Source organism: Onychomys torridus, chromosome 5 (genome assembly GCF_903995425.1).
Source record: "Onychomys torridus chromosome 5, mOncTor1.1, whole genome shotgun sequence".
Taxonomy (NCBI): domain Eukaryota; kingdom Metazoa; phylum Chordata; class Mammalia; order Rodentia; family Cricetidae; genus Onychomys; species Onychomys torridus.
In genome coordinates this window covers 96272420-96416226 of record NC_050447.1, presented here as the reverse complement: position 1 = coordinate 96416226, position 143807 = coordinate 96272420, and the positions used below count along the sequence as shown (strand labels likewise).

The window sequence follows — 143807 nt, the reverse complement described above, 5'->3', positions numbered from 1 at the left end:
TAGACACATAAAACATTTTTTAAATACAATAACTGAGTTAACTCAGCTGTAGCGTCTGTGAGCCACAGCTTACGTGGCACTCACATGGTCTGCACTGACACTGCACCTGTGAACCACAATTTATATAGCTCTTATGTGTTCTGCAATGACACTGTACCTGTGAACCACAGCTTACATGGCTCTTATGTGGTGATGCATCTGTGAGCCACAGCTTACGTGGCACTCACGTGGTCTGCACTGACACTGCACCTGTGAACCACAATTTATGTAGCACTCACGTATGCTAGAAGAGGGCACAGGATCTCCCTAAAGTGAAGTTACATACAGGCTGTTGTGAGCCTCTATGTGGGTGCTGGTCCCCTGCAAGAGCAACCAGTGCTCTTAACCACCTAGAGTGACTCTATGGTGGGGGTCTTCGAGTGGATACGAAAAGCTTGATTCTAGGGGCCTATGTGTGTCTGCAACATTTCTACTTCCATCTTATCCTGAGACCTAAAGGCAACGACATGACATTGGGATAGGAAAACCAATGTGAAGCTGAATATCGACTAGAATGAAGAGCAAACAAACTCTCAACAGAGAGGAGGCTCCCGAGGCACATAGGAAACCCAGGCTTGGGAACAGCACCCCACACAAGGGATCCCAAAGTTCAGTCTTGTTGGTTTCTGTGCCTTCCAGAGCCTTTCGCTAGAGCCCTAAGTGATCCAGCCGCTAGTTTATTTATTTATTTATTTATTTATTTATTTATTTATTTATTTATTTGGTTTTTTGAGACAGGGTTTCTCTGGGTAGTTTTGGAGCCTGTCCTGGATCTCGCTCTGTAGACCAGGCTGGCCTCAAACTCACAGAGATCTGCCTGGCTCTGACACCCGAGTGCTGGGATTAAAGGTGTGCACCACTGTCTCCCGGCTAGCCTATTATTTTTTAAATGTTAATAGAGTCTCATACAAGTGACAGTGAAGAGAACAGCAGAAATAAGTTCACAGCAGCAAACAGGTAAAGAGCACAAGGTCTGGGAGTGGAACTCGGTGCTAGGTACCTGCCTACCCTCCATGCAAACCAAGTACTGCGAATTCAGTCATGGAAGTAGGGACTCCCACATTGCACTAACTGACTAGTGATGTGAAGACTCCAATAAATCCACTCGGATAACTGTTCAGTGGATTCTTTGTCCCCTGTCTTCCACCCCCATCAGGTGAATCACATTTCCCCAAACAAATCCAGCTTTCCTATTACCAAGCTAGGATGCCAGACCTTTTTCTCAACAGCTGGTATCCTGAGACTTTGAACACCATCGTTCCCCTGACAGCTTTTAACCATAAAGTCTCAGAGCCCTACCTGAAGAGCTAGATCAAATCCAATCCACTGCCCATGAGCCTGTACACCACCATCGCCCCTAAAGGTTTGCCACTGAAGCCTAAGGGCCCGCAGTTCTAGGTCTCCAACTACTTTATTCTTTGGGTTTCTGAAGGTGTTTTCCTTTCAGTCGTTAGCTATACCCACCTTCAATGGGTAGTGCCACTGAGCCACTAGGTTAACCCCAAGGTCAACAAGATCCATCCTTTACATGGGGAGGCCCTTTCAGTTCCAAAACTTCAAAATGTCTCCACAGTCAAATGGTCAGACCTGTGGACTGCTAGCTCTCTCCTTTTTTGGCGTGGGTGATTTTGTTGCCAAGATACCCAAGTAAATGATGTTGGCGGGAAATTTTATCCCAGGACTGGGTGGATTAGCCAGCAGTCCTGAGGAGCTGACAGCATGGTTATGGATGACATCTGGTCTGGGGTGAACTGTCTAGAACCAGCACATTGGAAAGCCCAGAGTCAATAAAAACCAACAGTAGTTACAATGTATTCATGTGTTACGCACTTTTATATAAGTCATTTAATCCAGGTAACTGCAGATTCTATCATATTTACCCGTGAGAAAGCTGAAACACAGAAGTTAAATGGCTTCACCAAACGCATTCAGTTATATAAACTGAGATTTAAATCTTGGTCATGTTTTTAGAAGCCAAGTTCTTAAAGGACTGAGGAAAAATTTGGGGGAAATGAAGAGATTTGACTGTTGTAGTCTCTCAGGTGTCTTGCTCCTGCTCCTAAATCTACAATTCAAATAAGGTACTAGATACAAATGAACCTGAGATGGCTCGGCAGGCAAAACACTTGCTGTACATGCCTGATGACCTGAGTTTAACACCCAGAACCCATGTAAATGGATGGAGATAACGGCTTTTACAGAAATGTCCTTGACCACAATTGCACCATGGCAAGTGTGTACACACACACACACACACACACACACACACACACACACACACACTAGTTTTTCTTGCTGGGCAGTGGTGGTACACACCTTTAATCCCAGCACTTGGGAGGCAGAAGTAGCTTGATCTCTGGATTCAAGGCCAGCCTGGTCTACATAGTGAGTTCCAGGACAGCCAGGGCTACACAAAGAAACTGTCCCTAAAATAAGTTTTCCCTTTTCTTTTCTTTTGGAGCTGAGGACCGAACCCAGGGCCTTGTGCTTGCTAGGCAAGTGCTCTACCACTGAGCTAAATCCCCAACCTATAAGTTTTCCCTTTAATTAATTGATGAGATGTACACTAAGTTTAGAGTGGAGTAATAGAGATTGAAACGAAAACAGCCTCTACTAAGGAATCCTCTACTTAGGATGGCTAACAGTGACAGAATCATAATGACGGTTCCGAGAGGCTGGACTCAACGGCTTCAGAGTCACAGAGTCGTGGTGTGTACGAAGAGTCCCTCTGCAGTCAAAGGAACACGAAAGGTTCTCAATGATGCTCCTAAGAAGTAAGCTGAGGAGTCAATCAAAGTACTCACGTAAAATGGGGTGCTACGAACATTCACAAATAGGAACTGTTTATACAAGATATACAGAAACACTATATATCTACAAGAATATGCCAGGGTGACTTACCAATCATTCTGAGGAACATTTGGAAGAGATACAAAAAGCTAGAAAAATGGGTTTTTGGAGAGGTTGTAGTATGAGAACTTTCCAATAAGGGATAAAAGCTGGAGAGAGCTTTAACTAAAAGTTAGCAAATGGTTATCCCAGGGAGGAGACACTGCTCTAGAACTTGTGGCCTCCAGAATTAACAGAGCACCTTCTGACCTCTGAGAGGTGAAACTGGAGCAAATGGAAATGTTCTTTTCATGCCAGGGAACAAATCCAGGACGAAGCAAGCAGTTCCAGAATTGTGGCTTCCCAGGGGCCATTTTACAGAACATACACTGTCTACCATCCTGCTTTGGGGGGGAACTAGTCTCACACTCCGGAGTTCAAATGATCCTCATGCCTCGGGCTCCTGGGTGCTGGGGGAAAGTTATGCATCACCATTTCCCCTTTTCTAGTGAGTGCTACAATATAAAATAACCTGAAGAAGAATCCTCGCTAACAGGTATGCTGAGTCGACACCACCTGGGACAGCTTTCTAAAGATGATTTGTATTGAGAAGACACTCAGACATCCCTGCTTCTTGATAGACAGGCAGAGTCGGAATTACGGCTTCAGGATGAAGGCTGAGTCTTAAATGAGAGCTCACTTTTGAGGTAGGACGTCTTCTGCAAATCTTCACTGTCCAGATTACCACTGGGTTGTGGGACACTGGCCACATCACACAAGACTCACTATAGAAAGACGATGATACCAGAGTACTGAGGTGTTTGGACCAAGGTCTGGGCTTTCCTACTTAGACTAAAAGGAGTTGAAAACTCTCTACAGAAAATCATGCAAGGCCCCACATATGACTGCGATGCATGGTTTGTCCAACTGAAATAAGCACTGTGTGTAAGAACTTCAAAGTATATGCTTTGGAACATGGATGCTTGTGTTCCAACCTGACCCTGCCATGCACTGTGTGACTTTGAGCAAGCAGAATCCAGTCTCAGCTTGTGTTTAAAATTACATCTTCCCACTGCCTCAGAGACTCAGCTCTGCCCATTCACTCATGTACTCTGTTTTACCATGAAATCTCTTAATGTGAATTCATGATAAAACAAGGAGCCAGGCGACCTGAGCAGTTACTTCCGCTTAACTGTTGAATTACTGACTGCATTACTGAAACCTTGGGCCCACTTTGTTCTCCCATCCCTCCCTGCTTCCTATTGTGCATTTCAAAATCTACACTAAGACACAAAGGGAATCAGGTCCACAGCTCATACCTGTAATCCTAGCTCTTCAAAGGCTGAGGCAGGGGGCTGTCAGAAATCCGAGACCACCCTGGGCTACAGAACTACAACCAAGTGTCCTTGTGGCCATCGCGAGGCACTTGCTGCCCACTGTGGCATGTACTGCTGCACCCCATCACACACTTCACATCTGTCATGTCCTCCGTCTGGCCCACAGTTTCTGGGGTGCCAGTCTGGCTCTCCTTAGCCACCTTCTATTCTGTTTTTGAGTCTGATCTCTTTTGGTGCATATGTGGAAATTTCATGCCCCTCCTTTGTGGTACTGTGGATTCTTAAGCACAAGAAGCCAGAACAAAGCTCCTACATTTAAACAAGTTACCAATTATATCTCTGTATAACCAACATGTCCCATTGTTCCGGTCTTCGCTCATGGTCTGTTTATACTAAATCTTCAGGATTTATACTGAATGGTGTGTGCAGAAAAGCAACTGGGAGAACATTTGTGTAATGATGGCGCATGGTAAGCAAAGTAGGAAACGGTGAAGACTCAGGAATGGAAAGCGGTTCCACAGGCTGCATTCCAGCAAGCAAGGCAGCTCTGGTCACCACGCAGTTAACTTTCATTTGGATAGCAGCACATCTGTGAACTCTGAGTAGATGAGAAGTACCAACAGCATCAACCTGGTAAGGAGGTATCCTCAAAAGAGTTTCCCTGACATTAGCAGGAGGTGGGGTAAGCTCAATAGAGAAGAGGCTGCAGATACACAGTTCTCTGGCTTAATCTGGGATTCTGTGTGCTGATGAAAAAGCAGGTTTTGCTAAGCTCACTTGCCTCTGCCTTACTCTGCAGCTCTGACGGTTGTGGGGAAAGCTCGGTGCAGTAGCCAGTTAGTTTTAGCTTTCAGTACTGGACATTTAATGTGGAGCCTTCTACACACTTAGAAAGGACTCCAACACTGAGCTAGCCTCAGCCCTTTTCTTTCTTTTCAACTTTTTCCTTTTTGAGACAAGGTCTAAGTCACCCAGGCTGGCTTTAAATTTTCCATCTTCCTGAATCAGCCTCCTCAGTAGTTCCCACCGGGCCCAGCTGAATGAGTTACTTCTCAACAGCTCATCTGCTTCTCTGTTGTGAACAGAATGTCTTTTCAGTCATGAAAAAGCTGGCAAGACGATGTCTCAGCTGTAAAGACATTTGCTGCCAAGCCTGATAGCCTAAGCTTGAGCCAAGGTGGAAGAACCGACTCTTCCAAATCATCCTCTATTTCCACACATATGCCATAGCATATCACCCAAACACATACAAAATAAACAAATGTAACTTTAAAAATGTTGTGCTAGCTCCAACACCAAAAGCCAATCTGATACACAAGAAACATAAACTGCAAAACTAAAGCCATTGTCATTTCTATGCGAGAGTGTGTTCCCATGGCTAGGGGCTCAGTTCCCAACCCGGCGATGCTCTTCTGCTAAGAGGCACTGGGGAATGGAAGTCTTATTTTCATCAGGAGGGGGACTAAGGAGTGGGATTATTATTCTTTCTCCTTTCCCTTTTGTGCCTATGCACGACCTGAAATCCACTGACAGCTGGACAGAAGGGAGGAGGGACTGGAGATGTGCTGGGATATAAACATCAAGTTTGCTGTACTAAGGAAGAAAAGGATAAAATAATGGGCTACCTTAGTATGCTGTGGGATAACACTTTTGTACACTGGTTTAATAAAACGGTGATTGGTCAGTAGCCAGGCAGGAAGTATAGGGGGGATAAGCAGACAAGGAGAGTTCTAGGAAGAGGAAGGCTGAGTGAGGAGACGCCAGCCTGCCATCCAGGGAGCAGCATGTAATGGCACACAGGCAAAGCCTCAGAAAATGTGGCAACATATAGATTAACAGAAATGGGCTGAGTTTAAGTGTAAGAGCTAGTCAGTCGTAAGCCTGAGCTAATGGCCGAGCAGTTTTCATTAATATAAGCCTCTGTGTGTTTACTTGGGGCACAGGAGTGGGAGAGATTTGTCCCAACCACCGGCCAGGACATGGGAAATCTTCCAACTACATTAATAGTTATTAAAAATGATACAGGAGCCACTTGACTGCTCCCTAATATATCCACCATAAATTCTCAGCCAAAGCAGCTATTTGGGCTCAGAACACAGGGTAGTGGTAGCCTCCTGGTGGTACAGCGGCACCATCTTCTAGGCACTCGGTAAGGTATGCAAACCAAAACCAGTTCTCAAGAATATAAATAAAACATGGTAGTGACGGGACAGGCAAACAAAAAGGCCTAACATTTTATTGTTTTAAAGGCACAGGCCTTATATTCAGGGGACCCCTGGGAGCCTTTAAATGTCTTTATTATGTGTATTTTGTCTGCATGCACGTCTGTGTGCCTGGTACTTGTGGAGGTTGGAGGGGTACATTAGATCCCCAGCACCTGGAGTTACAGTGGCTGTGAGCTGCCAAGTGGTGCTGGAAATCTGGCCTGCATCCTCCAGAAAAGCAGCCAGTTCTCTTAACTACCGCTGAGCCATCTCTCTAGCCCTCCCCCTCCTTAGTACATTTAAATGTGAAATGATGGAAGGACCACACCAAAACCATAGTTTTAGGCCCTGATGGTGTCCACTCCAGAGCTGGGGACAAATGTTCTGAGAATCTATTTATGATTCATAGTAACACCCCAGGCATAATGAGCATTTTGTAGGACTCAAGCACAGCACTTATTAGTTAGAAACAGGTTCTTACTATGTTGTCAAGGATGGCCTCAAACTTTAGGCTCAAGCCATCCTGCCTCAGCCTTCTGAGAGGCTGGGACTATATTACCATGCCCAGGCAAACCTTCAAAGCTTTAGGGATTGAACCTAGGGCCTCATTCAGTGCATACAGGCATTTTAAATACATGGCACCACAAGTGATGCTGATGTCCACCCATGTTGTGATATCACAGGCGTTAATAGACACGTCTAGAAGCCAGACACAAAAACTTGGTGTCTCTGTGTAGGAGTGTTTTGCCTACGTGTGTGTGTGTGTGTGTGTGTGTGTGTGTGTGTGTGTGTGTGTACTACCTGTGTGCCTTGTGCCCAGAGGTCAGAAGGTGGCACTAGATACCCTGGAACTGGAGTTATGGGTGGTTTTGAGTCACCCACCATGTGGGTGCTGGGAACCACACCTGGGTCCTCTGCAAGAGCAACATGTGCTCTTACCTGCTGAGCCACCTCTCCAGCCCCTAGTATCCTGTTTTCTGTCTCTTGAGGTCTCATGTAGCTCAGTCTGGCCTTGAACTCCCTAAGTAACCAAAGATAGCATTGAACTCCTAATCCTCCTGCCTCAGCATCACAAGTACTGGGATAGACAAGCATGTACAACCAGTATACATTATTCCTAAAATATACTTAGAGGTGTTTTAGAGACAGATGAGAGGTGGCGAAGCACTACCAGTGCTGGTGAGCATGGCTGGCATTACAGCTCTCCTGCTCGAGCCCCAAGCTACTTCCAACTAATACCCACCAGTCGAGCACTTAACTCTCTAGCAGGATGGCTAGTTACCTCACTGACGTTTCCAAACTTCCCACGTTCTTGCTTCTGCTCACCTGTTTTACCTACATGTGTTTCTCCCTTCTGCCTTCCAAATCTATCCATCATACTCTTATTTTCAATAATCTTTCAGGAACTCTTCCCTGACCAGGTGTACAAATAATCTGTTCTTCAGAATTTATAATACTTACTCTCTCCTATTTTAACTCTAAACACCCTGAGCATCAATTCCACTGTCCTTCTTTTTAACTAGTCTTTTCAATTAACTATGGCAGATGTTCACATCCCAGGCTGGTAATAGACTCTTTCCTTCATTGCCCCGATACAATGAACAGTACACAGTGGGTGCTCATCAGACATTTATGGTCTTCTAATAGTACCGACAGCTGAAGTGTTACCACAAAGCATTACAAACATCTCTCATCGTCCTGCACTCCGTGAGATGGCCTCCCTGTAGTCAGCACACAGAAACAGTTTTTGCTCCTTTGTGAGTAGTCTGATGGTGAACAGGAGTTGAGTCTGCCCCAACAATTTCCCACACTCCTTACACTTACAGGGGCCACTTCTGTTACGAATCCTCCGTCTGAAGGTCTTGCCACGGTCTCACATTTGTAGGGTTCTCCCCAGTGTGGACCCCTGATGCTGAATGAAGCCAGTGCTTCCTGGGAAGGCATTCTTACACTCATCACATTTGTGGGGTTTCAGCCCAGCGTGCGTTCCCTGATGTTTCGTGAGGACTGACCTTTGAGTAAAGGCCTTCCCACACTCAGCACATTTATAGACTCTCTCTCCAGTATGAATTTGCTCATGTTCTGTAAGACTTCAGTTGTGAACAAAAGCTTTCCCTCAGATATCACACACGTAAGGCTTCCTTCTCCCTGGTGAGGTTTCTCTGATGCTGAGTAAGACCACTTTGAGTGAAGGGTTTCTCCTTGTGGTGTGTTTCCTGATGGGCAACAAGAGATGAGTTAAAAACAAAAGCTTTCCCACACTCATTGCACTCACAGGGTTTTGCACCAGTGTGAAATGGCAATTAAAACTTTTTTACACTGAAGACACTAATAGGGTCTATTTCTTTTGTGGCTCTTGAGATGGTGAAAGAGGCCTGCTTTCTGGCAAAAGGCCTTGCCACATTCATTACAGTGGTAGTGCTTTTCTCCTGAGTGAAGTCTCTGATGTTGGTTAAGAGCTGACCACTGGCCAAAGGCCCTGCCACATTCATTACACTTGTATGGTTTCTCTCCAGTGTGGACCACCTTGTGCCGAGCAAGCACAGTCCTCCATCGGAAAGTTTTCCCACATTCTTGACATTTGTAGGGCCGGTCTCCAGTGTGGACCCTTTTATGTTCTGTGAGGCGTGAGTGCTGACTGAAAGATTTTCCACAGTCATCACATCTATGCAGTTTCCGCCCTGGACAGATGTTCTGGTGTTCAGCATGGTCTGAGTTCCCAGGCAAATGTACCCCATTTTTATTACTAGGAGCTCGAGAAGGCTCTTCTCCAAGGTCATGGGTTTTCTCACACTGCAGTGCCTCTTTTGCTAATCTGCTTGAAGTATTCTGTTCCACTTCCGTTCCTTCCCAAAGGTCTTGCTTTAGAGTTACATTCCTGGACTCATTTCCAGTCTCCACACCTGAAACTACAAAAAGGAGCCTGCAAGTCACCCACTCTCCAGTGGAAGTAAATGGTAGCTTATGAAATCAGCAACAGAAAATTATTCAAATGAAAGTCACATAACCTCAGAGTTCCTACTACAAACTATAAAACTGCATTAGGATGTAAGATGAGTCAACTGTACATAAAGCACTCCAAAAATGAGTAAGGAGATAATAACTCACCAAAAACTAGGCAAAGGGAAACTAGTTTCCCAAAGAGGAGACAGACAGTGCCCACAGGGAGAGACACTGCTCCATAATCAGGCAAATGAGTTAAACAGCACAGATACAATTTTTTAAAATGTTTTATTATTTTATGTGTGAGTGTCCACATGTCATGCCACTTGTGTGGAAGTCAAAGGACAACGTTTGGAAGTTAATTCTCGCCTACTGTGGATTCTGGGATAAGCTCAGGTGGTCAGCTTTGCACAGCAGTACCTGCTGAGCCATCTTGTCAGCCCAAGGTATAATTTTTCACTCACTGGATTTACCCTGTTAGTTTGGTATTACACTGTACTCACAAAATGGGTATGCAAATTGCTGGTGTGAATTTATCCAAATTGTTATGGAAAGCAATTTCATGATATCTACTGAAATTCTAACAGTACATAACTTTTGACACATAGTGTACAGATAGAAATCTATGCTAGTTATTTACTACAGCACTATTTGTTATAACAAAACACCAAAGACAAATGTCATCAGTAGCAGCTGGCTAACCTGCTTCATGGCTTATCTATATTTCTTAATACTAAGCAGCTGTTAAGAAATAATGCAAGAGTCTACCATCATAGCCTAAAGGAGAAGAAAATGTTTATTATAAAAAGTCTCTGAAGGACACATAAGAAACCAAAAACAGTGACAAGTTGCTTCAGAGCTGGGGAAGGAGACGAGATGAATCAATGGCACAGGAAAGTTTCATTGGATAATTTTTATAAATCCTTCTTTTAAAACCATAGGACAGTTCACCTATTAAAAACTAAAGATCAGAGGAAGCAGAGATGAGGAAAGCAGCAAGTTTCCATCTGTTCACCACCTTTAAGATTTCTGTCATGTCCTCTTTACTGTCCTTCACTCATAGTAAATAGTTTTTCTCTCAGACTGTCCGGTAGCTGCAGGCAGCATGGAGCAAAAACTTAGTTACTAAAAGGACTAAGGATACAGTCCAGGTAGAAGACAAAAATACTTTTTAGTAGGTCCAAGTCTACAAATAGCAGAAGTCAGAATAAAGAATTACAACTATCAGAAGAATGAAATTAAGTAAACCTAAACAAATAAAGACAGCATTTGGAAAAGTACTAATGGATGTGCCTTAGAGAGATCCAGGGCTTGTCTGGTATGCATGAGGTTCTGGGTTTGAAGGAGGGAGGGAGGGAAATTAACTAAAGTGACAAACCGGGATGTCTGGACATCTACACACGAGCATCAGGTTTCTGGACAGGCCCTCCTGACTCTAATGAGAAAAACAATGGGAAGCACAAACCAGCCCTCAGCCCTGCCTCAGCCCTGCTCCTTTCTCCTTTACCTTGCTCCTCTCGGGCTTCACATTCTGCAGCTTCACACCTCGGCTTGGCTTTCACAAGCCCAAGGGACGCACTGGGTTCTAGCTCTGCCCCTAAAGGCTTCAGCTCCTGCAAAAATATTTTCTGTTCTTCAGTTTGTATTGGAGCCTGAGGGAAATGAGAGAAATACTCTAATAACAGCGAACAAGACTACAGTGTTCCCAGCGCTGGCGCCTGGCCTGCTCAAGCCTGAAATGACCTTTTTCAGAGCAATCAGCCGGCCTCCATCCCACTCATTTTCCAAGGTCATTTTAAAACATCACCCTCTCCGGACACCTTCCTTTCCCCACTACAGCCAAACTGTGTTGATTCTCTGCTATTTTTACATCTTCGTCTAATGCTCAGAGAATGAAGTGGAAGGAGGTGGAAGGAGAGATTCGAAGAAGGCAGAAAGGAGGAGAAAAGGATTTAGGAAGAAGGGGCTGGAGAAACGTTCAATGTTTAGGACATTTGCTGCTCTTCAGAGGACTGGGATTTGGGGTTTCCAGTATCTACATCACGTGACTTCCAACTGTCTAGTTAATAGGTTCAGCTTCCTAAAATGATTTCCACTAATTTTACTTAGACCTATGTATGAGCCTCACTACCACCACTACAGAACTGCCAAGTATAGCAACCAGAGTCATTATTTAAAAAATCTACTTTATATGTCTCTCCTACTCAAAGCTAGGCACTGACTTTCCATCTATAAAATCTAAATTCTTTATAATGGCCTGCAAGTCTTTATATGACGTCACTTCTTCAGTTCTTTCATCTTCTCTACCCTACGCACACTGGCAACACTTAAGGTCCATGTAGTTAGCATGTCCTCTGCTTGCATGCTCTGTGGCCTGTCTACTGAATGCCACAACCCTCAACCCCTTCACTTCTCTTTTTCTCTATTGTTTTAGCAGATTTATCAACATCGAACACCTTGTTACATACATGGAATCTTTTTTCCTCTATCTCTTCTCAGTAGACTAGCATCTACATAAGATTGTATATGATGTTCACTGCTGCATTCCAACTACTTTTGATGGTGTGTGACACAGAACTGGTACTACATAGCTGCAGAATGGCCACCTATAGTCTTAACTGCTAGAAGTGTCTTTATCAGAGTTCTCTTACAAGCTTCAAAACCTTAGTGCACAACCCACAACAGAGTCCTCAGTCAGGGCGTCTCCACTGACACAGAACGTCCCTGTCAGAACGAAACCTAGGCTGCCTTTAATCTGCTGACCTTTTGGCCTCTCTACCTGACTACTGAGATTAATTTCTCTTTCTTCTTTGTGTGTGTGTGTGTGTGTGTGTGTGTGTGTGTGTGTGTGTGTGTGTGTGTGTATCAGAGGACAACCTCAGGTATCGCTTTCAAGTGTTATCCACTTTTGTTTAAAAGACAATGTCTCTCACTGAGGACTAGAGTAGCTTGCCAGTGAGCCCTCTAGAACAGTCTACTTACTTTTTGAGACAAGGTCTGTCACTGGCCTGAACTGCAAGCAGGATGGGTTGACAGGCCAATGAACCCCAGGGAACAGCCTTTCTCCACCTTGCCAGCACTGGGATTGAAGACGTGTGCCACCATGCCCAGCAGTTTCTAGGTGGATTTGGGGGATCAAACTCTTATCTTTGTGCTTAAAAGACAAAGACTATACTGACTGACCTGGGACTACAGCCATGAGCCACAATATCTGGCCTTCTTTATAGATCCTATCTGTCATCATTCCCACTCAATTCCTATCTAAGTCACACCCTGTTCTTTGTAGCCAGGATTTCATGATGCTGTTTCAAACTTTTTGGCACAAGCTCCTTTTCTCTCTCCCATCTATTTTATAACCAAATGCCAGCTTAGCATTTCTTTTATTTCACAGGTCCATACTCTTTTTTTTCCCCACTGTCAGAGTTTATTAGAAGAGAGTGTGACCAGCATGTGGAAGACATGTGCAGAGAGAGGTGGGAAGAAGAGGGAGGAGTCTGTGATCCGCTTCTTATCGATTCCCATGCACATGCGCATATGGACTTATGGAGCAACGCCATACATACACATAGATTGCATGATCACACTGCATGCAAATTACACGATCACCTATTATGTAGGATGTAAGGCCCCTTGCTTGATTACTGAACTGCACATGTACAGTTATGTAGCTAGGGGAGTGGCCAGGAATTCTCACATTCCAGATTCATTGCTTATTATAAAAAAAGGTGGGTGAACAGGAATGGGGTGCTGTGTCTCCCGAAAGCTGCTTCTACTGACTTGGTGGGCATCGGTTGGCTCTTGGGGGGGTAGGGGAGGGGACTTCTGAGGTAACAGGGTATCCTGGAGGATTGTTGTCTGCTGCTGTGGAGCCAACTGACAAGGTGCTGTCCAGGTGAATTCAAGCTGGCTCTGGAGCTCGCTGACCTGTCCAGGTGGATTCTTTGGAATGTCACTGTTCCTTACCGCCTGGGTATACTTAATGATCCTCGGACTCCAGCTCTATTGTGATCCTCACCAACTCCTCAGTCTGAAAGGATGAACCGTGCTGGTTGGTTGGCTGAATAGTCACGGGCCATGGTTACCAGAGTTAGAATGGGCTTTATTAGAAAGAGGGGACAGAAGGGAGAAGCTGGGCCTGGCGGAGTGGGGGAGGGGGAAGCGAGGCAGAGCAGATAGCAAAGAGGAAACAGAAAAGGGAGGCTAGGTCCATGGTCTTTATAATGAGATCTCATAAGTTTAGCTCTTCTGACACACTCTCAGTAAGATCATTTATTGCTATCTGAAGCTGGCTTGTATGCTGTAAGATGTGTAGAATCCTATCTGCCCTCCTCAGTTATAACAGCCAAAATTTTTCTAAGAAATTGCCAAATACCCTCTTTGGCTAGAAATCACCACTGGTTGAAAACCAGTCTTCTCATAGTTAAGACAAAAATAACAAAGGTATGATTCTCTCTTCTGCCTCCTTTACATGATTTTTATAGCTCACTTAGACTGTGGAGAAAAGGTTTTTTAAAAAGCCTTTGTATTAGAAGAAAATTTAAACTGAGAGGTTGATGGTCAAGGTCATGAACTCTGTACCTCAACTTTTCTACACAAACTTCACCTTTCTAACACAAATGGGCTTTCTATGCCTCAGATATGCATTGCCCATGCTGGCCCTCCCATCCAGCTTTCCATTCTGCTCCCACATCTCATTCATTCAAGATAGTGACTCTGATTTTCCCATTTTTTTTTAAAACTGTTTAATGCAGAATCAGGGTAGTGGATTTATATTGTATGACTTTTCCTGGAGAGAGTTGAGTAAACTTCTATTCACCCCAGAGAGGGCATTGACCAAATAAAGAGCCCATCTAAGTCTAACCTTGACCAATCAATGAGTTTCTTGAGCTTGCTTACAGTCCAGGTGAAGGGTTTCTTACACACACACACACCAGGGTGAAAAGTCCCACCCTAGCACTGGTGAGGAATTCATCAAATTTGCAAAATTGGAGTTCTGCTGCTAACAGCTTGGGGGTAGGGGAAGGGATTAACAGGTGGTATCCTCCCCAGTATTTCTACTAGGGAATATTAACAGCCCCATCACCATGTGAACAGCTATCACAGTACTAGGGCTGAATCACAGGACCTTGCACATACTAAGCAAGCCCTCTAGCATTGATTTACATCTCCAGTTCTTGGTATTTTTGAGACAGGGTCTTGCTATGTCGCCCAAATTGATCTCAAACTCTCAACCCACCTGCTTCCACACCTTCTCAGAGCTAGTTGACAAGCATGTGCTCCTGTCTGGCAGAAAAACCTTATTTATTTGTTTTATATTACACAATACCCTTTACAAGAGGCTATTTTCCAGGTTGGAGAGATGGCTCAGAGGTTAAGAGCACTGACTGCTCTTCCAGAGGTCCTGAGTTCAATTCCCAGCACCCACATAGTGGCTCACAACCATCTGTAATGAGATCTGGTGCCCTCTTCTGGCCTGCAAGAGTTTGTTTTCCACCTTATTACCATCATCTCTCTAATACCGCGTCCTACTATCTTCTGATAGCTTCTCTCTGTAGTATAAATCTTGTGTTTTTGAACCAAGCAGCATATTCATCAGACAGAATTTTGTAGCTTAGCACAGAACTATACAATCTCTCTGAAGAAAAGAAGCTAAGACCAGACTGGAGTGGTGGTACATACCTGTAAGGAGGTGAGATGTGAAGATTATAAGCTCAAGGCTTGTAACATACAAACTCAAAGGGGCTGTAAATTGGATCCACCTAAGTGTCAATATGCTTTGTGAAATAATGGTATAATTCACTACGGCCTACAAATCCACAGTTAATTTTAGGAAGCAGAAACCTTTTTTTTTTTTCTTACCCGGTATCCTAGTTCATCAAGCTCTCTCTCTAAATCCTCCAGCACAGTCACTACTTCCTCCCCATTCTCCAGGTTCTGCTCCTGCACCCAAGCCTGTAGCTCCCTAGGCAGGATGGTCAAGAACTGCTCCAGCACAAGCAACTCCAGGATCTGTTCTTTGGTGTGGGTCTCGGGTCTCAGCCACTGACAGCAAAGTTCTCGGAGTCGGCTCAAAGCCTCCCGGGGTCCAGATGTTTCCTGGTAGCAAAACTGTCGGAAGCACTTCCGGAAGACTTCTCTGTTGTAAGTGTTCTTTTGTAAGCTCCAATCTTGTCTGGTGCTATACTTACACTCTTCCTCCATATTTATTTTCAAAACTCCATCCTGGTTCTTACAGATCTCCTTATCACCAGTAGATGCCATCATAGCTTATACAAAAGATTTACAAGTGTCTCAAGTAATAACTCCTTTATGGAGTGAACCTAAGGAATAAGCCATCATTATTAACATAAACTGTCATAAGTAAATACTGCATATTTTAAGAATTTAAGTGTGATAGTTGAAAGCCTGCCCTCCAGTTAAATTTCCTGTTCTCGGTAGAAATATAAGTACTTTAACAAAAATAGACAAAAGTGGAAAGGGTGCCAAGCTGTTTCAGGACTTCTGGGAGTAAGGTAAGAAACTTATCTCCATTTATTCCCAAAGTAAAACACAACTAACTGAAATAAAAACTTCAGAAGAGTAGATGCCATTGGGGAAGAGTAAGTGCTGCCTACCATGCGAGAGGTTCAATACCAGTATCACAAAAATAGGTGAACCAGTCGAGGAGTAGACACTTACCACGACTTTCTGCTTTTGAAATTTTTCACAATACCTCATGCCTAGTGGAATAAAATCATATACATAGAATTGGCTTTTGCCGGGACTTAATCAATCATAAAGGTTAAAGGTTAGAGGTGATTCTGTCCTTCTGCCCTCCAGCTCTCTGACTGTAAATCTAGGTCTGCAGCGCTCCTAGGTCCCCGCCGGCTCTGGGCCCCAGGCGGCCACACTGCGCTCCGGGTGGCCTTCCCCCCCAGCTCCAGCCATCTTTTTAAGATCGCAGTCCAGGCCGCCACCCAGGCCCTCCCGCCAGCCGGGAGCAGCAGCTCGCTCACCGCGGCGCTCGTGCGCAGAGATGGGGAATCAGGACGGCGCAGGAACCGGAAGCTATCCCGGACCGCCACGAAGGCTGGAACGGTGGAGCGGACGCTAGACGTGCGCACTGCCAGGGCCACTCTATCGAGCCGCGGCGTTCTACTCTATGGTTTCCTCCTCGCGCGCCTGCGCGGGAAGGCTGAGTTGGTTTTTTTGTTTGTTTTGTTTTTAATTTTAATTTTAATTTTTTTCCTATCTGAGCGTACTGAGCCAATCCGGAAGTAGAGAATTCCCATCCTTGCCCGGTTTCGAGTTTGTGTTTCGGAATCTCTGAGATGAGTGATGCTTCAGTAAGACGTTCTCCCGGACCCTTCCCGACTCAGCTACGCTTCCTCAGCGTGCATGGTCTCCTCAAACCCGAACTGCGGGGTTTGAGTGGCCTTTTCAATGATTCCTTTTTTATACTGGTAATATGCTCATAAATTTGAAAAGCCACGATGGCCAATAGGGAAAATATACTAAAAGGATATAAACAACACTAAAATCATGTATACGATCGTGAATGAAAAAGCCACAGCTACAAAAACAACAATAAAAAATACTCAAGACCAAGAAATGTGCCACATTTACTTCGGAGAAACTTTAAAACACTCTTTAAAAGGCCAAATATGAACATAAATAGCAATTTGCTTTTCTTGGGTAGGAAAACTCAACAAAGTATTGAATACTCCTTAAATATGATATCCCAATAAACATTTTTCTAGAATTAAAAAATATTTTAAAATTAAAATGGAGAAGAATCAAGAACCCTCTGAAAAAAGAATAATGATTAATGGTCTTATCGCGTACTCTGTTATGAAGGGGGAAAAAAATCTCATCCCATTCTTAGGGAGCTAGTACTAGCACATGGGGAAGATGATAAAAAAATGTAAGTTCTGAAAGATGGTAAGAGTTTATTATGGAGCAAAATATGTGTGGACCATGGCTCAGGAACTTGGATTTAGGTTACCAGAACAAAATAAATCAAGGCAACTTTAAAAGATAATTGGTGGAAATGTGAGGTAGGTTATAGCTCTCTGAAACAGCCTTGGATTGGTGGAACTAGGTGACATATTAGTACATTTCAAAGGGGTTTACCTAATAAGACAATAAGACCATTATTAGGTAATTAAGGACATTAAGTCAGACATAGAGGGGGCAATGAATGGTTATAAAGAGAGCTAAATGTAGCACAAGATACATTGTCTCTGAACTCTGCAACATTGAAACTCCCATAACCACCTAAGTTCTAATCATTCAATCAGTCTGGTAGATAACACAAACTGGCTACTTTTCCCCCCAGGGACTAATCTGTTCACACCAGTTAGATACTAGCAGACCTGGGTGTCATTAGGGATGAACCTCTCCCTTATAATCAAGAACTGAAACTGCAGGACTAGGGTTACTGGTCAAAAGAATAGTATCCTAAGTCACATTTCTGAGGCTGGGTGGAACTACCAGGAAGCTTGCTAATAGATGACTAGGTAAACTTTACAAGGTAACTAGCCAGAGGCTTTCTGGTAAAGAAGAAAGATAGGACATTGTCCCTTCATAAAACTTAATCCAAATGAGCCAGTCAATCACCTGAATGGGAGCACCCCTCAGGAAAGGAGAGTCAGTTCTAGAATCTTTGTAAATAGCCTTCCTACAGTGCAGGTTAGCATGGAGGTCTCTTTAGCACTGTCCGCTCTCACCTAAGACTATGCTAGCCTCTGTTCTACAGTAAACTTGTCTATCTGCCGCACTTCTCTGTGTGTCTCATTGGAATTTTTTGTTTTTGTTTTTTGTTGGTTTTTATTTTTTTATTTTTTTTTTATTTTTATTTTTTCTTTGAGACAGGGTTTCTCTGTGTAGCTTTTGGAGCCTATCCTAGAACTCACTCTGTAGACCAGACTGGCCTCTAACTCACAGAGATCTGCCTGCCTCTGCCTCCTGAGTGCTGGGATTAAAGGTGTTCGCCATCACTGCCCGTGTTGTTGAATTATTTCAATGGAAATCCAAGGATGGAGAACCCAAAGGATCCAGAGTAAGATCCTGGTGATGCCATAAGATGCCTCGATGTTTGGTGGGTCATTAGAACAGATCCAAAAGGTTTCATATCTCTGTCTTTATTGTATCTATTCCCACTTTCTGCTTTAACTGTTGGGTCTTATTCTACAACATTCTGTGCCTTGGTTTGCTGAACATTGAGTTGTTTTTTTTTTTTTTTCCAAAACTATAATACAAGATTATCTTACCTAGACTTGCTTAGGATTCCTCCTCAGCACTCACTGGTAGTCATCATGACTGGAAACACAAAGCCATGAGGGAAGTGAGACAAGTGCCAGAAGAGCTCCTACTTCTAGAAAAGATGACTATCCCTCCCTTTAACTAACTAGTCTACTTCTAGAAAAGATGACTATCCCTCCCTTTAACTAACTAGTCTACTTCTAGAAAAGATGACTATCCCTCCCTTTAACTAACTAGTCTCCTTTGTTGTTCCATTCCTGTATCTATAACTGCTCAGTTTCCCGTCTCTTTCTTCTATTTTTGTTTTTAATTGTACTTTTACTGTGTATATTTTGTTTATGTGTATTGTGGTATCCATATCTAGATGCTGGTGTGGAGTAGCTGTTTCTCTCCTGTGAGAAGTTTTTTCTTCTAGTAAAAGTAGACAGCCCACCAAGGGCCAATATTCCACAATCATCATGGCAGGAAGCATGGTGTCAGGCAGGCAGGCAGGCAGGCAGGTGTAGTGCTGGAGAAATTGCTAAAAGCTTACATCTTATTGGCAAGATGGAGGCACAAAGAGAGACTGGGCCTGGCCACCTCAAAGCCCACCCCTAGTGGTACACTTTCTCCAGCAAGGCTATACCTCTTAATCCTTCCTAAACAGTCCACTAACTGGAACCAAACATTCAAATATATAAGCCTGTAGATGAGATGTATATGAATATCCTCACTCAAACCACCACAGGTATCATCAGATTTCTTTCAGAGTTGATTTTAAATGCTCCATAAATGCTCCATGACTCATGGGAGGAAACTCAGTACACAGTATTTGCCCATCCACGAAGGTTCTTGATGGTTCTATGAGTTTCTGCAGGGTAAGACATGCATTAAGCTGAGCAGTTAGCAGAAATGGTGTCTTAGTTACATTAACCACTAAGATTCCCATTATCTGTTCCCTGTAATAAACAGATTAAAAACAGTTCTTCCTTAATCTTACTTTCAAAGGGTCTCCTTGTGGTAAGATTGCCCATTTTCTCTGGATACTGTTACTAGCAGCCTTCTCCATTTGGTTATAATGTGTCCCATCTCTTTCAGCTGTCTTAACCATGTTTTTAGTGGTTAATAGCACCAAAAATCATCCCCCAGACTAGTTCCAATTTGTTCTCTTTCCAGTTTTTATCAGCACTTGGTCCCTAGCTTGTAGAGGATGGGTTGAAAAACTGAATGGAAGAGTCTGGGCAAGAAGGCCTTGTAACCTAGAAGAAAGCAAAGTGGAGGAGAGATCTAGCATATAATTTCTAAAAAAGTGATTCTTAGTTTCCATGATGGGAAGGTCTATGGACATACTAAAATACAGGAAGCCATGCAAGGTTTTATATGCATAGAGTCCCACACCTCTTCTTAGAACTACTTTCATTCTGAGCAAAAACTTAAGGAGATAGCTATGACAGTTATGAATTGGTACAAGATACATTTTGGGGTTGTTTTGTTTTGTTTTGAGACTTATTATGTAGCTCTGGCTACCCTTGACTTCTTCATGTAGACCAGCCTGGCTTCAAACTCACAGAGATCCACAGTAGTCAGATTTTTCTTTTGACTACCAGCTCAAAAATAACAACACAGAGACTTATTATTAATTATGAAAGCTCAGTCTTAGCTTAGGCTTGTCCCACTAGCTCTTAGAATTTACATTAACCCATATTTTAATAATCTACATTCTACCACATGGCTTTTACCTCTCTCCAACTCTGTATGATGAACTTGTTCTGTATCTCAATGGCATCTTTCCTTCTTCCCAGAGTCCTCTCTGTTCCTGGAAGTCCCTCATAACTTCTTCCTGTCTAGCTATTGGCCATCCAGCTCTTCAGTAAACCAATCAGAAGAAGCCTTAGCAAAGACTTATCTTCACAATATAAACAAATATTCTACAACATTTCCCCCTTTTTGTCTAACTAAAAAGGAAAAGGTTTAAATCTAACACAATAAAGCTATATGTAATAGGAACAATTATGAGGTAATAATTACTGCTGTTGAACAATCCTTTTCTACACTATGAATATGTATTTACCCTCACTGATTAATAAAAACAAAAAACAAAACTGACAGGCTGGTAGCTGAGCAAGAAGTTAGGTGGGAAAGCCAAACAGAATGATGGGAAGAAGGAAGATGGAGTCAGAAGAGCTGCCATCCAGCCACCAAGCAAGCAAGATGGGTAAAAAAAAAAAAAAATGAGGTAACAAGTCAAGAACGATGTGGCAAGCATAAATAGAAATGAGTTAATTTAAGTGTAAGAGTTAGCTAGAAACAAGCCTGAACTATTGATCAAGCATTTATAATTCATATTTGGCCTCTGAGTCAGTTATTTGAGACCAGATGGACAGGACAGGAAATGTCTGATCACAAATTACATTTACAATATACAGAAAATTTGGAGAAAATACCTTGTTATCTATCCTATCTTATTGAGACCAAAGTTTTATACCTAAACCATTATCTATCAAAACTCGGATTACCATCCTAAAAATGGCTTTTTAGACCTTAAAACATTTTCTTAGATTAAACAGCTTAAGCTTTTATGTCTCTCAACCTTATACACTTTACACCTCTTTTGTTGGTTTCTTTTCTGAATTTTGTAACAAGAAAAACTTTAGTTAAAACTATCTGGTCTTCAACCCCATCAAAGACATGAAAATGATATAATACCACCTGAATAAACAGGAAGTGCAGAGCAAGCAACTTCCAAAACTATAGAAATGACATGAACATCAGGCTGCCTGGACCCAAGGTTCCTCTGCGTCATTGGGGCATCCTTCACACATAGCCCGAGGTTCCCAACATCTCCCCTTCTTGTAGGATGTATACTGGTTAGTGTATAAACCCTGCAGATTTTTTGCCTCTGCAACCGGGGGGGGGGGGAGAGACAGGCAATTAATTTAGCAGAGGGAGTATCATTGTCCCGAGATCCTGTCTGGCTCTAGAGTGTGAGGGCTAAAGCACTGGCTATCCTCCTTGACCCCCTTGTCTGCACTTGTGCAGGCTTCCAGGTTTTGCTGAACTCCTAGAAGAATGGCTTTGCCAATCCTGTAGTTTTAATCTCTGGGAAACATACAGCTTAGAAAAACAAACAAAAACACCCTATCCTTAAATACACTTTGACTTTGTTGTGACTCAGCCCAACAGTCCAAATAAGAAATGGGCTATAGAACTAAACAGAGAATTCTCAACAGAAGAAGTTCAAATGGCTGAAAGACATTTAAGGAAGTGCTCAATATCCCTAATTATCTGGGAAATCCAAATCAAAATGACTTTGAGATACCATCTTACACCTGTCAGAATGGTTAAGATCAAAAACACAGAAGACAGCTTATGCTGGAGAGGATGTGGAGCAAGGGGAACTTTCCTCCACTGCTGGTGGGAATGCAAGCTTGTATAGCCACTTTGAAAATCAATACGGTGCTTCCTTAGAAAATTGGGAATCAATCTCCCCCAAGACCCAGCTGTAGCACTCTTGGGCATATACCCAAAGAATGCTCAATCATACCACAAGGGCATTTTCTCAGCTATGTTCATAGCAGCATTGTTTGTAATAGCCAGAACCTGGAAACAACCTAGATGCCCTTCAACTGAAGAATGGGTAAAAAAAAATATGGTACATATACACAATGGAGTACTACTCAGCAGAGAAAAACAATGACATTATGAGGTTTGCAGTCAAATGGGTGGATCTAGAAAAAATCATCCTGAGTGAGGTAACCCAGACTCAGAAGGACAAACATGGTATGTACTCACTCATAGGAGGATACTAGATGTAAAACAAAGATGACTAGACTGCTACACAACTCCAGGGAGGCTACCTAGAAAATGGGACCCTAGGAAAGACACAGGGATCACCCAATGACAGAGAAATGGATGAGATCTACATGAACAACCTAGACAACAGTGGGAATAATGAAGGGCAAGATTTGAGGGAAAGAAAGCTTAGGGGAGCAGGAGATCCCAGCTGGATCAAGAACAGAAAGGGAGAACAAGGAATAACAGACCATGATAAATGAAGACCACATGAGAACAGGAATAGGCAGAGTGCTGGAGAGGTCCCCAGAAATCCACAATGATACATCCTCTGTAGACTGCTGGCAATGGTCAAGAGAAAGCCTGATCTGACCTGGTCTGGTGATCAGATGGCCAAACACCCTAACTGTCATGCTGGAATTCTCATCCAATAACTGATGGAAGTGGATGCAGAGATCCTCAGCCAGGCCCCAGGTGAAGCTCCAGGTATACAATTGTTGAGAAAGAGGAGGGACTGTAAGAGCGTGAATTGTTGAGCCCAAGATTGGAAAAAGCACAGGGACAAATAGCCAAACGAATGGAAACACATGAATTATGAACTAAAGGCTGTGAAGTCCCCAGCTGGATCAGGCCCTCTGGATAAGTGAGCCAATTGAATAGCTTGAACTGTTTGGGAGGCATCCAGGCTGTGGGACCAGGACCTGTCCTTAGTGCATGAGCTGCCTGTTTGGAAACTTGGGCTTACACAGGGACACTTTGCTCAGCCTGGAAGGAGGGGACTGGACCTGCCTGTACTGAATCCACCAGGTTGAGCTGAATCCCCAGGGGAGTCTTGGCCCTGGAGGAGATGGGAATGGAGGGGAGAGGATAGGAAGAAGGTGGGGGTGGGGGCGGGAGTGGGAGGACAGGGGAACCCATGGCTGATGTGTAAAATTAAAACACAAATATAATAATAATAATAATAATAATAATAATAATAATAATAATAATGAGATATGACTCATATGTACATATTCAGCCTTTAAAAAGTGAGATACTGGGCTATGGACATGACTCAGCTGAGAAACGGCTTGCTATGTAAGCACAAGGACCTGGGTTCAAGCCCTAGAGCCCATATTAAAAAGATTGGAGGAGGTAGCCAGAAGTATAGGGTAGAGAGAAAATATAATTAAAATACCTCAACTGAATCTACCAGGTTGGGCTGACTCCCCAGGGGAGACCTTGCCCTGGAGGAGGTGGAATGGGGGACAGATTGGGGGCGAGGAAGGCTAGGGGGGTGGGAGGAGGGAGGGCAGGGGAATCTGTGGCTGATAAGTAAAAATAAATTAATTATAAAATAAAAATATTTTTTAAAAATTTCAAAGAATTAATAAAAATTGCTTCAAAACAGAAAAAAAAAGATTTCTCAAGTGGTTAAAATCTAACTAAATCAGTGAAAACATACTAATTATGTTGACTAGACATACATGTTTTGTTCTTTTAAGTCAGTTTTTACAAGTGTAACCATGAGTAGATAAGCATAACTTTTGATCATTTTAATCATCAAACATATATCAGTCTTAAGTATACTGGGGATATAGTATAAAAACAGCAAAGTCCTTAGTCTCAAGGAAATTTACATTCTAATATACTGGTAATGGCTGACATTTATAATGGCTTTAGTGTGCAGGAATCCATTTAATCTCCAAGAGAAAGATGAATAGGGTACAATTATTACTTCCATATTACAGATGAGATCACTGAGACACAAAGACTTTGAGTCACGGGTAATAAGTGATTCAAATTCAACCAATCTGTGTACAAAACACAGTCTCTTGCTCAGCACAATGTAATACAACTGTATTCACACATTTGGGAAGAAAGGGTCACAGGCTTGCAAGAGAGTGGTCACCATGGAATACAGAATAAGATCCTGTCTCCAAAAAGTAAAGAAGAATCTCAATTTGTACATTTATGTAGAGTGAAGAAGGTGGATGAACAAGGAAAGAGGGTGACAGGAGACAGATACATGTAAAATGTTGATAAGTGTGTTAGAGAGAGCAAACTAAAAGGATATAGGGAATATACATAAAGGACAAAAAGGAGGAAAGTTTCCAATTCTCTGTGATACAACCAGGAAGGTTGTGGTGGTTTGTAAGAAAATGGCCCCCATAGGGAGTGGCAGTATTAGGAGGCAAGGTTTTGTTAAAGTAGGTGTGGCCTTGTTGGAGGGGGTATATTGCTGTGGGGTAGGCTTAGAGGTCTCCTATGCTTAAGCTATGCCCAGTGTGGTACACAGTTCATTTCCTGTTGCCTGTGGATCAAGATGTGGAAATCTCAGCTCCTTCTCCAACACCTTGTCTGCCTCCATGCTGTCATGCTTCTCACAATGATGGCAGTGGACTAAACCCCTGAAACTGTAAGCCAGCCCCAATGAAGTTTTTTCCTTTATAAGAGTTTCCATGGTTATGGTACCTCTTCACAGCAATAGAAATTCTAACTAAGACAGAAATTGGTACCAGGGACTGGGGTATTGCTGTGATCAGCCTGACCATGTTTTTGTTTGGAGGAATATCAAACACTTTGGGGCTTTGAACTAGAAAAGAAGTTAAACACTTTAAGTGGGGCCTAATGGGTCATACTAATAGGAACATGGAAGATAGTGTTCCTGAGAGTGATTTGAACTCTTGGCCTCGCTCAAGAGGTTTCAGAGGAGAAGAATTTTAGTATACGGCCTATTCCTCACAATGCACACCTCCTCATCCCCAGATCTAGGCTGAATTCCCCATCCAATCTGGTCAGTCTTGACTGTACCACTCCAAACCTCCAAGCTTAGACCAGGATAGGCATCCAGGCCCCTGTATCCACCTGACTTCATCCTGCCTATGTCACAGCCAACTTTCAGGTCAAACTCAGCCTACACATCCTGTGCTTTTTCCAAGCCTTCTGTGTCCACATCAGAAACAGAACAAAATGTCTTCATGCCCAAGTCTCATCTCAAAAAATAAAAACATCAAGATACTATTTCTTTCCCCCTAATCCACCAGTGTTATAGGAATGTTCTCCATGAGCAATCATAAACTTCAGCCAAGAATCCAAGGATGTGAAAGAAGGCATAAAGAAATGGCTCAATGAACATAAGGAGAGCACCTAAGTGGTGCTCAAGAAAGTACCAACATGAGGCAGATGGAAACAATGAAGATAATCCAGGATTTGTGAACCAAGTTCACTAAAGAGATAGAATCATTGAAGAAAACGCAAGCTCAATGAAAGTGGAATTGGACAACTCAATAACCTAACTAAGAAAGAGAAAGTCTTATAAGTAGAATGTAAAGATAGAAGGTAGAAGATAAACTATCAGGACTTGAAGATAAAGTGGAGTATTTAGACCACACAAGCAAAGGACAAAAAATTTAAAAAGGAAAGTAGCATGTTGAAACTGGGGGACATTGTGTAAAGACTAAATCATTTGAAAACTAACCAACTGAAGACTAATCAATTGAATTGAATTATAGATGAAGGAAAAGAATCCTGGGTCAGTGTTATAGATCAGATCTTTAAAAAAAAAATCATAGAAGAAAACTTCTCCAAACTAAGAAAAGACATACTCATTCAGATACAAGAAGCACACAGAACACTAAATATACAAGACCAGAAAAGACCCCCTCTCATACTGTGGTGTCACATAGTTAAAACACTAAGTATTCAAAACAAAGAGTGTTGAACCCTGCAAGAGGGGGAGTCACATATAAACAAAACCTCATCAGAGTAACAGCAGATTTTCCAACAGAAAATTTGAAAGCCAGAAAATGCTTGAGCAATGCACTTCGAGTTCTAAAAAATCACACCTGTCAACCTAGACTACTGTACTTGGCAAAACTATCTGCTATAGTTGAGGGAGAAAGAAAAGCTTTCCATGATCCAAACAGCTTAAAAAATTAATATCCGGCAGACTAATGCTGAATAGAATACTGGGAGCAATACTTGAGACTGAAGAGAAGATCAACCACAGCCAAGATACTATAGAAAGAAAACAATGATTCTGTAATTACTGAAATACAGAGTATGACAAAGACACAAACAGTGGGGAAAATGACTGCATCAACATAGACCTTTCAATAATAACTTCAATATTAATCGTCTTAACTCTCCAATCAAAAAATATAAGGTGGCTGAATGGATTAAGAAGAAAAACCCATCTTTCTATGGTCTTTAAGAAATTTATCTTTAAAGAGTGATTAAAGAATGAAAAAAAAAAAACTACTCCAATTAAATGGGATCAGGAAGCGAGCAGGAGTCACTGTCGTAATAGCTGACAAAATAGACTTCAAACTAAAGCTAATCAGAAGAGGTAAAGAAGACCTCTTCATTCTACTCAATTGAAGAAGAAGACATTATAATCCTCATTCGAACTCTGGTGCTCCTGTCTTCATAAAAAGCCACTACTATCTACTGGAATTGAAGACAGATTAACATCAGTCCATTGTCATTAGGTGATTTCAACAATCCATGTAGAGCCACAGAGCCTGCAAACAGTCAAAGTACTCTTCAGAAGGAAGACTGAAACTGAAGGCAATCTCTTTCCTGGTTACAAAATATATTTTAAGGCTAGAGTAATCAAAACATCATAGCAATATAAAAGAAAAACAATAGACATGAATCAGCATAAAGAGCTGAAAAATAAATCCACATTTACCATTAATTGATCTTTGACAAGAGGTCCAGGAATACACAGCAGTTAAGGGAGAACTTCTTCAAAACTGGTGCTGAAATAACTTCTTAATGAAAACAATTAAACTAGATTTCTATCTCATAATGCAACTAAAAACCAACCCAAATGGATTAATGACTTAAATATAAGACATGAAACTATAAAACTAATAGGAGAAAATATTAGTGAAAAACTTATGATATTAGTCTGTGTTTAATTATATTTTCGGATTTGCTTTCAAAAGTAATCACAAACAAACACCTCAAAATAGACAAATACCATTATATTGAGCTAAGAGGCTATGCACACCAGAGGAAGCAATCAATAGAGTGAAGAGACAACCTATGGAACAGGAGAGCATATTTGTAAGTCATACATCTGTAAATGAGCTAACATTCAAAATACACACACACACACACACACACACACACACACACACACACACACACACACGAAACTAAACGGCAAGAAAACAAAGAATCTAACTGAAAATTGGTGAAAGGACTTGAATGGACATTCACAAAAAAAAGTGAATAATAAGTATATGAAAAAAATCATACCTTTGAAGAAGACCTATCTGAATTCCATGTAACATTATTGAAAATAGTCAAAATATGGGATCATAATTGGCATAGAAACAGCATATAAAAAAGTGATTACATGTGTGTGAATATATGCATATCTACATATATGCACACTATATACTACTGTTAATTTTTGTTTGTTTCTGTGGTGCTGAGGAATCAAACAAACCCAAAGCTTTGCATGTGCCAGGCAAGTGCTTTATCATTGAGCAACAACCCTAGCCCTTCTTGCTTGTGGATTTTAAGGTGGGGTCTCATATGTTGCCTAGGTTGGTCTCCAACTCCTAAACCTAAGTAATCCTACCACCTCAACTTCCCAAAGGCCAGAACTACATTTACCCATGAGCATGCCCTACATATTTGCCCTTTTATAAAGAAAACTCTGTCATTTCTGACAGCATGGATGAACCTGAAAGACACTAAGCTTATTTTTGTTTTGTTTTGATTTTTGTTTTTAGAGACAGGGTTTCTCTGTGTAGCTTTGTGCTCTGTAGCCTGGGCTGGCCTCGAACTCACAGAGATCCACCTGCCTCTGCCTCCCAAGTGCTGGGATTAAAGGCGTGCGCCACCACCGCCTGGCCGACACTAAGCTTATTAATGTAAACCCATGATCTCACTTATGTATAGACTTAAAAAGTTGTGTTCATGCCAGGCGGTGGTGGCACACACTTTTAATCCCAGCACTCGGGAGGCGGATCTCTGGGATCTCTGTGAGTTCGAGGCCAGCCTGGTCTACAGAGCAAGATCCAGAACAGGCAGAGAAACCCTGTCTTGGAAAAACAAACAAAACAAAAAGTTGTGTTCACTGAGATGGAGAGTATACAATAGTTGCAAGGACCTGCAGGGTTTTCAAAGCAAGATGATGTTGGTAGAGGGGTGCCCAGTTTCAGTGATATAGAATGTGTAACTTTGAGAGATATAACACACAGTGTGGTGACTATAGTTAATAATATTGTATCACATACTTTTAATAAGAGAGTAGGTCTTAAGTGTTCTCACAATGATAGGTGTCCTAGGATTTCTACTGCTGTGATGATGAAACATCATGACCCAAAGCAACTTGGAGAGGAAAGGGTTTATATTGCTTACACTTTCATATCACAGTTCATCATCAAAGGCAGTTAGTACAGGAACTCAGACAGGGCAGGAACCTGGAGACAAGAACAGATGCAGAGACCATGAAGGAGTGTTGCTTACTGGCTTGCTCCTCATGGTTGCTCATAAGGTTCTATAAGCTTTCTTATAGAATCCAGGACCACCAGCCCAGGAATGATACCACTCACAGTGGGCTGGGCCATCCCCAATTGGTCACTAATTTTTAAAATGCCTTATGAGTTTGCCTACAGCCCCATCTTATGGAAGCATTTTCTAAAGCAGGACTCCCTCATCTGTGATGACTCTAGCTTGTGTCAAGTTGACACAAAATTAGCCAGCACGATAGGCACTACTTAGCAGGAAGAATAGGAATCTAAGGCCCCCTGTAGCCATAGTCTTCATGGTACTATTTGAGACATGAACATTAACATGTCAGTTTTCTCTGAAACAAGTGGTTGTCAGTAGCCAATGTCCTGGTAGACACAGGACATTGAAGAGTTCTAAAGTGGAGTCACAGCTCAAACACTACAATGAGAAGTCTCCCCGCTGCTTGTAACTTATTTTCAAGTGCTGGACTCCCACGGCTAGAGTAAAACTAAACCAGAACTGGCCTCTCAGTAAGTGACAGAGTCACAGGTGGCTTGTGACTGATTTCAAGGTTAAAGAAGACTTGTCAAACAATCGCAAAGCTTACAAAGCTGGAACGTAAATTGACAACAATCTACAGTCAGGTAATATCCCTTCCTCTCAGACACATCTGAGTTTGAGGCCACCCAGATCAGCTATTCACTGAGTACAAGGCTAACCAAATACTACTCAGGTTAATGTTTGCCCTTGGTTGAGAGGAACCAGCAGAGTGCTGCATTCCAGCTCAAGGTCCACGTCTCCATGAAAGGAGACAAATTTTCATCCTTTCAATAAAAACAAGGAACAAAGGCCCTGGACACCAGATGGCTCTTTTTCCTGGTTTCTTACGTATCATGTGAGACTGTTTTTCACTTGTTCTATTAAAATGTAATTTCCCTCTCCTCTCCCTTCTCTCAGTACCTGCCCACTGGGACCTCCAGGTCGCCTTTTGTGCCTCTTGGACTACAGTATGTGGTCCTTCTGTTCCTTTCTGACTTCAGTTTTCAATTTTCAGTAAGACCATGAACCTACAAAGGGGAGTCCATGCCCCAGCCAGCAACACACACACACGCACACGCACACACACACACAACTATGTCAAGAACATGATAATTAGCTTGATTTTGGCACTTTACAATGTGTGCATATATTAAAATATCACACCTTCAAATGTGCACCTTCAATAGTATTGCATTCTAGAGTCATTTAAAATAGCACCTCCATTGGTCGAGAGGGTGCCCAGATTGGTCTACTCCGGTGGCCAGATTAGTGAATACCCTAACTGTCATCATAGAGCCTTCCTCCAGTTACTGATGGAAGTGGCTGCAGAGATCCAAGGCTGGGCACCAGGCCAAGCTCCAGGAGTCCAAACCATGAGAAAGAGAGGAGAGATTCTGTGGGCAGGGGATGTCGAGATCATAATGGAAAACTTGCAGAGATGACCAGCCACACTAGTGGAAACCCATGAACTGTAGACCAATAGCTGTGGAGCCCCCCATAGGACTGGACTGGGCCCTCTAGATATTCAAGACAGTTGTTTAGCTTGAACTGTTTGGGGGGGGGGCAGGCAGGGGCATCAGGATCCGTCCCTGGTGCATGGGTGGGCTTTTTGGAGCCCAGTGCCTAGAATGTGACACCTTGTGCAGCCTTTGTGCAGGGGGGAGGGGCTTGGACCTGCCTCAGTTGAGTGTGCCAAGCTCTGCTGACTCCCCATGAGAGACCTTGACTTGGAGGAGGTGGGAATAGGGGGTAGGTTATGGGGGAGCTTGGGGGGCAGGAAGAGGGAGGTACCTGTGGTTGGTATGTAAAGTGAATAGAAAATTTCTTAATAATAAAAAAATGAGAAAGAAAAAGAAAAAAGAAAAGGCACACACACACAATAAAATAAAATAATGCCTCCTTTGTTGCAATATGCAGCTACCACCTATCATAGCAGATACTGGTCTGTTTTATTTGTTTGTTTGTTTTGTTAGATACGTTGGTGGTAGTGGTGGGTGATTTTTTTTCTTCTTTTGGTGGAAGGACAGGGGTGGGGTATGGGGCTCATGGAAACAAGGCTGGCCTTGAACTTCCGATTTTCCTGTCTCCACCTCACATTTGTTGAGATCAAGCCTGGAATGATAGTGAAATTTAAAATAAACAAATTTTTTTTGCTTTAAAATTAATGTTTTAGGTTAGAGTAGAGAGTGGGTTTCATCATGGCATACATTCTGGAAGGAAGGCCCACTCAGAGAAAACAAATGTGACTGGAAAGTGACCTAACAGGAGAAGACACAGGGGACACAAGAGGTCAAGGCTACACAGAGAAAAAGAGCAGAAAGGACAAACTACTCAGATGGGCAAACAGCTCCCATCAAAGGGATGGAAGAGGCCCAAAAGTGGGAACCCCCCAAGGGCTCTGGATGGGACTTTAAGTGGCTCCCAGGGTCCTCCCCTTCTCCCTCATTAGTCCTGCACACTTGCCTTTAGCAGTTTGCATCAGTTGCAAGGTTCCTGGAAAAAAGGCAAGGGGAACAATCTTTAATAAAAAATCAAGTCAAGAAAACTTATGACTATACTGTAATCACCTTCATTACATATATCAGTTGGAGTGAGGAGCAGCCTCCCCTCTTAAGAAGGCTAAGCCCTGTTTCCCAGGCATGGGACTTTTTTCACCTTGATATACTTGTTTATCACTTATAGTCCTCAAACTTTCCTCTTATTTTCCATTTATTCAAGTGTCAGAAATATACATATTCTTTTTAATAACTGTTATAGAAGATATATTTATAAATAAAAATATAACTTTCTAATCCTAACATTTAACTTACTATACTTTGTGATATGTGGTACTGATCCAATTTAATTACCAACCACACTAACATTTCATGGAATCAGAACTATTGTTTGGTATCGTTTCCTTTGCTCTTGATATATCCTTTTCTTTACTTGATAAGTTCTCTAAATGCTTAGATGTAAGAACTCATAAAAGTAATTTTATATGTTAAAGAAAATTTTATACAGTTTTGGCCATTATGTTTAGGATTTTTAAAGTTCTAACACAGTCAAACATTTTTCAGGGTTATTCCTTTCAGATCTGTTTGTTTAAGAACTTCACATGCCCTTGGTATTTTCAGTAATGTGATACTGAAAATTCAAAAGCATTTACACTCCATCTTTCCTGTAAGTATTTTCTATGAGGGTGATTATAGGATAGTCATAAGTAAAAGTTATCTTGACTTGATTTTTCAGGATTTTTTTTTATAATGATTTAAGCTTTTATTTATTCTTTGTGTCTTTCACATCATGGATCTTGATCCCATTCATCTCCCCATCCCTTCCTATCCACTCTCTGCCTTTGCAAACCCTCTCCAAATACAGTAAAATAAAATTTAAGAGAGAAGAAAAGAAAAGGAAAAATCTCATTGTGGAAGCTGCAGTGTAACACATGGTATATTCTTTAGTCCACATATCCTCACTTGCAAGTGTTCACTGCAGAGTCATTGGTCTGGTTCGAGGCCTCTGGTTTCTGCCACACTATCAATACTGGGCCCTCACTGGGGCTCCTCTTGGATAGCCTGTTGTTGCCCTGTGTCATGGAGCTCCTGCAGCTTTGGTTCTGCAGGGCCCGCGCCTTCACATGCTCCAGCAGTTCATAGATGGAGTGGATGTTGGGATGGGCCAACTCAAAGCTCTGATTCTGGGCCTGGGTGGCTGCAGGGTTGGTCAGCCCACCAGCTCTTCCTGATCCTCACTGCCAAGGTGAGCTCTCCAGCATTGCCCTGAGTAGTTCACCCTGTGCAGCAAGGAGCAAGGGGTAGGGCCAGTTCTCCTGTTTTCACGCCCTCTGGGCCAGCTCACCCACATCTACACCACCAGAACCAGCTCTACTGTGTTGCCCAAGTGAAGTACAGGGGCTGCAGCTGGTGATCTCAGGGCCAAGTCTTCCACCTGCCATGGGCAGTGAGGGGGTGGGGGGGGCATCTCTTCCTTGTCCAAGGTAGATGAGGGGCAGGGCCAAATCTCTCACTCTCACATTCTCAGGGCCAATTCACCCACTCTACCTACCCCTACCCACTCCCAACCACCCCCACTCACCCTCATCCCACCCCAGCCCACCCCCATCAGCAAGGTCAGTTCTACTATGCTGCCCAGGCAAGGTATAGGGCCCGCTTTCCTGAGTGCTGTAGCTGGTAAGAGGGAATAATATATTTTGATCATGTTCTTTCCCTCACCCAACTCCTCTCAGATCTTCCCTACCCACCTTGACTATACACTTCATGTTCTTTCCTTCTCAGAACAAACAACAAATGAAAATCACAAAAAAAAAAAAAAAACTGGTAAGACAAAAAATACTAAAACAAGTCAAAACAAAAAGTACAAAAAAATTGTGAGATCCATTTTGTGTTGGTCAACTACTCCTGGGCATGGAGCCTGCCCTAGAGTGTGATTGATATACCTCATTGTCATGCCATTGGGGGAAAGAAAAACCCAAAACTGATTTTCCCTGACCTAGCAGGTATCAGTTGCAAATAGCTTCTTGGTTAGGGTGGGCTGGGATTTTGTCTGGCTTGAATTTGGGCTGGTCTTGTGCATGCTATCACTGTCTCTGTAAGTTCATATGTGATCAACCTTGTTATGTCTGGGAGATGATAGGTGATCCTAATTAGTCTTATCAATAAAATCCAGGAGTCAGATAGTAGAGTAAAGCTGAAAGATCAGAGAAGCAAAGGAGCAGCCACAGTCTCTTCCTATCTCTCTGGATCCTCTGACCAAATGGGGCCAAGATCCTGTCTCCACCTCTTGATTGTGCTGGGATTAAAGGCATGAACCTCCCAAGTGCTGTGATTAAAAGTGTGTGCCACCACTGCCTGCCTCTATGGTTAACTAGTGGCTAGCTCCGCTCTCTGATCTCCAGGCAAGCTTTATTTGTCAGAACACAAACACAATATCATACAACAGGATGACACTGTTTTTCTGGCGTCATCTTTTACCTCTGGCTCTTGCAATCTTTGTGTCTCTTCCTTGGCATAAATCCTTGAGCCTTGAGTGGAGGGGTTTGATAAAGATATCTCATTTGGGCTGAGTGTTCCAAAGCATCTCATTCTCTGCACATTGTCCAGTTGTGGGTCTCTGTGTTAATAACTATCTATTGCAAGAAGAAGCTTCTCTGAAGATTGAGCATAGCAATACATTATTGATAGCATTTTATTGCTATGTTCATTTAGCAGAATAATAGTAGTAGTTTCTCCCCTAAACTCATGATTTACCTAACCTCAGGCTCTTGACCTCAATAACTATGTTAGGTATGGGTTCCATCTCATGGAGTGGGCTTTCAGTCCAACTTTTTAAAACGCAGTTGGCCATTCCTGTTTGTGCCCCTCTTGCACCAGCGTATTTTCTGCAGGCAATCACTGTTGTAGGTTGCAGGTTTGTAGCTGGGTGACACTGATTTGTTTTCTCCTCCAGTAGTGTCCACAGCACCTTCCAGCACCATGAATGTTAGTTGGTAGCAGTGAAGCTTCTCGTTGGGCGCCAGCTCAATTCCTTCATGTTCTATGACATAATTAAGTGATACCTTCAGCAATAGGCTCTTACCATCAGGTTGGGGAGGTCAACCAAAGCCTTGGCAATAACTTGTAGTGTTTAGGTGAGTCTAGGGACCCCTTTGGCCAACAACTCATCAAGATGTAACCCACTCCTGGCTTTAAAGGTTTGAGGGTGGTTTTGATGTAAACATTTAAGCTTGGTGTGGTGATGCCCACCTGTAATGCCACAATACTCTAGAGGTTCTAGCAGGTTGATCACAAATTCAAGGCCAGCAATTCCCTATTTCAGATAAAACAAAATCAAAAGGATGATTCATATTATTGTTGGGCCTTCCCATTCAGAAAATTTTTCAAATGTCCTTAGTTGAAATGGCCTTCCTCAGAAGCCTCCTCATAGCTCCTATGACTTCTTTGTTCCTCAGGGTGTAGATGAAAGGATTAGCCATGGGAGTAATGACACAGTAAAACAGAGTCAAGACCTTGATGAGGTCTTGGGAGCCATCCTCTGAGGGTTGCATGTAGATGTAGATACCTGGCCCATAAAATAAAGACACCACCAGCAAGTGTGATGAGCAAGTGTTGAAAGCTTTAAGCCTCCCAGCCGCAGAAGGAATTCGAAACACAGTTTGAGCAATGTAACTATAAGATACAAGTATCATGGAGAGGGGACCCATTATCAAGAATGTGGCCACCACTGATAAAGTAATCTCATTGACTGTGGTGTTCCCACAAGACATCTTAATAAGCCCAGGCAGCTCACAGAAGAAGTGGTCCAGCATCTGGTTCCCACACAGGGGCAACTGGATGGTGAGCGTGGACTGTAGTAGTGAATTGGCCAGGCCAGTGAGCCAAGCTGTGCTGGACAGCTGCAGACAGAGCCTGTGGTCCATGATGACAGAGTACCTCAGAGGCTTGCACACAGCCACATAACGATCTAAGGCCATGATGCCGAGCAGAACACATTCTGTACAGCCTAGCCAATGAAACACATAGGCCTGGGCCATGCAGCCTATGTAAGTGATGTTCTTGTTGGGACCCTGTAGGTTAAACAGCATTTGAGGGACAGTTGTGGTGGTGAAGCAGAGATCCAGAAATGAAAGGTTGGTAAGGAAGAAATACATGGGACTTTGGAGCTGGGAGTCAAATTGAGAGACCAGAATAATAGCAATGTTTCCCAGCAGTGTGAATGTGTAGGAGGTCAGGAGGACAAAGAACAGAGGAAGATCCAGCCATGGGTATTTGGTTAAGCCCAAAAGAATGAAATCTTCTGGAAAACCTCCATTGATGGGCTTCATTGAATTTTCAAAAGAGAGAAGCCTGATAAAAATCAAGGGAAAAAAGGATGATGTGGAAAAGAAAATCACAAGTAGGTAGAAATTCTGAAGACACTAGGAAAAAAAATATAGACTTTAATGGGGAAAGAGCTGACATATGCTGTCCACAGAAACCACAGCAGTGCCAATGAATACAGTAATTATATATAGGTAACATTTCAAACATCTGGAAAGCTCTTCCTGGGACAAAGTTGTTTTATATAAGGCTTGCTTTCCTCTCCCCACTCCCTTTTTAAAAGAAAATTTTCACTGAGGCATTTAAAATCCCTGAAGAAAGCAGGCTTTGGGTGGTGTGGTGGTGGCAGCTTCTCTCCCCTTCTTCATGTTAGGAGAGCAACTTGTCAGTAGAAAACCAAAAGGACAGCTTTTTTATTGCTTAAACATTTCTTCTGCTTGACCCAGGTGGGCAGGTGGGCACTCTGTTGTTTTCCCTTGTACCTCAGAGCTAAGGGAGTGTGTGATTTAGACTTAGCCCACCAGATGCTAGTCCCCGGAACTTGAATTTAGTGGAATGATGATACAAAGGAATGAAGAAATGACAGGGACTTCAGAAATTCAGAACAGACAACAACCTCCTGAGTAACATCCCCTGTGACATCTCCAAGGGACAGACCTGTGTCACCTCTCCTGGGGTACAATCCGGATTGTGTCTCCCTTTTCTCTTCCCATTCTGTGAACCACTGCTTTTCTAGCTGTTCTTCTGCTTAAACCATCAGAATCACTGTCATCCTGTTGACAATAAGAACCCTGACCAATAGAGAAAACTGCACCAGAAAACAAGTTTAATGTACTTCAGATCGCTTGTAAGAACCGATGGGGGAGAATCGGAATGAACATCTCAAGGCATGGAGAGCATCAAGGTACCCACTACCCGCTCTCCCACGCTAGTCAAGGCAGTACTTCTCTTTTGTCTCATAAAGCTGCCTTTCTTGAAATGTAATACCTCTCAGGGGAATGAAAAGATGACTCAGAAAAAGAAATATCTGCAAAGGGTGTAAGATAAAATACATGGCTTGAGATGCAGCCCGGTGGCACAGCACTTGCCTAGTTTACGCAAAGCTATGGGTTCAATTGCCAGTACTACTGCCAAAAACAAGGACTACTACAATGAGATGCCACAATACACCTCTTGGAATGGACAAAATTCAGAATACAGACAGCACCAAGTGCTAGAAAAAAGACAAGACCAAGTGCTCAGACCCAGCAAAGAACAAATGCTAGCACATAGACACCACCAAATGCTAAAACATAGGTAAGTCCAAGTGCTTTCCCAGAGACAGGGACAAACACTGGGGCAGACTGGGGCCGTAGGCATTCCCCTTTGCTGCTGGGCAGATGCACAGTGGTGCAGTCACTTAGAAGACACTTCAGCAGATTCTTCCAGCACTAAACATAAGCTGCCAAACTTAGCCAGAGATTGTGCCCCTTGCTATTCCCCAATGTGCTGAAAACTGATGTCCACCTGAAAACTTGCACACAACTGTTTAAAACTGCTTTACTCATAACTGCAAATACTTAGAAATAGTTGAAATATCCTTCAGTAGGTGAGTGGATTGATAAACCATGGTATATTTAAATAATAGAACGTTATTCAGTACTAAAAAAATGAGATTTCAAACCATGAAAAGACACCAGAGAAGGCAGTCTGAGAGGCTATATACTATACAATTCCAACAGACTGTCATTCCAAAAGGGAGACTTCGTAGAGACGCTAAAAACATAAGTGGCTGCCAGTGACTGAGGGTGTGAGAACCATTGCAACATCAAGAATAATTTAGGACAATGAAACTACTCTATAACCTCTGTGCACACTGCTCTCTGTAATGATGGTTATGTGCCATCATAAACTCATCTGAGTGCACGTGATGTACAATGCTGAAGGTGAATTCCAGTGTAAATTCTGAATTTGGGGTGATCCACCAATGTTGGCTTGTTGATTAAAACAAATGATCTGGGGTTGTGGATTTAGCTCAGTGGTAGAGCGCTTGCCTAGCAAGTGCAAGGCCCTGGGTTCGATCCTCCAAAAAGAAAAAACAAAAAAAGAAAAAACAAATGATCCTTTGTGGTGGGAGAAAAGGAAAGCTATCCCATGTGCAGATATAAGGGAGTTATGGCAAATCTCTGTACCTTTGCTCAACTTTTCTTTTAGCCTAAAATGTCCCTAAATAAAATTTTGAAGAAAAAAATTCTATCTGCCTATCTAGGAGGTTATATGATAAATGAAAGTGAATTCTCCTTGTTGCCTGCTCAATATGTATAAAAGCTCAGTCAGAGCCAACTAAAAGACAAGCCCGAGAGAAAAAGATAATGCATTTGAAAATTAATGTAGAAATTTCCTCGTTTAGGACAGAGGTATAGACACCATATGTGGGAATTAATTCTGAGAAATCTTGGCCAAAGAAATTACATGTGACTCTATCGTGCCTAGAGAGATGTGTTTCAGTCTACTGGCTGAGTCTGTGGAAGTTGTTCTCATTGTTTCCTCTGTTACATGACTTGAATCTGATTTTGAACGATGCTGACTTGCTGGAATTCCTGTGGTGTGTGGTAGAGGATCTTGAGAGGATTGCAGAGCATTTCCCCTGTCAATTGATCGTAACAGATAGGAAATGAGGACAGGGCTACCACAGCCCGTGGTTCAGTGGTTCCAAGAGGAAAATCATATCCATAGCTGTGACTGTGTCCTTACTTAAACCATTTCAAATATGGCAATGGATCTATAGAAAGACCCCTGCTCTCCTTAAAGACTGGCTCCTAATACAAGACATTTTAGCTCTGTTATCAGTTCTGTCTTCATAGCATACAAGGAAAAATACTTTATATACATGAAGAGTAGCTCCACATTCATGTCATATGAAACAAGAGACAGTCACCTAAGTCATTATCGAATGAACTAAGTTGGCTGCAAATATAATTAGAACGACAGATTTTCAGTCTAGACCTCTTTTCCACTTTTCTTTTCCTCCCTCTCCTCCTCCTCTCCTCATCATTTTGTTTTTGTTTTTGTTTTCTTGCTGTGTTTCCCCCTCTTCTCCAAAACAGGGTTTCTCTGTGTAGCAGTCCTGGCTGCCCTGGACTAGCTCTGTAGACCAGGCTGGAACTCACAGAGATCCGCCTGCCTCTGCTTCCTAGTGCTGGGATTAAAGGCGTGCATCACCACTGCCCTGCTCCTCATCTTCTTTTCAAGACAGGCTCTCAGTAGCCCAGGGTGGCCTTGATCTGCCTGTGTAGCTGAAGTTGGCTTGAAATTCCCAATTCTCCTGCACACACACCCCCCCTTCTTGTACTCTGACTTGAAGCTGGAGTGAGGCCTATCCACAAACCTTGCACACCACTCAGCCAGCTTGTCAGACCTCCACCTCACTGTTACCCAATGACAATGCCTGTCAAGCCCAGGCAACCCTTCCGAGCAATTCCACTAGAACCTGTTCATCTTTCTTTTCTGTTCCCCTGTGAACTGTGAAGGAGTACATCTACTTTTCATTACTCACTTACTGGACTTCTCCTTTGTATACTTAGTTAAGCATTTCATTGTCACTTAATAACTGTTAATTATCAGTTTAAAATTCATCTTTCAGTCTCTCATTTTCATAGGTTTTGGTTCTGTTTCTGTTACACCTTACAGGATATCCATAACTCAGGGAACTATTAAGTAAGAATACTTTGGTCTTGGGCTGTTAAGATGCCTCAGAGGTTAAACGCACTGGCTGTTCTTCCAGAGGTCCTGAGTTCAATTCCCAGCAACCACAAGAAGGCTCATAACTATCTATAATAGGATCTGGTGCCCTCTTTCTGGCATGCAGGCAGAAACTGTTTACAAAATAAATAAATAAGTAAAAAATTTAAAAGAACCTTTTAATAAATAAAAAAAAAAGAATACTTTGGTCCTTAATGTGAGTTAGATCCTAGGGGCCAGAGACACATAGTTGAATAACGTAGATATTACCCTAAAAGGTCATAATGATTGAGAGTCAGACACTAGACCCACCAACAACCAGAAATTATCTTTGTGAAGATAAGCACCAGAGAAAACTCATCTTAGAGGGTAAGAAGATAAAGTATGTAGAGGTGCTTGTCTTTTATGTAGGAAGGTTAGTTGAACCCTCTTCAATAAAGTGGTAACTTTTTTTAATTTTCAGGGTTTTTCTTTTTTTTACCTTTTGGGTCTTTAATTTTATAAAATTATATTTTAAGTAAGGACATGAATAAGAGGAGAGAGAGAGAATGAGAATGAATTTGAGGGAAAGTGTTTCAGATGGAAGGTAAACTATAAATCACGGTGATGTCCAGATTGAGTGGAAACAACCTACACTACATTGGAACTTTCTTAGTTAGGGTTTCTATTGCTGTGAAAAGATTCCATGACCACAGTAATTCTTATAAAGAAAACATTTCTGGTTGGTGGTGGCACAAATCTTTAATCTTAGCACTTGGGAGGCAGAGCCAGTTGGATCTCTGATGTATAGAGTGAGTTCTGGGACAGCCAGGGCTGTAAAACAGAGAAACTCTGTTTCAAAAAACCCAAAAGAAGAAGAGGAAGAAGAGGAGGAGGAAGAGGAGAAGGAGGAGGAGGAGGAGGAGGAGGAGGAGGAGGAGGAGGAGGAGGAGGAGGAAGGAAGGGAGGGAGGGAAGGAAGAGAGAGAGAGAGAGAGAGAGAGAGAGAGAGAGAGAGAGAGAGAGAGGACATTTAATTGGGGTGGCTTGCTTACAGTTTCAGAGGTTCAGTCCATTATCATCATGATGGGGAGCATGGTGGCATGCAGGCAGATGTGGTGCTGCAGGAGTAGCTGAGAGTCCTACATCTTGCAGGCAACAGGAAGCAGACTGTGACACTGAGCAAAGCTTGAGCAAAAGACCTCAAAGCCCATCTCTCCAGTGACACACTTCCTCCAACAAGACCACACCTACTCCAACAAAGCCACACCTCCTAATAGTGCCACTCTCTATGAGATTATGGGAGCCAACAGCATCTAAATTACCACAGGAACCTACCTACTTCTTAAACAAAATGGTAATTGTACAGGATAAAAGATGGTTTTAATTATAGCTATAGACTGAACTGAGGATCCACTCTTTTTTGTTTAAAAAATGATTATTGGGCCAATAAGTATTGATGAGTATTTGGAGGCAGCAGAAAAAAATATCATATCTTTCTCTTTTGAAGGGATGAAAAAGGTAATCTCTAGAAGAGGTAGAGTAATGGAGCTAAGGACAGGGTGTGCTGACTTTGCATTGGTAGCTGTGACAAAACACAACCAGAAGCCAGAAATGACTGTTCTGTGTTAGCTTTGCTCACTTCTGAGTCCTGTGAGGACCTTGGAGGCACATGAAAAGTTTGCAGAACTCATCAGCAGAGATAGGTAAGAAAAGCTGATGAGCTAGGTACCTTGGAGGAAGTGAGGGCGCAGGGAGCATGTGAGTGCTTTTCACTTAGTCTAAGAAAAGATTATTTCAGAAGGTGTTAAATTTAATGATTTCATGTTTTGACATGGTGTTTAATAGGTTACATCATGTAACTTTAGAAGTAGGCATTAGCAGAGTGTCCTGTGAAATTATCCTTGAAAGGCTGACTTGTAACTTGCTGGGACCACAGCCAGGAGCAACCACACTTGGCTCAAATTGCTCCATCTTAACAGTAATAAATAATACTTAGAAGTGAAAAATATTCATAGATTAAAGCTTGTATTATTAAGAAATGTGGGTAGGTAGGGGCTGTAGTGGTGGCTCAGTCGATAAAGTGCTCCCTGTCCAAGCAGGGGGACTTGAGTTCAGATCAGGAGTACCTGTGTGAAAAACCCAGGCATAGTGGTGCATACCTGCAGTCCAAATGCTTCAAAGAGAGACCCAGCAGGGACCTGAAGCCTACAGGCCAGCTAGTTTTGCCAAATCAGCAAGCTCCACATTCAGTGAGAGACCAGACCTCAAAAAATAAGGTAGAGGGAGATAGAAGAGATGGCACAGTGCTGAAAAGCACTTGCTGCTCTTCCAGAAGACTGTTTACTTCCCTGCACCTACATCGGGTGGCCTCACAGCTGCCTGTAACTTTAGCTCCAGAGGATGTGCTGCCCTCTTCTGTCCTCTGCAAATATGCACACAGGTGCACACACACACACACACACACACACACACACACACACACACAATTTTTTAAAAAGTGAAGGTCAAACACAGTGGTACATGACTTTATTCCCAGCACTCAGGAGACAGGGCAAGCAGATCTCAGGCCAGCCTGCTCTACATAGTGAGTTCCTGTCCTCCCTACCCCCTGCCCTGAATCCAGTGTGAGGAACAAGAGAAGACAGATGGCATTGACCTCCACCCCACCAAGGCCTAGCTACCTACCTACCTACCTACCTACCTACCTACCTACCTACAGAGAGAGAGAGAGAAAGAGAGAGAGAGAGAGAGAGAGAGAGAGAGAGAGAGAGAGAGAGAGAGAGAACAGGAGAGAAAAGATGGGAAGCTGGGAAAGCATATGAAGGCAACAGGAGACAGGGAGAGCATTAGCTGGTAAGGCGTGATGACAGACAGGACCAAGGCATGGGTGTAAGACAGAGCAGTTAGAAATCTAAACTTGGATCTGAGGTTCTAGGAGGCTAGAAACACAAAATAGAAAGGAAAGGGGACGTGGGTGTGAGCATTGCATGGGATAGTTTAAATCAAAACTATCTTTAGAAGATAAATTTTAGGTTTGGCTTCTAAGAATCAGCCTAGGTGTCTGTTTCTCTTGGGGTCTCTTAGAGATCTCTGGGTCAATTTAACCAGCTACTGATTTGAAAAATCATAAAGCACCTGAACTCATGACTGGGATAGTTTGTTATGATAGTTTAATCTCCAAGGCCAGGGACATAGGGAGACAGAGGCAGTGTCAAGGGACTGACTCCACCCAGAGAAAATAACACAGTCATTGTTGAGGATCATGCATTCACAGAGAACGTAGTAGAGGAAAAGAATGACACCCTGTCTTCTTTAAAACGTCCTCAAGATTTCTGACTTGCTGGCCATTGTTTGCACAATCCAATTCTTGTATTGATCTTCAATGTGTTATATTTTAAAGAATTTGTTCAATCATGACCTGATCTGTCATTCTTTACTGAAGTTGACACAAACAAATACTAGCAATTTCTTTGCTAGAACAAAAATTCAGTCAGCTGAGGTATCTTAACCTGGCTTATCTGTGTACCTCAGAATTCTCATGTATCTCCCCCCCAAAACCAAATAAAACTGAACAGGGATATCTAACCTTGTATCAGTAGAAAGGGACATGACTCGCACATACCTCTGTTTGTTTGGGTTTATTAAGCAGATGTGATCAGCTATAGAAAGCTAGTCAGGAGAAATGTTGCTGAAGGACCAGATGCCTCAGGTCTTGGGAGAGAGAAGTGGGTCTGATCAGGGTAGGGACCAATAAGAGCCCCTAAAGTCTTGATATGGCAGGTTGGGTGATACAAAACATTCTCTTCTGGTTCTAAGGCTGACTCAGCGGCAGTTAAAACCAACTTTCACTCAGTGCACTGGCTATCCCTGAGAGACTGCCATTGGTGAATTAATTTCCCTGGAGTATCACTTTTATATTTACCACCTTGGCTACAACTAGACATTACATCAGTTTTTCCATCCATTAATCTTACTATCAAGGGAGAGAAGAATTTGCCTTGTCAATTTTCAGAAAGCAAACAAATGTATTAATAACACTAATAATAGGGCCTGAGAGATGGCTCAGCAGCTAAGAACACTTTCTGCTCTTGCAGAGAACCTGTATTTGATTTCCAGCACTCACATTGGGTGGTTTACAACTACCTGTAACTCTGTCTCCAGGGATGACCTCTTCTGGCCTCCATAGGCACCCAAAAGTACGTGCATAACCACACACACACACACACACACACACACACACACACACACACACACATCATCATCATCAACATCATCATCATCATCATCATCATCATCATCACTTAACACACTTAGACATTTTACATGAAGGTTCCTAATAGATTCTTAAAATAGGTATTATTTTTGTCCTCATCTGCAATCTGAAGCCTGAAGAAATGAAATAATTTGTTCAGGGTTTATAAGATGGTCACATTTTTCAGAATTCAAATACTAAGTGAAGGTTTTGCAAACATCAGAGCACATGGACTTTCCTATGTCATTGGTGTATGAAGTACATTCAGATTTCATTTGTTCAAGTTTTTCATAGTCAAGATTTATGTCTTTTTTTTTTTTTTAACTGCCTTCAGAACATTAGGATCCTCTTTTTATTTCTTACATGAGCTGGTACAGTTTCAACCCATCTCTATCACATAAAAAGGTTCAGAGTAAATTGCTCCTCAGAACAAGGTAGAAGGAAGGTAGCAAATCTAAAGATGGGTAAAGGCTCTTGTCCCACCCCTCCCAAACACCTAGGCTGCCCTTCAAGGTTATTAGATGTCCTGACCGATGCTCAGATCTGTATGTCAGTCTCTCCTCCTTGTGTTTTGGTTTGAGTCTGGTCTTGAACTGACGATGTAGCTGAGGATGACTTCTAACTCTGACCTTCTGCCTCTATCTCCAAAGTGTTGGGATTGCAGGAGTATACTACCACACCATTTCACTCCCCACCTGAGGAACTGGGGGATGAACAGACAAAGACCACATGAGAAGCATCCTGATACAGCCCAAGAGATGAAAAAATGCATTTCTTATGACTCCCTCCCTCCTTTCCTGTCATTCTACTTTGCGTTTGTATGTTAAGATATGGTCTTGTGTAACCCAGGCTGGCCTCCACCACACTATGGAGTAGAGAATCTGGGACTCTGGATTCTCTCCCTCCCCCAACCCCAAGTGCTAGGATTACAGACACTGCCACCATGCCTGGCTCAGTCTGTTTGTTCTTCATAGAGGACCTCCTGTATAGATAGCTGAGGTTTTGTTTTATATTTTCCTCCTTGAGGAGTAAATAGAATTAAACAACACTTTGCGAGGCTGGTGCACTCTCTTTATAAGAAGAAATAACAAAACTATTTTAGAACCCTTGAGGCAGAAAAGGCTAAAATTTGAGACTAGTCTAAGTTAGAGTTTTGTTTTACTTTATGGCTGTAAACTTTATCCTTGACTCTAAAGAAATAGAAGACAAATACCATAAGAAGGTCATGGGTTCCAAAAGGAGATAGTCTTGATTTGAAACTGAACTTGTCCATGAACATCACTAAACCTGTGTCTTCATCCTCAAAATACTGCTTGTAATACTTATTTGATAGAATTATTGGATTAATTAAGTGAAATTCTATATGGAAAAAATTGGATATAATGAATTCTAGTAAGTAATTTCTCTTGTCTATGTGATGATAGGAGAGATGCAGCTCATAAGTCGGCACACAGCGCTGTTGGTGAAGCTGCTGAGTCAGTACACAGTGCTGTTGGCACAGATCATGAGTCAGCACACAGTGCTGATGGTACAGTACAGGCGGACGTCACTTTAAGATCATCTCTGTGTTCACTATTATAACCCAGTGTTTTGTAAAGTCACTTGTTTCAACAGCACTTGGAGTGCTTACTATAAAATACACATTTCTAGGCCACTGACCAAATAAAATTAAAACTTCTGAAAATGAGTCCCAAAGCAACTGTATTTTAAGTAGTTCCCTGGGCGATTCAAGTATGTGTTTAAAAGGAAAGTCACTACATTAGAGAATCAGACTGCTTCTTCAATTGCAGAACTAAAATTCATATTCCAGTGAGGTTAATTTATTTATCCCCTTGAGGACTAAAAGCCTTCTCTGTAGACTAAAGACATATAAACAGATATAAATGACTGTTGTTAAAATTTAGTAATACCTGGAAAATTATATGAAAAACAGATAACGCAATGCTGGGTTATCTAGTATCAATAACAAACTACATCAGAATTCAGAAAATCACTTTAAACACTGGGGACATTTGTTTTTCTCCTTCTCCATAAAAGAAATGACAAGGAAGAACTTAGGCCACTATGTAACAAATCATACTGAGGAAAGACCAAAGATACCTGCTTATGTATATGACCCAGGATATGATGGAGAAGTATAGGCAAGTGGGTGCAGAATAAACAGAGAAACTTTAGAAAGCCATGCTGAAGGCCTTCAATAGACTTCACAAAGCAATTTGTGTGATTTTCTTATAAAATTATGACATATAAATTCAGATAAATTATTAATAACCAGCTATTTTCTTACCGTTGAGCTCTGCATCTGTGATGCCCCAGCCTTATACTGAAACTATCTGAGAACCAGACTCAGGGGCACCCATCTGTAGCTCAAGCACTTTGGGAAAGTTGAGATGGGAAGATTAGGAGTTCAAGTTCATCCTCAGAAGTATAAGCAAATTTGAGCCTAGCCTGAGCTACATAAGACCCTAGATTTAAAACAACAACAACAACAACAACTACGTAACTAAACAAACAAGATTCAGAGGAAAGTTGAGTAAAAAAAAATATATATATGTCTATCAAGATGTGTAACCTGTCACTTAACATTTCAAAAAGACCTAAAGAGTTTATGGAAGGGGCTTGTAAGACGCCAATCCTGACAACCTGAGGTTAGTCCCTGGGACTTACATATTGTCCTCTACACTAGCTACGGCACACATGCCCCACCCCCAAACTCCCACTCACAAAATCAATAAAATGAAAATGTAACAAAACCAGGGAGAAGTCATAGGAACTGTCAGGAATTAGCATAAGTAAGAATAATCAAAATGTAGAAGTGAAATGTTTGTGCAAAACAGAGACTTAGAACTGATAACTCAGTAAAGAGTTAAAAGTTAAAAAAAAAATCCAACTAAACCACAAGAAGTTCTAGAATAATTGACTAGCAGAGATTAAGCTATTAGAGAAAATAGATATTTTTAAAGGAAAAATAAAACAAGTGAACTCATTCAGGAAAAAAGGCCAAGTAAACAACACCTATCATCATCTATTAATGTCCTCTAGCCATCATCAATCCATCTTCTATACATGCTAGCTTCTATCTATCTTCTATCCTATTCTCTATCTATTAATCTTCTGTCTTTTATCATCCATCTACCATATATCATCTACTGATCTGTCACATATCTACTCTCTTTCATCTATTTATCATGAATCATTGATTTATTAATTCATCATCTATTATTTCTCTATCATCTATCTATATATCATTGTGATGGCTACTCTTGATCATCAACTTGACTACATCTGGAATTAACTAAAACCCAAAAATGGAGAGCACATCTGTGAGGGATTTTTGCTTAATTTGAAGTGGAAAGATCAATTTCTGAGCAGGATCTTTGAAGTAGGAAAACACACCTTTAATCCAGATCTTTCGAGCTGGAAAAAACTGTCTCTAATCAAGGCCGTGCCTTCTACTGGAAGCTTGTGTAAGGACATGGAAAAGGGAAGCTTTTGCTCTTTGCCTGCTTGCTTTTACCTCACTATCAAGTCCATTTCTTCATTGGCATTAAAATCTACTTCTTTGGGATTTCTGCATATACTGAAGACCAGCTGAAACATTCACCCTGTGGACTGAGCAACTATTGGATTCTTGGACTTTCATTCAAAGCCAGCCATTGTTGGATTAGCTGGACCATAGCCTATAAGTCATTCTGAGAATCCCCTTTCTTTCTCTGTTTTTTAGCAAGGCAGAAGGAATCAAGGAAGGGAGTCTGGAGCCCTTCAGTGATGCCTCCATCAAATCCCTCTTTTCAGGATTCGTGGAAGCCTGTAGAAGAGGATGCAATAAGAATGTAAGAGCCAGAGGGGATAGAAGACATCCATGAAACAAGGCCTTCTAAATGTCTGAAAGGAGCAGAAACCAGCCTGGCTGCCTGGAAGAGGTTTGGACCTTGGACTCTTTGGAAGAGTCACCTGGGCAGGACACTTCTCAACTTGTTGAGCTGTCTGTAGGCTGTGCAGTGTGCTCCAGTTTCTCAGCTCTTAACCCATGCTGGGGTAGGCTTTGGTGATGCAGTTGTTTTGAGTTATTTCTGTTCCTATAATAACCCCTTACCCACATTCCTGTGAGTAACCCCAATAAAACTCATTGGTTCACAGAACAAAAAGGAAGAGGAAGAAGTACCAATAAGATATGTCAGCTAGTGCCATAGTGCCACAAGTAGTTATGGATATACGGATAGAACTAACTTTCTGATAGGAAAAAAAAAATCACAGCTGGTACTAGAAACTTAAACAAACAGTGGTGGGGAAGTCATAGCCTGGTAAGAAACCAACTGCTATTGCTTTAGTAAGTGAGTGTGATAACCTACCTAATGTTTGTATTTATGATAAAGGCTATTACTACTATCAGTGTTCATTTCAATATTTTTTTTTCTGTTTCTCATTTTCTGCCTTTTCTTCATTTGTGTTTTATACCAAAAGAAATGATATGGAGACTTGCCACTAGCCAAGCCCATAAAGGTTCAGTTCTCATTAACATTTAGGATTCTAATTAAACTTCTATTACCTCCTCCAAGGGTCAGCGAGCATTGCTACAGAGAGGACAGAGAGATCTGGAGTCATTTATAGCAGTTCTGCTCCAAACTGAAACACTTCCTTTAGGAAGGACCAGGAGGCTCATGAGCCTTGGGAAGTAATCAAAAGGTCAAGCGTCCAGAGAACAGGAAGTTGGAAGATTCTTGCAGGCTGGAACCCAACAGTATAAGTGTAAGTAAACACTTGCTCGGGATGGGGACTCTGACCAACCAGACTGAGCTGCCTGCAAGCTGCTGGGAGCTCCGTGGATGCAGCTTTCCTGAGTTACCTATGTTGAGATGGGCTTTCCAGTGACACAGCTGTTTGTGAGTTTTCTTATCCTTGTAAGTAACCCCTTACATACGATGTTGATAACTCCAACTAAACAAACTCAATCAGGCTAGCAAAATATGAAAAGGAGAGTGTGAGAGAGAAGCAATTCAAATTCAAATAGAAGCAGATTCCATGCTAATTTCACATCTCATCTTTGTGATATAATACCTGACGAAGCAACATAAGGAAGGACTCTGACTCTCTATTCATGTAACCCAGACTAACTCCTGATCCCCTGCTTTTCACTCCAGAGAACTAGGATAACATAAGATATGAGGCAGGGATGGGAACTACACTCTGTCAACTGAACGACACCCCAACCAACTGTCTGTCTCCTTTGTATCCACTGCTAAACTGAAGTGTCTCCTGTATTCAAGGTTGGCTTTCCCACCTCACAGACATCCCCAGAGATTTGTCCTCTAAGTGGACTCTAAATTCTATGTAGTTGATAAATAAGAGAAACTATCACAAGTTCCAGGACAGACAGGGAAAACCCTGTCTCAAACAAAAAAAAAAAAAAAGAGAGTAACTATCACAGATGCTCAAAGCATGATGTCAGGATAACTGGACCACTGTGCGTAGGAACATGAAAGCTTAAATCAACATGTCACATGTGACAATGGGATAAATTCTGAATAAATAGAAATTTTTAAGAATGAGAAAATGCCAGGGCTACACACAAAGAATCCCTCTCTTGAAAAACTGGGGAGGAAAAAGAATGAAAAACCATAAGTATAATTATTAGAAATTTCAAGATAGAAATCTTACATGACTTTGGAACAGAACTATTTTTACACAAAAATCAAAAATAAAGAAAATTTGATGTAAATATATATATTTCTGCCTGTTGAGGCATGTAGTGGAATATCCCTTTAATCTCAATGCTCCAGAGACAGGGGCAGGTAGATCTTTGAGTTGAAAGCCAACTTGGTCTATATAGTGAGTTCCAGGCATGCCAGGGATGCATAGTAAGACACTGTCAGAAAAAAAAAAAGAAGAATCTGCTTGTATGCACTCTTATCCACTCAAAAAATACATAAGCAAAGTGAAAAAAATAAAAAGATAAACTGTGGGAAAACTATTTCTAATTTGTGCTCCAAAGAATTGAATTTCATTAATGTTTAAGGAATCTCAGCAAGAAAAATCCCATCTCACAGGAAAAAATGCAAATAACATGTAAAATTGTAACTATAGCCTGAGAATGTTAGCCCCCTGAGAGTTTCTATAATAAATTACTGCAAATGAAATCTTCCCTCTACAGTTGTTTTTGTTATTTCTATTTATGTGCATGCCTTTGCATGGGTATATGTGTTCTGTATGCATACAGACCAGAAGCAAGTACAGGTCAGTGTTGTTAGATCCTTGGTGTGGGTCCTGCAAACCAAAGGGAAACCTTTTGGGGGGAGGGGAACAGGCTATCACTCTGTGATCTGGAACCCACTCTTTAGCCTAGGTTGCTTTCAAACTCCTCCTGGTCCTGCTACCTCAGTTTTTCAAGCACTGGTGTTATAGGCTTGCCTCCATGAAACTGATTTTCTGTTTTGAAGGCAGGAAGTCTGAAAAGCAAAAGCCATGTATTGACCAAGGTCTGTGGATCATGACTGAGCTCCCTCCATGTGCTCCAGAAATTCTGTCTTTGATTAGTCAGGTACCAGTATTCCCAGAAACACCCTCCTGGTAACAGCAGCACCAGCACCCTCCTGGCAACAGCAGCACCAGCACCAGCACCCTCCTGACAACAGCAGCATCAGCACCCTCATGGCAACAGCAGCATCAGCACCCTCCTGGCAACAGCAGCACTAGCACCCTCCTGACAACAGCAGCATCAGCACCCTCATGGCAACAGCAGCACCAGCACCCTCCTGACAACAGCAGCATCAGCACCCTCATGGCAACAGCAGCACCAGCACCCTCCTGACAACAGCAGCATCAGCACCCTCATGGCAACAGCAGCACCAGCACCCTCCTGGCAACAGCAGCACCAGCACCCTCCTGACAACAGCAGCACCAGCACCCTCCTGGTAACAGCAGCACCAGCACCCTCATGGCAACAGCAGCATCAGCACCCTCCTGGCAACAGCAGCACCAGCACCCTCCTGGTAACAGCAGCACCAGCACCCTCATGGCAACAGCAGCACCAGCACCCTCCTAGTAACAGCAACATCAGCACCCTCCTGACAACAGCAACATCAGCACCCTCCTGGTAACAGCAGCACCAGCACCCTCCTGGTAACAGCAACATCAGCACCCTCCTGACAACAGCAGCACCAGCACCCTCCTGGTAACAGCAGCATCAGCACCCTCCTGACAACAGCAACATCAGCACCCTCCTGGTAACAGCAGCATCAGCACCCTCCTGACAACAGCAACATCAGCACCCTCCTGGTAACAGCAGCACCAGCACCCTCCTGGTAACAGCAGCATCAGCACTCTCCTGGCAACAGCAACATCCCTCTCTTTGCCTTTGTAGCACTTTGCCTTATCTTCTGCTTCTGAATACACAAACTCCCAGTGCCTTTTGTATAAAGATGCTTGTGATGGCCTTTAAGTCCTGGTTCATAGCTGGGAGGTGGTGGCGCACGCCTGTAATCCCAGCACTCAGGAGGCAGAGGCAGGAGGATCTTTGTCAGTTCTAGGCCAGCCTGGTCTCCAAAGCAAGTTCCAGGAAAGGCACAAAGCTACACAGAGAAACCATGTTTTGAAACACCCCCCCCCAAAAAAAAAGTCCTGGTTCATAAATCAGGATACTTTTCCTCAGCAAAGACTCTTTCCTTCTCCCCTTCTTCTACGTAAGGTAATAGCCATAGGTTTCAGAGAGCGAAAGAGAAGAATATGATGTCACACACACACACACACACACACACACACACACACATTCAAAAATATCTGGCTTTTAGTAAAAACTGAATTGACAGTTGTCATCACTAAAACATATTTAGCCATCATACTTTTAGTAAGTTCTCTAATATTACACACTAATGGCATGTGGATTATTGTGTGATACTATTGCCAGAGAGACATGAACAAATGTCTTCTCACCTGACAGGGAACAGACACAGGAATAAGGACACCACTGAAGTCCAGCTTGGCAAACCACTGGGTTTTTATTCAGTTTCCTTAGGAATGCAGGTGAGGTGTTGCTTACAGGGCTACACCATCAAAAGCCCAGCCCAGCATGGGTGACAGCCCAGGAAAGCTGGAAATCGTTAACTCACTGTACAACTTACAGGGAGCTCAATCTGTTAGAGACTGTCTGGGGCAGCTCAGGTAGCCCGAGTCACTTCTGGGAATCTTGGCTGATCTCTGCTTTCTCCAGGAGTCTCGGCTGATCTAAGACTCTTCTAGGCAACTCTGCTTCTCTGAGAATCGCCCAACAGTATTTATAGCTTATATATGTATACTTGGGGATGGAGAGCCCTCGTGAATTTGGTCAGTTTTGGGACTTTCTGAAGTCATTGAGTTATTTATTTGCCGAGTTTAAGGAACTTCATTGCAGTGAACATCTTATTGTTTTACCTCTCCCTTTAATATCCTGAGTCCTAATCCGGGTTCATCTGGCATAAGACATTGCTACCCAACATCATAGATGGGTTTTTACTTGTTTCTAACCTGGTCTGTGTGGTGAGATACATTAACATAGCTGCATAAAATTGATCATCATAGAGACACAACAGAGAATGAAGAAACAGGAAAAACATGCCTTATTTGGTTTGGGAATCATGGCAACATTGTGAAGAAGGCAGTAGAACAGATTTGGAAATTGTAAGTGTGAGGAAGGAATAGGCTTTTGCCGCCTGTGTGTGCAAAGACAACACAGATTGACTGCAGCTGCAGTCTCTGGTGCTGGGGGAAGGGGGGGCGCGGGGGGGGGGGGGGCTGGGCAGGAGTGAGTGCTCACTGACTGCAAAGGCGCTACCACCGTGCAGTACTTATGAACCACAGCTTGGTTGTTTTGTTTTGTTTTCTTTAAGAAATGTAAAGACAAAAGGGAACAGTTTTAGAAATAGCATTTTCAAGCTTACTGGCGGGGTGAGATTTGAAGCCACACCCTGAAATGACTGGAGTCTCAGTCCAGCACCTTTAGACCCCTTAGTCCCACTACCACACAAGCGAACTCCTAGTACTGACCTTAATGATGTCAAAGAGACAAGTGTGTTTTGCTATTTTTAATGTTATTTTTAAATGTAAATTATTCTGTAGGTGTCCCAACTACTAATGGAATCCACAAACAGGCTCCGCTCCTGCTTCCGACCCCCTGCAGATGTCCTGAATGGAAGCCGGTTGCTATGTCTTCCTCAGACGACAGGGGGCTCCCTCCCCAAACCTCACGCTCCAGCCGGGGTTGGAGGTGGCGGCTGCCCACGGGGGAGGCAACACACCCGAGTCAAGGGCCCGGCCTTTGGGGGAACGCGCTGAGCTCCTGCAGGGTGCAAGACGAGCGTGCTCCCCCCAGAGCTGCGAGCGTCTCCGCACCCCTCTTTCCCACACACCACTGGAAGCGGGTTAAGCTCCCTGGCGCTTTCCTCACAAGTGGAGACGATAAAAACGCGCCTCAACTTTTGGTGACCATTTTACTTTGTTTCTTAAATTCCAGAACGCGGGAGGCTGAGTATTTGGCGTACATACTGAGTTCCAGGATAGGTTTGGGCTACAGAGTGAAACTCTGTCTCAAAACAGAACCCCCAAATGACAAAGAAAAAGTTTCATTTCTAGAATATATATGTGTATATGTGTGTATATAAATTACAAATATATATATGTATTTAAATATATAATATAAATACTTAAAATAAATATTTAAAAATATATTTTGAAAAGCGTTTCCGACTGACAGCAAAGTGCATTGTCCTTATTTGCGTCACTGATTAGTATTCCCGACAACTTACTTATGACAAATGTTTAGTGCGTTAGATGATATTGTGCCATTCTGCAGATAATGGCGCTTTTAAGTAACTTACACGCACGAGAAAAACACGCGAATTATTTTCCCCTCCGGCCGGATCTTTTCTATCCCATCTCATCTTTATTACTCTATTTCGGAGCCTAGACAGGTAGGGGGCACTCAAGTGACACGTTTAGAGAACATAGATTGTAACAATCTTGGTTGTGGCTCCTGCAGCTTCTGGGCTCCGTTGTCATCTAAAAAGTTCACGCTCAAAAATCTCTGTTGACGCACAGAAACAGGCAAGATCTCAGTGCTTAAACTGAGTTAACGGTTTTGATGGGCTGCATCGGGGCTGCCGGTGGCGCGGCGGCGTGGACAAGGCACGCTGCTGTCTCTTTGACTTCTGTTTCAGGGGGGAAAATCTGACTTCGGAATGCAGAAATGTAAAACTTAGGATCAATAGTTTTGCCCCAAACCCCAGGACTCAGTGCCTTCTTAGCGCAGTAGGCAGCGCGTCAGTCTCATAATCTGAAGGTCCTGAGTTCGAGCCTCAGAGAGGGCAAATAACTTTTGAATGAGAAACCTAGTGGCAAGTAAAGTTTAGCGGTCCTATAGTTGTATTATATGAAATCTAGATTAGGACAACTGACACACACCATAAATGTAGTGAGGCTGGAGTCCTTTGAGATCTTTCTCTTTTTACTTTGATACATCTTGTTTACAAGATGATTTTTAATATGCCTATTACAGTGCGTTACATAAAGCTAATATCATAAATCTCAGTTACCTACCGACGCTCTAGGAAACTGACACGAATCCAAAGGCTTCAGATAGTTCAGATCTGCTATCTTGTTCTCGGGAAGTTAGAGCCTCTGCTCGGGGTTTCTCAGGCTATGGGGACTTGGGGTCTGGTCCCTGGTCAGTTGACCCGGAATTGCAAATGCAGATGTCTACCACAATGTGGCGGAGTTTGAGAAAATGAACCACAGACCCCTTTGCAGGGTGTCTGCAGCCAACAGATTCTAACCAGAGAAATAACAAATCCGGAATCCTGTTAAACTTTTTTCACTATTGGTTTGAGTTGCTAGGAGCTGTGTTTCAAATTCAAGAGATTTAAGTATAAAACCCATTAAAGCAGGTGTGGTGGTGCACAGCTGTAATCCCTGTATTTGGGAGGCTGAGGAAGGAAGGGTTGCCACAAGCTGCAGGCTGAGATCTTGTCTCAAAACAAAACAAAACCAACCTGGTAGACCGAGCTATCTGCTACACAATGTTGTTTATTTCACTGCCACAATTTCAGGCCAAGATCTGCTATAGGACACCAAAATGGCTCTGCGTCATGACATAGTCCCAAGAAACATCTACATTATGACCTGGGAAGGTCCTGTTGCCTAGGGGTCCTAGGACAAAGCTATCATGTCAGTGACACTACACGGACTGAATAGAACCTACCTCACACCACTGGGTGATCAATAGCTAACTCCTGGAAGGACAGACTGATAACTAGTTACATTCCACTGTAAATGAGTGGGGTACAATGCGTGGGCAGGCAGGTCTTAGAAAAAGGTACACAATCTGTCTTTGATTGTGGTGGAGACTACAAAGGTTGTTATTGGTTGCTGTGGGGAGAAGACAGGCTGGCTCTGTCTAGTCTCGGCTGCTTTTAAATATGTGGAAAGTCTCCTATCTCTGCCTCTCAAGTGCTGAGATTACAGGGATGGGACACCATGCCAGGCTTCAAATGTTATTCTGCAGGTCACTCAAACCAACAGGAGTCCAAGTGATGATAGGTAATCACCAGCTCCCAGTTATCTGTGGGCAGAATAAGGAAACCTGCCTTTTGATCAATAGGTCTGCTCTGTATAAAGCCAAATCTTTACTCAACACTCAACAGGTCACAACCACCTAGTGGGCTTTTACAAAAGCAGGGCTTACATCTGTGCAACACAGAAACATCTCTCAAGAATGTAAAGGCCATTGTCAGGCACATAACCATCAAAAGCATAAGACCTCAATCTCCAGTACTCTATGACAAGACAGATTCCTAATTAGTGGCTACCAGCAGCTAGTAAACACAGCTAACCTAGCTTGTCTCATTCATGCTAACCAAACCTTTGGACTGGTAACTTCTCTGACTCTGAGCCACAATCTCCCTTAGTGACACACTTTTAGTTGACTCTGAATGTCATGAATACTGGCAGCCATGTAGCTGAGCTACACACCATCAATCTTTCATTAGCTTTGCTTCAGATAACACATTTCCCACAGAAGGTATGTGGTGATAATGCTTGCCACTAACACTTTATGTGGTCCTGCGCAGATGTCTTTTGACTACTCTTGATTTTATTTACTTATTTTGAGACAGGTTCTCACTATGTTGCCCTGACTTGCCCCAAACGTTTGATATTTATTTTGGTCTGTGCTACCTGAGGGGTAAGGTTTCAATGTGCACCACCACACCCTGCTGATGGATGACATTTTGATGCCAGGAAGCCCAAAACTCTACTCTCGATGTAACCATGCATGACCTTTCAAGTCTGACTGCACACACAGAGACTGCTTGCTTCCTGTCACTTTTTCTCTTGCCTTACATCACACTGTGTCTGGAGCTACCCTTAAGGACATGGATCTGAGATGTGACCATGGTTGGCTGCCACTGAATAAGCTTTCTTTGAAAATCCCAGCTCAGTGGTTGGTAGGTATACTGTGCAGTAGGCAGTGGCCTGGCTTAGTACCATGTACATTACCAATTCCATCTCAGATGAGGTAGTTACTACTTGTAGACCCATCAAATACCTGAGACTCATGTTTTGTAACCTTTCACTGGCTTAAACCAAGCACTTTGGATTTCTAGTTGAGGACTGTCTATCAGGGATTGAGTTTGCCTATTGAATTCTTGTCCCAATGTTACAGGGATGGGCTCAGTGATGTAGCTCAGTGGTAGACTGTTTGCCTAAACATGTGGACTTTGGGTTTCTCTCAGCAGTGTAGGGGGGACAGGTGCAGAGAGGGGATCTGTGAGCGACCAAACCACACCCACTCAGGCTCCTCAGCCGCCCCGGTAGACAGTCTGTCTCTAGATTGGGATCAAGCGGTGACTGGTCCTGTCACAGTTGTGCTTTATCTGCTCCCTTAGCAAATTGTCCAACCCCTTGCATAGGTGCTTAAAAACAGGTCTCTGTCTGGAACATTTTGCCTTTACAGCCCTGTACTTTGTTTTTCATTTCAGGAAAATATATATTGGTCTTTTCCCTCTCACTCTCTCTCCCTCCTTCTCCTCCCCCTCCTCCCTCTCCTTTGTCTCCTTCTTCTGGGGTTGGGGGAAGGGAAGGGGTAGATTTTCACCATGTAACCAGGGCTAGCCTGGAGCTCACGATGTAGCCCAGGCTGGCTTTGAACCCACAGTCTTCCTGCCTTTGCTTCCTAAGTGCTGGGGTTACTTACATTCAGGTACCACCATGCTTGACTCCTGTGCTAGCACGAGGATATAGGGTTGTTTGTCTGTCTGTTTTGCCTGCTTCGGTGTGTGCTTGGCCAGCCTGCTACTGTGGCTGGAAAGGCCCGAGGCCCTTTTCCTGCTGGGTAAGGGGTGCACACACCCCAGCTGCCAGCTTTTTCTGCAGGCTCGGTCTTGGCAGGGCCGGTCCTCTCACTGAAGGCTTCTTTAGTTTCTCTCAGTTAACTTTTGGGTTTGGGAGGATTTTATTTATTTATTTGTTTGTTTGTTTGTTTGGTTGGTTGGTTAGTTAGGTAGGTAGGTAGTTGGTTAGTTAGTTATTGGCTTTGTGGGGGTTTTTTTTGTTTAATTTAGTGGGGTTTTTTTGTTTTGTTTTTTCTGTGTGTGTCCAATAAATATATTTTTAATTTATCATTAAGTATTTCATAGTTTTGATAATCTTAACAATGGGATCTTCTTTAAAATTTCGATTTTGGGGAGCTGGAGAGAGAGATGGCTCAGTAATTAAGAGTGTCTACGGCTGTTGCAGAGGACCCAGGGCAGTTCCCAGAACCCACATCGTACTTGCCTATAGCTTCATCTCCAGAGGATCCCAGGTCCTCTTCTGGCCTGAGCAGGTGCCACACATGTGTTCACATATGCACACACATACACATAAATAAATAATAAAGTAAATAATTTTTAAAGTCAATTTGTATTTGTTTTGAATGCTGAACTTTGGGTTTTTAGAGTTGACCCTAAGGGCATCTTGCTCACTCATAATAAATCTCCTGAATTGATTTGCTAATGATTTAAAGAACACTTTCTTTTTCTGGAGAGCACTGGCTTGAAATGTGTCATAATGTCTTTGCCTGGTCAGGTAACACTGGCCTTCTAAAGTCAGTTCAGGTATCTGCCTTCTTCAAGACTTGCTGAAGGAATTCATTATTATGTCCGGTGAAATTGGTCTCTTTATACAATTTGGCTGATGTCTCCCCAATCCTGATTTCTCCAAAGGTCACCTGTATAGGGTGGTTTTAGTTTGGTGACATAAAACTTCAGCAGGAGACTCCAGTTTTTATTTGTGTCTGTTCTGTGGAAACCTCCTGGAGAAGCTTAGTCTAAAATAGTGACTTCCTATCATGTTTATTAACACTGGTGATACTTGGCGTACCTTGGCTTGTGACAAGTCTCTGCAATGTGTCTCCATCTTCACAGTCTTTCCCTCACATACCTATCCCAGAATCCAAAGCTTCCTCCTTGCATTTACAAAAGTTCCAGGACCTGGACTGTGTCCCACCTTAATTCTGTAGGATCATCATCAAAACAGGTTCCTCCTGATAGGTTAGTCATTCTCAACGTGAGTCTTGACCCTTTTGGCAAACCTTTATTTCCAAAAAACCATTTACATTATGATTCATAACAGTAGCAAAGTTACAGTTATGAAGGAGCAATGAAAATAATTTTATGGTTGGGGTCACCACAACATGAGGAGCTGCATTCAAGGGTCGCAGCGTTAGGAAGGTTGGGAACCACTGTGCTAGGTGAATGAAGACACACTTAGGAGGTGAAGGCACAGGACCAGGATTCAGGGTCAGCCTGGGCTATATGAGCCCCTATTCCAGCACAAAACAGAATAAAGAAAAACAACAGCCAAAGTCCGTTACTTCTGCAAAGAGTTTATTTCCCAATAAAGTCACATTAATAGCAGGTACAGGGGATTAAAGACTTAACATATCTTTTGAAAGAGGGGGATACAATTCATCAAAACATGCTTAGAATGTTTATTCATATATTTAAAATAAAAATGGACCGAACAATCGTCACAAACCTTTATTTTAAAGATTAGAACAATGATCTCACCATATACCGAACTTAACTGACCACTTATGTACGGGCCAGATATCCATTTTGGATCGTTCGTGTGTATTTATCCACCAGTTCTAGTCAACTCTACTAGATGAGCTTGTGACTGCTGCCCACTGAGCTAAAGTAATTTGTCACGGGTGCATCAGCCACCTTGTGCAGCAGCTGAGGGTTGAATATGGAGACTGGGACCTATTTCAAGTCCCCATCAAAATGAACAGAGGTGACATCCAGGCACAGTTAAAGGTAATTTTCTGGTTATTTTATGTTGCTGCTTATGGTACTTAGTGATACAGTGGTTATACTGTGACAGCTTCCATTGAGTAAAAAGAATTAAAAGCAGGGCCAGTGAGATGGCTCAAGGGGTATGGGCACCAGCCACCAAGCCTGACAACATAGCTGTGTCCCTAGAACTAACATGGTAAGAAGTGAACCAGTTCCCACAGCTGTCCTCCGGTTTCCATACGCACATATGCATGCACACACACATAGATAAATATATGGAAATATTAAGAACACTTGACCGCGATTTTATTTGACAGGATATTCTCTGAGTACCTGCCCCACCTCATACATGCCCCATATTCTTCCTTAGTTCCTCCCGCCCACAGACTTCATCGGTAGCTGACACAGTTACTTACTATATATATTCATTTTTGTATATCTGTCACTCCTACGCTGCATGTAAGATTCCCCAGAGTTTTGGGTTAGTTTTCTTCAGGGCTGTGTTTCCTCCCTTGGGGGATATGCCTGCCACATAAAAACGAACAGTTAATGTTTGTGGAGTGTGGATGAGACAATGGGGATGAGGGGCACAGACCTTTTCTAAAGCACCAGGGTGGTCTCAGCTGCTTTAGATTGCTTTGGCACAATTTTCCAATCTGCTCTTTCCTCTCTGCCTTACAATCCTTGCTTAGCATACTTGGGTCCTGGAAATTTTAACTTCCGGTCTATCATCTGGAATGCTTTCTGGTTATTTCCTTGAGAGGCTTAATGTAGGTGTTCTTTGTATCCTCTTCAAAATGCCAAAGACAAAATGCTGTGTAGTTAGGTCGGGTGCCTGCCTAGGCTTCCTGTCCTACAACATAAAAGGGTGGATGGGAGGTCTGGCCTCTCTCACAGACATCTAGTTTTCCTTTACAATGGCTCATTGAGTGGAAATGGTTAGGATCTGGATGGTGTGTATCTATGCATCGAATTGTGGCTGCCCCTAAATTTAATGTAAATTTATGAAAAGTGACCCAGGACCTGTCCATACATTATCCATTGACCAAGTTTTGAATTTGAATTATCTCATTAAAAACTGTGTTGTTTGAAAAAGTATAAGACCATAATCTTGTAAATAAAGCAACTTTTTAACAATTGAGTCTTCTTAGTGGTAAGGAAAGATGCGAAAACACAAGGCCCCACTGGGAGTCGAACCCAGGATCTCCTGTTTACGAGACAGGCGCTTTAACCAGCTAAGCCATGGAGCCACACGGCAGCAGGTGTGACAGACAGATGAATCTATTCTATTTGGTTGGGGGTGGGGGGAGTGGTTTGTACTAGCTGGTGATGCCTGTTTTTGTCATAGAAGAATCGTCTGTGAAAAGATACTGCGTTTTCTCTCATCAGGCTGAAAGCATCACACACGAAGACGAGTCAGTCCCAGGGTCGGATATTTTTCTCTTTTCACAAGGGCAGGCATTACACACACACACACACACACACACACACACACACACACACACACACACACACAATCCGTGGATGGCAAAGGCCATCCACGACAAAGCAGATAAATGTGTAAGCGCCGGACTTGTGCGTCCGTGTGTGTTGTGCGAGTCTTCGGCCTCTTCAATGAGCTGCGTAAAAAATAAACCATTTGCAGCGTTCTCGCTTAGCAGATTTTCTGGCGACTGGACGTAAAGGCGGTCTTCAGCTACGGGTGTCTGCAGGTTTATGCCCTCTTTGAACCTCCTAAGTTCGATTTCAAAGACCATAAAGACGTTCTCACTCAGAGCCTCTGGAACGAGGGGATGGGGAGGCTGGTGCCTGCGCGGTGCACTGGGGACCAGAAACGGCTTGGTTTCCTGGGAGTGGAGGTAGAGAGCTGAGCTCAAGCCGGGAAGCTGGCTAGTGCTGGGATTGTTGGGGGCGAGGAGGGGGAAGGCGGGAGGGAAGGGAGGTTGGGGTAGAGGAAGGGACCTAGGAAGGAACCTGCTAGGCCACAGGAATGGGACAGGCAGGACCCATCTTCTCAGTGCTGGGGAGGACATGTAGAGAGACTCATCAAATGCAAATGGGTTCCAAATCGAACTGTGGGAATTAAGTGCTACCCAGAACACCATCAGCAAAAGCTTTCCACCCTAAGGACTTTATGATATCAAGCAGAACTCGGATGCCCTGTACGTACAGTTGAAAGGCTAGGGGTGAGGGTAGGGAGCGACCTTTGTCTTGTAGCTGCTCTCAGTAAAAATAACAGATCCTGTGGTGGTGTATACCTGCAATCCCAACACACTGGGAAAGCTGAGTCAGGAGGATTGCCTTGAGCCCGAGGCCAACCAACCTGGTTTACATAGCAAGCCTGTGCTTTAAAAATAAACAAATGACCCCCAAAACGCAGCTTCCTGCCACTGACCCCAAAGTGCAGCAGGGAAACTTGGAACTTCCTGGGACTGAAGGGACCCCCAAGACTAAGTTCTCAGCACAAAGGAGATTTATTTGTCTCAGAGGAACAAAGGGCAGGGAATAAGAGACAAAGACGGGAGACCCAGGATGAGGGAGGGAGGAGGTATATTGGGAGACCCAGGATGAGGGAGGGAAAAGGTATATTGGTCGGGGAGGGAACGGGGACAAAGGACTGCCTCTGGATAGAGAGGACACAGATATAGGCCAACAGGCAAATGGCCATTTATAAAGGTAAAAGGGGAACCCCCAGGTTAGAATGAGGTGTTTCATTTTGTTTGGGATTGTTAATGGGACAGCCCAAAAGGGACTTTTGGTTGCTGGACTTTAATACTTTGATAGCTGGACCTTGGTAGTGGTCCAGCGTGGGGGGAGGAAGTGGCCAACCTTGATGGCCAGTTTCAGAATGTAATCTGACAGTTTTTAGCAAGGCAGAGGGAATGGGGGGGTGGGGTGCAAGGCCTGCCAGAGCTATGGTTGCCATCTAGCTGTCCAGAGTCCCTTCAGGGACTAAGTGAGGTCATTGTCCCAGAACCTGGTTCTCTGAATGAGGACCCTCTTTAAGATTTTGTGGTCTACACTCTTAGTGATGCTGGTTGCCCATTAGGTTGTTCCTGAGCAATCACAATTTATCTGGTTACATGATAGGTTGTAGGTACTTTGGGCTTCAGAAAATTTCTCCAGCAATAATGCTTATTGTAATGATAACTAGGAGAGTAATGTTAACATTCTGAGTACTGAACATGCTGGAGCACCTCGGACATGCCAGTTTGCCCCCTCTCTAGGTTTGGGGCATAGTTTTCCTTAAGAACTATAATCAGTCATAGAAATTGGCTGAGGAGAGAAATGGAACGTTTTCTTTCGTTCCTTTTATACAGATTTTCACATTACTGCTATATCATCATTATTTGGTCACACCTCCCAAATCTACACTCATCTCATACAGCAATGACGGTTCTGCTTCTGCTTCCCAGGCTGGCTTTGGCTGGCTGCGGGCTTGAATGTGAAATGGCCAGCACCGACTCATCTGCTTGAACACTTGACCCTCAGCTAATGGGGGCTTTAGGATGAGTTGTGGTACCTTTGGGATGTAGGTCGCTGCAGGGCAGGTCATAAGAGGTACAGCCTGTCCTGCAGAGCTCTCTCTGCAGTTACCTCATACTGTTGCTGCCTGAGAAACCCCACAAGCTGTCAGATTCATGATCAACTGTGAACCAAAGCAAGTCTTCCCTCCCTAATGTTGCTTCTGTATTTGGCCACATAGGCAAGAAAAAATAACTAATGTAGGTTGTTACAGAGTATTACATTAAGAAGTGTTACTTTTTTTATGCTGTGCAGTGTTTGTTTAATGATGCAAAGATGTGTTGCATTCTTTTAGTGTTGCATTTGTTTAACTGTGTGAAGCTGTGTTACTTTGCCTGCCTAAAACACCTGATGATCTAATAGAGAGTTAAATGGCCAATAGCAAGGCAGGAGAAAGGATAGGCAGGGCTGGCAGGCAGAGAGAATAAATAAAAGGAGAAATCTAGGAGGAGAAAGAGAAAGAGCAAGAGAAGGAGGAGGGTGCCAGCCACCCAGCCAACCATGGAGTAAGAGTGGAAGTAAGATATGCAGAAGAAAGAAAAGGAAAAAGCCCAGAGGCAAAAGGTAGATGAGCTAATTTAAAGTTAAGAAAAGCCGGTAAGAAACAAACCAAACTAAGGCCAGGCATTTATAATTAAGAATAAGCCACCATGTGTGATTTATTTGGGAGCTGGGTGGCAGGTCCCCCAAAAGAGCAAAAACCAACAACAATAGTTTCCTTAGAACAATGTTTATTTTCTCTGGGGGAGAGACATAGAATCCGTATTTTTCAGAGCAGCAGCAGAGTTGAGACCTCATAGATTCTCAGGCACAGTGCACATGTGCTGTGGCAAGCCAAAAGTGAGAGTCTACAGGTCCCGGTTGCTAGAAGAGTTTCAGGAGGTCTCCAAGCCCTAAGAGTCAAGTGTCCCAAATTTCTACACCTAGAAGTTGTAACCTTAGCTGCTGTAAGAACCAAGGGACTTGACCACCTATGACTCAAAAACTGGAACACTATTTGTGGCGTCGATCCCACTACCTAAGGCTTGGGAGCTGCAGCTCCAGCTGATACTGGCTGCCACCACCAGCAGCTCCTGATAAGAGCAGAGGATTACAATTGCTCCCAATTGCTCAGGGAAGCAAATCACAGGGTAATAAGCTCCCACCCAAAACACTGGAAGCAGTAAGTCTCTGGACTGTGAGCCCATAGCCATAAGCCTGTAGTCTTCTAGACTTGCAGCTATGACAAGTGCTAGAGCCTGTCACCAGACCATAACCCCGTGACACTCAAGGGCCAGAACTAGAGACACCAGAAAAACTACTTTTCCTACTTCAGTTTCCCATCTGGATAGAACAAAGTACTTCAGTCAGCTGACCACTAACAGCGGGCTTTCTGTAGGGCTTTTGCACTTCTGATAAAGATCAGGATTTGTTGCTTTGTGACATTTTGTCCTGTTTATGGGCTTTCAGATTTTAACTCTTAAGTATAAATTAATTTTATAAACAGAATAGAAAGAGGGGAGGGAGGGAGGGATGGAGGGAGAGAGAGAGGAGGGGAGGGGGAGAGTTTCCTTCAAAGCAAGAAGTACTCTTTTGTAGGAGCCTAGAGGGCTTGACTAAATGATCAGAATGAAAGGAACAGAGAGGCCTGCCTCCAAAGAGTCTACAATCTGGGCGAGATTGCAGTACTGTATTCCTAGATACTTGAAAGGCTGAGACAGGAAGACTGGAAATTCAAGGCCAGCCTGGGCTACATACATAAGTCTGTGCTTTAGATCTGAGCAACAATGTGTCTACAGTACCACCTGATGCTTTGACTAGTACCAAGATTCTAGAACACTTCTGAGAAAACCAGAATGTTGAAGATGTAAGTAGTGAGGTCAAGAAAGCACATAATATGGACTGAAAAACATCACTCGGAGTCCACTGCTGCTGGTTCTTTGATTATTTATTGATTATTATCATGAGACAGTGTTAACAGGGATAAATTTAAAGTTGAGAAGAGTCAGGGTGAGAGTGAAGTGTGTCATTTGGTGTGAAGGACATCTGTGACCAGGAGCCAGAACCCAAATTCAGTAGCAGAAAGGCACCCAGGAAGGCTCTGGTAGGGTCTCATCCAGAGGGGCCTTGGGGCCTACCAGGGTAGAGATGGCCCTCCCTTCATGCCAGGTAAGGTTTCTACTCTCAGCCTTCAGAATTCCCTAAGAAAACTACAGGATGATGTGCCACCAAGGGGGCTAGACAGAAGAGCTTGACAAAACATGCCCAGCTTGAGAGGAGGCTGGGAAGGGAACCCAAAGGATCTTGCTACCCATTTTCACTTCTTTTAACTCATCGAGACAGTGAATGACAGATAGAGTAGGACCTTTGAGAGGTTGCTTTTTTAGATGAATGGGATTGTCTGGATCATCAACTCTAAAATATGACTTCCTTTTGGAATAGATTAGGAAAACTTGATATAGCAGAGTCAGATATTTGGGTAAATAGATTCTCTTTGACTTAATTTTCAATGCATGTACATGCCTACTACAGATGCCCTTCTGTATACATTCATACAGAGCTGTTCACACATGCATTAGTAGGGACACAGGTAGTGTTGTATGCTTTGGTCATCTGGAGGCTGGTGATGGAGTGGAGCAAAGACAATATTTGTAAAGCATATCCTATCGGGTATGGGTTTGGTTTAGGTACTCCATGATGTCTGACTGGACAGTGCTAACAGGAGTCATGTGGAACCAGCGCATGACAGGGACCCCATCAGATCCCACCAGAAACTTCTCAAAGTTCCAGCGGATGTCATGGACCTTCATGGGATTCCAGAAGAGATATTCTAAAGATCCCAAAAGTTCAGAGGTGGGAGGGCAGGAGTTCTGGAGCAGAGACATGAAAAATAGAAAGATGATCTCATTTCTGCTTTTATGTTGTCCAGTCTTCTCTGCTCACTGCTATACATCTTAATATTTTAAACTCCACATGCTTCTGGCCCTTCCCAGGCCTCTTAATATACTACCACCAGCACATCAAGGCTATTCTAATCAGGGTAGAAAGTATGACAGTCAATGAACAGCATCCCACTTTGCTGCCTCCTCCCAGTCTCATGATTTCATCATGATGAGTAAAAGCACACCTTCACCGGGGTCATGATGGCATGCACACACCTTTAATCCTAGCACTCAGGAGGTTAAGAAGGCAGATCTGCAAATTCAAGGTCAGCCTGGTCTACAGAGTAAGTTTCAGGACAGCCAGGGCTACACAGAGAAACCCTGTCTCAGAAAGAAAAAAAAAATCTTTCTTTCAGCAAGTCATGATTTCTATGGTTTTTAGTTTCCATAGGTGAAAAATAATAGGTTGGTTTCAGAATTGTAGTTCCCAGGCTTTGGAACTTCATAAGCCATAAAAGTTCAATAGCTATTTTGTCAATATGGAAATTAAAAATCTGTTATAACTATAAATTTAAATATAAATATAAATTGTAAGATATTTTATTATTTACTTTCTTTTTCTTTTCTCTAGATTTATCTTATTTTTAAATTATGTCTATGTATGTGTATCTCAGGTGGGTATGTACACCTGTGAGCACAGGTCCTGCAAAATTCAGCACAGATTGTTGGATCCCTGGCTGAACAAGAGGTTGTAAGCTCCACGATGTGGGTTCTGGGAACTGATCTGGAAGATCAGTGTATGTTAACAGCTGAGCCATCCCTCCAGCTCAATACCATTTATTTATTTATTTAGTTAGTTAGTTAGTTATTTAGTTAGTTAGTTAGTTAGTTAGTTAGTTAGTTTCACTCAAGAGCCCAAGCTGGTCTGAAACTCAGCGTGTAACCCAAGCTGACTATGGACTCAGCCTCCCAAGCACTAGGATTTCAGGCATGAGTCACCACATCAGACAGGACTTTTCCTTGGTTTTCTTGTTTGTTTGTTTGTTGGTTGGTTGGTTTTTTGAGACAGGGTTTCTCTTTGTAGCTTTGTGCCTTTTCCTGGAACTCACTTGGTAGCCCAGGCTGGCCTCGAACTCACAGAAATCCACCTGGCTCTGCCTCCCGAGTGCTGGGATTACAGGCGTGCACCACCACTGCCCGGCTCAGACAGGACTTTTAAATATTAGACAGCTCTGGATAGATAATATCACTGTCTTGTTTGTTTTGAGACAAGGTCTGGTTGTGTAGCTGTGGCCTGCCTGGATAGGACTATTTAGACCAAGTTAGCCTAGCATTCACAGCCATCCCCTTGCCTCTGGATCCTGACTTACGGTATTATAGGTGTGAGACATCATGTTTTGTCATGGTCATCTTTTGTGCCACAAAAAGCAGTTCATGTGGTGTAGCCTGACCATAACTTATTATTGGAATAAATAATTGATGTTTATATTTAATAAGTAGATCTTTTGTTTCAGTTCGCTGTGGATGAGTGGAAATATCCACAGGGACAGCTTTGTTCTGCAGCCCATCCTCGGGGAACAATGACTATGTGATCCTTGTTGGGAAGGTCCTTCTTTCCTGGTCTTCTTCTGCAGTTATAATACACTGTGATTCTTCTCCTTTGGCACTCTCTCTATGTCCTCTCCTGACTGTATAATCGATCCTTCAGATAAGAGACTAATCTATTAATTAGTAACTGTTAACTTGTATTTCACAGTTCCTTGAACAAAGTAGAGATTTGATTAATGATTATCGATCAAATTAACAAATCATTAGCATTCAGCAGGGGAGGTTAATCCCCAAGAGAGCTATCATGTGTGTCTTCTCTGCTTGGAGCCAAGGCCTCATGTCTGTGAATTTAATCCTTGAGTCCCTTCTCTTCATAGACACCAGCCCCATTGCTCCCAGAGAATCCTATCTGACTGATCCATTTCATGTTTGTTCACTCACCTTTAGGAAAGAATAAAACTTTTGTTCATTTTCTCCATTCACATCCCCTTTCTCAAAGAGCTGGAAATTGGGGACATAGCCACCTCCTGGACGCACATATCTGCAATGAAACAAGGTGTTCTCAAGAGAATTCAAATGAAATTGAGGAGGGGTAGGAACGGCCACCAATGGTCCTCACAAAGGGATGGAAAAGATTATAGAAAAAGAGAGGAGGAGGAGGGGGTTCTCTGGGATCAAGATTCCAAGTAGGAGGCTTCACAGAATCAGAGCATTCCAAGACATTGGGGAGGGGACATCTTGAGCTCAGATTTCCTAGCCCATCTCCATTTCCTGTGTCCTTCCTTCTTTTCCCTGAATGTTGTTTCCTAAGATCTTCCCTGTTCTCACCCTTAAAGAAGCCAAGTGTGGAGAGAGAACTTGGGCATTTCCTACAGGGCTGGCTGGAACTCAAGGCATCATGATGACATTCTTCAGCCCATTGTTCCATCACCCATCCTAGAAGACTCCAGAATGGAAGGTACCCAGGCAGATGAGGAAAGGGCACTCACTTGAGTCCAAGAAGGATCTCTGAGTTTTTTGCAGGTTCTTGTTTTCCAAACTGGTTGCAAGGGAAGCCCAAAACAATGACATTGAACTGCCTCAGCTCCTCCTGCAATGTGTTCAGTTCTGTGGGTAGAGGATGAACAGCGTGAGCTGACTCCCTGATCAAGTCTCAAAGGACCACAAGGTTTATCTTCTCATCCTGCAAAGACACTGAGGTCTATGAAAGGCTACAGACATTCAATAGGCAAAGCAAACAGCTATAACACAAGTCTCTGGGAACTCATCTCAATGGCTGCTGGTTTTGTGGCACAGGGTTTCCCAGATCTCCTTACTCTTCGCCTTACATGCAAAGAGTTTAGATTAGACTTAGGAAAAATCCTACCTGATTATGAAAGGTTAGACTCAAAGTGCATTGTCTTCATTAGCTGGTGGAGAGGTTGACCAGATGTTTCATAAGGAAAAGGCAAATGAAAGGGACACACTTTCCCCTGTCCTCCCACTGTGTCTCTTGATAACCTCTGACACTACAGTCACCTTCCCAGAAGCATGCTTTGCTGTTGTAAATTAGAAGTAATAAAAGGAAACAGAAAAGCAGAGTCTGACTGCAGTGTTCACCTATAATCCCAGCACTTGGAAGACGGAGGCAGGGGGATGGCCGTAAGTCATAGGTCAGCCTGATTCATATGGTGAGTTCCAGGCCAACCAAGTCTATGTAGTGAGACACTTTCTCAAAAACAGAGAGAAAAGTCCAAACCTAATGATAGCATTCTCTACCCTGACCTCAATACCAATAAACTAACACCATGGCCGCCTCAGTAGGATCCCAGGCCACACAGTGTAGACAAAACAACCATATACATAAAATTAAATTTAAAAACAAAAGACAAGAACAAAAAACCTGTAATTTCACCACTAAATTGAAACAAGTCTTTAGCTTCTCTTGAAATCTGAACCCGTTGTTTGGCTATGATTTGTATCATGTGGTCTTTCTTTTCTTTCTTTCTTTCTTTTTTTCTTTCTTTCTTTTTTTCTTTCTTTCTTTCTTTCTTCTTTCTTTCTTTCTTCTTTCTTCCTTTCTTTCTTTTTTTAAATTTCCTTGAGACAGGGCTTCACGTAGCCTATGCTAGAATATAATATGTAGTAATGATCTTGAACTCCTAACTCTCCTACCTACATCTCCTAAATGGGGTTATAGGCTATAATATATATATACACACACACTATATTAAAGCCTGCCTGAGGAAGTGGCATTTTAATATAACCACAGCTAACTCAAACATCCTCCTCTGAACAATAACTTCAAAATACCAAAATTTGATGACACACGTGTCCTAGATGAGAGATTGCAATATACATCAATTTAAGTCATATTTAGGAAGCAGAAAATTCTGGAATTTGTAGTTATTATAGTTGCATTAAATCAAATTGATAGAGTGTAATAACATTGTTCACACGTATAATCCAAGCATTTAGGAGGCAGAGGCAGAAGGATTATGAGTTTGAAAGGAGAGATCTTCTCTCAAAAATTATTTTTGAATCCCACCTGATAGTTTTGATTAGTCAAGTAGGTAGCAATGTCAACATGTGGAAGTTGTAAAAACTTGTTCCTGCATTATTTTGGTCCATTTATCTGTAGCATTTGATTCAATAAACCTTTAGTTATCGTGGATATTCTTAAAATGATAATGTTCTTAGCATGTCAAAAATTATATCTATCACTTGTACGATTCATGTAGAAATTTATATGACCTTATTTGGACTAACAAAAATATGAAATTCTTCCATGATGGACACAATAGGGGTATAAACATCCTCCTATATTTACCACTTGCCCTAAGCAACCTCCATGCCAGTTATAGTGGCTGGGATAAAAACCTTCATTCTCCTCTGTCATTTGGGGGTGCCTCCCAAAGATAAAAGACCAGTCTTATTTCCTGTTGTTGTTTTGGTGATGGTGGTGGTGGTGGTGGTGGTGGTGGTGGTGGTGGTGGTGTGTGTGTGTATGTGATATGTACATGTGTGGAGACTGGGGATAGATGTTTGGTATTTTCCTCTATCCCCACACTATGTTTTCCCAATTTATGATATATGATATTTTTTGAGATTGTCTCTCACTGAACAGGGGTCATTGTTTTACCTAGACTGGCTAGCCAGTCAGCCAGAGGAATCCATCTGCCTCCTCCCACCTTGTCTCCCAGTTCTAGGCTTACAGGCTTGTACCTCTGCCATGTTTGGATTTTTGTAGGTTCTAGGGGACTGAATATAGTGTGGCAACAAGCACTTTATGCACTGAGACATCTCCTTAGCCTCCTAATGTTTGTTTTTATTTTAATATGGGGGTCTTAAGAATTAGTTCAATGGTTGAGAAGGATTTTGAACTCCAGGTCCTCCTGTCTCCCACTCATAAGTGCTAAGATGACAGGTTTGAACCACTATGTTATGTGATGCTGAGGACCAAACCCAGGACTTTGTGTATGCTTGGTAAGCACTCTGCCAACTGAGCCACATCACCAGCCACATAATCTGTATTATGACTCCCCATTTCACTCTTGGTTTAATGCAAGCCAGTCTCCACTATTCTAGGTTCTGGCCTATGAGTCACATGGAGGCTTTGGTGTTCTGTCAATCAACCCTACAGAACATCAACATCAGAGTATGCAACCATGGTCAACCACGACCTATCAAGGCTGCTCTTCGATCATGTCTGAACACACACACACACACACACACACACACAGTCTAAATCACAAAATGACCACCCTGCCAATATAAATGATTGCAACTACTTTACCAATTATAGCTTCAGCCTTTCTGTTTCTCTCACACGACAGATATGATGTCTTAAGATAACCAATCACATAATTGTCCCCTTCTTCATTTCCTGACAGCCTTTAATCCAGAGCAAAGGTTCAGTTCCTTGAATCCTTTCCCACACTACCTGATGCTGGCCCGGGTGGCCTGTGTCTTTTTTATTTCTTTCTGAGAAGCCTCCTTGTTCCCTGTGGCAGATGGGCAGCAACTCCAACTCATTCAACCACAGATGTGTTTCTTAGTGGTTGTCCAACATATCTTGGGGAAAACCTTAGTGCTCAAGGATGGAGATAATTCTGGCATTAAAAGCGGCAAAATAGGAAGGTTGAGGGGAATTGAGTCAGTGTGCTTATTCATTCCCCAATCCCAGCAACACAGTAATACCTTCTCCCATCACAATATGGTGAGGTGGCAAGCTAGTTGTGAGAGAGAATTGAAATTTGAGTTCTTACCAGGATAAGTAGCTGTCAGGCCACAGAAGGATGCCACATTGACAAAGAGGATGTGCTTTCCTGCATACTGCTGGAACTGAACATACTCCCCACCGTTCAGGGTCTTGGCTCCATACTCATAGATGGTGCCAGCCACCCCTTTGTTGCAATCCACCTGTAATATAACACAAGTAACTCTAGAGGTATGACCTAATAAACAATAATCCTCAACATCAGTCAGCATTTTCAAAGCACTTAAAGATTTTTCATGCAATATCTTAAAATTTGAAGAACTGAAGAATTTCTGTTTGAGGAACTCCACACAGGAAGACATTGGTGGTGAACACAGACCTGGGTGCCCCTAGAGGGTGCCCTCTCCAGTGGGCTGTGACCTCACTTGATAGTAGGTAACTAACAGCTGCCAATCAGAATTTTACATGCATCCTTACCCTTTACATGCCCAATAGCAGAGGTCAAAGCTCAAAGGTCAGACTTAAGGACTTGCATCAGGAGGGCGTTTTAGAAGTGTTTGGGCTCCCAAGAAGACATACTGGATCAAAATCTCTAGGAATGGGACCTAATCATTGGTGGGTTCTCAGTTTAGCTAAGGTCTGAGAATTACTGTGCTCTATGATAAGATTGTCCCTTGCCTTTTACAGAAGAGAGCCAGAATTAACAAAAGATATATAAGTAGCTTAAAGCCACAAATGAGGTTGGGGTTTTCAATGAGTTTCTCTGATGTTAAAGTTCAAATATATTGGTCCCTCGAGTCATCTGCTTTAGCCCTATTTTGCCTTCTAAGATGTATGCATGCATTTTTTACAGGGGTGGCTACTGACTCCCATGTGGACACTTTTAGATCCCAGCTCCCCTCCTGGTTCCTTGTGAGAATTTTTGGCTACTGCCCCACAGTGTGATGCTTGTGCAGCTCCTTAGAGCAACACCAAGACCTGAGGAGCTGTCATTGCACTGAGCAGAACCTGTCTTCATGTCCTCCCTGCAAAATAAGCCTCTGTGTCTTAATTGTCACTGAAGAAAAGTCCCCTTTCCCTGACCCTGGTGCCCTGGAGTCCAGTCTGGTGCCTTCTTCTCTACTCTTTGTCTTTCTGTGTCTCTGTCTCTCTGTGTCTCTGTCTCTCTGTGTCTCTGTCTCTCTGTCTCTCTCTCTCTGTCTCTCTCTCTCTCTGTCTCTCTCTCTGTCTCTCTCTCTGTCTCTCTCTCTCTCTCTCTCTCTCTCTCTCTCTCTCTCTCTCTCTCTCTCTCTCTCTCTCTCTCTCTCTCTCTCTCTCTCTCTCTCTCTCTCTCTCTCTCTCTTGGTTTGGTCCAGTTGGTCTGAGAACCATCAGCCTCCCTCCCAATTCACTTACTACTTAGCCACTCATTTCCCAGAACCCATGGGTTGCTCCAGGTTACAGATCAGCATGGGATAGGGCAGATTCTGAGTTGTCAAGCAGAGATCAAGGAGGAAAGGGCAGAGGCAACTAGGGTGGGAATGCGGGGTGGCTGGCTATATTATGCTCAAAGGTCCACTGGGTGCAGAGAAGCAGAGAAGATGCGTGGAAAACACAATAAAGCAGACTGAAGAGAGGCAGGAAAGGTGCTGTGGCGGAGGGCATCGGTGGCAGAAGTCTGCAAAGAAAGGCTGTCAAGCAGCTCTCTCCCTTCAAGAACAGGATAGGCTCCTGAGTCACTTGGTAGCCACGTTATTTATCAGATGTTGAAATCAGCTTAGATGCCCAGGCGGGGTGCGGGGTGGGGTGGGGTGCTTACCTTTGTTTTTTGAGGATTCAGAGTCTCCTGAGCCAAGGCAGCTAGAAACAGTGGGAAAAGACGGGCGGCCCAGAACTGCTTGGCCATAGCTGTACGAGGAACAGTGGGTGAGTCTCGAACCTCAGGAACTGTGATCCCTTTTGAGTATCCCCAGCAGGCACCAGTTTGGAGAAGCGCAGCCAATCACAGAGCTGCTTTCAGTCTCCACCTCTCTCCTTTTCTCTCTTCTGCTCACCCTTGTTCTTCTGATACAGGAGACACGTGGGTAGGCACATGCTCTGACAGGTGAAGGTGAGATGAAGGTGGACACCTTTCTGTCTGGAACCTGCGATGCTGCGCCTCCCCTCTCCAAGTGACTGGAGGAACTCACGCCACTGAATCGCAACCTACTTTCCCACAACGTATTCACGAGGTTTGCATGCAGACTCGAGTTTGAAAAGCATTGACTCAGATTGTCAACAGTGATGCGGCTTGGAGACTCAGGCACTCGCCCCCTGAGGAGTTCTCTTCCCGCTTAGGGACCTTTGCTCCTGCTCAGGTAAAGCCAGATGCTTGACTAGAACTTGAGGACCTGAGAGAACAAAGCAGTTAGTACAGTGGGTATTTAGACAAAGACTCATGGAGGGAAGGGCAGTGCACAGCCCAGAACATAGCTGTACATGCTTCTGTGGTTTTCTAAGCCAGTCCTCAAAGCTTGTAATTTACAGCAAGATTAAGTGAAGTTCAGAATGTAAGCAAGGTCTAAAAGTAAAAAACAAACAAACAACAACAACAACAAAAAACCATATGCACTGGTTTAGTTTATAAAGATTTAAATTTTAATTTAGTATTTGTGTATGGCATGTGAGCATGCACCAGGAGGGCACAGAACAGCTGTGTGCAGCTGGTTCTCTTCTACCTTACATTGGGCTCCAGAGAGTAAACACAGGTCAGGCTTGTGAGGCTGACACCTTTACAACTGGAGTTTTCCTGCCATCCCTAGTTTGTTTGGTTGGTTTTGTTGTTGTTGTTGTTGTTGTTATTTGGTTGGTTTGGTTTGGTTTGGTTTTTCAAGACAGGGTTTCTCTGTGTAGCCCTGGCTGTCCTGGAACTCACTTTGTAGATCAGGCTGACCTCGAACTCACAGAGCTCTGCCTGCCTCTACCTCCCGAGTGCTGGGATTAAAAGCGTGCACCACTGGTTTTTGTTTTGCTTTGCTTTGTTTTTTAAAGGCAAGGTTTCATGTACCCCAGGCTGGCCAGTAATTGATTTGCAGCAGCAGATAACGACCTTGAACATCAGACCTTCCTGTCTTCACCTCTGGGTTCATATAGATGTTTGCCATCATACCTGGTGTTCTCTGACGTTGAGGATTAAACCCAGGACTTCTTGCATACTAACTAAGCAAGTGTCTACAAGCTGAACTATTACACATCCCCAGGCCTATTGTCTAAGTCAGGGTTACTATTGATGTAACCAAAGCAACTTGGAGAAGAAAGGGTTTATTTGGCTTACTCTCCTATAGCACAGTCCAATCATCAAAGGAAGTCAGGACAGGAACTCAAATAGGTCAGGAGGCAGAAGCTGATACAGATGCCATGGAGGAGGGCTGCTTACTGGCTTGCTCCTCATGGCTTGCTTATAGACAGAACCCAGGACCCAGCCCAGGGCTGGCCTCTCCCCCATCAATCGTTAAATAAGAAAATGCATTACAGGCTTGCCTACAGCCTGATCTTATGGAGGCAGTTTCTCATCTGTGGTTCTCTTCTCTCTGATGACCCTAGCTTGTGTCAAGCTGACATAAAACTAACCAGCACACCACCTGCTTTCCTCCCTCCCTCCCTCCCTCCCTCCCTCCCTCCCTCCTTCCCTATTCCCTCCCTCCCTCCCTCCCTTCCTTCCATCTTTTTCCTTCCTTCCCTCCTTCCCTAGTCTCTCCCTCCCTCCCTCCCTTCCTTTCTGTATTTTATGGGTATGAGTGTTTTGTCTTATGTATGTAAGTATGCTACATGCATGCCTAGTGCCTGCAGAGGCCAGAAGAGGGCATTGGATCCCCCAGGACTGGGGTTACAGGCAATTGTGGGCTACCATATGGGTGCTAGGAATCAAACCTCTAGAAGAGCAGCCAGTGCTTTTAACTGCTGAGCTGTCTTTCCAGCCTCATATTTTTCTTAAAGAACCCCACCCCCTTTTGTAAAAATGAAATTAAAGGTTGTTTTTATGAGATTTACTGTTTGTATTCAGGGATGAACGCAGAGTACTGACACAATGAAGCTCAGAGTTACAAACATTCTGGCCTTAAGTGAGCAGAATTCATCCATTGCTTTTAACATCCTTGTCTGAGATGTTTTTAGGAAAACACAAATTATTTCTTCAGGCAATTTAGGATTGATTTGTTGTGATGAGATTTCTTGACTTTTAGAGAGCAGAAAGGGCAAACTGGATCCCAGGGTAAAGTGGTTTTTTTCTCTTCTCATGACCCCTTAATTTTCCCACCTTTTTTATTCTGCCTCAAGAGGACTATCGTTGGTTCTGTCTCTTCAAACTTCACCACTTAAACAAACACAAAAAATGTTAAGTTTTTAAAATATGAAGCCAGGCTGTTGGTCCTAAGCATTTCCGCTTTGCCCTTCACTGACCCCTGGGAAAGAGTTCCTTAAGAGAGGACGGACAAACTGAGGGACACACATCCACAGTGGAAAGTTATCAAAGAGAAAGCTTTAGGCCATTCGTCAGGAATGGTGTGGGCTTCAGCCTCCTCCTCTGCAGATACTTGTATTAATCTTTGCCCTGCCTATTCTAAAAAATGTGTTGTTGTGAAGTTTTAACAGGATAACAACCAGCATGTGTGCCAAAATCTTTGAAGTGGGTGAGAATTGTATTTCCCGGCTGCTTCCTCTCGCCTCCTCTCCCACCCACCTGGTTTTTACTGCCAGCTTAGGGTCATGAGAAAGCCTTCCTCTCCATTCTAATCCTCTGTCATCCAGCCCTACCACCTGCCCTGCCCCTTCCATGTCCACACAAAGGGCCTTCTATGCCTCTGGGAAGTGGGATCTGGACGGAGTTCCAATTCTTGTGAACTCTTGGAAGGCGCCCTTTGGGTTATCTGGGATTTCTGTGTTTCTCTGCAGCCCAGGACCTGTTCCAGACACCCAGTGCAGCCACACCACTCTCCAGGGCCTTGAGGCAGCGAGCAGAAGGTGCCCCTCTTAGTGTACATCCTCAAGATCTTCAGCCCTCTCCCAGTCTCAGTTTTTGAACCTTAGAGTAGATGTATTTTCCCACTTTACTGATGTGAGGATAAACTTATAAAAGGTCACTTGACTTATGTTTTGCTGTTTGTTTTGTTCTTCAGATGCACTAACTACACATATTAGGAATGTGAAGCGTGATATTTATTTACTTATTTATTTTAAATTTGTTTCAGGATCCTATTCTGTAACCTTGGACAGGCTGCAACTTACTATGTAGCCCAGGCTGGTCTTAAAACTCATGGAAAGTCTCAATGTTCCAAGTTCTGGAGTTACAGGCAAGAGCCACCCTCTGGCTTAACAGTGACACATTTGCTGTAGTTTTCTTTTATTTACATTTTTGTGCATGTTCTGCCTTGTACTGCCTAGTGCTTGAGGAAAACTCAGATTCAGGCTGACTGTGGCTCTAACCCTGAGTTTTCATGATGACCACTGGCCCTAACTTAAAGTCCTCCTGAGACTGTCATTATTACCAGAAATCCTGCCTTCATCTGCTTCAGGAAATAGTTCTAGTAGTTGGTGACAGGAGAGAGAGACTATGTAAAGATGAACATGTGCCTTCCTGGGTACTGTTCATGTCCATTGTTCTCACCACAATGTCCCTTGGAAGACCCACCATCTCCCCATATAACCATAGCATCTGAAACACCGACTGGCTTAGATGGAGATGCTCTGAAGATGTAACCAGTGGACACCAAAGAATTAAATCTCCCCTGGAATCCTGTGCCAGGTAGAGGGAAAGCCTGAAGCCCAGCTATCAAACAGAGGAAGAACTTGACTCCAGGTAGACTTTTCACACAGTGCTGACAGCTTGCTTGACAGACCAGAGCTGAGACAATGATGAGTTAGTGATGGGAGGGACTACACATTAATCAGGGCTTCCTGCCCTGCCCCTTGCCCTCTATGTAAACCTAAACCCCAGTTCAGTATTCCAAAGACGATCCTGGGGGTCATTAGACCTCTTTACTTGTCCCTCTTCCCATGTGGCCACAATGAATAAATTAATTCTTCCCTCTCTACTTCTCACTGCTATCTCTTTAATTGGCCTGCTGGGGAGCGGTGGCTGAGTCTGTCTTATTGGGACTGCCACGGCCCAGGTTTTGACCATGCCAACTCCAGTAACAATGTCCATAGTGCTCACAAGGGCTATTGTCTCATTTGGTCACAGGACCAGGTGTCCCCCAACAAAGCATAGTCCCACGGTTGCTGTAACTTAGGTCTACTTTTCCCCAGGAAGGAAGGAGAATGCTTATTATAATATGACAGGCTAAATTCCAGATATTCTCCTAGAGCTAAAGATTTGAAACTAAAAGATGATCATATTTACCTATTTTTAATTTTTTTCTTCCCTCCTGTACCCCTTTTTTCTTGATGGGTCTCACTCTCCACACCAGGCTGGCCTTGAACTCTTGGAAATCCTTATGCCTCACCTTCTAATACCTGGGCACACAGGCATGCACCACCACATTTGTCTTCAAAGTCTTAATGTTTTCTCTGATTTTGAGAAATTCAGCTCTTTTGGTCACCTATGCTTTCTCACCTTGAGGAGAACAAGGACCTGACAGTACTGGCTCAAAGTCTAGAATCTCAGCACACATATATTCCAGCTTCTGCAATTTATACATGGGAATAACAAGGCACAGGAAGTAGAGGGGCTGGCCATCCTGACCTCACACAGCCCTGGATAAAAGCCAAGTCTGCCTCTGTTGCTGTAGTGATCAAGTTAGGTGCAACTAAGACACTGGAAATTTTGACTTATGTTTGATTCTCTGGGGTTTTATTGTTTTTATTTGGTTTTAGAGTCTCAACCTCACTGTCTTTTTTATGTGTGTGTGTGTGTGTGTGTGTGTGTGTGTGTGTGTGTGTGTGTGTGTGTGTGAGAGAGAGAGAGAGAGAGAGAGAGAGAGAGAGAGACAGAGACAGAGAGAGACAGAGAGAGAGACAGAGAGAGACAGAGAGAGAGACAGAGACTATGTGTGAGCATGTGGAGTCCAGACAACAAGCTTGGATGTCATCCTCAGGAACATCATCCACCTCCTTTGAGAAAAGCTCTCCCATTGACCTGAAGCTCCTAAACTGGGGCCAGACTGGTGGGCCAGGGCATTTGGCTATAAGACAGGATGTCTCCATGTAACCCAGGCTGTCTTCAAATTCACTATGTAGCCAAGGATGACTTTGAACTGCTCCTTTTGCCTCTTCCTTCTGAGTGCTGGAATTAAAGGATGCAGCACCACACCCAGTCTGTACAGTGCTGGGTATTAAACCCAGGGCTACATGCAAAATAGGCAAGTACTCTACCCACTGGTCTAGATCCTCATACTTGCTTTCCCTGTTGTGGGATTCTTATAAAGAGAGACAGGACACCAAAGCTTTCTGCAGAAAATCCATTGGTTATGCCCTCCACTGGCTTAGTGGATTCACATGCATAATCACCATTAGTTCCCCCTGTACATTTCAGCACCTTTGTCTCCCTTAAACAGTAACATTATACATTCTGGTGGTGCAGCCTGTGTTACAGGGTCATTACAGAATCGATCATGTGCACATCAATACTGATTAGGCTACTTAGCTTCTCTTTGTTCTGAGAAGGTCTTTACCCCATTACTAAGTTTGTGGTTATTTGTTACAGGAAAGTAACATGGACTTTAGTAGAAAGTGAGCTGCAACTGTAACAAATACATAAGTAAAGTATGGAACTGAAAATGGGCAGAGACTAGAAAAAATTTGAGGTGCATGATAGAAAAATGTATAGTTTGCCTGACTGTTGATAGACATATGGGTATGACAGATGTTTCTGGTGAGGTCTCAGCAAGAAATGAGGAAAATGTTATTAAAAGCTGAAGGAATGGATAAAGGAGCTGAATAGATATTTCTCAAAAGAAGACAGATGAGGTGCATAACTGTAATCCCAGCACTTAGGAGGCTGAGGCAGGACTGTTGAGTCTGAAGCCAGCCTGGGCTACATTCAGAGACCTTTTCTTTAAAAAGAGAGAGACAGAGAGAAGATATAAGTGACCAACAGTGTATGAAAAAATTGACATGACTGATCAACATCTGAATTCAAATTGAAACCACAGTGAGGCATCATTTCATACCTACTAGAATGGTTATGTAGAAAGGACTGAAAAGCACTGGAGGGGATGCATACTGTTAGTGAAAATGAGCATTAGGATAGCCCTCACCTGCACCTCTCCAGTCCTATGTAGTAAAATGTCCCTCTGCCTCCCTCATGGATATGTGTGGCTGCATTTAGGGATAATCTAGATAATCCAGAGTAATCCTCCATCTCAAACTTCTTATCTTAATCCTTTTTGCAAAAATAGTTGCCCTATAAGAACATTTACAGGTTCCAAAGACCACAACCATCTTTGTGACTTGCCCCAGAGACTACAACCACCTTTGTGATTTGACCCACCACCCCCACCACACACACACACACACACACACACACACACACACACACACACACCTTCCTTAATTATGTATTTCTCTTTTACTCATCCCCTACGTGGTCCAGAGAGTCTATAGACTTGGCTCCAACCAAGACTGAGAGCTAAGGGGCTACCAGAACTAACCCCTTGACAGGAAGAATCAAATGGGCACACTGCTTTCTGAGCTCTCTGCAAGTCCTGATTTAAAGGTCTCCTGTAGCTAAGAGAGGTGTGAGTCAGCAAACACCAACTTGGTTTTCATTTGTTTGTTGTTTTTCTTCCAGATCTTTCTTACAGACTAAAGGTTTGTTGCCTCAAGGTTTTCCTGCTTTAGGAGCTCATCCAAGGCCTAAAAGGACTGCCTGTATTTGTGATCAAACAGCAATAAATTTTGGGTTTCTATAGTATCCTTAACAGCATCAATGCTTTCTTTAAATAACTCAAGAATTCTAGAAAACACTTTATTCACATTTATTGGGTTTTTATAAAAAATGCAACAGCCAAATAAAAGGAATGTGTAGGGCAGGCTATAAGGCAGGTAGATGCAAGCTTCAATACCTTTTTGTGTGTGCACACTTTTCTCAGCACTCTGAGAATTTGCCACCTCAGAAGCTCTCTATGTCCTGTTGTTTAGGGCATTCTACATTATTAATTAAATTACTAATTACATTGTTCATTGATGATTGAAGTAGAGCTCAAGTACTACCCCTTCCTTAGAAGATGGTAGAGACGGCATCAAATTTCTAATAATCGTGACTTGATTGTTCTAGCAGCTAGCACTCATTTTAAAGAGATATTTGTGTCATCTCATCAGCAAATAAAAGGCACACCTATCACTTAGGCAATTCAAAGGGCTTCTGGACCTTTGTACAAGGAACAGGGACAAGAACTAAATATTTTCTAATATACTTATAGACATGCTCTCACCAAGTGTCTGAGGTTGGCCTCAAACTCACACCCTCCTGCCCCAACCTCACCAGTGCTTGATACAGGCCATCACACCAAATACTTTTTGACCTTCTTTTAAAACTGTATTGTAGAGATAAAAGCAAAGGCAAAAATCCTCACGTCTGTCACCCTGACTAGCCGTAGCCTGACTCAGTGACTTGTGATGGTCCATGCAAACATTTAGAATCCATTCCTGGTAACTCATTGCCTGACTCAAAATGACTGATCTCAAGAAATACAAAATTTTACCACATAATATGATAGCAGAAGCTTGTCCCACAGAACCTGGAGTTCCCATCTCAGCCAGGCTCTCTGACTGGTCAGTGGACTCTTGGGGTCGGCTTATTGCTATCTTCCAGTACTGGAGCCATAACCGTATGCAGCCATGTCTGGCACTGGGAATTCAGACCCAGGTGGTCACCCTGGCAGGGCAGGTGCTCTGGCCCACTGCGCCAACTCTTCAGCCCCTACAATAAACCACTTCTAAGTGGAGATTTTCAAACTTATCCCAAAGCAGGCACATTGTCTTATGTATCTTCCCCATCAATGTCAAGTGTTTTCCTCATCCCTCTTCATCTCTTCTTTTCTCTCTCCCTTAAATAGCTCTGTGTTTCTCTATTTTCTTCTGTAACTACAACATCACCAGCATGCCCTACAAAACCAACAACAATTATTTAATGTTATTTGGGGTGCATCTTAGGTTCAAACATCCTTAATTATCTCAATGTTGCTGATTCTTAAACAAAAACACCCAAAGCATGAAACAATTCAATCAATCACTGAAGTATCACATGATGATCAACAATGATACATATGACATATACATGTACATATCACACACATACATGCACATGTATATGTATATGTGACAATTGGTTTATTCATTCTCCTCATGCTGGGTGTTTGTTTTATTTCCATTTTACACTACCATGCATAAGACTTGTATGAACATTCTTAGTCAAGCTTTTTTGTAAACATGTTTTCATTTTTCATGGGTAAATATTGGGATTGTTGGGTCATTGATTTGTAGTTGGAGTTTTCCTGCCTGGCCCACAGTCAGGACAAATCTCTCTCACCCGCCAGGCCCACAGATGCTCAGATCCAACCAAGTAAGCACACAGAGACTTACATTGTTTACAAACTGTATGGCCGTGGCAGGCTTCTTGTTATCTACTTCTTCTATCTTAAATTAAACCATTTCTAGGGTTGGGGATTTAGTTCAGTGGTAGAGCGCTTAGGCCCTGGGTTCGATACTCAGCTCCAAAAAAAAAATTAACCCATTTCTATTCATCTATACTTTGCCACGTGGCTCGTGGCTTACCGGTACCTTACATCCTCCTAGTCATGGCAGTGTCGGCTGGCCGTATATCTCTCCCCAGCCTTCCACCTCCCAGAATTCTATTCTCTCTTGTCCCGCCTATACTTCCTGCATGGCCACTGGCCAAACAGCATTTTATTTATACAGAGCAATATCCACAGCATTGATTATATGAGTTTAACTTTCTGAAAAATACTAACAATTCCCCAAAGTGATTTCATCTATTTAACTTTTTTTGTTTTGTTTTTTGTTTTTTGTTTTTTTGAAACAGGGTTTCTCTGTGTAGCCCTGGCTGTCCTGGAACTTGCTCTGTAGACCAGGCTGGCCTCAGACTCAGAGATCTACCTGCCTCTGCCTCTTGAGTGCTGGGGATAAAGGTGTGCACCACCACTTGGCAACCTATTTAATTCTTTAATGATCATATTTCTCATACTCGCCTGCCCACAACACATCCACACATCTGAAAACATAAGCATGCTGGACTACTTAATCTCAAGATTCTTCCCTGTTTTAAGCAGTGAGAGATGCCAAGTCATTCAAAAGTGGAATTGTTAAAGGACAAAGGTTTGGCTTAGATTTATATATTGCATTGGCCAGATGACATAAGCTGTAGAGATTTCAGGGCAGAGGGACCCTGACTTGAGAAAATGGCTTCATCATATTGGTTTGTGGATGAGCCTGTGGTGCATTTTCTTGATCGATGATTGGTGTGGTAGGCTCAGTTCACTGTGGACAGCACCATCTCTGAGAATGTCATCCTGGGTGCTATAAGAAAGCAGTCTGAGCAAGCCATGAGGAGCAAACAAGTAAGCACCACTTCTCCAAGGCCTCTGCATCAGCTCCTGCCTCCAGTTCCTGCTCTGAGTTTCCTTACTGATGGAGTGTGACATGACAGTTTTAAGTTGAAATAAAGCCTTTCCTTCCCAAGTTGCTTTTGGCCATGGTGTTTTATCACAGCAATCCAAACCCTAACTAGGACATACATCTTGTAGGCAAAAGCAAAGTAAGTGGAGTGCAGGGTGACCATAGAGCTCCTAAGAGGTAGAAAGCAGACTAGAGGACACTTCTGTGTTCTGGGGGTGCAGAGAGGCACAGAGGCAGTCACTGGGTAGAGGCAGGTAAAAGGGACATTCAGGTCACAGAGTCTGAGATACCGAAGTTTAGAAAAAAGTAACAAGGATGTCCAGCTGTGGTGGCTCATGCTTGTAATCCCAGGACTCAGAGAACTGAGGCAGGAGAATTACTATGATTTCACCTAGCCTGAGCTACAGGGTGACACTGTCTCAGAAACAAGGAAATGAAGCAGAGTCTACAGGCAATAGAAAGCCCTGCAATGCTATGTTGAGGATAAGACACTCAGAAGCCTCTCTAAGAGTGCTGCTCTAATAAGAGGGAGTTGGGTGGAGGATTTGAGATAAACACGGAAATAAGATAAGATAAAGTTGTACTCATCCTAATCCCATTTATTAAAAATTTAAGCTCATAATCACATACTTCTGTGGAATACAATTCCTGCAGATTCTAGCCCAGGCACAGATTCTGTGGCACATGCGGTGGCTGCTGTTGGATTGTCTTGTGAAGAATAGCAACAACATGGAAATGATCATATCCCCTTCAGAAAGGGTTGCCCATATCCTGTGGGTAGAGCTCATCTCTATCCCATGAATCAAAGATACTCATGCTCACTGCTCTTTACGAAGCATTCAGGTCCCCATAGACTCAGAATACCTCTCCTGAAATGCAACCCATCAGAAGGGAGGTGTAATCTCACCTTCTTTGGTCACTCCTTTGAGACCTGGGAACTCAGCCTACATTTAAAAATGCATGCCGAGCATGGTGTGCTGTTCTGACGTTATAAACTGCATTCTATGCCCATGTGTCTTCCAGTACCCACAACATGGTAGTAAGCTGACTTTTAGCTTGCAATTGGGACAAAAGTTGAATCACTTCAAATTTCTTTCCAATTACATATGACTTCTTCAATGACAGCTAAACGTCTTCCTCTCCACAGTTCTATATCCTAATTTGTCAACAAGGGGAGCCCCTCCTAACACCAGGAGATTAAAAAACTAACAAACAAAAAAACACAAGGGCTCAATTACAGAGGTTCCTCAAAAAGCTAGAAATACATTTACCACATGGCCCAGCTCTACCACTCTTGGTCGTATACCCAGAAGACTGTATATTCTGCTACAGACTAACTTGCTCATCCATGTTCATTGCTTCTCTCTTCACAATAGCTACAAAATGGAAACAACCTGAATATCCATCAGCTGAAGAATAGGTAAGAAAAACACAATAATACACACAATGGAATTTCATTCATCTATAAAGAAATATGAGGTTTCCATGTAAATGAATGAAAAAATTATACTGAGTGGGGTAACCCAGGCCTAGACAAACACCACATGTTTTCACTCATATGGAGTTCCCAACTTCCAATCTTCAGATCTGTGTGTTTGACTTGGATTGCCTATAGAAGCCAGAAAACTGGAAAGGGGCCTTTCAAGGTGGAGAGATAAAATGCCAAGGGATCGGGGACAGCAGAACACACAGGTGTAGGAAGGGGTAAGGGACAGTAACAGGGTGGTGGTGAGGAGGGGATCGGAGGGTATGGCAGAGGAGCAGGGTAGGAGTAAAGTTAGTTAACACTAAGGATGTTTAGGGAAAAACATATAGAAACATACTATTTTATAAGCTTCCTAAAAATAAATATTTTAAAAGTTTAATTGGAGTTCTCCTGCATGGGGGGGGGGGGTAATTCTCCTCCTAGAAACCAGAGGTTATTAACAAAAAGTCCAGTGCCAGGTGGAGTCCCAGAGACCCACAGCACAATGCACAGACTGCCATTCCTCTTGGCTGTCCACAGAACTTGATGGTAAAAGCCTATTGGTGAAGACACAGCATATTTTCTCAGTATGTTGTTGATTTCTAAACTTTGGGGCTCTGGGACATTCATTTTCTTGCATTTTTTAAAGAAAGTTATTTCTTTGTCACATGTTGAGAGAAGACAACCCCTTTGTTCCAGGAAACAATCCTACCAAACACCTGTCAGACCTTCAAAAGCAAAGAGAACCAAGTGCATCCGAAGCTCCTAAATCTGCAGTGTTGTCCAAAGGTCAGAATGGTTTGCACTGCAGCACTGGCCTGTTACAAACCGTCTCTCCCTTCCTTCCTCCCTCTAGCCTTCTCTCAAATAAGGGTCAGAATGGTGTCGGTTACTTCAGTTCCTGCAGTTAGACATGGAAACAGCATTCTCTCCCCCACAGCCTCCTCCAGCCCATTAAATCGGGTGTAATGGACAAGAACAAGGCCTCAGGAAGAACACATTATTCCTTTCACTACCTCCCTACTGTAACCTACAAGAAGCAGACTTCCTTTTGGAGCCAGTTGGAGGAGGACACTTGGCATTAATGACAGACACGTCAGGAAGTCTGTACTCAGCCAGCTGCTTCAGTGAACACTCAAGTTTAAGGCACAGATTCTGCTCAAACCTTATCAAGTCGGGCAGGTGGGCGGGTACTCAGAAGGTTTAGAGTACATGAGCTTGAAGATCAAATACACAAGTTAGTTTGATTCCTGTATCTCCAAGCATGCATTATGGGGAAGTTCCACCAGGTGGTGGAGGGACAAGTAGATTTGAATAAGAAATCAAGTTTTATAGTCTGGATTTGCCCCACTGTGAGACTTCAGTCAAGTCATTTTGCCTCTCAGATCTTGCTTTTTCCACTGCAAATTTGAACAGTGATGTCTACCCCATCTCTGTAACTGGCTGGCTGTGAAGCTGAGTGAGATTATTGTCATGCAGCATGTTCATGAACTATGACTTCTGTGCAAATGTAAGTGGCATTCCTTTACAGTGGCAGGTTGGAGTGAGTCCTGTGTTTCACTCTTGCATTTTAGAAAATAGGAAGACCCTGAATGGGGATCTACAAAAGCAACAGAAGGACCCAGTTCAGAATAGCCAAGAAAACAGGAAGGGAGGACAGAAGTGGCCATGGGTAGCTGCAGAAGATGCCGCTTGACTCTGAGATAGAGAAGTACACTACACCTCAAAAAGATTGTCATGTGTTCCCTTTGTGTTCAAAGGAGCTGAAACTAGAAACCTAGCATTGAACTTCAGGTAGGATTATGTCATGAACAAAGACTACAATCTAGACTACCGTTAGCTGAGTGTGTGACCGTGAGCAAATCCCAACTTTCAGGAAGACCATAGTCTGACTGGGAAAAACAGACTGAAGTTGGGATCTGGTTCTTCACACTCTGGTCTCCCACAATATTTAAGATATTAGGAGTTTTAAAGTCAGGAGTTTTTTTTTTTTTTAAGGAGATTTTTAAAGATTTTTTTCAAGACATAGTTCAACTTAGTGTTGGATTGGCTTTTACAGACTTGATATAAAGCACATGTCCAAATATTCCCAGCTAAAATCTTATTTGTTAAAATTATATTCCTTGTCATTTCTGCAGAAACTTCCAGTCCCTTCAATTGTTTGTGTGCATACATGTAAGATTGTCTCCAACAATGGTAGGCCATCTGTGTGGAGTGTCCTCAGGCATCTGGCTGGGAGTCCTTTGCTCTACCCAGATAGAATTGGTGGGTAGGCAAGGACAAATTCAAGAGCACTTCCCAAGCAGCTTGTTTCTCTTTATGTTGGGAGCCAGCAGGTGACAGCTGTGGGCCAATGGGAGTGGCAGCAGGTAGTACCCTCCAGTGTTGCAGTTACTATGCAGGTCTTGGGGGTTGGGACCCTGAGCCCTTAACACTGGCCAGGGTTACTGCTCTTGGTCCGGGGTCCGAGACCCTTGTCCTTAAAGACATTACAGTCCTCTAGACCCCCCCTGACAAGCAGGCCTGCAGCTTCTCTTCCCTGCTCTTTACAGCCCTGTATTTTCACTCTCAGCTCTCCGCCCCCCTTTTGCCATCTCTGTCCTTCTCCACGTTCTTTCTTCCCTGGCTTCATCCTAACTGTTCAATTGCTTCTTCCACTGTCAGACGTTGGGGGGCTTGCTCTTCTGCAAGACGTTCACAGGCACACCTACTGCCTTCACTCTGCTAGTTTTCTCTGTTACCAGCTCAACCCTCACTACAAATGTGTGCAAAAAAAAGTTCACTCAAGAGAAGCCTTTTATTGGATCTAATGCTACAGTACGGGAAGAGGCAGTGTGAAAGAACGTCTCCCAGCCAGCTCACTGAGCTGAGCTATAACTCAGGAAGGGAAATCTGGACCAATCATAGCCTCTTGTTTGGGCAAATCACAGCTTTGCCTCTTAGCATCAATCACAATCATTGAAGCTTCTGCTCTGGTCTGATCACACAACCTTTTGTTTTGGCCCAATCACAAGCCTTGCCTTTTTATCATCATGCACAGTAGTCCCTGTGCTCAGCCATCGTGGGTGTATGTGTGTGGGGGGGGGGGGCGGTACCCCTCAGGCTCCTCTGGTAGAGAGAGAAAAATGGTTGCAGGGTCATCTAGAGTTTATCAAGGCTTATCATAGAAAAGTCTGGTACAAACTGTTGCAAACAGCCGTGGCTGAAGATGTGCCTTTCAGGGCTGAGACAAACAGTTGCCATGATCAATAACTATCATCATGTTTCCAAGATGTCTGTAGCGTGTTCTAGGTGCTGATGTTGGTAAGGATCACCTGGCTAACCCTTTAGCTCAAAGCAGCCATGGCAGCATGGCAGAGGCCAACAACTACTAATTAGAGAGTCAGGTGGCCTCATGACCGCTCCTTCCCTTCAATTCTGATGAACATTAGAAAGAGTGTTTATAGTGAGAACTTATGCTAACAATGATAGTGATTTTAGTGTGTTTTGCCAGTTTTTTAATAGTGTTTAATACTTGCCCAGTACCCGAGAGGTTCCATCTCAACTGTCTCAAGAGATGTCCCATAAGATTAATCAGCAAGTGATTCTGTAGCTATCCTTGTATATAGAACTCGTGATGTTGAACTTGGACTCTGTGATGTTCCCATGGTGACGCTATTGACTAAGCAGATTTCTTAGAATGCATCCCCATCAATAAGCGTACAAAAGTCTGTGCTCAAGACTGAGATTCTAAATCCAAAAGAGTGCTTTGGGGGATGAAAATCATCTCATTTCACTGGGAGTAAAACTAAAGAAGGAAGCTGAGAGCCCCTCAAGGCATCCTGGACCACAGTGGGGCGCCAGTCTGGAGATCTAGTACACTGGTTAACATGCCTGGCTGGGTGTCAGTCAGGGTTATCTTCACAGAAGTTTTTAGAATTTCCAGTTGACATACATAGGGCATAAGAAAAAGGATTGTAGAGAAAGAACCCAAAAGAGAAAAGATGATTCCGCCATCTGGAAAGGAAATAATAAAGACATGATAACTGCACCTGGTGGGAGGTGTGAAGAGACTAGCCTGCAGCTAAGCCGGGCAGTCTGGCAGTTGGTAGGCAGTGCCCTGCCCTGCCTGTGGCCACTTGCTGAGTCTGGGCTCCCAAGAAAAAGAGAAGACCGTGCAACTTTAGTCAAATCATTTTTTTCTAGTTAAGCATTACTTTCTTCAGAGTAATTGAAGTCTGTTGAATTAGCAACCTGCTATCTATTTATTTCAGGCTAGAAGCAGAAATGAATTGTGTGCCTCCTTTATTTTTTAAATTAACCCCTCATGCTAGTTAAGTTTTTTCAGCCTGAAAAATCAGAGTCACCTGGGAAAAGGGAACCTTGACTGAGGAGTTGCTTCCATCGGATTGGCCTCTGGACATGTCTGTAGGATATTTTACAGGTTAATGATTGATGTGGGAGGGACCAGTCCACTGTGGGCGGTGCCAGTTCTGGGCAAGTGGTCCTGGGTTTTGTAAAGAAGCAAACTGTGAGGAGCAAGCCAATGACCAGTGCTTCTCTGTGGTCTTTCTTTTGTCTTGGCTTTTCTCAATGATGGACTCTAAGCCAAATAAACCTTTTCTCCCCACAGAGCTTTGGTCAGGGTGTTTTATCTCTGTGACACAGAGGCAAACGAATACACTACATGAAGTTTATATTCCCCCAGTTAGACAGATAAAGTCCAAAGGTCCAGAACACAATTTAATCAAAGTCTTGGTGATTGGGAAAGACTGAGGAATCAAAGTATGTTGTTCCAAGGTTTATTATTCTAATCTTTAGGATTATCTGAGCTAAGACCTAGGGGGAGGACAGGACTGTCAGTGTCTTTAGGCAGGGAGGTGCCTTAAAGGATTTAAGGAGCTCTGTAGCTGAACCAGCCTGCCATTGTTTTAGACCCCTCCCCACAGATTAGAGGCCGCCAAGAAGAGATCAGAGGTCTGACATGAGGAAAGACTTCAATTTCCCAAGATAAATCATGAATACTTGGGCTCCACCAGTGTAGAGAATAATTCCCACTCAAATTTCACTTTGGGACAGGAGGCGGCTGTTTTGGTGTGGACGTGAGAGTGGAGAACTAACTGCAGAGGGGCCGTTTGGGAAGAAAGCTTAGAGCTGGAGAGGAATCGTTTCTCATCTGGTAACCATGCTCCCGTGGTCCACAAAGCTGAGCTGACGGTGCAGATCCCATGGGTGGAGGGGCCAGAATTCAGTGTGGGAAAGGGAAAATCTGAGAAACTTTTGTTAGTCAAAGTATTTTTCGGTGTCTTTTTGTTCATCATTTCATCAGAGTCTGGTTAGTTTATGAATTTGCATCATTCTTAACGACTCCAAAACATTGCCAAGCATAGTGGTGCCCGCCTTTAATCCCAGCACTCAGAAGGCAGAGGCAGGTCGATCTCTGTGAGTTCAAGCTCAGCCAGCCTAGTCTACAGAGTGATTTCTAGGACAGCCAAAGCTCTCTCTAAAAAACAAAAACAAAAAACAAAATAATTAAAATAAGATAATTCTAAAGCATGCCTGGCGGTGGTGGCACATGCCTTTAATCCCAGTGCTCGGGAAGCAGAGGCAGGCGGATCTTTGTGAGTTCCAGGCAGATCAATAACCACTTTTTGCATCTTTTTGTATCTTTTCACCATCTCAGTCAATGTAGACAACAGTTTTACCAAGTGTCTTGTTGTAGTATAACCAACATTGTTATCTTTCCAGTGAGTAATATCTATTTCCTTGATACAAAAGTGGGTGTGGACTACAGATAATACTTCTTTAACTAATACAGTAATGTGATGCTGATGGAGTTAAACCAAAGGCCACAACTTTGAAATGATTAGCCATGCTGTTTCCCAAGCTTTAACTCCTACGCTTTAACTACTGCCTCTGTGGGTCTAATACATCTAGAGGGAAGCAAGAAGACTGATTTGCCTCTCAAATGTCAGCAGAGGGCACTTGACAAAAGACAGTGCATTCCACAGAAGGCAGATCTAGAGGTCTCTGCTGCTGCAGCTGTGTAGCCCTTTCACAAAGCTCTCTAATGGAGCACTGGAAACTTCTTCACAAGCAAGACCCCTCCAAAAGCCATATTTGAGATTAAGCCCCTCCACAGCAGGCCACCTAATGAGCTCTCCAAATAAGACCAAAGAGATGCCCAAACTGACAGAGACGCAAGTTTTATCACTGAAACAAAATCAATGTGAAATATAAGGCAACATGACCCCAAAGAACAAAACTTCTTCAACCATTGAATTCAAAGACACTGAAATAGGCAAAGTGCTGGGTGAAGGTTTCAAAAGTTCACCAATAAAAGCCACCAGTTGCCTGGAAGAAAATAGAAACAAGCAGATGAATTCAACTGAAGGCCTAGAAGGAAAATCAGCAAAATAGATGAAAAAATCAACAATATGGATAAAAATGGAAGTAATATGGGAAAAAATTTTACCAAGAAAATTGAGATTTGGGGGGAACCAGACAAATAGAAGTGTTGGACATGAAAAGCTCAATGCATCAAATAAAAACAGTGGAAAACATCACCAGTTGACTCAGCCGATCAAAAGAGTGTAAGGGCTGGGTAACAATGTCAATAAAATACTATATTTAAACATCAATTAAGAAATAAAGTGAGGCCAGGTGTGGCAATCACACACTTGGAAGGCAGAGGCAGGTGGATCTCTGTGAGTTTGAAGCCAGCCATGTCCACAAAGGGAATTGCAGAACAGCCAGGGCTACTCAGAAAAACCCTGTCTGAAGAAAACAAAGAATATAAAATGAATGGGCATTGCTGCAGCATCCAAGATATCTGGAACACAATTGAAAGACCAAATCTACAAATTCACGAGATAGAAAGAACTGGATAAAAACCAAAGGCAAAGAGAGTCTATTTAATAAAATGATAGGAGAAAATTTCTCAAATTTAGAACTAAATGGACACCTCTATTAGTCATGTTTTGTTGCCGTGAGAAAACACCGTGACCTAAGGCAACTTGTGGAAGAGAATCTAAGTTGGTTTACGGTCCCAGAGGGAAATTCCATAGGTTATGAAAGGCATGGCAGCAGATAACCTGAGCAGGAAGCTGGAGGTCACACCTCCAGCCACATGAAGGAAGCAGAGAGAACAAATTAGTGAGTCAAGGCTAGGAACTCTCAAAGTCCACCTCCAGTGACATAGTTCCTCCAGCAAAGCCTCACTTTATAAAGGGTTTGTAAATTCCCCAAACAGTGCCACCAACTGGGGACCAAAGGGTCCAAATATGTGAGCCTGTGGGGGACATTTCTCATTCAAACGCCACAACATCCAAATACAAGAGGCATTTAGAACTCCGAAGAGATATGACTAAAAAAAGAATCTCTCTACAACATTCATAGTCAAATTCCAAAAATATAAAGCAAAGAAATGGTATTAAAGGCTGTAAGGGAAAATGTCAACTCATCACAAAGGCAAACACATCAGTAACATCAGATCTCTCACCAATGTCTATGAAGACTTGGAAAGTGTGGAACAATGTATCTCAAGCCCTGAAAGTCACTAACTTCCAATCAAGAGTATATGTCATGACAACCATGCCAGTACTACACTTAAAGGGAAGCTTCAAGTAAGAAAGCACAGAAAACAACACATTTAATGGGAGGAATCTGAACAAAGGAGAGCAAAGATGGAATCTACCATGTCCCACATGGTAAGCCAGCAATCTTTCATGTTAATGCAGAGTGAAGCTAAGAACAATTACCCAGAAGTCCAGAAAACCGCCTGTAGAATAGTAGGAATTAGTAAATGTCTCTGGCTGATCATTTTAAATGTAAATGGCCTCAATCTAGGAGGAAAAAGAAGCAGACAGGCTGACTCTACAGCAAACATGAAAGGCAGGATGGGTGTGGTGTCCCAAGCCTTTGATCCCTGCTCTTAGGAGGCAGAAGCAAGCTGACTTCTGTGAGTTCAAGGCCAGCCAGGTCTACACAGTGAGTTCCAGGACATTCAAGGCTACCTAGTGAAACTCTGTCTCAAAACAACAACAAACCTAAATCCAATTCTTGTGTCTAAGAAGCAAGTCTCACTGATAAGACACTCACAGGATGCTGTACAATCTACTGAAGGAATGGAAGCTGAAAGCAAGGTGTTCTGGGATCAGGTAACCTTCAAACTGCCATTAATAAGAAGAGATGAAGATAGTAATATTACACGTTAATAAAGTGAAGGATTTATCAAGAAGACACAACAATGTTAAGTATATATGGATTAAAATATTGAGGCTCCCAATTTCATAAAGTGAATACTAAGGTAAATAAAGTATCTGACAGATCTTGACACAGTAATAGTGGGAATAGTGTCACCAAAAACAGAAGCTCATGAAACCCCCTCTAAAAGAGATCACATCCTAGGTTACAAGTCTCTTCTTTTAAAACAGAATTAAAACCATATTTTTTTGTGTAGCAATGTAGTTCACAAATTAATAACACTATAATAGTATGATTTGGTATAGTTTCAAACAGAAGAAAAGCAGGTGGCTTTATAGACCCTTGCATTTTTTTCCATTATAAAGACTCTTGCAATCTTTTTAAAACTTTTTTTTTATAAGTGGGCCAATGTACCAAATATATTCAATGACTCATCATCTCAAACTTCTTTCAGGTCATCCTCTAATTTACACACACACGCACACACACACACACACACACACACACACACACACACTACATAAAATGTAATTTTTAAAGGCATTTTTTTTTTAAAGAGTATTCATTGCTGAGTGTGGTGGCTCACTCCTGTAATCCCAGAATTTTGGAATTGGGAACAGGAAGAGTTCAAGGTCATCCTTGGCTACATAGGCATTTAATTCAGCCTGAACTACACAAGATCCTCTCTCAAAACTAAAATAATAAGTAAAAGTGTTCAATATCTTTAGGCATTAGAGAAACACAAACGGAAACTACTGTGAGTTTCCATCTGATCTCAATCAAAAGGCTAAAATCAGCAAATGCTAGTAAGGACATGGACAGAGAACACAGCTTTTATTTGTCCATTGTAAAGACTGTAAACCAGTGCGGTCACTTTGAAACTCAGTATGGAGGTTTCATGAAATCCAAAACAGACCCACAATGTGACCCCCTTTCTGTCCCTGGAAATATCCCTAAAGAACTAACCCCCTACTACAGAGCTGCTTGCTCATCCATATTTATTGCTAGGAAATAGGTCCAGCCTCTAGATGTCCAATAACAGACACATAGATAAATAAAATGTGGTACATACACATAATGGAATTTTATTCAACCATAAAGAAAAATAAAATTGTGGCAGGAAAATGAAGGGAACTAGAAATTACTATGTTAAGCAAAGTAACTCAGATTCAGAAAGACAATACCAGATTCTTTCTCTCCAATGGATCCTAGGTTTTCTCTTCTATATATGCATGTGTGTGTATATGTGTGTGGAGGGTTAGTGTAGGTCATGAGAGGGGAAAGAAGGGTCTTAGGAAATGGGGAGAGATTAAAGGTGGCTAATGGAGCACATAAGTCATGAAAGTGGAATGGGGACTCTTGAGAGCAGGAAGTGGATGACAGAGGCAGGGGACAGGGAGTGGGGAGGGGCATCAAGAAAACAATGTATGCCTGAAAATATGATCCTGAAACCCATTACTTTATATGATAAATTAAAAAACAAACCCCCAAATGAATAAGTACAAAAATAAAAAGCACTGCATTCAACAGAGCCACCTAAAACGTTGAGAGTTTTCTTGTTTCCCATCACCCATCTGGTGTGCAGGAGCACCAAATGCCAGGCTGCACCCAGGCTGGGTCCCACCAACCCTTTTAACTTGTGCCAATCTGTTCAACATGGATGTATCTCTTCTTATTCATAACCCTTTGATTATTGTTGAGAGAGAACATTGTATCCTACCACAGATACCACTGGGTTTCCTGAGTTCTGCCCATTTCTCTCTTGATCAGATAATCTAAAAATTATTGATTTGTAAGTCCTTGAGAGCATTTCTATAATGAACATATCAGTGTGCTGTGGTTTATTTTCAATTCCTGTCCCACTTCCCTCCACCAACTTCTCTTGAACAGATTGAAGGTGGAGCTATCTTTTAGGGTTTTTTAAAGTTTATTTTTTAAGATTTTATTTTACTTATGTATGTGTATGTGTCTGTCTGTACATCTGAGCATGTGTATGTGGGTACCTTCAGAGCTAGAAGAAGGCTTGAGATACCAAAGCTGGAGTTACTGGTAGTTTTGAGCCACTAGATATGAGTGATGGGAACCAAACTCAAGTCCTTTGCAAGACCAGCAAATACTGTTAACACTGAACCATTTCTCTACCTTCTATTCTTTAGTTTTTTAAAAGCTAAAACAATAGTCAGTGTTTCTGTTACTGCCCAACTCTTTGTAGTATAACCATGTAATAAATAAATGTTTCTTTGTTTAAAAAAGCTAAAATAACATGTTAGTTAAAGTACTTGATTGGTTGTGTTTGTTGTTATATTTTTATGCATTGAACTCAGAGCCTTAAGCATACTAAGTATACAGCATATCAATGAGCTACATATCTCAAGCCCTAGAAATGGTATTTAGAACATCCATACCATTTGTTTGGCAAGAAGTCTGTCTTTATCTCAATATTCACATCCACTCAGGAAAAGCAGCTAAGGCTTCCGGATCTATAAGGGGTTACCACAACATTTTGATATTCCTGCTAGGATTTATATGTGTTTCAGGTCCTCACCACACTAGTGAATTCTAATGCTCATGGGGGTATGTGTAGGCAAGGATATGACTTAAAAGCTCTGGGTTTGCTGGACAGCAATACTTGTTGCCCTTTGATTGGTCTCAACAGATGTGGGCTGGTCTTTGTCAAGGTGTCAAAAAACTGGGGAGATACAAAGCCCTCAGGTTCTCAGACCAGCGATCTACAATACTTGTCATGACCATGCAGTTAAGAGTCTTCTATCTTGTCCCACTTCTTCTGGCCAGCTATGTGCAGACAACCCCCAGGCCGGAAAAGATGAAGGTGAGTAAGATCCATAGATTGCACAACAGGACTGAACATGGTCACAGTGTGGGTGAGGGATAAAAAATTACAATGCACATAATTTGTTCTATAAAAGGTAGCTCTGGGAAGATTTTTATCTCACTTTGAACCTGACAAGAAAAAGTAACTGGGTAGATATGGTTTTTATGTACCCAGAACTTCCTTATTATATGTGGAGACTCGAAGTTTAATAAAAGCTGGTCTGGAGGCATGGAGACCTAACATTCAGACTCAAAAACATTTGGAAGAGCAGAACAATCAACATCAAGAATAAAGTGGAGGAGCTGGTGAGATGGCTCAGCAGTTAAGAGTGCTTACTGCTCTTACAGAGGACCAGGGTTCAGTTCCCAGCACTCCATGGTAGTGTGCAACTACCTTTAACTACTTCTTCTCACCTCTGCAGGTTCCTACATATATACAATGTACAGATATACACACTCAGGCACACACATGTACACATTAAATAAATAAATATAATTTTTGGAAGAAAAAATAAACTGAATAGTTGGGCTTGGTGGCTCATGCCTGAACTTAGCACTCATGGAGCTGAGGCTAGAGAATTGCCATGAGTTTGAAGGCCATCCTGGTCTAGAAAAACCAGACCATGCCTCAAGCTCTCCATTGCCCAGATAGATAAGATGGACTGAAATGAGTCTCCAAGTACACTGTCTCTCTAAGATATTGCACTGTAGTACCCAACATGATTTTCATTGCCGCAGCTCCCTGCCTGCCCCCCCAAATAGTATGGCTTGGAAGTAGGCATCAGGAAGGTATAAATGAATGCTTGGTATGTGTTCTGTATATACACCTGAGTGTTGCTGGTGTGTGTGTGTGTGTGTGTGTGTGTGTGTGTGTGTGTGTGTGTGTGTGTGTTTAAAGAAAGACTCAAAAGCTTACACAGAGAAAGTGCCTTGCCCCTCAGAGTAGGACCTACAACCTCAGGTGCTAATGATGGGATCATCAATGGTGTAGGACTGGAAATGTTGGGTTTTGTTTTGCAGTGTTCCTTCTCGGGCTGGGAGCAGATGGTGCTGACCACATCTTTCCCAGCACTGCATTTCCAGGAAGTCTGGTTGATCCTTGTCTAGGCCGATCTTCATTGTCTGATAAGGAAAGCCCATTTTGATTTTTTTTCTAGCCAGCTCAGCAGGACCTTCTCGGTCAATGGCATGTAGCTTTCTTTTTCTACTCCTTGTATTCCGTGAGCAATTTGTAGCTGCCCCCCCCCCCCCCCCCCCCCCCCGCACAGTGAGCGGATCTGGTTGTGCTGGTGGCATGTAGTCATCCTCATTGCAGGGACCCAGCCAAGGCAGAGACAGAAATAGAACCTAAGACTTGCCTTATAAAGAAATTCACATGAGGACATGTAATGAGAATTTCATGTAGAACTTAGTTCTGATATCTGGAAATTTGCTCAAATATCTTCAGATGTGACAGGCTGTTTTTCTCAATCTGAGATATGCTTTAGGGCTCTCCATAGCCTTTCTTGGTACATATCCATAGTTTGTTTTTCACAATGTTGACATATAAGACAGCCATATGAGTAAGAGGGTGATAGAAAGAGAAATCCCATTATCTGGGAACGTCTGTGTTCTGTTTTACTTTGGGGGAGAAGAGCTTGGAGGCCCAGGGACAAGAGCTGCCCAGATTCACAGACACTCTGAATGGTAGATCTTATTCCAGACTAGAGATCTTCCCGTTCCATCATGTTCATGAGGAGAGAGAGGAGCCAGAAGACATAGAAAAAGAGAAGTAACTAGGCCATCTTGAAACATTCAAACAATGAAATCTGGCCTATTTGGAGAGCAACCAGGCAGTGTGCCTTTAATCCATGGCTCTTCTCAGACACATTTTCACAAAAGCCAGGGTCCTTTTCTTTTTTATGCCATTTGCTCTCAGTTCCCTTCAGTCAGATTCATTCACACATGGCCTGGTCTCCTTCCATGTCAGGAGAAGAAGAGTGACAGACAACCCACCTGCCACTCCTTTCTCCACAAAAAGTAATAGATTCTACATCAAGGCCCCACTCTTCAGTTTTTTTTCACCTCTTACACAATTCCTGTTTGTTTTCTGAATCCTGGTTAACATCTTCATTGTTCGTGTGTGCTCTGAATGGTCAAACAGACATGGGGAATTGTCACTCATAACAAAGCCCTCAAAAATTCTTCCAGATGAATTGCTACAAAGATGTGAAAGGCACCATCTATGACTACGAGGCTCTCGCTCTTAATGGGAAGGAACGCATTCAGTTCAAGCAGTATGCAGGCAAGCACGTCCTCTTTGTCAACGTGGCCACCTATTGTGGTCTGACAATTCAGTACCCTGGTAAGAACTCAGAGCCATATGACTTTGTGACAATTTTTTTTCAGCTGACCTACTCTAAATTACATTGAGAATTCTATTCCACGTTTATGTGTCATAGTAATTTATTTCATTCTCTGATGTCTTAAATTGGCAAGCAATGGTCCACACGTCAAATCTAGCCAGTTTATTTTTTTAAGGCTTTTTTGGAGCACAGCATATCCTTACCTATGGCTCCTAAGGCAGAGGTCGGTAGTTATGTGGATACTAGTGATGGACAGCATGTGATCTGCAAGGCCTGAAACACCATTCAGCTCTTTACAGAAGAAGAAAAAAACTGCTAGCCCTTTCCTTGGATAGGCCTGGTATCTGCTTTGAGATTGCCACTGGAATCCATATGTACCAATGAATTGGGTACTTCTCAGAAAATTCCAGAAGTGTCCTTGGCAAATACAGGAGAGAAGATCCATATTTTTGAGACTTTTCTAGGGAAATCTACAAAGCCCGTGAGAGGAGCTCAGGGGCTTTACACCTGGCATATGAGCAGAGTAGAACCTGGTGGAGGAGGCTGCTGGCTACCTGAACTAATAAGGCCTCTTGTGAATTACTATGGTGTGCAGTGTGCTTTGCAGAATAATGTATTCATAAGGATCAAAAGTCAAAAGAACAAAAAGTCTTAGAGTGAAAGGCTCTTTCCCTTTGCCCCTCTGAGAATACTATCATGTTTGTGAAAAACATTCTTTCTTCTGAAGCCCCCATCGTCAATAATGTAAACACTATTTGATGACTCCTAACTTAATAAAGAACATTTGAAGTCATTCCAACTGCTCATTCTTTTTTAATTGAACAAAATTTCATCATATCCATTTATAGAGACCTTAAAAATGAATTATATCCTGGCATGGTGATGCATAGCTATGACTCCTACACTCCAAAGGCTGAGGAAGGAAGGTCATGAGTCTGAGGCCAGTCTGGGCTAATAGGGTGACCGAATCTCAAAGAGAAAAAAGAAATCTGCTTATTTAATTTCCACTTGGCATGTAACAGATAAGTAATCCTGGGAAGAGTTGCTAAAGGGCTGAAGGCAGGCTTCCTAACTTCTTGTCTCTTTCCTGGAGACAGGGATTGCCTGGTAAAGATAAGACAGGGAGCGAAAGAAGGAAAATGAGTGGAAATACAGAGGCCATGTCCAAATTTAGAAAAGGGCTCTGAGAGATGCTAATTGGCCAAGCTGAACCTGAAAGACAGACTTGTATTTATCAGGGGACTAAAGGCATAGAACCCAGAAAGGGTTAACAAAGAGCGGGGCAATTGGAACACTCCATAGCAATGGATAGGAGCGTTGAAATTTGTGCCTTGGTTCAACTCTGAGGACTTTTTTAAAAGGTAGAATTCGTCTTTGACTTCCCCAGGACGGTTGCTAGGTATCAGAAAGTTCAGCTTGAAGCTCTCAGCTCCTGTTAGCCTGTACCTAGGAGAGAACCTGCTCAGCATGAGCTATCCTGTACCCAGGAGAGAACCTGCTCAGCATGAGCTATCATGTACCCAGGAGAGAACCTGCTCAGCATGAGCTATCATGTACCCAGGAGAGAACCTGCTCAGCATGAGCTATCATGTACCCAGGAGAGAGCCTCTATTCTCATCTATGCCTGTTCCTTTAGGAAAAGAATGATCCATTCTGTCAGTCAGCCAACAAGGAGGGCTAGATGATGAGCTATGGTATTCCTAGCTGGCTTTGTTTAAATAGTGTCAGGGTTTTAAGTAACGAACATGGGTGGGCTCCATCTCAGAGGAATGGAATTGGAAATGGAACCTAGGGATCCCTGTTTGTAAAAAGGACTTCGTGTGACTATGAGTACTAGAAATGTTGTACCATGAAAAGGGGGCTCAGAACACACATCTAACTTAAGTCATAACATTCAGCCTTTCTGATCTACAGATGGTTTTTCTCCTTCTGTTTCCTTGTCTGTAAAATGACCAACCCATGGGGTATTCCTCCAGTCAGCCTGGGCTGTATAAATGTCCATATGTTGGTTATAGTAGAAACATAGCTGAGGGATCCTTCCTGGATGTGGGGTCTCCAGGTCAGGTCATCATGTTGTCCTCTTTCTAACCACAGAACTGAACGCACTCCAGGAGGAGTTGAAGCCATCCGGCTTGGTTGTGTTGGGCTTTCCCTGCAACCAGTTTGGAAAGCAAGAACCAGGAGAAAATATAGAGATTCTTCCTGCCCTCAAGTAAGTACCTGCCTGAAGCCCCTTAGAGGCCCTGTCATCTTTCCTGTCTCAGAGGCCCTTCAGGCCCTCTCAAGCACCTGGGAGGGGGGTGATTCATAGACTGAGGGGCACCTACAAAGAGATTTTAATTGATGAGAATCTGACGAGGTCCATAGGGCTTCTCTTCACTCCTGCCTGAGACCCAGATGGGTAGTGGAGAAATTGGAGACCAGCTCCTCCTAAGACAGAAGCAGTGAAGAGAGTGGAGTGAGACAGACAAGAATCTAGAAGTAGAAAGGGAATCAGAGACCAACATACAAAACAGGCCTTTGGCTTCTGCATACCACCACCACCATCCTACCAAATCTCTTCCTCTTTCTGCCCTTCCTCTGTCTGCATCTCCACTGTCCTGCCATAATGTTTACCTTCATGTCCCAACCTTTGACTTGTTGCAGGTATGTTCGTCCAGGAAAAGGATACGTACCTAATTTCCAGCTTTTTGCAAAGGGGGATGTAAATGGTGAAAAGGAACAGAAAATCTTCACCTTCTTGAAGGTGAGTGAATTGCTTGAGTATGTGTAACTCCTTTCCTCCAATCTTCCTAGCATCACTTGGGGCTTAAAATTTCCATTGGTTGGTTATGGGAGAAACAGACCCAAGGGATCCTGCAAAGGGGTTGATCTTTCTGGATGAAATCTCTTGCATAGCATGGAGATGTGAGCTAGTCTTTAGCATCTGCAGGACTCTGGTTTGGGGAGGAATCGACAGCTGTGTGCAATGGCAGCTTTTACTCGGCCCAATGCTCATTGACATTCATTCTCTCATTCACCCAAGGTATTTTTTGATGAATGTCTGCCACCTATAGGATAGGCTATTTAGTAACAACATAAAGAACTCAGAGCTGCACAACTGTGTGGCCCTCCCTGTACTGATGAAACAGAACAGTGTGAGGGGGTCTTCATAAATTCCATCCATCTAATTTTTAAAATAGTCCTTTATTTGAAGGTCATGGGCCACATGCAAGTTATTCTTATGGTGGTCTTTTTAAAATTAAGTGACAAAATGCAGTTTTATCTTTTTTTCTTTGTTGATACAGTCTTAGTAGCTCAAAATTGTCCCCCAAAGGTATTTTTTGAAATTCCACTGGTCCGTAGAAACCTAGACTTTAGAAAGAATATCCTAGTCCAAGATATTTACTTTGCAGAAAAGGAAAATGAGCCTTCAGGGTGGTATTTATCTGTCATCCCACCACTTGGGAGGTAGAATCATGAGGATCAGGAATTCAAGGTCATCTTTAGATACATATTAAGTTTGAGGCCAGCATGGGCTCCACAAGACTCGTCCCATAAAACAAACAACTAGAAGAAATGGAAGTTGGAAAGGCAATCCATCTTAATCCATGTAACTGTGAACCTGAGGTAGACTGAGGGAGTACACTTGGACTATGGTATCAGCAACATTCTTGGTGATTGGCAGGATGGTGATTAGGAGACTATGTGGGGTTTTGCAGGAACCACAGGAGGCTAAGATGTCTGGGTCTCACAGGGAGGGGATCACCGCTGAGTGATGATGCCCAGGATCATCCAGGAACAGAAATACTATGTTTCCTTTTCTCTGCTTCTCTGCTGTAGCGCTCCTGTCCTCACCCCTCGGAGATTGTCGTCACACACAAACATATCTCCTGGGAGCCTGTAAGAGTCCATGACATCCGCTGGAACTTTGAAAAGTTCCTGGTGGGACCCGATGGAGTCCCTGTCATGCGCTGGTTCCACCAAACTCCGGTCAGCACTATCAAGGCTGACATCCTGGCGTACCTGAAGCAATTCAGAACCAAGTAGGAAGGCCGGTCTTCACAGCCCATCCTGCAAGACCTGTTCTGAAAAACATCCATCTTCTCACCATACTCTTTACTTAAAGGGATGCTACCTGCCCAAGTCACCCCTAAATTGACTAAATCCCTCCCCTACACAAATTGGGTTTATGTTTAGAAGCAGCAGATATTTTTCCTTGTAAGATATATGAGTCAAAGAACAAAAGAAAAGGAGAAAGCTAAACCCAGAGACCCCAGTTACAGATTTTTCTTAAAGCTGGTAATGTCAGTTCTCACCTGAATGTCAGCACTCAGCAGGTAAGACAAGAGGAACATGAATTCCAGGCCAGCCTGAGCTACAAGTTCTTTCTTGTCTCAAAGAACTCCCAAAAGTCCATCAGCAACAACGTAACTATATCGACCCACTCAAATTCATCAAAGGATATGAGAAGAGCTTGCTTGGACATTGTACTTAGAGGAAGAATCTCCTTGGCCATTCTGACTCCTCTTTCCTGCCTGAAGGTGCAGAAATAGTAATGGAGGATGGTGTGACAATCTAGGTTCCTCCTCCTAAAACTGTTGTCTCCTGATACAAATGTGTTGTATGTTCCTGTGTCTTTCTGATCCAGTCTTTATCTCTCACACCATCCCATGGGCCCTTCTGTGCTGGTCTGAGAGAGAATGGGAGCAGATTGATTCACACAGGAGAAGTCGTCTCCCTCCTGCCAGGACCCGGAACTTGACTCTGATTCTACAAAAGTGTTCCTTCCTGTCTGATCTCTGTGGTTCCGCTAGTGCTTCTGAGTGGTGGTGCCTTTCATCATCTGAAGGATAGGATTCCCCCACCCCAACCTGGGACTCCTCAATTTCAGAACTAGACATATTGTTTCCAATAAAATGTTTTCTGAAGCATTCGAAATCTCTGGTTCATTCCTAGTCAATGCTTATATTTAAATCTCTCTCTTCCTGCTCCCAGTACAAGTGACATCCAGATTTTGAACCTCCTCGGAAACAGTATTTATCCTCGCAGATGTGTAGAAAGTTGTCACTCGATGGCTTGTGGTTGGAAGATATCTTTAGGAATTCCCTCAGGCCAAGTTTGTCCCAAGAAGACTTGGCCACAAGGGTTTAACTGAGACCCCATCAGTTCCAGGGATGTCTGGGGAGTTGGCTGGTATTCCTTTGTCTCTATCCTGCAGCCCAGTCTTTCTCACTAGTAAAGCCCACTCTCTAACTTGCTATATGTTCAAATCTTCATTCAGAATGAGCATCAACTTCAGAATATTCATCTCAATGGGAATCCCAAGCCTAGGTGTTGACAATTCACTAATGTCCTAGTAAATTTTTTTCTTGAAATGTTGGGTGTCGTGATAGGCAGATGCTGTGGGCACTGAGTCACACCCCCAGTAATCCAATAGTCAGGGTGAATTAATATCTCTATTGTAATTCTCACAGTCATCTTTCTAGGAACGCCAATATGCCATTATCAACACAGGAAAAAATGCATATCTGAGGAAGAGATGATAATGTGATGATTTTTTTAGGTTAAATTATCTACTACCTGGTTAGTAATTAGAAAATGAGTGTGACATGACTATGTGATTTATTGAGACTTCCCTCCAAGCTGAGTGGTACAGCTGACCATGGAGGGATACACACTAGAAATATGCTGGTACTGAACACTGTGTGTGATAATAGAATGGCCATTGATAAAGGAAATCAACAGTTTGGAGAGACACGGTGGGAACAGTTGTGGTGACACATCATGAAATAAAGGCTAATGTGAAACCATGCCTCCTGGATCCTTTAAAGAAAATCTCAGGCCCAATGTGCCAATGACATTTATAATCCCAGTATGGAGGAGGTTGAGATAGAAGAGCCACCCAGTCAAGGTCAGCCTGAGCCACATAGTGAGAACCCGTCTCAAAACAAGCATGAGTGTGCATGCGTGTGAGACAGAGAGAGAGAGAGAGAGAGAGAGAGAGAGAGAGAGAGAGAGAGAAACAATAACAACATCTCTCATGTTCTGCCACTCAACGGCACAAGAGAACTAAGTTAAATTCTAAATTTAGACTGTGCTGCCTCTGTGTCAGTTGAGTTGCTGACTGGGAAAGGATAGATCATCTAGACACCAGACACTTTGATGCATCTGCGTATCCAACTTCCACAAAACTGAAGTTCCTGGATGCAGGCTTACTCACTTATTAAGATCCCAGAGCATTGTTAGAAAGCCTCTTGCAGGAACAGGGAAAGATCCTCCATAACTGTAGTAAAAATGGTCAGAGCTGACGTGAGAAAGCAGAAATAAGAAATCAGGAGTGAGAAAGTGGGGCACATTAGAGCACACTAGCCAAGCAATGCTGGAGACCCATTGTGGATACGTTTCACAACAATGCTGATGAATCTTCAGTTTGAAAAATAAATGTGCTGCGAAATAGGGCATTTTAAGTCATGTTGTTGAATGATTCTTATGTTTCCATTTTTTAAATCATTGTGTGTGTGTGTGTATCATTGGGGCTGGGGAGCAAGCACATGCTATAGAACCCGTGTGGCTATCAGAGGATAACTCTGGGGCCAGCTCTCTCCTTCCACCTTGACAAGCACCTTTAAAGTGGCTGAACCATCTCCCTGGTCACCAACATTGTTGAATATTTTTAACAAATTTTTTTTTGAAAAACGTATTTTTTATGTTATGTACATGGGTGTTTTGTGTGCATGTACATCTGCACACTGAGAAAAGGGCATGGGATCCCATGGAACCACAGTTATGGAAGGTTGAGAGCACCATGTGGGGGTTGGGATTGCATGTGGGGCTTGGTAACTGAGCCCAGGACCTCTGGAACACCTAACATCTCTCCAGCCCTAACAAAAAAAGTATTTTAAAAGGGTTCATCTTAATCTGAAAATCTTCATAGAAGAAAAAAGAGGGGCACAAACCCCAAAATGAAAATAACGAATGTAGCCCTTGTGGTGCGTGCTGTAATCCCCAAAACTGGGAAGCTAAAAAGGGAGTATTGCTGAGACCAGACTGTGCTACATAAGAAGTTCAAGGATAACCTGGGCTACTGTGAGGTTGCCTAAAAAAGAAAATTGAAATTTTAGAAACTTTAAAAATCAGGGTTTTGTCTTTCTGCATTTGTTTAACTACGTTGCGTGTATTAAGTGTTTTTCTCTTACTAATGATAATGATACTAAGTAGTGGTAGTATTGGATGCTGAGAGTCTAAAAGTATTTCATGTTTCATGGTAGCAGAGTACCTTCAACCTTAAGGAGAGTGTCTGGAGGAGCTGGAGCCCCTGTACTGCAGAAGAGAGCTGAGCAGCTGAGGCATATGCTGGGGGCTGCAGAGTGAGGACCGTGAAGACAGGCCACAGTGGACAAGCACCGTTTCCCAGGAGTGGAACAAACCTTACAGTGACTGACGGGACTGGTTTGCATGCACCTAACTGACTCCATCTTTTGTTCTGCCAAGGTGATTTCTAGTAGCGTTTAGAGAATTTAAATGCTGTATTTAAAGAAGCCATAGTAAAAACCAAGGTTCTGATGTCAGTGGTGTGAACTCTGGGGGCCCCAGTGTTGGCAGGAAAGGCTTACGATGACAAATTGTGACAGCAACAGGTCGTGGGGAGCCCAGCCCTGACTGATGCCTACTACAGCTCCTGTTTCCATGGCTCAGGAAACGTCACTGAAGAGGGGCTGGAATGACGGTGGGAGCCAGAATCCCCGGAAGTCTGCTACCAAACAGTCTCTCCTAGAAATGGCTGCGAAGACCAGACTAGAACAATTGGCAAAATCAATGGACATGAACATGGAAAGAAAGGAAAGTCTGAGGGTCTCACCCGTAGACAAAGAACTATGGGCAACTAATGACTGCTGGGAGAAGAATTAGCCTCTCCAGGGATAAGCCCTCTTATTAGTTATTCACGGAGCGGTCAGTCTTAAAACTATATACACACCAACAAAAATGGACTCAGCAGGTTACACACACATATACACACACACATAGGTAACAATAATGGTCAAAGAATATATATGTAACAATAATAAGAAAAAGATGATATCAACTTGAGTGTGGAGGTGGAAACATGGGAGAGATTCAAAAGAGGGTGGCTGAGGAGGAATGGAGGGAGAAAAGTGGGGAAAACAATATAATTTTATTTTAATTAAAAGCATATTAAAGAAAAAATAAGAAAAATGCCTCCACCACATTGCCCTATGTGTTCGGAACATTTTCTTTTCTTTCTTTCTCTCTCTCTCTCTCTTTGTGTGTGTGTGTGTGTGTGTGTGTGTGTGTGTGTGTGTGTGTGTTTGTTTTTGTTTTGTTTTGTTTGTTTGTTTAGGTTTGGGGGAAGGGATTCTAGATGATTGATGTATGCTCCTGTAAACAAGAGGTGGAGGCAGAAAAATCAAGAATTCAGGGTCATCCTTGGCTCTATAAAGAGTGTGGAGAGCAGTATGCCTACAAGGTCCCTATCTGGGGGGGAGGGGCGAGGGGGGGAGGACGCGGGCGTGTGTGTGTGTGTGTGTGTGTGTGTGTGTGTGTGTGTGTGTGTGTGACAAATAATCCAATTCATTTCATCACCTAAGACTATTAATAATGAACTTGAATGTAAGTTGACTCACCATATTGTTCTAATAATGTCTCCATTTCCTCTATTCGAACTCATCTGTTCAGATCGATGTCCTACCTGATTAATTAAGTGGGCGATGCAGCTCCTTTAAAGTGCAAGAAATCTTCCTTTCCAATGGGCGACCTTTAAATGGACTTGAAAAATAAAATTATCAAGTCTCATAGAGCTTCATACACGTGCACAGTATCGACAATTGTGTGCCCACTGCAACCCCAACACACATGATGCGTGTTGCAGGCTCGTAACCTCCCATCCCGCCCGTTATGACCATCACACCCCATGGTGCGCGCCAGCTCTGTGGCGCCACACAGATTATCGGGACTATCTCCGTTTTATTTCCAAACCTGCGGACCCGCCACACCCGAGACTTCTCAGGGAAGCCTTCTTAGGGAAGCGTAGCTGCCGCTGGAAAGATAAAATTTGTAAAGATAGTTGCAAAGGGAGGTGGAAAAAAAATGCCAACCACGAAGGGATTCGAACCCTCAATCTTCTGATCCGAAGTCAGACGCCTTATCCATTAGGCCACGTGGTCCCACAGCAGTGTAGGGGTGAAAAAGTATCACAAATGTCTAGAACTTGAGCCCCTAGCTGGCTACATTTCTTTAGTTTTAGCAGAATAACGCATTCTTTGCAGTGAACATTACTCCAAAGATGTAATTAACATTCTAAAAATCTGAGTCACTTCTTGGCACAGTAACAAGCAAAATGCAGATCTCCCACCTTTAATCCCAGCACCCTGGAAGCAGAGGCGGGCAGATTTCTGGGAGTAAGGATCATCTTGTCTATATAGTGAATTTCAGGACAGCCCGGACTACAAAGAGAGACCCTGTCTCAAAACAAACAAAAAACAGCAACAACCAAAGGGGAAAAAAAAGAGTAGATCCCAATGTTCTCCAAACGCCCAAAAGTGCGTCGTGCTCCACGTGCCTCTCAACTGATAAGAATTTTAGTAAAGAAACAGAGAGGAGAATATATTCGTCATCCCTCTGTAATCCTTGCTACTCGTGGTTGGCCAGTTTAGTCAGTCTGAGACCCTCCGGAATAAACGACAATCCTGTAAAGGGAGCAGAAAGACCCTCCCCTGTGACCCTGCCCTGCGCGCCGGTCCCCAGCCCACCGGCGGCCAGTAAACCTTGCTGTGTGCTCTCCAGTGTGACCCTTGGAGAATTAGCACAGTGAAGTGGTTGGTTCCTTGTCAACTTGCCACTCAGAACCACGTAGGTGGGGAGCCTCACCTGAGGAATTATCCTGATGGCCTTAACTGATGTGGGAAGACTCACCCCGATTGTGGACCTTACCTTCTGGTAGCAGCACTGACCTCAAAATAAAAAACAGATAAACAAACCTACGTAGTAGAAGGAAGATTATTCCCCTTGGCTGGTTTGGACCAGTGTTTCCAGGCTTCCATCGTTGACTAAGGACCAAGAATCCCTAGGTCTTCCATGCCAGATTGTGACTGCTGAGGTTCCCAGCCCGGTGGGCTCTCCAATGGGAGACTGCGATGCACCCCCGCGGAAGCACCCAGCTTCCAAGCCGATATACATAGGATATATATTCATCCTATCCGTTCTGATGCTTAGAGAAATCTAATGCAGACCCACGTCTTGTGCTGCCAGCCACTTGTGCTTGTGACGGTTACAGCTGCCAAACTGCTCCAGGAAACACCATGTGATTTCTTTCCCCAGCCAGGCTGGGGTCCCCGTCATCTGGGACTCATTTCAAGGCTTTGGAAGTGTGGAAGAAACTTGATTTTCTGAAAAGCTGGGCCAACCAGAGACTGCCTCCCCTGGCTCTGAGATTTCTTTCTCTTGAGCTCCAGGAAAGCAGGGTCTAATACCCTGTGAACAGCGGCCACCTTACTGTCTGTCACCCACCCTGACAAGGGCCAGTATACAGCCAGGATCCAAACTTACTCGGAGACCTAAAAACATGAGAGGTTTGGTGTTTATCTGTGTGTTTTTTAAGGAGCAGATTAGAGTGTATCGATCAACATCAACACTGTTGGAGAGAATTTTGCCCAAATAATTTGAAAATTCAAATGAAATCAATTATGTAAGAAATGTAAGTTCGAAGAAATGGGAAACATCTCTAAAGCTGCGACATAAATTGAATAGTCAGAATTTCTCAAAGAAAATGTTAAACCCAGATATGTTTAGTGGGATGTTCTTCAAAATAATAGCAGAATAATTATTTCACTAGGCTCAACCGCTTCCAAACACAGCAACGGAGAGAAGACTTTTCTGGTTTACGAACACCGCTCCCCCCCAGCCCCCCTCTCCTAACTCCAAAGCCAGACAGAGCCAATGTGTGGCAGTCAGAGAGAAGCCTTATTCACGGTGCTTTAACTAGCATTTGAGTGTCTCCCAAAGGTTCACATGTGGTCAGATTGGTCCAGAGTGACATTCTTACTAAGCAAGATTTCTACACTTGCGTTGGCGACATAGCTGTCACCCTTTGGGGGACTGCTGACATACTTGCATATTTCTCATTTGTTTCAGCTGGAACTCTTAGGAGGAAACGACCTGGTCACTCGATCACCCGGACTGATTTTTTTTCACCTGGAATAAATAAATGCATCATGAGCGTTGTTCGCCGTGTGTGCTCCTGTATGGGTAAATATGGACTCCACAGTAAAATTCCATTCCTTCTTTGCTGGGAAGGGCTTTACTTTGCAATGGACCCTGTGTTTCTTTTCGTGCTGTAGTAAAGCAGTTTCTTCTCCCATGTCCCTTGGCTGTTTCTCAACTTTGTACTCACCATGATGTGAACTCACCCCCAGAAGCTTGATGCTCCCTCCAAACTCCACAGTGCAGTCTCCACAGAAGCAGTCTCCAACTCGGTCATTGTTCTCCGCCATGTTCATATTTTCTGCTCTACTAAGCAGATGTGTATCCACAAGCAATAGGAAGTGTTGTCTTTAAATGTACAGAAGGGAAGTAAGTCATGCCAGAATACATAATTATTCTGAGTTTCTGTTTTTCCCCTCAGTTTTATGAGAAAATAGAAATACTGTTACTATAAGATTGTTCCGTTCTTGTAAGACAATTGTTGTTGAAAAGAAACTCCCTGGCCAGATGTGATGGGCCACGACTTTAATCTCACCACTCGGGAGGCAGAAGCAGGAGGATCTCTATAAATTCAAGGCCAACCAAGGCTACATAGAGAGACCCTGTCTCAAAAATAAACAAGCAAACAAAGAACACTCATTTTTTAAAAAGCATCCCTGCTAAGGACAGTCTCTTCAGCACAGAAACCTGAGCAGGAGCTGGAAGCCGAGTGGACAGGAAGCCGAGGGACCCTTCTGTACCTTCTGCACCGGCGCTGGACAACTACTTTAAACTAACGATTCCTTAATCCCCAAGCGTCATCAAGACCTCAGGTGACTTAGACCCAAACCCACTACTGCATCTCAAAGTAAGTAAGAAAATTAAAGGAAGCTGGAAGGAGGTGGGTGAGAGAGAGGCCTGCCTTTAACCCTGAAAGTAGAAAACAGAGACAGGAGACCTCAATTCGCTCACTCACTCACTCACTCAACAAACGAGTCAGCAGCAGCAGGCTCCGAACTGAGTAGCGGAAGGTGCTCTTTCCGAGCTGTTATAATTGGCCATCGGTCAGGAGTTCCCTCAAGTCTGCTCCAGTCACCAAGTCCCACAGCACTTCCAGGCTGGCGATCACCCTTTCCTGTTCTGGAACATCGGATGCGGTATCCCGAGCCCCCTCCCTCCCACTGCCGGGCCACTGTGCGCCTAGAGGGCGCGTGCAAGCCAACGCTCCTAAAAGTGATTTGGGCACGCTCGCTCGGCAGGTACCCTTTCCATTCTTGTAAGTTTTGCAGGGCAGCCTCGCTGGGTCTCCTTTTTATCTGGTCATTTGTTTCTGGATGAGAAGAGAGCTTGCTCTGCTATCCCTCCGTTTTCAAGAGGGCGAGCTGTTGCTTCAGAGTATTCTCTTTATGCATCCACACAGCTAAAGAAATGATCGGGAAGAAAAGAAAGCTCAACAGGCCCCACTGGGATTCGAACCCAGGATCTCCTGTTTACAAGACAGGCGCTTTAACCAACTAAGCCATGGAGCCAACTGCGGTGCAGACTCTCAAAATAAACCTCTATTTAATTTCTAAGGGTCATTTTGTTCATTTATTATTTTTTTTTAATTTGAATTTATTTTTAGGATTGTTTTGTGTTTTTTTTTTCCTTTTACTATAGATTCAATTTCAATTTATTGTGTATTACGAGGAATGTTCTTGAAAAGACCAAGAATAACAATTGCCTATGAAAACGCTCAGCCTTCACTAAGTTCCTGCCCACAGGGCACCTCCTCCACAGAGCGAGGCCGGGAAAGGAGGGAGACGCGCGCAGGACAGCTCCCAAGCCTGCAGAAGCCACTTTCTGACTTCTGAATCCTCGCACCAGAAGTCTTCGGGACCAGAAATGTATGAATCCCTATGTGTGTGTGGGGGGGGGGGGGGGGTACATTTACCTACTCGCTCTCCTTCCCCCGCTTTCCTCTTTGATCGAAGGAGGCTCTTTGCACTTAGTGAACTTATTTCCGTTTTGTTTTGTGTGAAGTAAGGTCTCACTTTGTAGCTCAGACTCGCCTCCAACTCAGGGCAATTCTCCTGCCTCAGCATTGCGAGTGCTGGGGTTACAGGTGTGAGCCATCACATCCTGCCTATCTTCTTTAAACGTTGGGAAAAATTCTGTTGATTGTTTATTTAAATCCTGACGTATCTTTTCATTTTAAAATGCCCCCATTTACTCTTATCCCAAAGTTTAGGTGACTCTTTTATCAAGTCAGTCAACATATAGGAAGGGCACATTTTCAGAATTAGGAGCAGACAATAAAGTTTACACACACATACACACACGCACACGCACGCACGCACACACAACACAAACATAAGCTTTCAAGTGGTGTTCGGGGATCCAAAGGTTGCTTTCAGCAGGCAGAATGAAGACAGACTACGGTTTCCATCCAACACTACTGCACCAATTCTGTTTACATTTCATTATCCCAGCATGAGTCTAACTGGTTCAACAGATGGTTTCGCAGTGGGGAGAGGATTCTCCCCCAGGAAGAGGCAGCAAATACTTCCGGTAATGGTCTACTCCAATGAGCAGCCACTGATTCAGTTTGCAATACTCAGAGATACTTTGTTCGCTTTTCTTTTATGTGTTCCTCTCCGTCTGTGTTGAAAATGTTGGGTGTTTTTGGCTTTAAACTTGTAGTGTTGAACACATGAGCATCAATTCTGTAAATGAAAATTGAATTCTACAGAGGACTGTGTTTATATCTATCAAGAAGTTGAGGAAGGAATATGGCACCAGTCCAGCCTGGGTACTTAGGGAGCTCCAATGTGGGTTTTGACAATACTCTGTCAAAAAGAGGAGAGAAGAAAGGAGAGGGAGAGGGGAGATGGAGGGGAGGGGGGAGAAGAAGGAAGAGAGAAGCTAGATTCATGTGAGCACCGTGGGGAATTCAATCAATACAATCTACAATTGATATCTGCATGTGGCAAGAGGAAGAGGGGAGAAGGAAAAGCATCGAGTTGAAGCCAGGGAAGAGGGACTGAGGAACCGGGTTCTTGAGAGCCTGGCTAAAAAGGACCCGGTGGAAAAAAATAGAACATAATTAGGTAGAAATGGTGTCACTTTTTGGAGGAAAAAAAGAAAAACAGAAAGGGGGGTGGATAACAACACACCGTGAGTTACTGCAAGAGCTCTGAGGCAGGAAGCCACAGGAGGGTCTTTGAGTAGAGGATGAAAAGTTAACCTCTTATCAATTGTGCTGCGGAGAACAGATCGAAGGAGGCTGCCTTGGTTGGTTTATGCCGCTACAGCCAAAACAATAGACTGGGTAGCATATAAACAACAAACATACTCCAGCGGTGCAGGTATAAAATAACTCTCCGTTGATACCAACATACTTTTATGGTAAGCATGGGTTGAGATTTCCCACACTTGTTGCTTTACCTATGATTCTTTTCTCGAGCTCAGCTTTTTCCTCTTCCTCTTCCAGCTTTCCCAAAACTAAAAATTAAGCAACCTAATACAGAACAAGCCACTGGTCTCCGTGGTGCTGAGGAGTCCCTGCAGAATAAATAAAAGACGTTCAGAGCTATTTGTTCAGTAAAAGCTGATGGCGAAGCTTTTGGAAACACTTTATTCTGCCACAAATCACCTCCTGTCGGCTTCCCTTCATCTCCTCTTGAACATCCTTGCCACTGCCATAGCTGGTGTATAAGTTTAGTTTTATCTCTTTTGCTTTGAAATTGTTTTGCAACTTGTAGAGTTTGGACTTGTTATCAATTCCAGGATATTCTGACCATTGATCTTGCTACTCACCTGTTCTCTCTGCTCTCTGAGCAGATAACAGAACGAACTCTTCAGTTTCCTCCATAACTTCAATTCCTCCACAATACTTTTCTTCCTTACCTATTTGGCTTTGGGGATAATTCCTGCTACATTTGAATAAAAGATTAACTGATTCATTTACCTTATAAACACCATAATTACATAACAGAATGTATGTGCAAGTCACTTAAAAAGCAGTGCATGGAATACCCCAAAGCATACATGGCTTTTCTCCCAGGCTTAGGTCAGCTCCTCTTCATGGCTGCTGCTGTTCTTAGAGGTCATCCCATGGCACTGACATCTCCCAAAGGCTGAGATCTGCATTGTAACTGGTCTATTTCTTCTCCAAGAGCCTCTCCTGGACTCTCTTCAGGGATTCTAACCCTGCCATATGGTGCCAAGCCTCAACTTCTGCCCGTGGCCCTTTCAATCCTGGTCCTTCTGCTGCAACTGAGGCTGCACATTCAGCAGTGGCCTCTCCTGGTCTCTCTCAAGGTGCCAAGCCTCAGCTGCTCTCCATGATCCCTGCATTCCTTCAAAACCAGTACCACCTGGGAAACTCATACATTACCAAGTTTAGCTACCATCACAAGCAAGCTACAGCCTTGGTCCCCTCTAAACCACAGCTTCTGTATGATGATGACCTTGACTTAAGGATATACTCCTAGAAATATGATCCTTGACGCTGCTGGTCTTTTCTTAATCATCACTAATTTCTCAGCTCTAACTAACCAGCATCAATTGTCCCAATAAAACAAGAGTGTCACATTAGTGATTCCAGTCTTTTATTAATCATAGTCGATTCTTTAGTCCCAGCTGACCAGAACTACAGATTCTTAATTCAAAGGATCAATGACCCCAATAGAGTCTTTAAGGGCCTCTCAAAATTCCCTCTGGAACTTCACAAGCCTCTATTGTATGCATCATTCTCAGTGTTTTTGTCTTCCAAACTCCAAAAGAACAGCCCATTAAGTTCCAGCCCAAAGTTCAATCCTCCCAAAAGTACATGGTTAGGTCTGTCACACAGTACCTTATGGCCTAGTACCAATTTCTTTCTTAGAGTTTCTACTGCTATGATAAAATGAGCCAGACATAGTGGCCCACCACTTTAATCCCAACATTTGGGAGGCAGAGGTAGATAGATCTCTGTGAGGTCAAGGCTGATCTGGTGTACGCAGTGACTTCCAGGGCTATATAGAGAAACCCTGTCTCCAAACAAGGAAGTCTGGTACACACTGAATAGAAATAAGTGTCAAAAAGATAGTAAACTCTTAGATTGTTCTTAAAAGAATTTCAGCCTCTGGGATTAATCTCATCTTCACGAATAATTCTGATATTGTGAGCAAAAGTAAGTTTCTTTTAAAGTTTTATTTTCCTGGCAATTGAAATTCTGATTTATATCTATATTCAATATACTCAACAGTTCAAAGAAACAGGCCTGTACTCTCCAGTTGAAGTCTTCAAGTATGGTTTCCCTAGTGCCATGTGCCACATAAAATGGAAGCAGGCTGACCACCATGTATTCCTGAGAAATTTGATCTTTTACAAAAAGCCTTATAGAAACATATTGTATTCAAACTAACTACTCAACTAGTTTATCTTGTCAAATTTTCTTAGGTAAGGCAAAAGAAAACAATGTGGTTTACAAACATAAGATCTAATGTAAGGAACTCATCAAGTCATTTTCTACAACTAACTCAAAATATCCAAAGAACACAACACATGCCCTACTGGCGTTTGTAGGTTTGGGTAATTCTGAATTACACCTTCATCCACATGACATAAGATCCTGAGAATGCTTCTGAATTACACCTTCACCCACATGACATAAGATCCTGAGAACGCTTCTGAATTACACCTTCATCCACATGACATAAGATCCTGAGAACGCTTATGTGCTCCATCACACACAAGGCACCATAATACACTCTCTTCTCCCCACTCCCCTATCTCTCCATGGAACAGCTCAGTCTGGCTTCACACTTGAGATCTTCCTGCCTCAGCATCCAGATGCACCAACACACTCAGCTATCATTTCTCGATATACTTTTCAACTGTACTGATTGCAAACACTATCACAGCTGGCCCTCAGTCTCTAACATTGTGGCTCTGGCTGGCCTGGAACTCAGTATGTTCACAAGACTGGCCTTGAACTTTCGGTGATCCCCCTGCCTCTGCTTCCAGAGTGCTGGGATTACTGGAAGAGTGCTGGATTAAACCATCACACCCAGTTTATAGTTCTTTCATTTCTTCAAAACAGTTTGCAATTTCAAGACTTTTCTTCTTTTACAGTCACCACCAAAAACTTTCCACTAGCATGCTTCTGTGGCACTTCCAAATCTTTCTACTTCCCCATTTTCTAGGATATAAAACAATTTAGCAAAAAAATGCACAAAGATGGAAGGTATTCACACAAACAATGACTCTAAAACAGAGACTGTTCAAGCTAGAGGGATGATAAAAGGAGAAATTGCCACTGTGGGGTATGACACGTTTTTTGTGGCTTGTTGTTTTGGGCTACAGATATTTTGAATTTAGTCTTTTACTTCAAGTTCCAGTGAAAATGCATGCATGAGCCAGCACAATTTTAGCAGTATATTGATTCATTTTTAGAATTACACAGGTCTCATATTAAAGATTTTGCATTCCAGAAACACATCTTAACATAGCAGACTATACACAATAAAAACTCTTTCAAAAATATCTCAAATAAATGCCTGCACACTATCATTACAGAAACGTAAGAGTACCTGGAAATATACATAATGTTCTTAAATTATTGTTATAGAAGGCAAATATACCGGTAAAAGTGATACCTTTTTTCTGAGAATTTCTTTCTTTTAACTTCATACTTAAAATCTAGGTTGGAAATGTCTGCTAATGAGAGGTGCTTTATACTGGCTCATCAGGACATTCTTTTCTGTGGTAAGCCCAAGGATCCTGTTTTGCCTGAGTCAGGTCACTAAAATATTAACAGGATTCCTCACTGCTGTAGGAAAGAGTTCAGAGCTGCACCCCTCCCTGTCTTTGCTGACACTCATAGGTACACTTTTAGAGCTCGGTGAATCTCTACTGTGGTTACCAGAAAATCCTCTGGTGGTTCATGGTATCCCCTTCTGGGAAAAGCATTTGAAGGTGTTCGGGTCTGGCAGTGTGAGGCTGGATGGCTCTATCCTGCAAAAAGAGAGGGCTGTTGGCCACCAGAGTCAGCCAGAAGACCCGGGGCACAGGAACCATCCCACATTCTAGCCTTGGATTCCACTTCGCCCTCCTCACCCAGCATGTCCCACAGTCTTAACGAGTACTCAGTAGATAAGAGATGCCTGAGATGTTGCTGAATGGCTCTTTCTCACCCTTTTTCTTTCTTCTTCAGTCTCTATGTTGATTGCTCATATTTTAACATTTCTAATTCGAGCAGTTTTCATTGATCAGAACATTTCCCTCTAAATAGATTCTTATGAAGTTTGGAACTGAATGGTCACTAAACCCAGTTCAATCCTAGATAAGCGTTTTTTGCTCAAGTCCTCTGATCATCAAGAATGAGGCAGAGCATCCCATTCATTTTCCTGACCACAGTTAATACGCTGCACTCCTCCACTGCGTCCTTCTAGCCTTTCACATCCTGCATGGTATAATCACAGCCATGATTTGCAGGCAACATGTTGGAAATGTGACTTATAAGAAAGTCTCATTCTGAGGGACATTTTTTGTACATTTTTATTGCAATTACTAAACTGATATATAGCTGCAAAAACCCACTAGAGTCAAACATGACAAAGACAGCAAAAGGTGAAAATTACTTCATCTCCAGGGTGAAGCCAAAAATGGGATGATGTCTCTCCAACCTACTTTGAAGTGAATGTATATCTCATATATTATGACTTACAAAAAAAAATGTAACCCTATTGACAAGAACCAAAAACACAAACAAAGAAAAACAAACAAAAAAACCCACAGCTCTCACATCAAAAGAGATTAAATAGTTTATTCTGAAGCCAAATATGAGTGATCATGGCCCTGGGACACAGGTTTAGACTACCCTGAACTCCATGTTCCAAAGAGGAACAATGTAGTTTCCTGAAGTTTTCATAGCAACAGAGGAAAGTTACAGATCAAGGCATTTTTCAAACACAGTTGTGGAAGCATCAGAAAGGTGGGTTACAGCCAAGCACAGAATGTCAGCTATGGGCCCCAGACACAGTCTGACAGCGGTCTTTGTTGAAATGGAGTTTGGTAAGTTAATAAATTCCAATTGGTTTTTATCTGTTAGCCCAAAACATAGAGATGCTGTAGGTAGCCCAGGATGGCTGTAATCAGGCTCTGGACCTGCAGCATTCCAGACTCCCCACATCACTGAAGTTCTAGCAGCCCATCCACCTTGGCAGACACAGCCTCTTTCCAGAAATCCCCCTTCATACTGTACACTACATTTCATCAACAATAGAGTCTTGTTTGTTTAAACTTAAATCCCTGTTTCCCAACTTCCAAGCCATCAAGCAGCACATACAACTGTCCCCTTCTTTTTAGGGGCAATTAAGTAATAGACCTGCATTATTTCAAGTTTGTAGGAGTACAAATTCCTATTCTTTAGACATGCTTAAAACATTCCTGGACACATTTTAGGGGAAAGATTGCAAACATAGATTGTTAAATTCAATTGTGTGTGTGTGTGTGTGTGTGTGGTGTGTCTGCCTACTTGTCTGAATGTGTATTGCATGTATGCAGTAGCCCTAGAGACCAGAAGAGGGAGTCAGATCTCCTGGTTCTGCAGGTGGTAGGGAGCTGACAGTCGTGGTGCCTGAGAACTGAACCTCGGTCCTCCACAAGAGCAGCCAGTGTTCTTAACTATTGAACCATCCCTCCAGCACAGAAGACATTGTCAAATCACACAGTAGATTGATATTTCTTGTGTGTTAAATGTCAAAATTTCTCTTCTGAGGGACACTTTCCGCAGCCTTTGTAGGGGTTACTCTATGCAAAGTGTGTTTTTTAAAATTCGCAAAAGTATGTATTCTAATGGAAATTACCTGAGACTCTCCAGGAAATCTTTGCTCCAGTTTTACCCCCGTACCTCACACAAGCTTTGGAATGGCCGTGTCTAATTTTACTTGGTGTCTATGCTTTCTCTTACAGACGTCCTAAGTTGTTTAAGATGTGGGCCTCTTAAAGAATCTAAGTCTATCCTTGCTGTCTTCTCCAGGCTAATTTATGCCCACAACAAGAGAAAAGGGAGGGAGGAAGAGATGGAGGGGAGCGCGGGCATGCGAAGTGCAATTTCTTTTATAATTTATGTGTTCCCATGTCTCTCCCAATAAACAGCTTTATCAAAACTGAAGCTTAATCTAGTTCTTCCAACGTGTAATTCATACAAAGTTCCATAACTGTGGTTACATATTCATTACTTTTTATCGGTCCCATGGTGTAATGGTTAGCACTCTGGACTTTGAATCCAGCAATCTGAGTTCAAGTCTCGGTGGGACCTGCAAAAGCTCTTTTATAAAAGGCCTTTTATAATTTCCAACCTGCCGGCTAAACGTGGAAAAACTTGTTCCTGTACTACACGTGACATTGGACTATCAAAACACAGCCCTGGAGAAAATTTCCTTTCCAGGCAGAGAGGCCCCAGCAGCTGTGAGAGAAGCCCCTTCCTGTGACTGCCTGCGACCTCCTCAACTCCGTCTGTTTGAGTCTCACGTTCCTTTTTGTCTTTTTCCTGATTCGTGACCCGGTACCGTACCGCAAGAGAAAAAACTCATGTTCCGCGGGCTGGGGCCGCGACCTAGCTGAGATGTCTGTGCCAGGACCGCAGGCAGGGCCCTCCCTGAAACTGAGCCTCTCTCGGGTTTCCCAGCACAAGATGCTGCGGCAAGAGCACCCCTTCCAAAAGGACAGGTGAACAAACACCGCATGGCGTCCTTCCGCAAAGTCTCCTGGAGAAACAACAACCTAAACCTGCAATGTAGACTAGGAATGAGCTGATAGACGATTCTGGGGCCGGTGAGGAACTAAATTAGGAAAAAACCAAATATCTGGAGCTTATGTTTTGTTTTTGTTTTTTGGGGTTTTTGTTGTTGTTGTTGTTTTTGTTTTTGTTTTTTTGACAGAGCTTTATGTAGGCTACTCTGGCCTCCATCTCACAAGGATTACAGGCAATGGGCCACCACACTCGCCTAAAAGATGAGCGTTAAAACTGGTGATCTGTTTTCTGATGCTCTTCTTACCTTTGTGCTTTAATTTTCTCATACATAATGGGAAAGTAAGTTGATTCTGTTTCAGAGTTCAATTGCCCATTAAGCCATAAATACTTCACTAACTAGTGTTATGAGTTACCACTAGTTACACAGAGAAACTATAACATCATTTGCTAACTGTGAAAACAAATCATTTGGATTCCTGTGGTGTTTGTATGTCCTTTTTGTGGACTGTGATGGTGTTACCTTAGCTGCGGGAGGAAATGACTTTTTTTCTGGTGGTATTGCCTTAGCGGAAATGCCGGGGTGGTCCTGTCTTCTACTTTATTGGTGCTATCTTTTCTGAATGGCCAAACAGCATCCCTCCATCCTTTGCAATACATGGTGCTTACAACCCCAGGCATTCTTGCAACCAACACATCCAGTCTGAGGTTCTCTGAGGGACCTGCAGCACTGGTTTCCTACTGCAAAGTGACTCTTCAAACAGATCCCAGTGTCCCAAGCACCTTCCTGGAATGTTCTGAAATGATAGAAACAGAACGACCCATTTTCAAAACTTAAAAGATTATTTAATGGTGTGATCATTACATTCATATCTATCAAGTATCCGCTGTCCTGGTTCAAATCTAATAACTCAGATTTTATCAAAAAGCCTTCAAATCACTCTGACAGAAAACCCCTGATGTTGGTGGTGCCTGACCCTGGGGGGTAGAACAGACCTAGCAAGCCTGGGAACACACCAGGATGCTTCTCTCACGCCCCCTCACATGCCCTAGACTTCCCTATTCCTTCGGGAAGCTGAGAGAATTCCTTGGCAATGGGATGAGATGGCATGGTTACAAGGACGCCATCTTTGGCCAAACTTTAATCAGGCTTCTTTGAGCCCTCTTCTCAACCAGGTCCAGTTCAGGCTCAATTACCTACCATCGATATCTAATCAGGTCTCTCTGCAACCTTGGTATTTTGTCAAAACCATTTTAGGAACTTCCTGTCCAATAACGCTTACCCTTCCATTGGCTGTGACTCCCCAGCTGTCACTGGTGTATCTGGATTTAAGTTCAGTCCTTCTCCCCTACTGTAGTACCCGTGCATAGAGCCTCTTGCCTGCTTAGCAGCATTTGGTACAAATGTTGATACTTCTCCCAAAGAAATTCAGCTCAGGACTTAGGATGTGATCAGCTTTTCAAAGAGGACAAGTCAGGCCAGAAAGCGGTGGCACATGCCTTTAATCCCAGCACTCGGGAAGCAGAGCCAGAAGGATCCCTGTGAGTTTGAGGCCAGCCTGGTCTACAGAGTGAGAGCCAGGACAGGCACCAAAACTACACAGAGAAACCCTATCTCAAACAACCAAAAGAAACAGGAAAAAAAAAAAAAAAGTGGTTGTCTAGACAAATTCATGGTAGCCAGTTTCCTGAAGAAATCAAAGCAAACTCTGAAACCTGTTCTAAACAATAAAGTTCGAGCCCTAAACAATAAAGCTCGAGCTGGGCGGTGGTGGCGCACGCCTTTAATCCCAGCACTCGGGAGGCAGAGGCAGGTGGATCTCTGTGAGTGAGTTCAAGGCCAGCCTGGGCTACCAAGTGAGTTCTAGGACAGGCACAAAGCTACACAGAGAAACCCTGTCTCGAAAAACCAAAAAAAACAACAACAATAAAGGTGATGACAATAAAAGATAAAGATCTTACAACAATCTCAATATAAACATAAAAAAATTCACTCAATTCAATTCAATGTCCTTTCATGATTTAAAAACAATCAAAGGAAAACCTCTCAACCCATTAGAGGTAGCAGGAATAAGCTTCAACACATAAAGACCGTAGAGGACACACCCCTTGTCAATATCACACCACACTCCATAAGGAAAGTTTAAAAGGCTTTTTCCTCTGTGTGCCGTCAAGAGGCTCTTACTCTCAGCAATTCTTCTCAGCACAGGAGTGGAAGTCCCAGCCTCTAGCCACCAGGCAAGAGAAAAAATAATAATAAGAGAATATTCATTGGAAAGAAAGAAATAAGAGTGTCTTTCAATCCCAAGCACCATTATTTTAAAAAAAGAAGAAATAAAGAAATTATCTATATTTATTAGATGATTTTATATAGAAAAATTCCAAATAAATTCCACTGAAAAATTGTTTGAACTTATGAATTCAGTGAAGTTGAAGGACATGAAATGTGCTTTAATAAAATAATAGTGTTCCTGTGTAGTAATACTATAGTGTCTGAAAGGGAAATTAAGAAAACTCTGGCCAAACGGTGGCAGGTGGCTTGCCTTTAACCCCAGCACTCAGGAAGCAGAGGCAGGCCGATTCCAGGACAGCCAGGACTACACAGAGAAACTGTGTCTCAAGAAGAAAGGGAAGAAGGAAGAAAGGGAGGGAGGGAGGAAGAAAGGGAGGGAGGGAGGAAGGGAGGAAGGGAGGAAGAGAACTTTGGAGATGGATTTATAATTGAGTGGTAGAGCATTCACCTAGAATGTGCAAGGACCTGGGTTTGATCACCAAAACAGCAACAATGAAAAAGATGGAAGAGAGAGGGAGGAAGGGAGGAGGAAGAGGAAAAGGGGTGTGAGCAACAGCTTCAGGAAAGAACCGGTGCCTTCCACTGATTAATGGCTTAAAACCTCAGTGGCTGACTGTTCCAGAAGTCTGCTAAGCCCGGAGCCGTATTATCTTGGGCCACCATTAGCTTCTTTAATACCCGTTCACTGCCCTCCACCATGCCCGACCTAGCAATTCTGAGACCACTCAGTATATCCTTTGAATGTACAAACAGGGCACTAGTTTTCTACCCAAGGAAAAAGTTAAAACACCTTCCCATGGCCTGAAGCCTGCAGCAGAACTTCCTAAAACCTGCCCACTTAGTGTCTCTGCCACTGTGATTCAAAAGTATCTTTTCTTTATTTATGATTTTGTTGTTGCTCTGTTGTTATAAAAACTTAGGGAAACTGCTTCTATGTTGGAATATGGAATTTGAGGTAGCCTAAACCCATGTTCCAAAGCCGTGGTCACTCACAGTTGGCTCTAGAATAGCTTATCTATCTCTTCTCCCCTTTGAGGTAAAAGTTGTGGGGTGTTTTTCAGCAGCGGCATGGTGGTGGTGGTGGTGGGATCTTCCATTTACAATACAACAACAAAAAGATAAAATTCTTCCTTCTAAATTTAGTCAAGGAGGTAAAAGATCTGCATACTGAAAACTGTAAAACATTGATAAGTTTAACAAAACAGAACTAAATGGAAAAACTAACATTGCTAAAATTCCCATACCACCTGAGATGATCTTCAAAATCAATGCATCTTCATAAAAATTCCAATTCACAGAATAGGAAAAAAAAAAAAAAAAAAAAACCTAAAGGTGTGAGAACCTTAGTAGCCAAAGCCACCTTGAGTAAAAGGAACACAAGCCAGAAGCATCGCATGCTCTGGTTTGAAAATATGCTACACTGAGGTTGGGATCAAAATAGACACGTTAGCCAGTGGAACGGGGTGTCAATCACAGACATGAGCCTGCATTGACAGTCAGTTGACTCACTTTGCCAGGGGTAAGGACAGTCTCTTCAATAAAGGCTGCCTGGAGAGCTAATGGCCCACATTCAGCAGAAGCAAATACGTCATTTTCTCACAAGATTTACAAAATTCAACTCAAAATAGATTAAGGGCTTACGTGTATTAGAAACAAAGAGTAATCTCATCATTGCGCAAAGGAACCACAAGGAAAGCAAAGTAGTTTGGCAAGGCTTTTTTTTAAGAGCACAGCAGAGGGTTGGGGATTTAGCTCAGTGGTAGGCCCTGGGTTTGATCCTCAACTCAAAAAAGAAGGGTGCAGCACAAGTCAAAGTAGACCAGGGCCAACGTGGCTTCTGTCTTTTACCGACCTAGGTAGTGACTGTGCCTTAGCCCATCTGTGAGAGTTCAGCTTCACATTTTGATATGATTGGCTAATCACTGCAAAGGAGATAGGGGAATGCTCAAGAAATATGAGTTCCTGCCTGGCTAACTACCTTTGACAGAAAACAAACAAAACCACAGATTTCTTACAACCTCCCTCTCTTTATTATAATGTTTTTAAAATTTGAGCCAGCATATGTTGACCATTTGAGGCCTCTAATAAGAGTCAATCAGTGCCGGGCGGTGGTGGCATGAGGTGCTACAAAGCGAGTTCCAGGAAAGGCGCAAAGCTGCACAGACAAACCCTGTCTCGAATAAACAAAAACAAAACAAACAACAAAAAAAGTAAGTCATCGTGATACGTGGTGGCTTAAGCATGGATTAAGGTGTGCCTGCCTTCCAAGGGTTGGTCCTTTGACTGACTGACTGACCTGAACGGACTGGACCAGAAACTATTCTCTTTTCATATTGCTGTGCCCCAACTCCTGATAAGAAACAACTAAACAGAGGAGAGATTCATTCTGGCTCACTGTAACAGGACAGAGGACAGTGGGAATATATGGCAGCTGGTCACTGACAATTTAGCAGGACAGGACAGAAAGCACGGCTGGACTGTGAACTGTACCACTCAACCACTGGGACCTGCTTCCTCCATCAAGATCCTTCCTTAAAAAGTGTCAGTTGGAGATCATGTAGAACATGGGAGGAAACTTCACATTCAAACCATAACATGGGATTAAAGCAAATCCCATTTCTATGTTTCTCCTAAACACCAAAGGCCCTTTATCAGAGCCCCAACATGGGGTTTAGGTTTGTTACTATGTAATTAACTTCCTTTCCTCCCAAATGAGCTTTTATCTCCTTTGGGTACAAAAGTCACCTACTTTCCACACTTAATATGGGCAGACATTCAGTTAATTTTTTTAATAAAAGAGGGACTGGATTGATCTCCATAATTACCAACTGAAATAGATAACTCTGTATTTTCCACTAAGATGAGGTATAAGAGGGGTTGTATACTGCAGAGACATCCTTCCATAATTCATTGCCATCACCTCTCATTCAGAAATAGAACTTTGTGGATTTGACCTGCTGGTCTGGAACCTTGGTTTCCCTGACTAGGCATGTGCCTCGAATTACCCAGTTTATATCAGTTGAAAATGAAGGATGTGGTTCAGTGTCCAGCGCTTACCGAATGCGTGTGAGACCCCCAGTTCTGTGCTCAACACTGCCAACCAAAAACAAAGTGATATATTTTCCTAGATCAACTTAAGAGCTTTGTAATATTCATTTGTGGTTCTGAAAAATATTTTTGACATTGCTTATCAAAGGTCACCAAGGGCCCCACACAGAGCCCAGAGCCTGTCATCAAGCTATCTTCCCAGCCCTAGTGACTGGGTCTTGAGTTGTGATTGTCAAGGATATTTTTTTCCTTTGGCCCATGATGAACACATGAGAGTTTAAAGAAATCAGTGAACACTCCGAAAGACCTGCAAGAAGTGTAGCCATGTTTTTGAGTATGTGAGCATGCTTATAGAAAAGAAAAAGCTGCCTAATCAGTCTATGGGCCAAACAATTTTAAACATTCTTCTTCCAAGCTATCTTGGATGTTACTTTTATAAATAAGATGAGGTGGTATTTAGGATCAGGAGAAATACTGATTTTAAATTCTAGCCTCATTATTTTACTAGCTGTGAAGTGCGCATAGTAATGCTCACTTTAGTGAGTATTCCTGTAGTTTAAATGTGCATGTGAAAAGACACAAAATGCAACTCGGAAAATGTCCGATGAGCTTCGACTATGTTTCGTCTGTTTAAGCAAGATACTTAGAGTTTGAGAACTCAGTAGAATACTTTGTAAAGATTAAGTTGAAACACTTCCAATTTTCTGTTAGAAATTCTCTTAGCCCGGTTCTAGATCATTCAAAGTGGATGGAGAGACTGAACTTCCAAATAACAGATTTGATTGTATAATTAAACAAGATTTCAGGCTAAGAATTTGTCAGGGCAAACTGGCGGGTTTCAAAAATTACAAGTAAGGCCCCACTGGGATTCGAACCCAGGATCTCCTGTTTACGAGACAGGCGCTTTAGCCAACTAAGCCACGGAGCCACCTGGAAGACCCACTCTAGCTTTTGATCAAATCGCAGTAGATTAGGTGAAAATTTATGGTAATTGGTATCTGCACTGTTCGGATAGATTGACACTGCTACCAAAGCAAAAGCGCTTCCTTCAGGCCAACAAAACACGTGAACACACTCGATTGTTTGGAAAACTCACGGAGCGAGTCCCTGAAAGCGTGCAAGCCAGGGACCCAAAGAGAGTCTGAGAGATTACCGCTCCGAGTGAGGTGGAACCGGTTTCCAGTTTGACAATTCAGAATCACCATGCGCCTGGATGTTCGTCAAGCGCTAGTCTCAAACCATATTGGTCAAAAGTTTTAGCAAAATCAACTGACATTCCTGGCGGGTTAGAAAAAAAGCACACTTGAGTGTTGAAAAAACAAAAGCCAACGCTTTGTCTCCAAACAGACTTAAACGCAGAAAGCCCGGGCGCTCGCCCTACGCTTTAAGATTCAAACACCAGAGCCCAGTGCTGTCCTGCTCGTAGGACGGCGCTGAGATGGAGGATAGCAAGACCTACAGCCTGGGGAGGCGTCAGGAGTCCTGGAACTGCTCCTTCTCAGCTATGCCTTCCTCATTTGGGTGGTGGTTCTGGGATGCTCCCCACGGACCCTGAGCCGATATGTCTTTCCCACCTTAACTTGTTGAAACTGTCACAGTGATAAGGAAAACACTTTTCTCAAAACACGGACGAAAGCAGTCTAAGGAAGGAAGGTTTATTGTGGCTCACAGTCTGAGGGTACAGTCCATGGGTAATCCTGAGGGCAGAAGCTGAGGCCACACCATATCTGCCGTCAAGAATACAGAGGGAAATACAAGCTCCGGCTAGCTTGCTTCTTAGCTAAATCCAGAAGGCTAAGAGTCCATAATATCTGCGGTGGGGAAGCTGGCAGCAGGCAGCCGTGGTGACAGGAGCTGAAATCTTACATCTTGAACCTCAGAGCCTGCCCCCAGTGATGTCCTTCCTCCAGCATGACCAGACCTCTTAAAGCTCCCTAACAGCATCACTAACTGAGGACCAAGTAAGAATTCAAATGTGTGAGGGTACAGTGAACATCTCATTCAAACTACCACACTACTTGACAGAATTATACAGGGAAGATGGTGGTACCTCCTTGGAGACGACACTGGACAAGTAAGAGCTGGACAGACATTAGACACTTTGTTTCTTGCTGAGGAAATGTGGGAGTCTTCTGGAATCAGCACTCTGGCACCATTGAGAGTGGGCAAGAGGAGATGCCACTGGTGAACCAAAGCCAGGATAACTCCTGAAAGGCTCCAAATGCCAGGCACAGTTTGTATTTTCATTTTATACTCTAAAGCCACAAGGTGGGGTGGGCAAGCAAGCAAGGTTTTACAGAAGGGTATATGACAGCCAGCAGGTTGTTAAGGGCAATGAGCCTTTGTTTCAGCTACTTCTCCAGGTCATTCTGTTCCAGGTAGCAAGTGAAGTCAGGCTTGACAAATAGGCAGTACAAAGCAGTGCTTTAAGTAAATCACTAAATAAACAATAAACCACTATCTAATAATTGGTCATTTCTTCCCAGTTCTCCTTTAGAACAAGTGTACGGGTTAATGAAATCTAAAGCAGCTGAGGAGCAAACAGCATCACACATTTATAATGCAGACTTATTGGGAGCATGTCTTCTCTACTGCTGTGATAAGACACCCACGGCCAAGGCAATTTATAAAAGAAAGAGTTGATTTGGAACTTAGGATCTCAAAATGGTTAGAGCCTATGACCATCTGAGTGGAGGTTTCTGAAAGAACTCAGGGTGTCCCAGGGCAGTAGACGGTTTCATCTCAGACTTCATTCCCACCTCCTGATGCCTCGTATACTTCTAATCAAAGTAACTTTTTATTGGAAGAAGAAGAGGAGAAGAAGGAGGAGGAGGAGGAGGAGGAGGAGGGGGAGAGGGAGGGGGAGGGGGAGGAGGAGGAGAAGAAGAAGAAGAAGAAGAAGAAGAAGAAGAAGAAGAAGAAGAGAAGAAGGAAGAAGAAGAGGAGGAGGAAAAAAGAAGAAGCATTCCTTTACACCTTTGATCACCTCCCTCTATCTTTGGCTTTAAAATATTTCTGGGAATTGCCTATGTATTTATAACTATTTTAGTGGTCAATGATGTCTCAGCCTGGCTGAGAAAGGAAGAAATTGCAGACTCACTTCCTGTCTGCAGGTGGGAGCTGCTGTCCATATAGGAGTCCAGCCACTAAGGTAAAACTGGGCTCTTGACTTATGCCACAGAAAAGACATCATTATGAAGCAGGAGGATTTATTAAGAAATGTGGCAGAGCCAGGTGGTGGCAGCACTTGGGAGGCAGACACAGGTCAATCTCTGTGAGTTCAAACCAGCCTGGTCTACAAAGTGAGTTCCAAACAGCCAGGACTGTTACACAGAGAAACCCTGTCTCGAAAAGCAAAGCAAACAAAGCAAAGCAAAACAAAACAAAAATGACAGAAATATAATGCAAGCTTTAGATATGTGGGTAGGTGTCCAGAGAAATGCCTATGTGTTGGAACAATGGCCATGTATGATTTCTTAGTTTTGTTTATTTGTTTGTTTTTGAGACACAGTCTCAGTGTGTAGCTCTGATTGGCTTAGAAATCTCTATGTAAACCACACTGGCCTTAAACTCACAGAGATTTGCCTGCCCCTGTCCTCAGAGTGCTGGGATAATGGCATGTGTCAGCATGCCCACGCCTATACAGCAGTATTAGTCAGGAGTCTATGAAGGAACAGAACTAATAGGATGCCCAGCTGCTTGGGTTTTAGCTAGTTCCAGATGTATTCAAGTTGACAACCAAGAGTAGTGAGCGGTGTGAATGGTAGATGAGCAGATGTGGAAAGAGGACAGACTCAGGGGTCTCAAAAAAGATTTGGAGCTTGTGGGTGGTGGTGCTGCGCTTTAATCTCAGCACTTGAGGGGCAGAGGCAGAAGGATCTCTGTGAGTTTGAGGCCAGTCTGGTCTACAGAGTGAGTTCCAGGACAGCCAGGGCTACACAGAGAAACCTTGTCTTTAAAAAAAAAAAAAAAAAAAAAGGAAGGAAGGAAGGAAGGAAGGAAGGAAGGAAGGAAGGAAGGAAGGAAAAGACAAACAAAGAGAAAAAGTTTTGGGTTCTGGCTCCAAGAGGTCCAGGCCCAGCGGTGGGTGAAACCACTGAATAGTAGGTGGAGGAGGCTGAACTACTCTAGGATTCCCTCCTGGAGTTCTGATTGGAACTAGAATTCCCAGTCCTGCACAGTGGGTAGGCTGGTTGGTTGGTAGGCAAGCTGGGGGCTTGGAGACACCGTCTCTGGGAGTCTCTTAAGTCGAATTCGAAGTCCGGCTCTATTTGGCCCTGGAGCCCAGGGTCATCACGAGGGAGATGGAAATGAGGAGAGGAAGGCTGGGAAAACGGCTCTGGGATTCTCTGCCCGGCACTCTGGTTGGAACCCTGGGTTCAACCAGAATCCAAGTTAATCCAAGTTGAATCCAAGTCAAGTTGACAACCAAGATTAACCATCACAGTATTCTGCTGATGGCCGGGAAGTGATAACAAAGGAAGGCAGGGTGGGGACTGGAGTGAAGTGGGGGTGGGGTAGGAGTAACCACAGCCTGAAGCTAGTTGCTAAGCCAGGAATGGCGGCCGGGTCTGAAATCCCAGATACTTGGGAGGCTGAGATAGAAGGACCTGAAGTTGGAGGCTAGCCTGGGCAATTTAGTGAGACCTTGTCTCAAAATATAAAGCAAAAAGAGGAATATAGCTGAGGTCAGAGATGGAGTGATTGCCTACATGCACAGGACCCTAGCTTTGATCTCTTGTCCCCGACCCAAATAAAACAAACAACATCAATAGCAACAAAATGCCATTAAAACTGTTGAGTAGACATCTTGGTCTTTGGCAGGTGCCAGTTAGAATGTAAGAGAGAATAACGTAGCATAGCAAAAATACACTAACGAGGAAAAGGTCTGTGGACTCCTAACCTGTGATGTGGAAAGCTGATAAATGCTGTGGCTATTTTTGAATTAACTATTTAAAATGTCCTTGTATCTCTAATACTTCGGGGTTGCATTTCTCAGGCCTATAATACTTGTCAGTAGTGGGCAGCACTGTGGTGTAGCCAGAAGTCCAGTCTAAGATTCACACCTTAGTGTCCTCTCTCCTTAGGGTCAAGTTGCTTGAGCATGAGACCCTACTATACCTGAATGTCCAAAATGCTGCAGTCAGATGGAAGGAAGAGCCAGTACCCACTGTCCTCTTTAAGAACGTAACTAACCTCTACCCCTACCCTTACACCTCCAGGTTTAAAAGCAAGCTCTTGATTTAACTGCAGCCAGGCAGACTGCCAGTGATGGTTGCTGCTGGCTTGTTTGGGGCTGGAGGGTGGGGCGGAAAAAAGCCATTGGAAAACGTTTCTAAATTCCCTTTACTAGTTAATGTCGCAGAATGTCACAAGTTGAAAGTTGAGGCAAAAGTTCAAAGGAGGTATACCTCTTAGACAAAGGGCCCACCAGACAAAGCCCCTTACAGAAGTGCTACAAATCACTAACTTTTATAAAGTGGCGGGTTTTCCAGTGTGAGAGGAGGGGAAGGGGGAAGGAGAAAACCATCCCTCCGTGTTCAGAGATGTGAATCACGATGTCACTTTGTGTATAGCCCTAAGTAGACTAGGGAGAAAATTAGAATTCTAAAAATAAAGGCGCATTTTTCTTCCCAAAAGACCTGGAGATGCTGGGGATCGAACCCAGGACCTCATGCATGCTAAGCATGCGCTCTACCACTGAGCTACATCCCCACCACTTAAGAACTAGCAATACCAACTCATCTTTATAAAATTCAAGGTCCTTTGGACTTGTTATTTTCATCTTTTTCCTTTAAAAAGAAAAAAAAAAAAAGAATCCTGTTTCCAGGCTACTCTATCAACCTGCGCTTTCTTTCGAAGAGTCTCAATAACGGGTATAAACAATCTGGGGTCGGAGATCCTCCCTTCTTGCGCCTTCCTCTCCTTCAGGACTAAGGAGAGATCCTTCCAGAAAACACCGGGAATGCTTTGCTAAATCCTATCTACAATTACGAAGAGAAAGAAAGCACGCACCTGGCGGTGCTTTCCCGTCTCCACATTCTGTTCCTGGACTTCGAAATCCAATCAAAATTAGGAGCCTTGGAGGACAGGGTTCTTTCTCCAATAAAAACCAGCTTCCCTGTCTCAGCCACTGGGAGAACAAAGGATCAAGGTGTTAGACTGCCACCCCCACTGCCCCAGACTTTATTCAAAGCCAATGCCAATGAAACACGCAGCACTCGAAATCTCAAGACTCCTCAGTGAGTCTTCAGAGCCGGCAGGGATGAAGTCAGGAGAGCAATTCCTCGCCGACTCAGCTTCTCTTCTCTGGGGTTTTGCTTACTATGCACGGAGTGTCTCTGCTACCTTTGGAACGTTCCCACTCAGGAAGTCGGGTCTTATTCCTCCCCGGAGAATTCAGGGAAATCCTCATATACACCTGTGGGCAAACCAGGAGGATGGGAACACCAGGGAAACTGAGGCAGAACTAAGGATTCAGAAGGAAGAGAGAGTAATACCAGGAGAGAACAGGAAGCGAAGGCCGAGCAAGAAAACTCTGTGTGTGTGTGTGTGTGTGTGTGTGTGTGTGTGTGTGTGTGTAGAGAGAGAGAGATCATGACACATGGGTCCAGTGGGTATCTGACTCCCTGGAGCTGGAGTTTCACGTGATCGTGAAACCCTCGCTTCTCTGGAAAACAGCCACACTCTCAGCCACAACACCATCTCTCCAGGTTCAGCAGTTCTAAAACCAAAGCAAAACAAACCATTCTCTTATCTGAAATTGTGCAATGTACACCATTTGATGGGTTTACACAAATGTGTGTACAACTGGAGCCATCATCATGGTCAAGGAAGTCAACACTTAGCAATTCCCACAGCTTCCTTGTTTTCACCTACGTGTGCACTTGTGTAAAGAGCATTTAACTTGATTTCTGCTCTCGGCATTTCCAGTGTAAAATACAGTATTATTACTACAATTGCAACTTTCTCTCACAGTTCTTAAAAGCAAGACCTCAAAGAGTCTTCTGAAAGGATTGCACACTCTACACAGGCTTGGGGAGGGCAACCCCAAGTTCTCAACAGTACAGAGGGGTGCACAGGCTACCTGGCCATGGTCACCTGACAGTTCACTAGGCTTCCCAGATTCCCTATCTGGACTGCAAAAAGTAGGATGTTAAATGCACTGAGAATAAATAGTATAAATAATCAATTGCACCAAGAGGTGGAATTTTGAGTGGATCTGTTCTGGAGGATAGTCTGTCATGTTCTGAGCAGCTTTTCTGGAAAGCTGTGACCAAGGATTGGCCCAGATCAGTAAGTTTGTCTCACTGTGTTTTGAAGATAGTTTTGGTTACTTGAAAGTCTCCACTGAACTGAAAGATCAAAGGAGAGAGAGAGGCTGTTTAGGTGAAGCAGACCAAGGTGGATTTGTGTGTGTGTGTGAGAGAGTATGGTGTGTACGCATATATGCATATTTGCACACAGATGCACCTACACAAGCATCAGCACATGGAGGTCAGAGGTGGTTCTCTATAACTCTCTGCCTTATTTTATTTTTTTAATATTTTATTTATTTTGTTTTTGTCTATGTCAGGAGACAGTTTGCAGAAGCTGATTCTCTCCTTGTGCCATGTGGGTCCTGGGGATTGAACTCAGGTCATTGGGCTTGGCAACAGGTACCTTTACCAACTGAGCCCTTATTTTAATTACTTTACATATGACAAGGAGGATTTATTGGGCTGGCTTACATAGCTATCTGAACCCAAGAGAGGCTGAGAACCTGGTAGTTACTTAGTGCAAGTCCCAATCCATCCACCTTAGTTTTTGAGACAGGGTCTCTCACTGAACCTGGAGCTTGTTATTTAGGCTAAACTAGCCAGTAACAGACACATGCTACCATGTCTGGCTTTAACGTGCATATGGTGGAATCCAAACTCAGGTCCCCAGGTGCTTCAGCACTTTGCCCACTGAGCCATCCCCCAGCTCCAGTATTTTCATCTCATTGTCAGTTGATTGTTTTTGATGTGCCTAGTTTGGTTGTTCGTTTGAGACAGGATCTCACTCTGTAGCCCAAGCTGGCCTTAAATTGACAGTGATCCGCCTGTCTCAGCCTCCTAGATGCTGAGGATTTTAGGTGTGTGCTTTCTGTTCTATTCCTGCCGAAGAAAAATTTGAGTGATAAAGAACTGGTCATATCAAAATGCAGAAATGGTGCATCCTGTGGGTGAGGAACAGATAAGATAACAAGCCGTATATAGCAAGAGAACCATTTGAAAAGGTCAGGATGCTTTAAACTTAAAAACACAGTCTAGAGATCAGTATTCTAGGACTTTGGGAAAGGTAAATAAGAGCTTGGGTTTCATGTAACTACATGTGATGGGCAGGGCAGTGGCCCTTGGTTGTTTTCCAACAGTCTTTCCTTGGTTTTTGTTATTAGTCTTATAAACTTAGTTTTGCTTAGGCAGCCATGTCACCCATCACAGATGGCCATGCAGATAAGCCATACTTCTAAACCCAGAAAAACCAATACCCTTCCTTTTCAGCAAACATTTCCTAACTTGTTCTTTATTATCTTGAAATAAAACATAGAGTTCATTTAAACTAGATACATAACTTTTCTTCTAAATCAACAAAACCCTAGCTAGAATGAGAAATAAAAGCAAATTAGTTTGACATTCCAAATAAAAATTACGTGAATGCTTAGAATGACTATTTAGAAGATAGCATTATATAGTCGTGTTCTTATGCCTTTAAAAACAACATCTAGGAATGAAGCAAATACAAAGAGATGTAGATACTTGGTGCTAAGTAAAGCCAAGCTTGTGCTCACCTTGCCCAGGCTGATTTCCAATGTAATCAGTGATTCTTAGTCAAGTTTCAAAGCATATTTCCACAAGGAAAGACAAGTTTAAAAACAAATTAAAGCAGATGTTATATTCCTGGATGATTTCCTGATGTGAAAAGTATTCAGTAGGAAAGGAACGTTGAGGTTCTATACACTTAAGCTTCAGAACTAGAGCTCTCTGCTCGGGTTTCAGCTTTATTCCGGGACAGTTACAACACAGAACCCAGGAGCCCAAAAATGAGTGACTCGGTGTCCAGAATCCAAACTCAGGGACGTCAGGCTTTTATGGGTTTCCGTCAACTTGCTCTACAGCCGTCTTTTGTTGTTACGATGGTGTTGCTCGGGCCTGGACCCAGAGCCCGCTGCCAGATAGGCAAGCTCAGCACCTGTGGACCATTCTCCTGGCTTTTTCAAATTTCATTCTACGTTTCTCAGGCAGGCATTGTTCGACAGCTTTTGGTGCTTTTGCCTCAGGAAGCCGGAGTTCCAGGCTCAACTCCACCATTTCCCTAGACCTCTCACTCTGAACATGATCAGCTGTCCTGTGCAGAAGCTGTTAATAAGGCCAAAGTCACTGTAAGAAATAAAATGGTAATTGGAGCAATGTGTGAGAGATTCTCTGTTCAGGGGACCCCTAAATTCCTATATAGAATTCTCAACGAATATTAGCAATGGATGATATTAGTACCTCTCCCGTCCCCACTATTTCCCCAAAAAATGAGTTGGAGTCATTTTATTTTTACTGATTGTATCCCCTGATGGGGGCTGCCAGGGTCCTTCCTTCAGGATGCTCTCACTGGATGACTTTCCACCTGACTTTTCCAACAACCACCTCAGAGTTCTCTCTAAAAGGTCGTGGTGTTTAGATAGTCATATAAAAACGAAATAAACATAAGGACACGAAAAACTTAGAGATATTATCGTGGGAAAGAAATTTAAATATGTATTATGAGAAAAAGGTAAAAACTTGTGGAGATGCCGGGGATCGAACCCGGGGCCTCATACATGCGAAGCATGCGCTCTACCACTGAGCTACATCCCCCAGTGCACGGTAGTGGTCGTTCACAATTCCTATCTTTTAAAAATCCCATCGTGTTACGCATAGCGGTTCTGTCTTTAGGGAGTCACTATGAACTACTAAGGATAAAGTCCGGCTGCGCCATAGCAGCTCCTTCTGAGACCTCAGCAAACCTCAGTCTCGGGATCGCTAAGAGGAAAACAAGATTCAAAACCTTCCGCACCGCCGGTTCTTCTGGTGACCAAGTCGCATCCCAGGTACAGGCAGGAAGGATTGAGGGAAGAGAGATTCCTCTCCCCTATTCTGGAACCTTTTCTGCAACTCAAAGGCCCAAATTTACAAATGTAGATTGGCCTCGCTCGGAAAAGGCACTGAGAAAATAGTATAAGATGAAAACGTGAACATCTGCGCTGGTCTTTGTCCACGCCGGCAAGGGCTAAGCCCAACTTGACCGCAAAGCACAGACCTGTGGACTTCAGCGTCACCAGGGATCCTAGAAGGTTCTGCAGCCTGTCGAAGGGATCTGGCTGCAGCAACCTCACCCGGGATCCACACAGGCAGGATCTCGGACCGGAGCAGCCGCCACTGACAGTCACTAAACGCCACCTCTGCCCAAGGCTCTGCCGCCGCAGTAGCAGACACAAAGGTTCGGTTTCTGGGTTCAGCAGAGAACAGTGGCTCTTCAGAAGCAGAAATGAGCATCAAAGACACGATCCAGGAAAGCGCTCGTTAATTAATATATTGGACTTCGTTAAAATTAAAAAGTAGCCTGTGAAAAACTCAGAACAATAGGACACGCACCAGGCTGAGAAAAAAATACTCTTCACTCAAAATAAATAAATCTGGTGTCCCAAATATCCGAAGCATGGTGGCGAAGGTACCTCCCGGAGGCTGGAGCATCAGGATTGCTGAGTTTGAAGAAGACTGGACCATATATTGAGTTCCAGGCCAATCTGGGCCACAGAATCTTGTCCCTGATACAAAATACACAAACTAAGAGTTGTCTTGAGTTAGCCCATTGGGTTAACTTCCGCCGTCTCTGAAGATAAGGCCATGTGTGCTGTGTACTGCTCTGTAAGTCGGAACAGCACCGCTTCTGAGCTGTGGAGTCTCCACCCTTCCCTCAGAGCCAAGTTTCACCAGGACTCGGTGGGCAAATTCTCTGAAACCACATACATGGCTTTTTAAAATCGGACTTTTATCTATAGCTTTACAATTGACTGATAGATTTTTGCCTGACGCCAAGGATATAGCTCCGTGGTAGAGTGCTTGCCTAGCATTTATGAGGCCCTCTCTTGGCCCAGTGTCCCTTACTGCAAAAATAAACTTTGTCTGAATCCATTATTGCATGATGATCAGAATTCTCCCTGCATTTGTGTATTGGCATGATATCACAAGAACAACTTGCCTTTCCCTCCTTCCTTCCTTCGCTTTCTCTTTCACGTCAGTGTAGACTCGGGTATTCTTACGTGTTCTACAGATCATTGACTTCTATTGTTCAATGACTGGTTTCATTCTTGGTGTTTCTAAAATCTACAGTAGATCCTTTGAGCATCCCGTCATTTTCTGAGCACCGCCTTACATTCTGGCATGGAATGATATTCTCCGCTCATATTGTACTTTCCCTGTCCTAGCACCTCTTGCAACAACAAATTCTCCCAGAACACTGGTTTCCTTTTAGTAGAATCCATACAAAGTAATCGATGCCTAAGGCTAGTTCTGCTCATTGTCTGTGTGCAGCTGTTCCTGCACTGTTTTCGTAGACAAAGCGAGGCCAGAGCTGTCCTTTGCCTGTGTTGAAATTTGTGTAGCCTCTCTGTCTTAGTCAGGGTTTCTGCTGCGGCGATGAAACACCATGACCAAAAGGCAAGGTGAGGAGGAAAGGGTTTATTTGGCTTACACTTCAGCACTGCTGTTCATCCTGGAAGGAAGTCAGGACAGGAACTCAAACAGGGCAGGATCCTGGAGGCAGGAGCTGATGCAGAGGCCATGGAGGAGAGCTGCTTACTGACTTATTTCCTATGTCTTGCTGAGTCTACCGTTTTACAGAACCCAGGACCACTAGGCCAGGGATGGCTCCACCCACTGATCACTGAGTGAGAAAATGCCTTACAGCTGGATCTCATCGTGGTGTTTTCTCAACTGAGGCTCCTTCCTCTGATGACTCTAGCTTGTGTCAAGTTGACACACAAAACCAGTCAGTACATCCTCTTTCACAGTGAGAATACTAGCTTTCAACACCAGCTTTATTCACTCACTCACACACACACACACACACACACACACACACACACACACACAATTACAAACTAAATAGAACTCAGAATTCAAGTGTGGTTCTATTGTATCTAGCAAGCAATGTGTCAAAGATCTGCACAAAACATTCACTTAGTTATCCTTTGACAACTTCATACATGTATACAATGTATTTTAACAAGTGTTATATTTCTTAAGGTTTATTTCCTGTTGGTATTCAAGTTTAAAATAGTTTTTCTCTCTCCATGTTGAATCGATTTTTAAATTTTAATGTGTAAGACATAAACATGGTTCCAAGAAGCAAATCTATAGAGAACTATCAAGTTGCTCAAGTTGTAGATGATTGCTGTATCTAGGGATGCCTTCAGGAGGGCCAATGGGAGTGCCCTCTGGGCATCATCTTGGGAGTGACTTTGGGGCCAAGAGTGCAGCACCTAGACTAGTGAGCCTTGTCATTGTTAACCTTTCCTTGGTGTGACTTTGAGACAGAACTCAGTCTAGCAGGTTCAGAAGGAACAGAGTTGTGTAAAAGGGATCTATCTATGTAGCCAATATTTTAGGGTCTGGAAGGTCACAGATAAGAAGACCTCACTGGGGTACTGATGAAGCAAGTTTTGATGTTGAGAGTGCAGCTCAGCGGAGGCATGCTCAGCATGCTGAGGCCCTGGGTTCAGTCCTGAGCTCCTCCATCTACAAATCTGTCTTTTAGACTGAAGACCTTGCACCCAGATTTCCTACCTGCAATTATTAGTTTACTTATGTATTGGCCATCTTTCTCAGCATATTTCTTAACCCCTTTGAGATTAAAAAAGTTATTTTTGCTAATTTATATAAACTTGGACTTTTCTCATAAGATATAAACATTTTATTTTTTTAAACATTTTATTTAATTGGCAAATTATGCATACTTACCATCCACAATATGATAGTTTGAAAAGCATACATTTTATACATATATGTACACACATGAATTTCAAAATGACTTAAGAGAATTATAAATATATGTGTCTTTGACCTTGTAGTGACCTCCCTCCTTCCATGTGTCCTTCCTGTAAGTAGTTGAAAGAGAGGGGTTCTGGAAGGGAGGGGGATTCTGGAAGGGAGAAGGGGGGGTTCTGGAAGGGAGAAGGGGGGTTCTGGAAGGGAGAAGGGGGGTTCTGGAAGGGAGAGGGGGGTTCTGGAAGGGGAGGGGGAAGAAGAAAAGAGGGAAGAGAAGGAGTAGGCGGAGGAGGAGGCAGGGGGGAGGGAGGAAGGACAGTCTGCCAGGACCCTTTGTGGAAATCTAGAGGAGGGTTTGGCCACACGGCCACACTTAGTTGGGACACGGACTTTGTACTTCTGGATGATCCTGCCGTTCACTACTGTCAGTCTAAACGTGTGGCCCTGACAATAACATTGATGGACCAATATAATTTTGATCATACAACTCAGTTTATGAAGTAAAATTGTTTCTGTATATCACCTAAGTGAGGAGAAAGAGTTTTAGAAAAACTGAGGAAAAGATCAAGCACCTTCAATGTCCAATATCTGACACCGTGTGAAAATGGCACTGAACTCACTACAGCACGTGAACTCGCTACAGCAGATGAACTCACTACAGCAGGGTGAACTCACTACAGCAGGATGAACTCACTACAGCAGATGAACTCACTACAGCACATGAACTCACTACAGCACATGAACTCACTACAGCACATGAACTCACTACAGCACATGAACAACTCACTACAGCAGATGAACTCACTACTGATGACACGTACATGTTATTATTCAATAACACGGTACTTTCACAGCTCTCCACAATTATCTTCTGCTTAGAATTTCATCATGTCTTCGCCTCATTCAGTGAAGCCTTTTTTGTTACTTTTCTAATTTCCCCTCACTACTTCATGCTTCCATGAATGACTGTTTCTTAACTTCTTAAAACATCTCATCTACAGTTGTGTCGTGCAGTTTGCTCTTCAATTGTTTTGAATTGTCTTTGATTCTGAATGAACTCTGGAGTAATATTGGTAACTTCCTGTATTAATTAAACATCAGGGGAAGTCACCCCAAATCATTTGCTTACTGAATTTAGCTGAAATTACTTACTGCTGTCTTATCCACTAACCTCAATTCTTTGATAGATGAATAGTCTTATCAAAAGACTAATAATTTTAAACAGATTAATATTCTTTGAATACATCCATTTGGCTGCCGCAATTAAACAAGATTTAATTACCATATTACAAAAAACAGTTCCTTTGACTAACTAACAAATGAACCAACCCAAAACTGGCAATCTTATTTTCTTTAAAAAGAAAGAAAGAAAGAAGGAAGGAAGGAAGGAAGGAAGGAAGGAAGGAAGGAAGGAAGGAAGGAAGGAAGGAAGGAAGAAAGAGAAAAAGAAGGGAGGAAGGAAGGAAGGAAGGAAGGAAGAAAGAAAAGGAGGAGGAGGAGGAGAGATGAAGAGATGGAGATGCTCAGTGGTTAAGAGCACTGGCTGCTCTTCCAGAGGTCCTGAGTTCAATTCCCAGCAACCATATGGTGGCTCACAACGTCTACGGTGGGATCTGATGCTCTCTTCTGATATAAAGTTGTACATGCATTTAGAACACTTATATACACAAAATAAAATAAATCTTTTTAAAAAATCTTGAGATGGGTGGTTAGTGGTGCAGGCCTTTAATCCCAATGGGTGGATCTCTGAGTTCGAGGCCAGCCTGGTTGGTCTACAGAGTGAGTTTCAGGACAAAGATCAGCCCAGGTGGTGGTGTCACATGCCTTTAATCCCAGCACTTGGGAGGCAGAGCCAGGAGGATCTCTGTGAGTTGGAGGCCAGCCTGGGCTACAGAGCGAGATCCAGGAAAGGCGCAAAGATCTTGTGAAGAGATGGTTGTGATGAAAAGAACTGACATTTTTAATATTTTTGTGTAAGTTTGAGATTTGGTGATGGATGCTCAGGATGGTAATGTTTACACATATCGTCTTCTTTCAGCAAAGTTCTGCTGCCAGTGTCTTTGTATCTTTGAAGATTATGAATGACTAAAGACCTAGATTAATAGAAAAATGATCCTCAAGAATTTTCTTCAGTTTCCTTAATTTTCTGAGCTGTGACTTTAGGATGTGGAGGCTCAGAAAGGCTTGTGGGATTCCCATCGGCTCTGTCATCCAGCAGTCCTCGCCGCCCCGACAGATGGGGCTCTAATCAGCACTGTGGGCCAGAATAGACTCCAGGTCCTTCTGAATGGGGAAGCTGGGTGCGTCAAACAGTTAAGGACACTTTGAAAAGGAAAAGAGAAGGAAGGGGAAACTGACAAGAAAAGCCCTTCCCTGCGTGGCGGAGACGGCTCATCCGAGAGAGCATTGTGGTGAAGACCTGAAGGCTCTTGGTTCATCCCAGAATCTTGGCAAAGCTGGCATCTAAAGCCAACTTTACAAAATCAGATGATGAGATTACTCCTCTGTGAGATGGGAATTCTGAATGTTTACTGAAACAATCCCCTGTACCGCTGGTATCACGTAGTATGTTGAGGCTCAAGTCTTCACGCAGGAAAACTATAGTTTGACTTTGAAATGATTTTCTAACTCTGTAATTCTTTATTTTCCTCTCCTTTCCACCCTCTCCTCTTTCCTTCCTTCCTTTTCTTTTTTGTTTTGGAATGCTGATGACTCGGCTCAGGGCTCAGTGATTAAGTGATTAAGACTTTTATAATTCGGTAATGAACTGGATAATCAAAGCCCAATTTTATTGTTTTAATTGTATATGCATTGCTAAGGAAAAGTAGCAGAACGTGGTACACAAGATACGTGACTCACTATCTTGTGAGAGTTCAGTCACTACGGTTCAAAGGGCCCACAGCAACTCCAAGGAACCCAAGCTGTCCCGGTTGCCCAGTCATCCGTACATGAAGAACGGTACCCTTTCGATTTTCAGGTACTACAGTTTCTGCAGCACTGCCTACCTGTACTCTTTCTTAAGTGGAAACCACTTGCTTTCACAGGGGCTCTGTGGCTTAGCTGGTTAAAGCGCCTGTCTAGTAAACAGGAGATCCTGGGTTCAAATCCCAGCAGAGCCTTACAGTGAACTGGTAGCTCAACTTTTAAAAGTCGGGACTTTGTAGTGTTGTTTTACCACCAGCCCCTCTACACACCCTTACTACGTCCATAGCTGTTATCAACCAAAGACTTTGCAAACAAAAAACAAGCCAATTTTGAAGCTTCAGGCCCAACACAAGGAAAAAGCAAAACGTGGATCAGCTGGGCGGTCTTGGCGCACGCCTTTAATCCCAGCGCCCGGGAGGCAGAGCCTAGGTGGAGCTCTGTGAGTTCAAGGCCAGCCTGGGCTAGAGAGTGAATTCCAGGACAGGCACAAAGCTACACACACACACACACACACACACACACACAAAGGTGGATCAGCGCTCTCCAGATTTTGTGGGGTGGTGGGGGCGGGGGTTGGGTTTTGTTGTTGTTTTAGGGTTTTGGTTTTGGTGTTTGTGTTTTTGATTTGTTAAAAATTTTTCAAATTACATCTTCCACTGGGATTTTTCCACTCAGCATTGTCTTAATTATTCTAGTCATAATTTCATATAAAGAACTAAGAATGAGAAACTGAAATTCAGAGAAAGTCCATAGCCCTTGCACGTGGATTTTAGTGAAATACCCAAAACTTTTTGTAGTGGAATATTATAAATATTGATTTAAAATGACGGAGGCCAGCAGCCTGTGTACCGGCCCAGTATGCACAGGGCAAAATGAAAATACCAGTTCTTATTCTCTAATTAAAAAAAAAATTTTTTTTTTGAGAAAAAAAAAAAAAAAGGAAATACTCAGTGGCCATGCCCCAAATTTCAACTCAGACTGTAGAGAGCATATGGGAACAAGTGTGTCTTGTTTTCAGTGGCCTGGTTTTCAGTAGTTTGATACATAGCAGTAGATAAAGTCTGTGCTGTTTCTCCGGTATCTTGTGTCTTGCCGACCATTTTGTATGTGGAATTAAAGGCAACCACAAGAGAAATAGTTGAAAGAGAGCACATTCTGGCACCCTCCCTACGGGAGGAGGGATGTCAGGGAATCCCAGGAACGACCTTGGCGTGCACTGACAAAGTGGGAGGGAGAGAGAATGATGCCTTCTAAAGCAGCACTCACAACTTGCGTGGCATATCGCAGGTGAAAACAGGATTGACTCTGGGTTTTATTTTGGAAATCAGGAACCCAAACCTTTCCTATCAAGCCTGAGAACAACCAAAATCGAGACCAATCACATTCGTTGCTAAATAGATCAAGCTGGCAGTGTGGCTCAGAGGTAGACTGCAGGCTAAGCAGGCAGGAGTCACGTGATCTTGGTTTCCATGTTTCTTTTCCTTCTCTCCATCAGCACTGTAGATACCTCAGTAAAACATCCAAGTTTCCCAACTTTAAATTGTCTTTAATCACGTTTCCTTGCTCATATCTAAACTAAACCCACCACGGAACAGACTGGTTTTGAATGTACCCATTTCAATGCTAGCTCCTGGCACCTGCCAGCCTTGCTGCATCAGCTCGGGTATGAGGACGTCCTCCAGCCCCCACTTCAGTGTCCTGGATACAGAAGAAGGGAATGCTGAAAGTACCGAACCGACAGTTCAATGGTGTGGTGCAGCGTTCAGTATGAGAGGTCCGGGGTTCGATTCCCAGCACAAAAATGGGGTGCTGCGTGGTCCATCTCTGATAACAATATGTGAGACCAGCACCAGAAGGAGAAAATTGTTTAATTACAAAATTTAAATTTAATTTATAATTCCCCCCCCCCCGAATTCTCTTGTGAAGAAACCTTCAAGGGAGGGCCACACCTTCTCCCCAAAATTTGCTTTGGTCATATTTCATCATACCAATACTAATCCAAGCTAAGACCCAGTCTTTTCTAATACACTGTCGGAGAAGTTAAGCTTCTAAAATGCCATCAGATTTGCTGAGTCTGGAGAAACCAGCAGTGCGCTATAATCCCTAAAGGGTCAGAGTAGAGCAGAAATCAGTTGTGAGTTTCCTCCATCACTCAATCTCTGGACAGAGTTTTAACCTACCTAGTCACCTCTGTCTACCCCTGTCAGGGTCAGTCTGCCTGGGGTCATTCTGCTGATTAAACTATTTGGGGGCAAAAACTAGAAGAATGAGCTTTCGTTTTCCTTAAGTCTCATTTTCTGAAAGAGACACAGAGCAATTAAAGCGGACACTGTTACTGTGACTCATCGTTTGCATTCTACCAAGTTTTGAGGGCATGCTTCCTACCTTGCTCTTTCTCATCTTACTTTTCTTTTTTTTTTTCCTTTCTTTTTCTTTTTCTTTTTTTTTTTGGTTTTTGAGCTGAGGACCGAACCCAGGGTCTCGCGCTTGCTAGGCAAGCGCCCTACCACTGAGCTAAATCCCCAACCCTTACTTTTCTTTTTAAGACAGGGTCTCTCTATGTAACTTGGCTACATACTCACTATGTAGGCCAGGCTGGCCTTGAACTCACAGAGATACGCCTGCCTCAGGGAGAGGCCAACATACTGGGCAATTTCTCCATTTTGGTGTGGAGCAAACTTTGGAGAATCTTCCAAGCTATTAAAATCTATGGGAGTCAAGTTTCCATGACTAACACAACTCGGACTATTGTAAGTCTCCAGAGAACCAACACTGTGGGCACTCTTTCCAAGAAAAGGAAATAACTGAATCTAAGGATCTTGGGGCCTTAGCATGAATAATACCAAATCCAGTGGCCACAGGCTGGACCTCTTGGTAATCCCCAGAATTGTTAAACTGCAGAATTCCCACACCATGACACCAGCGTCCCACACAACAGCTTCAGGCTGTCAACATAGCAGAGACTCCAGCGCAAAAGAACAGAACCAGAAAAGATGTCTCGGCAAGCGTAGACACAGATGGCTTGAGATGCTGACTCCTGAGTGGCTGACCACGGGCAGCGAGGAAAAGACACACAGACACACAGCAGAAAAGTTGGGATCCCCTGGGCTGTGCTTTCTTTGATGGAACACATCTACTTCTCAACAACCAGGAACCTCAAGAGTTGATTGCATACAGCACAGGGGAAGAGTTAGCTGGTCTTGATAGAACTTCTGTAGGCAAGCAGCCACGGGCTATAAACATCCTGAAGGAGGAAACCACAGCTGTTAGTTTTTGCGCACACTGATCAATCGTTAGTAGCACCTGTATTTGCACACTGTCAATATTTGCACTAGGACAAGAGAAGCCTTTGCCATCCCCTTCAGCCTTACCCATAACGGGGAAGGCTTCGCCACTCCCGTCGGTCTGAAGCATGGGTCCTTGACATGCCTTCCAGTGTCAAATAATACACATCAGCTCCTTACACACTCCCCAAATTGAGAAAAAACGAACACCAAGTGAAAATTTTACGAGATGCTGCGACAGTCTCTGCAGTCAAACATGCCCAAAGGGATCGTGGTGGAGAAACCTGGGGCAACCTTCACTCGGGGTGGTTGTAGTTGCTTCTGAGACCCACACAGAAATTAAGGGGGGCATTTCAGATCCCGAGTAAGAACTGCACAAAGAAAATTAAACTTTTGCAGTAACCTCCTCAGTCCTAGTCTCCAAGCTCCTGAACAGATTCTCCAACCGCAGCTGGCACAGAGGTACAAAGAATAGATGTTTCCTGCTATTTCCACAACTTCGGGTTTCTTCACATGTCCGGGTGAGTCTGTTCATTTCAAGCTACTGCCATAGATAGCGTTGGGAAGACTAGTCTCTCTTCCTATCGCGGAAAACAATTTTCTAAACTGAAGATGTCAGAAGCATCTTTCCTTGGGACAGCATCCTAAAGTCTGGTACCCCTGGGGAAAGGCTGGTTCACCGAGACTGGATACGTGTCGGGAAAGTCCCGTTCTTTCGCGATGTGGGGGAGGTGATGCAGACGCGGGGACCCCGGGGACAGATGGAAGAAAAGCTGGCCGGGACAGGTGGTTGATTAGGTCGACTTTTTACGTCCACCAAGATTCTGTGTGGTGCGG

General features: G+C 43.2%; 4 protein-coding genes and 9 non-coding genes across 14 annotated transcripts; 4 read left to right on the top strand and 9 right to left on the bottom strand.

Annotated features, from left to right (window-relative positions):
- Positions 1-7532: 7532 nt before the first annotated feature.
- Zscan12 (zinc finger and SCAN domain containing 12) lies at positions 7533-16441 on the bottom strand. The gene is given in 5 exon segments (XM_036189093.1): positions 7533-8552; positions 8554-8713; positions 8715-9318; positions 10860-11004; positions 15212-16441. Coding segments are annotated over 5 exon segments (1584 nt in total). The 5' UTR covers positions 15617-16441; the 3' UTR covers positions 7533-8282.
- An 18298-nt stretch (positions 16442-34739) lies between these two features.
- LOC118583416 (olfactory receptor 2B11-like) lies at positions 34740-35684 on the bottom strand. The gene has a single exon (XM_036186740.1). It carries the CDS (start codon positions 35682-35684, stop codon positions 34740-34742), a length of 945 nt encoding a protein of 314 aa, XP_036042633.1.
- Positions 35685-53896: 18212 nt separating this feature from the next.
- Trnam-cau lies at positions 53897-53969 on the top strand. Its single transcript has one exon. It is a non-coding gene; the product is annotated as a tRNA-Met (tRNA).
- Positions 53970-60110: 6141 nt separating this feature from the next.
- Trnat-cgu lies at positions 60111-60184 on the bottom strand. The gene has a single exon. It is a non-coding gene; the product is annotated as a tRNA-Thr (tRNA).
- Positions 60185-64614: 4430 nt separating this feature from the next.
- Positions 64615-73000, bottom strand: LOC118584724 (glutathione peroxidase 6). Its single transcript, XM_036188972.1, has 5 exons — positions 72865-73000; positions 71116-71269; positions 67858-67975; positions 67310-67409; positions 64615-65308 (listed from the first exon to the last, which is right to left on the bottom strand). Exons 1-5 carry the CDS (start codon positions 72949-72951, stop codon positions 65102-65104), a joined length of 666 nt encoding a protein of 221 aa, XP_036044865.1. The 5' UTR covers positions 72952-73000; the 3' UTR covers positions 64615-65101.
- A 22047-nt stretch (positions 73001-95047) lies between these two features.
- Positions 95048-101510, top strand: LOC118584764 (epididymal secretory glutathione peroxidase). 2 transcript variants are annotated; one of them, XM_036189047.1, is made up of 5 exons: positions 95048-95134; positions 97327-97480; positions 99576-99693; positions 100128-100227; positions 101304-101510. In XM_036189047.1, exons 1-5 carry the CDS (start codon positions 95048-95050, stop codon positions 101508-101510), a joined length of 666 nt encoding a protein of 221 aa, XP_036044940.1. The 2 variants fall into 2 exon arrangements, with proteins under 2 accessions (XP_036044940.1, XP_036044941.1); XM_036189048.1 differs by lacking the exons at positions 99576-99693; positions 101304-101510 and having other exon boundaries at positions 100128-100189.
- A 5062-nt stretch (positions 101511-106572) lies between these two features.
- Positions 106573-106645, bottom strand: Trnar-ucg. The gene has a single exon. It is a non-coding gene; the product is annotated as a tRNA-Arg (tRNA).
- Positions 106646-110114: 3469 nt separating this feature from the next.
- On the bottom strand, positions 110115-110188 carry Trnat-ugu. Its single transcript has one exon. It is a non-coding gene; the product is annotated as a tRNA-Thr (tRNA).
- Positions 110189-117876: 7688 nt separating this feature from the next.
- Positions 117877-117948, top strand: Trnaq-uug. Its single transcript has one exon. It is a non-coding gene; the product is annotated as a tRNA-Gln (tRNA).
- A 6627-nt stretch (positions 117949-124575) lies between these two features.
- On the bottom strand, positions 124576-124649 carry Trnat-cgu. Its single transcript has one exon. It is a non-coding gene; the product is annotated as a tRNA-Thr (tRNA).
- A 4715-nt stretch (positions 124650-129364) lies between these two features.
- On the bottom strand, positions 129365-129436 carry Trnaa-agc. The gene has a single exon. It is a non-coding gene; the product is annotated as a tRNA-Ala (tRNA).
- Positions 129437-133518: 4082 nt separating this feature from the next.
- Positions 133519-133590, bottom strand: Trnaa-cgc. Its single transcript has one exon. It is a non-coding gene; the product is annotated as a tRNA-Ala (tRNA).
- Positions 133591-139806: 6216 nt separating this feature from the next.
- Trnat-agu lies at positions 139807-139880 on the top strand. The gene has a single exon. It is a non-coding gene; the product is annotated as a tRNA-Thr (tRNA).
- Positions 139881-143807: the final 3927 nt, after the last annotated feature.

Bases quoted from the DNA above. Each gene is read 5' to 3' on its own strand.
- LOC118584764 (XM_036189047.1), top strand. From the start codon at position 95,048: ATGACCATGCAGTTAAGAGTCTTCTATCTTGTCCCACTTCTTCTGGCC. The intron at 95,135-97,326 runs GTGAGTAAGATC...AAATTCTTCCAG, and splicing joins CCAGGCCGGAAAAGATGAAG to ATGAATTGCTACAAAGATGT. The intron at 99,694-100,127 runs GTAAGTACCTGC...GACTTGTTGCAG, and splicing joins GAGATTCTTCCTGCCCTCAA to GTATGTTCGTCCAGGAAAAG.
- LOC118583416 (XM_036186740.1), bottom strand. From the start codon at position 35,684: ATGAAGCCCATCAATGGAGGTTTTCCAGAAGATTTCATTCTTTTGGGC.
- LOC118584724 (XM_036188972.1), bottom strand. From the start codon at position 72,951: ATGGCCAAGCAGTTCTGGGCCGCCCGTCTTTTCCCACTGTTTCTAGCT. The intron at 67,976-71,115 runs GTAAGAACTCAA...CTCTACCCACAG, and splicing joins CCTGACAGCTACTTATCCTG to AACTGAACACATTGCAGGAG. The intron at 67,410-67,857 runs GTGAGTGCCCTT...GTTTCATTGCAG, and splicing joins GAGATCCTTCTTGGACTCAA to ATATGTGCGTCCAGGAGGTG.